Raw genomic sequence first — 141,938 nt, 5'->3', positions numbered from 1 at the left:
TGTTACTGTTGTTGACTGCTGATCATGCTGGGATTTAATGTGGCTTCTTATGGAGAACTCTGTGCTCTTCTTTGACTCTCCTCCATAGGAGAGGTGATGTAAGATGACAGTTGTGACTTCAGTGTTCTCTCTCCTCATGGTGTAATTTCTTCCATTTGCTTGGCTCACCAGAGTCATTGTGAAAGCAGAGAAGTTCCTAAACACTTTTCCTATGATCTTTCTCAAAGTATATTTTTATTCTAGTTACCAGTAGAAAGTGTGCAGGCAGAGAAGTGTGACCTAAAGTGTATGTTTTCTTTTGTTTGTCTTGCCTTTCTGAAGTGAATTGCAGCTGGATTGTCCTGTGAGGTGGCATGACCATACACTGTCCTGTTTCCATGTTATGTTAATATTTGCATCAACAGCCACACCCTTAAAAAATCCCTGGAAACTCCATTAAAAAAAAAGTCCCCACAACACCAAAAATTCAATTCACCCACCACCACATTTTCATGTGCAGTAGGTATCATTGTTGGCACTCACGTATTTTTCAGCATTTGGGGTGGTCTTTCAGAGCAGGCTGTCAATGGCCATTGCCTTCAGAGCTATCCTGACATCCCCTCCATAAACAGTACTCTCCAGAGTGGGTAATGTGTCCATCTGAGACTGGGGAAGCCACAGGAGCTGAGGTGAATGTGGCAGTGGCACTGAGTAGGCCCTGACCATGTCATACTATGAAGTGTGACCTCCCAGTCTGTGGGAACTGGAAATCCTTGGGAAGACCATGGGCCATGTCATAAGAAGACAAGAATGAGAGGTGATGTTCTTGTCTTGAGAACACGTCCCAGAAGAGGGAATGGAGGATGCCTGGAGAAAATGACGAGGCAGGATGGGCACAGGTTCCCTTCCCAAGATGCATTCTTGGGTTCCTAAGGGTATGGAGTTGAAGGCCTTCTGGGTATTGAGTTAATCCCATGGGATTTTACTGCCCATCGTGTCCTTTGAGGTTATGAATATTTCCCACCAGAGACAGTCCCTTGTGCTGCTGCCTGCCTGAGGCAGACAAGGCATTGGGAAAGAGGGTGTGCCATGCAGGCTGCTGGCTAATTCCCAGTGGACTTTTTGATTTTTGTTTTGGACCTATCTAGGAGGGTAGCAGCATTTCATCCTCCATTTCTTGTATATTGGTGGGCATCTATAGTGGCTTCCACAGCCACAGATCTTTCCATGATGGTTCCTTGGTCCTCTTCAGGCTAATTATTAAGGGCCCACGATAATGTGGATGTCATTTTTGTACATTCAACTTTCCATACTCATGGACTTGAAGATTTATCCTTGGTAGAAGTTACATGCCCTGTGGTCACAGGTGGCTCATTCTATGTATGACGTACACACAAAACTCTTCCCAGTAACCCAGCCTTGGTTCTCCATGGTACAAATTCTCCCATCCAGCTGATCGTATAAGGTACACTTTGGCATTTGCTCTCATTCTCTCAAAGTGCAAAATCCATGTGCACTGGGGTGAGAACTGACGTTCCTTTATGTTATCAAGTTCTTCAGAAGTCACTTCTTATGTTCTGTGGTGTTTCCCCAGAGATTGCTGAAAAGGCATAAACCATGAAGTATATGCAGATGAGAAGAATCTGCTGGACAGATCTGGGGGCTTCATATCCCTGCATGTGTTCTTTGTGCCAATTGTAAGGGATGGTGAGGATATGCAAAGGATGTTCTTATAGGGGGTTTTGTGGTATTGTGAAAGAGATTCTGCAAGTGACCCCAGGAATGGCCTGGGCATGTGTTGTGATGAGGGTGACCTTTAGCAGGGAAGGGTCTTGCCTGAGGGAGCTGATCTGTAGAACACAGTCTGTAACTTTGGTGCAGGACTGGAGAATGTGTGCTTAGGTGGAGTTGCCATTTCCCAGGGTGTGAGACAGAAGATTCTAGCAGAAAATATCAAGAAGAGGCTCCACAGACATTCCTAATACCTGGGATTTCTCCAGCTCCCCAAAAGTTCTGTATATCCTTGTGCTCTTTTGTTCCCTTCATATGTTTCAGTAGAGCGGAATTAGATTATTTGGCTTTCTTCTCCCTTCTTACCAAACCCTCACAGTCTTGTTTTTCTGTCTCTCATGTCAGCAATGTTTTGGTAATACCAGATAATATGAGATACTGAGCTTTGGCACCTGTCAGGTTACAAACATTCTGGTACTTTTCTCTCAGTATGTAGGATGACTTTTCCATACTCCTGAGCTGAGGCTGATTTTGGGACAATTTCCTGCCTGAGCTTTATGGTGCCTCTCCGCCATGATAGAAATGCACATGGGAGCACTGTGCTTTGCCCAATGATCTCAAGGCTTTTCTAGAGTGCACTTAATTTTTTTCTATCCATGGTTCCCAATAGTCTCTGTTAGTGTTAGAACCAGTTTCCTGCTCTGAAAATATTTCTTTTCTGATGAAGCAAGCAGTGATGCTAGATGTAATTCACTTAGTGCTGAAGAAGATGAGTCTGAGAGACAGCTGTACCTTTATGCCTATTTAGCTGTGGTATCTTCATCTTGGATTGACTGAATGTGCCTAGAGTGGGAGTTGGACTCAACACTCCTTGTGGCTTCCTTCCAACTTGAAATATTCTGTAATTCCTAGATTGGACCAACAAAGTCCTACTGTCTGGTCTCATTTCTTTTTTGCTTCTTCCATCATGGTTTGAGCAGCTGGCAGCAAGCAGAGATGGAGGGGGCCCTCTAATGAATTTCTCAAAAGAGATGTGTTGGGAGTGGAGAGCTTGTTCTCAGGGAAATGCTGTGGGTTTAGTTTCATAGGTATTTCTGGGTGGATCATGGTACTGAGTGAGAGGTATTCCTTGGGGGCTAATGCCACCGAGTTCTTGCTGTGTTTTTCTGGCAGAGCTTATCTGCCTGAGAGGAGAGGTGAGAGTCTGGCATTCATCAGCCAGGTGGAAAATGAGGAAGGAAGAGCAGCTCTTCATTGAAATACGTGAAGAATTTGTAGGAACTGTGGTTGCACTGTGTTCATGTCAGAATGGTGTGCTGGGCTGTGATACATTTGAGTTCTGAAGTGAGAGGATTTAATGGATTGTTTGTGCTTATTGGAGCCTATGTGCACTGATGTCAAAGTATCTGGGGATTGGTCTCCTGATTCCAAAGGGAGGGGGAGGTGCATGCTTTTTCTGGTGTAGTGCAGCTGTTCTTTGTCATGTCATTGCCTTGCTGTGTTATTTGCTGGTCCAGAAGGGGACAGGGGTCTGAGGAGTGTGGGTTTGTTCCTGATGGGGAGGGAAGGGGAGAGGAGGTGTAGTAGGGACAATCGATTTACTTGACTTTTTCTGGAGGAGAACAGGACAGTTGTTCCTCATGAGGAGGCATGCAAGGTTCCCATGAGCACTCTCATCAAAGGGCAGGTCTCTGATGCATTAAGAGGATGATGTAGACATTTAGAAATCATTTTGTTTAGAAAACAATTTGGTAAAGGAGGAAAAGTATGGGCACAGAAGAGAAGAGAAATCAAAGAGGAAAGTGTGAAGCATGGAAGGAAAAGGAAGAGAAAGAAAATAAAGGTAAGTAAAGGAATAAGGAAGGAAGAGGAAGGAAAAGGAACCTCTGCACGTAAAGAGTCAAGCAAGGAAGAAAGAGAGAAATAAGGCAAGAAGGGATGACAGAGGAGATGATAAGCATGCACCAACATTTTCTCTACATGCTCTCTGCAGTCGAGGACCTCTGTATCCTCGGTACTGAGGAACCCTGTGCACGCCTCGATGAGGAGTGATGAGGGAATAAGAGGTTTTGTGCAACTGTATATCTGCACTCCAAGTTGAGAATGATGTAGTCATGTAGAAAACACTGTATTAGAAGAGAAAGGGAATAGGCAAAGAAGAAAGAAGAGACAGTGAGAGAAGGACAAGGAAAAGAAGAAAAGAAAACAAAACAATGAAAGAATGAGAAAGCAATGGAGAGAAAAGCAAAAAGGAAAGGTGAAACATTAAATAAGTTTGCTAACATACAGCAATGTTATCTGTGTACACACAAAGGTGGGACTAGGTGGGAGAGGAAAATGAAAAGAAGAAAAGAAGATAATAAAGAGGAGAAATCAAGAGGGGGTTTGTCAAAGAGATTACAAGGCTACACCGACCGTTCTCTTCTAACGCTGAGGGGTCTCCTGTGCTCTCCCCATTGGCTTCAGTCCCGTGCGAAGGAGATGATGTCCTGTAATTAGAGCTCATGGCTCCTACAGTGATTGGCTCGATCACAGCATGCGAGGTCACCGGCAACTTGGCAGCAGAGTTTTAAAAGAGATGGCTAGAAATAAATGATAAAGGGAAGTATAAAATGGGCGGGCAGGGCAAGAAAAAGTAGAGAAAGAAGAGAAGAAAGAAGCGAAAAAGAAGGAAGAAAAAAAGATGGAGGGGCAAAAAAGAAAGAGGTAAAAAAGAAAAGAAAAATTTAAAAAACAGAAACTAAAAGAGAAGATTAAGAATACAGAACTGAAAGTAAAAAGGAGAGATGAAAAAAGTGGAATAAGGAAGAAAGGGAATATGATGAAGCACGTTGAAAAAAGAAAAAACAAGGGACAGAAAGACACAGAGAGAGGGAGAGAAAAAGGACCCGGAAGAGAGATTACCTTAACGGAGCGGAGGCACAGGCGCTGTCACGGAGCGTGCGAGGCGGCGGAGCAGCGCACGGTGTCGCTGCAGGCTCAGGAACGGCTCGGTGTGGGCGGTTCCGGCCCGGTGCGGCGGAGAGCCCGGCTGTGAGCGCGGGGGGGCGGCTTGGGCCGGGCAGCAGAGGCGGCGCGTCCGGGCGGCGGCGGGGAGCCGTGCGGGGCCCGGGCCGGGGCCGGCGGGCAGAGCGGCGTTGGCGGCGGGCAGAGCGGCAGGAAGGATGGGCGAGCGTTGTTGTGCGGCGCTGGTGCGGCTGCTGGTGCTGCAGGCGGCCTGGGCGCTGTCGGGCGGGCAGGTGCGCTACTCGGTGCCGGAGGAAGCCAAGGCCGGCACGGTGGTGGGCCGTCTGGCGCAGGACCTGGGCCTGGAGGCGGGCGAGGCGGAGGCGCGGCGGCTGCGGCTGGTGGCGCAGGGCCGGCGGGCGAGCGTGGAGGTGAGCGGGGCGAGCGGCGCGCTGCTGGTGAGCTCGCGGCTCGACCGGGAGGAGCTGTGCGGCAAGAGCGCGCCGTGCGCGCTGCGCCTGGAGGTGCTGCTGGAGCGGCCGCTGCGCGTCTTCCATGTGCAGCTGGAGGTCACCGACATCAACGACAATGCCCCCGTCTTCCCCGCCGCCCGGAAAAACCTCAGCATCGCGGAATCATCGGTACCGGGGTCTCGTTTCCCGCTGGAGGGCGCGTCGGATGCGGATATCGGAGCGAACGCGCAGCTCACATATACACTCAGCCCCAGTGAGCATTTCTCTCTGGATTTACAAAAACTGAGTGATGGAAATATTGAGACTGAACTCGTATTAACGAAATCTCTGGACCGCGAGACGATTCCCGTGCACCGGTTGGTGCTGACGGCGACAGACGGGGGCCGGCCGTCTCTGACGGGGACCATGGAGCTGGTGATCTCGGTGGAGGATGCAAACGACAACGCGCCCAAATTCAATCAGTCCGTGTATAAAGTGCAGCTACCGGAGAGCGCTGGGGTGGGGACGCTGGTGACGAGGGTGAATGCCACGGATGCGGACGAGGGAATTAACAGTGAAGTGACGTATGGGGTGACGAATTTCATTCCCCCGAGTGGAAAAGATGTGATTTCCATCAATCCGAATACCGGGGAAATTCACCTCACAGCACCCCTGGACTTCGAGGAAGTCAAGGTATTTAATTTTCGAATTGAAGCAAAAGATAAGGGGACACCCTCTCTGTCGGGTCACTGCAAGGTGGTGCTGGAGGTGCTGGACGTGAACGACAACGCTCCGGAGGTGTGGGTGACGTCGCTGTCGGTGCCGGTGGCGGAGGACGCGTCGGTGGGGACGGTGGTGGCCCTGCTGAGCGTGTCGGACCGGGACTCGGGGGAGAACGGTCGCGTGCGGTGCTGGGTGTGGCCGGCGTCGCCGTTCGGTCTGGAGGCGACGTTCTTGGGCTCGTACTCGCTGGTGCTGCGCGAGGCGCTGGACCGGGAGCGGGTGTCGGAGTACGAGGTGGAGGTGCGTGCGGAGGACGGCGGGGCGCCGGCGCTGCGCGCCAGGCGCGGGCTGCGGGTGCCGGTGTCGGACGTGAACGACAACGCGCCCTTGTTCGCGCAGGCCGTGTACACGGTGCTGGCGCGGGAGAACAACGCGGCGGGCGCGGAGCTGGCGCGGCTGTGGGCGCGGGACCCGGACGAGGCGGCCAACGGGCGCGTCAGCTACTCGGTGTGGGACGGCGGCCTGGGCGTGGGCGTGGGCGGGGCGGCGGGGTCGTCGTCGTCGTCGGGTGGCATGGGGTGGCGTCCGGCGTCGAGCTACGTGTCGGTGGACGCGGAGAGCGGGCGCCTGTGGGCGCTGCAGCCCTTGGACTACGAGGAGCTGCAGGTGCTGCAGTTCGAGGTGCGCGCGGTGGACGCGGGGGAGCCGGCGCTGAGCGGCAACGCCACGGTGCAGCTGTTCGTGCTGGACGAGAACGACAACGCGCCGGCGCTGCTGCCGGCCGCGGGCTCGGCAGCGGAGGCGGCGGCGGCGGCGCTGGCGGGGGCGGGCTCGGAGTCGGGCACGCTGTGGGCGTGGGCGGCGTGGGGGGCGCCGGCGGGGCAGGTGGTGGCCAAGATCCGCGCCGTGGACGCCGACTCGGGCTACAACGCGTGGCTGCGCTACGAGCTGTGCGAGCCGCAAGGGGGCAAGGGCCCGTTCCGCGTGGGGCTCTACAGCGGCGAGGTGAGCACGGCGCGGGCGCTGGACGAGGCGGACGGGCCTCGCCAGAGGCTGCTGATCGTCGTGCGCGACCACGGCGAGCCGGCGCGCTCGGCCACGGCCACGCTCAGCGTGTCGCTGCTCGAGGCCGCCGAGGCGGCGCTGGCCGCGGGATCCTCGGCGGCGTCGTCGTCGTCCGCGGTGTCGCGCTCGGCGGCGGGCGCGGAGCTGGGGCCCGGCGCGGCGAGCGCGGCCACCAACGTGTGGCTGGTGGTGGCCATCTGCGCCGTGTCCAGCCTCTTCCTGCTGGCCGTGGTGCTGTACGGGGCGTCGCGCTGGGCGCCGCGGGCGGCCGTGCTCTCGGGGCCCGGGCCCACGACGCTCGTGTGCGCCAGCGAAGTGGGCAGCTGGTCCTACTCGCAGCGCCACAGCCGCAGCCTGTGCGTGGCGGACGGCGCTGCCAAGAGCGACCTCATGGTTTTCAGCCCCAACTTCCCTCCGCCGCCGCCCGGCCCTGCAGCCAAGGACACGCAGCCGGAGCCCTCCGCTCTCCTCGACACGGTCAGTGGCAATACCTTGCTCAACCTTACTTCTTCTCTCCTTCTTCTGGCTCTTTTGTTCTGTGCCTTGAGTCGGTGCTGTGAGGGGGGTGGTTTCTGGACGGGAGCTTAAGAAATCAAAGGCACCTTTGCATCTGTTGCAGGGTCCTCCCGCAGTCCCCAGAACTCCTTCTGGTTGGAGGGGAAGGCTTGCTAGTTTAAAATGTTTAGCTGCAGCCCTGTGCTCTTGTGGTCCGCAGCTGAAGTTTCCAGGCGTGGATATGAATTGTTTTCCCCTAAAATGAAATCACTTTTCTAAGGAGTCAGCTTTGCAGATAGCGCTCTTGCTGTCTGGTTGTGTTTTCTGCCGCCTTAACTGTAGGAACGCCAAAGCAGTAGGCTGTGCTGGTGACAGCCCCCCAGGCACTGTGTACTGCCTTTTTGCCTTTGCAGAGTGCTGACTTTGATGGGATCACATGTGGTTTCTTCTCTGTTCTCATTCTCTGTCGTTTTCCTCTACAAGAGTTGTGGGGACAGTTGGACTTGTGGTCTAATGTATTTTCAATCGGCAGAGTGTTATTTCTCCATTTTGGTTGGTCCCACAGAGTCATTGTGAAAACTGGGATGGTGTTCTGGAGCAGTGGGAAGGCTGGTCTGAGGGAGCTGGAAATAATCTGTAAAATCATGGTCCATGTCAAAAGAAGAGAGGAATAGGAGATGTGAGATGATGCCTTTTTCTCCAGAATTAATGTTACCAAGTGAGGAACGGAGCATGCTCAGCAGGAGGCAGGATCAGCACAGAGGATCCTTTCCCACGTTCCAAGGCTCTGATGTTGGAGGCCTTTTGGACCTTGAGATAATATTTGGTATTGAAATTGCCACAGAATCCTTTGAGGTTATGAATATCTATATCTGAGACAGTTGCTTGTGCTGCCTGACAAATGGAAATGTGTTTGGGTGACAGTTGGGAACATGCAGACTGATGAACATTTTTGCTGCTGTTTTGGGGGTGTTCTTGTGGGAGGGTGGCACTACAAACTGCTTTCCATGTGTATTGTAGGGTGCTTACAGCAGCTTCCACAGCTCCAGCCATGGTGGATCTGTGCTTCTCTTGAGACATGATATTTAAGGGCAGTTGAGGGGCTGGGTGTAGTCTTGTTGTGTTTTTCTCCCCCTTCTTGTGCTCCTGGTATGGTCAGTCTGGATAGAGATGGTGATTCCTGTTATCACACATGGCTCATTCTGGTGTCTGGATGTACAAACCAATCCTCCACATCTACAGAGCAGCCCAGCCTTGGTTTTCTATTGTAGAAATTCTTCCACTCAGTTCATATTTTGACGGGACTTGGGGGTCAGATTTTGTGTCATTTTCTTGAATAATATTTGGGGGGACTGGAATCAGTGTTCTTCATTACTCTGATTGCAGAACCTTTTAGAACTCGTTTTGTATTTGAAATTGCTGAAAAGGCACAAAGCATCCTGGCATGAGGGAAAAGTCAAAGAATCGCAGAATGCATTTGCAGGACCCTGTATATTCTTTGTGGCAGGCGTGGGGAAAGGGGAGGATTTGCATACATATATGGGGAGGGAATGGAGAATGTCTGTTTTGCTGTGGAGGTCCCAGTTCCTAGGGTGCAATATACAGGATCACAGTAGAAAGCTTCAGGAATGGTTCCACCACACAGTGCTGCTTTCCTGGGATCCTCTCAGGACACCCAGAAGTTCTGCATAACTTAGGGCACTGTTGTTCTTCCAGGTATTGCTCTTAGTGAAGACATCTCCCCTTCGTGCCTTTAATCACTTGGGTTGGGTGTGGGATGTTGTTGGTCAAAGAGAACCTTTTGGAATTTGGATCATGCTGCAGAGCCTTCTCTGAATCTTTCCCTCATTGCCTCTCTGCTCTTTTCTTGCTAGATGGGTCATGGTATCCAAGATGTTGCCAAAAGTTGCATTTCAATACAGGAGAATGGGACTTTATTATTATTATTGTTATTCTCTTCCCTATCGAACTGCACATGCTTTAGTTTTGCTGGGTTTGTTTGTTGTTGTGTTTATTTCCTGTCTCTCATGGGCAACGTGGCAGATATTTGGTCCATTGCCCATCAGTGTGTGAGATGCCGATCCCTCTCTTCTAAGGTTTAGTTGGAGAGAATTTCTGTAGCTTACAGGTCTGCTTCCTTTTTCCCCTGGGAGAGAAGTGCATAATGGAGACAGCATGTTTGATGGTTTCTGTGGAACATAAGTGATAGATTTCTGTCCATCTTCCCAAGCACAGCAGCTGTTACCTGCTTTCATTCCTGTTTGATGCTTCCAGGCACAGCCTGAGTGGGTGCCAGCAAGCAGGAATGGAGGAGGGACCAAAATTCATTTCACCAAACAGATGTGTAGGAGGCCAAGGGAGTGTTGTTAGTGACACTGCTGTGGTGTTACCTTCATGGCTTTTGCTGGAGTGTGTGCCAAGTGGATCATTCCAAGGTGAGTGAGAGATTTTCCGTGGGGCCTCGTAGATCCCAAGGTTCTTGGTGTGCTGTCTAGGCAGTGAGTGCCTTCCAGAAAGGAAGAGAAGAACTTAGAACATGCAAGAGGAAAGTGATTCAGGAAGGACTGAGTTACATGATGAATCCTCAGGAGCTGTGGCTGCCCAGTGCTTTTTAAGGTCTTTCAGGAGGGTTGTCATGCTGGGCTGTGATAGGTTTGAGATCTGGAATGAGAAAATTCCCTGATTTGTTGGGACTCTTCCAGGCCTCTGTGTAGAGATATCCCAATAATTGTGCCTTCAGCTTCTGTGTGAGAGAGTGGTGGAACCTCTTTGATGTAGCAGAGCTGTTCTTTGCCATCTGCCTGCCTTGCTGTGCTATTGCTGAGTCCTTGGGAGCACTGGAGGCTGAAGAGTGTGTCCTGTTTCCTGGAGGGAGGGAAGGTGGAGGTGCATGGACAGCAAGCAGGTTGCTCCTTCTCCACACGAACAGGAGGTGTAGGGAAGAGAAATGAGACTCAGGCCCCAAGGGCATGGCCGTGGTCCGTGGAAGGGATGCTGTAGGTATTTTAAAAATATTTTGTTGAAGGAAAGAATGTCCAGCACTTATAATTATGGAACCACAAGAGCATAGGAAGCAAGGACCAGAAAGCAGGAGAGGAAGGGGAAACAGAAAGAAGAATGTAGAAAGGAGATTTTTTTAAAAAAAATCACCTACACAAGGAGGTACATGAAGGAGCCAGGTAAAAGAAGAAGAAAGAGGGATATTCCGAAAGTAAATTTTGAGGATTTGGAAAATATTTTAGTGAAGGAAAAGAAAAAGTTCAAAGAGACAAGATGATTACTAATGAAGAGAGGGGAAAAGACCTAGGACATGGATGAGCAGGAATAAAAAGACATAGAGAAAGAACAAGGAAAGAGAAGAGAAAGAGGGTAAAAGGATGGGGGAAAATACAAATAGCATAAGGAAAATAATACTACTATTACTAATAATAGGTGTAAAGAAAATAATGAAGCCATGCAAATAAAACTAAAGCCAGAATAAAAGTAATAAATTAAGGAAGAATGGAAATTTAAAACAGACCATAGACCTGACGAGCATACACCGAACTTATCAGTATATATAGAGCAGAGTCGGTTCCTAAAAGCCTCGGTTGGAGCAGCGCAGCTCCCCAGCAATGATGTCCTGTAGCGCTGATGGTCCCGCATTTGATGGCCCCTGCGGCGCCAGAGAAAACTGGCGAGCATGCAGTATGGCTAAAGAATACAGGATGGTGAAAGGAGATGGGAAAGGAGTGGAAAGAATGGAAAGTGGCATAACAAGGACGAAAAAGAAGAGAGACACTGAAGAAAGAGAAAAGGGTACAAAGAAAAAAAGGTAAGGAAAATGAAATATGACCGAAAAGAAGGATTTATAAGGGAGCAAGACAAATGAAAATGGCAGTGAAGAAACAAGAAGAAGAAATTGAAGGATGACGTGAAAAGAAAGCGGAAGACGTAAAGGAAAAAAAAGAGGAGCCCGACAGCAAAACACGGCAGAAAACATACCCACAGCGGGTCGGCAGCGCGGGCGAAGATGCGGAGCGTGCGAGGCGGCGGAGCAGCGCACGGTGTCGCTGCAGGCTCAGGAACGGCTCGGTGTGGGCGGCTCCGGCCCGGTGCGGCGGAGAGCCCGGCTGTGAGCGCGGGGGGGCGGCTTGGGCCGGGCAGCAGAGGCGGCGCGTCCGGGCGGCGGCGGGGAGCCGTGCGGGGCCCGGGCCGGGGCCGGCGGGCAGAGCGGCGTTGGCGGCGGGCAGAGCGGCAGGAAGGATGGGCGAGCGTTGTTGTGCGGCGCTGGTGCGGCTGCTGGTGCTGCAGGCGGCCTGGGCGCTGTCGGGCGGGCAGGTGCGCTACTCGGTGCCGGAGGAAGCCAAGGCCGGCACGGTGGTGGGCCGTCTGGCGCAGGACCTGGGCCTGGAGGCGGGCGAGGCGGAGGCGCGGCGGCTGCGGCTGGTGGCGCAGGGCCGGCGGGCGAGCGTGGAGGTGAGCGGGGCGAGCGGCGCGCTGCTGGTGAGCTCGCGGCTCGACCGGGAGGAGCTGTGCGGCAAGAGCGCGCCGTGCGCGCTGCGCCTGGAGGTGCTGCTGGAGCGGCCGCTGCGCGTCTTCCATGTGCAGCTGGAGGTCACCGACATCAACGACAATGCCCCCGTCTTCCCCGCCGCCCGGAAAAACCTCACTTTATCGGAGAACTCCCCTCCTGGGTTCCGTTTCCCACTGGAGGGCGCATCAGATGCGGATATCGGGGCGAACGCGCAGCTCTCCTACACACTCAGCCCCAGCGAGCATTTCTCTCTGGATTTACAAAAATCGAATGATGGAAATATTGAACCTGAACTCGTTTTAACGAAATCTCTGGACCGCGAGACGATTCCCGTGCACCGGTTGGTGCTGACGGCGAGTGACGGGGGCCGGCCGTCTCTGACGGGGACAATGGAGCTGGTGATCTCCGTGCTGGACACTAATGACAACGCGCCCCAGTTCAACCAATCTGTATATAACGTGCAGCTGCCGGAGAGCGCTGTAGTGGGGACGCTGGTAACGAGGGTGAATGCCACGGATGCGGACGAGGGAATTAACAGTGAGGTGAAATATACCGTAACTAACTTCATTCCCCCAACTGGAAAAGATGTGATTTCCATCAATCCGAATACCGGGGAAATTCACCTCACCAGCGCCCTAGACTTCGAGGAAGTCAAGGTATTTAATTTTCGTATTGAAGCGAGAGACATGGGAACTCCTCCGCTGTCGGGTCACTGCAAGTTGGTGCTGGAGGTGCTGGACGTGAACGACAACGCGCCGGAGGTGTGGGTGACGTCGCTGTCGGTGCCGGTGGCGGAGGACGCGTCGGTGGGGACGGTGGTGGCCCTGCTGAGCGTGTCGGACCGGGACTCGGGGGAGAACGGTCGCGTGCGGTGCTGGGTGTGGCCGGCGTCGCCGTTCGGTCTGGAGGCGACGTTCTTGGGCTCGTACTCGCTGGTGCTGCGCGAGGCGCTGGACCGGGAGCGGGTGTCGGAGTACGAGGTGGAGGTGCGTGCGGAGGACGGCGGGGCGCCGGCGCTGCGCGCCAGGCGCGGGCTGCGGGTGCCGGTGTCGGACGTGAACGACAACGCGCCCTTGTTCGCGCAGGCCGTGTACACGGTGCTGGCGCGGGAGAACAACGCGGCGGGCGCGGAGCTGGCGCGGCTGTGGGCGCGGGACCCGGACGAGGCGGCCAACGGGCGCGTCAGCTACTCGGTGTGGGACGGCGGCCTGGGCGTGGGCGGGGCGGCGGGGTCGTCGTCGTCGTCGGGTGGCGTGGGGTGGCGTCCGGCGTCGAGCTACGTGTCGGTGGACGCAGAGAGCGGGCGCCTGTGGGCGCTGCAGCCCTTGGACTACGAGGAGCTGCAGGTGCTGCAGTTCGAGGTGCGCGCGGTGGACGCGGGGGAGCCGGCGCTGAGCGGCAACGCCACGGTGCAGCTGTTCGTGCTGGACGAGAACGACAACGCGCCGGCGCTGCTGCCGGCCGCGGGCTCGGCAGCGGAGGCGGCGGCGGCGGCGCTGGCGGGGGCGGGCTCGGAGTCGGGCACGCTGTGGGCGTGGGCGGCGTGGGGGGCGCCGGCGGGGCAGGTGGTGGCCAAGATCCGCGCCGTGGACGCCGACTCGGGCTACAACGCGTGGCTGCGCTACGAGCTGTGCGAGCCGCAAGGGGGCAAGGGCCCGTTCCGCGTGGGGCTCTACAGCGGCGAGGTGAGCACGGCGCGGGCGCTGGACGAGGCGGACGGGCCTCGCCAGAGGCTGCTGATCGTCGTGCGCGACCACGGCGAGCCGGCGCGCTCGGCCACGGCCACGCTCAGCGTGTCGCTGCTCGAGGCCGCCGAGGCGGCGCTGGCCGCGGGATCCTCGGCGGCGTCGTCGTCGTCCGCGGTGTCGCGCTCGGCGGCGGGCGCGGAGCTGGGGCCCGGCGCGGCGAGCGCGGCCACCAACGTGTGGCTGGTGGTGGCCATCTGCGCCGTGTCCAGCCTCTTCCTGCTGGCCGTGGTGCTGTACGGGGCGTCGCGCTGGGCGCCGCGGGCGGCCGTGCTCTCGGGGCCCGGGCCCACGACGCTCGTGTGCGCCAGCGAAGTGGGCAGCTGGTCCTACTCGCAGCGCCACAGCCGCAGCCTGTGCGTGGCGGACGGCGCTGCCAAGAGCGACCTCATGGTTTTCAGCCCCAACTTCCCTCCGCCGCCGCCCGGCCCTGCAGCCAAGGACACGCAGCCGGAGCCCTCCGCTCTCCTCGACACGGTCAGTGGCAATACCTTGCTCAACCTTACTTCTTCTCTCCTTCTTCTGGCTCTTTTGTTCTGTGCCTTGAGTCGGTGCTGTGAGGGGGGTGGTTTCTGGACGGGAGCTTAAGAAATCAAAGGCACCTTTGCATCTGTTGCAGGGTCCTCCCGCAGTCCCCAGAACTCCTTCTGGTTGGAGGGGAAGGCTTGCTAGTTTAAAATGTTTAGCTGCAGCCCTGTGCTCTTGTGGTCCGCAGCTGAAGTTTCCAGGCGTGGATATGAATTGTTTTCCCCTAAAATGAAATCACTTTTCTAAGGAGTCAGCTTTGCAGATAGCGCTCTTGCTGTCTGGTTGTGTTTTCTGCCGCCTTAACTGTAGGAACGCCAAAGCAGTAGGCTGTGCTGGTGACAGCCCCCCAGGCACTGTGTACTGCCTTTTTGCCTTTGCAGAGTGCTGACTTTGATGGGATCACATGTGGTTTCTTCTCTGTTCTCATTCTCTGTCGTTTTCCTCTACAAGAGTTGTGGGGACAGTTGGACTTGTGGTCTAATGTATTTTCAATCGGCAGAGTGTTATTTCTCCATTTTGGTTGGTCCCACAGAGTCATTGTGAAAACTGGGATGGTGTTCTGGAGCAGTGGGAAGGCTGGTCTGAGGGAGCTGGAAATAATCTGTAAAATCATGGTCCATGTCAAAAGAAGAGAGGAATAGGAGATGTGAGATGATGCCTTTTTCTCCAGAATTAATGTTACCAAGTGAGGAACGGAGCATGCTCAGCAGGAGGCAGGATCAGCACAGAGGATCCTTTCCCACGTTCCAAGGCTCTGATGTTGGAGGCCTTTTGGACCTTGAGATAATATTTGGTATTGAAATTGCCACAGAATCCTTTGAGGTTATGAATATCTATATCTGAGACAGTTGCTTGTGCTGCCTGACAAATGGAAATGTGTTTGGGTGACAGTTGGGAACATGCAGACTGATGAACATTTTTGCTGCTGTTTTGGGGGTGTTCTTGTGGGAGGGTGGCACTACAAACTGCTTTCCATGTGTATTGTAGGGTGCTTACAGCAGCTTCCACAGCTCCAGCCATGGTGGATCTGTGCTTCTCTTGAGACATGATATTTAAGGGCAGTTGAGGGGCTGGGTGTAGTCTTGTTGTGTTTTTCTCCCCCTTCTTGTGCTCCTGGTATGGTCAGTCTGGATAGAGATGGTGATTCCTGTTATCACACATGGCTCATTCTGGTGTCTGGATGTACAAACCAATCCTCCACATCTACAGAGCAGCCCAGCCTTGGTTTTCTATTGTAGAAATTCTTCCACTCAGTTCATATTTTGACGGGACTTGGGGGTCAGATTTTGTGTCATTTTCTTGAATAATATTTGGGGGGACTGGAATCAGTGTTCTTCATTACTCTGATTGCAGAACCTTTTAGAACTCGTTTTGTATTTGAAATTGCTGAAAAGGCACAAAGCATCCTGGCATGAGGGAAAAGTCAAAGAATCGCAGAATGCATTTGCAGGACCCTGTATATTCTTTGTGGCAGGCGTGGGGAAAGGGGAGGATTTGCATACATATATGGGGAGGGAATGGAGAATGTCTGTTTTGCTGTGGAGGTCCCAGTTCCTAGGGTGCAATATACAGGATCACAGTAGAAAGCTTCAGGAATGGTTCCACCACACAGTGCTGCTTTCCTGGGATCCTCTCAGGACACCCAGAAGTTCTGCATAACTTAGGGCACTGTTGTTCTTCCAGGTATTGCTCTTAGTGAAGACATCTCCCCTTCGTGCCTTTAATCACTTGGGTTGGGTGTGGGATGTTGTTGGTCAAAGAGAACCTTTTGGAATTTGGATCATGCTGCAGAGCCTTCTCTGAATCTTTCCCTCATTGCCTCTCTGCTCTTTTCTTGCTAGATGGGTCATGGTATCCAAGATGTTGCCAAAAGTTGCATTTCAATACAGGAGAATGGGACTTTATTATTATTATTGTTATTCTCTTCCCTATCGAACTGCACATGCTTTAGTTTTGCTGGGTTTGTTTGTTGTTGTGTTTATTTCCTGTCTCTCATGGGCAACGTGGCAGATATTTGGTCCATTGCCCATCAGTGTGTGAGATGCCGATCCCTCTCTTCTAAGGTTTAGTTGGAGAGAATTTCTGTAGCTTACAGGTCTGCTTCCTTTTTCCCCTGGGAGAGAAGTGCATAATGGAGACAGCATGTTTGATGGTTTCTGTGGAACATAAGTGATAGATTTCTGTCCATCTTCCCAAGCACAGCAGCTGTTACCTGCTTTCATTCCTGTTTGATGCTTCCAGGCACAGCCTGAGTGGGTGCCAGCAAGCAGGAATGGAGGAGGGACCAAAATTCATTTCACCAAACAGATGTGTAGGAGGCCAAGGGAGTGTTGTTAGTGACACTGCTGTGGTGTTACCTTCATGGCTTTTGCTGGAGTGTGTGCCAAGTGGATCATTCCAAGGTGAGTGAGAGATTTTCCGTGGGGCCTCGTAGATCCCAAGGTTCTTGGTGTGCTGTCTAGGCAGTGAGTGCCTTCCAGAAAGGAAGAGAAGAACTTAGAACATGCAAGAGGAAAGTGATTCAGGAAGGACTGAGTTACATGATGAATCCTCAGGAGCTGTGGCTGCCCAGTGCTTTTTAAGGTCTTTCAGGAGGGTTGTCATGCTGGGCTGTGATAGGTTTGAGATCTGGAATGAGAAAATTCCCTGATTTGTTGGGACTCTTCCAGGCCTCTGTGTAGAGATATCCCAATAATTGTGCCTTCAGCTTCTGTGTGAGAGAGTGGTGGAACCTCTTTGATGTAGCAGAGCTGTTCTTTGCCATCTGCCTGCCTTGCTGTGCTATTGCTGAGTCCTTGGGAGCACTGGAGGCTGAAGAGTGTGTCCTGTTTCCTGGAGGGAGGGAAGGTGGAGGTGCATGGACAGCAAGCAGGTTGCTCCTTCTCCACACGAACAGGAGGTGTAGGGAAGAGAAATGAGACTCAGGCCCCAAGGGCATGGCCGTGGTCCGTGGAAGGGATGCTGTAGGTATTTTAAAAATATTTTGTTGAAGGAAAGAATGTCCAGCACTTATAATTATGGAACCACAAGAGCATAGGAAGCAAGGACCAGAAAGCAGGAGAGGAAGGGGAAACAGAAAGAAGAATGTAGAAAGGAGATTTTTTTAAAAAAAATCACCTACACAAGGAGGTACATGAAGGAGCCAGGTAAAAGAAGAAGAAAGAGGGATATTCCGAAAGTAAATTTTGAGGATTTGGAAAATATTTTAGTGAAGGAAAAGAAAAAGTTCAAAGAGACAAGATGATTACTAATGAAGAGAGGGGAAAAGACCTAGGACATGGATGAGCAGGAATAAAAAGACATAGAGAAAGAACAAGGAAAGAGAAGAGAAAGAGGGTAAAAGGATGGGGGAAAATACAAATAGCATAAGGAAAATAATACTACTATTACTAATAATAGGTGTAAAGAAAATAATGAAGCCATGCAAATAAAACTAAAGCCAGAATAAAAGTAATAAATTAAGGAAGAATGGAAATTTAAAACAGACCATAGACCTGACGAGCATACACCGAACTTATCAGTATATATAGAGCAGAGTCGGTTCCTAAAAGCCTCGGTTGGAGCAGCGCAGCTCCCCAGCAATGATGTCCTGTAGCGCTGATGGTCCCGCATTTGATGGCCCCTGCGGCGCCAGAGAAAACTGGCGAGCATGCAGTATGGCTAAAGAATACAGGATGGTGAAAGGAGATGGGAAAGGAGTGGAAAGAATGGAAAGTGGCATAACAAGGACGAAAAAGAAGAGAGACACTGAAGAAAGAGAAAAGGGTACAAAGAAAAAAAGGTAAGGAAAATGAAATATGACCGAAAAGAAGGATTTATAAGGGAGCAAGACAAATGAAAATGGCAGTGAAGAAACAAGAAGAAGAAATTGAAGGATGACGTGAAAAGAAAGCGGAAGACGTAAAGGAAAAAAAAGAGGAGCCCGACAGCAAAACACGGCAGAAAACATACCCACAGCGGGTCGGCAGCGCGGGCGAAGATGCGGAGCGTGCGAGGCGGCGGAGCAGCGCACGGTGTCGCTGCAGGCTCAGGAACGGCTCGGTGTGGGCGGCTCCGGCCCGGTGCGGCGGAGAGCCCGGCTGTGAGCGCGGGGGGGCGGCTTGGGCCGGGCAGCAGAGGCGGCGCGTCCGGGCGGCGGCGGGGAGCCGTGCGGGGCCCGGGCCGGGGCCGGCGGGCAGAGCGGCGTTGGCGGCGGGCAGAGCGGCAGGAAGGATGGGCGAGCGTTGTTGTGCGGCGCTGGTGCGGCTGCTGGTGCTGCAGGCGGCCTGGGCGCTGTCGGGCGGGCAGGTGCGCTACTCGGTGCCGGAGGAAGCCAAGGCCGGCACGGTGGTGGGCCGTCTGGCGCAGGACCTGGGCCTGGAGGCGGGCGAGGCGGAGGCGCGGCGGCTGCGGCTGGTGGCGCAGGGCCGGCGGGCGAGCGTGGAGGTGAGCGGGGCGAGCGGCGCGCTGCTGGTGAGCTCGCGGCTCGACCGGGAGGAGCTGTGCGGCAAGAGCGCGCCGTGCGCGCTGCGCCTGGAGGTGCTGCTGGAGCGGCCGCTGCGCGTCTTCCATGTGCAGCTGGAGGTCACCGACATCAACGACAATGCCCCCGTCTTCCCCGCCGCCCGGAAAAACCTCACTTTATCGGAGAACTCCCCTCCTGGGTTCCGTTTCCCACTGGAGGGCGCATCAGATGCGGATATCGGGGCGAACGCGCAGCTCTCCTACACACTCAGCCCCAGCGAGCATTTCTCTCTGGATTTACAAAAATCGAATGATGGAAATATTGAACCTGAACTCGTTTTAACGAAATCTCTGGACCGCGAGACGATTCCCGTGCACCGGTTGGTGCTGACGGCGAGTGACGGGGGCCGGCCGTCTCTGACGGGGACAATGGAGCTGGTGATCTCCGTGCTGGACACTAATGACAACGCGCCCCAGTTCAACCAATCTGTATATAACGTGCAGCTGCCGGAGAGCGCTGTAGTGGGGACGCTGGTAACGAGGGTGAATGCCACGGATGCGGACGAGGGAATTAACAGTGAGGTGAAATATACCGTAACTAACTTCATTCCCCCAACTGGAAAAGATGTGATTTCCATCAATCCGAATACCGGGGAAATTCACCTCACCAGCGCCCTAGACTTCGAGGAAGTCAAGGTATTTAATTTTCGTATTGAAGCGAGAGACATGGGAACTCCTCCGCTGTCGGGTCACTGCAAGTTGGTGCTGGAGGTGCTGGACGTGAACGACAACGCGCCGGAGGTGTGGGTGACGTCGCTGTCGGTGCCGGTGGCGGAGGACGCGTCGGTGGGGACGGTGGTGGCCCTGCTGAGCGTGTCGGACCGGGACTCGGGGGAGAACGGTCGCGTGCGGTGCTGGGTGTGGCCGGCGTCGCCGTTCGGTCTGGAGGCGACGTTCTTGGGCTCGTACTCGCTGGTGCTGCGCGAGGCGCTGGACCGGGAGCGGGTGTCGGAGTACGAGGTGGAGGTGCGTGCGGAGGACGGCGGGGCGCCGGCGCTGCGCGCCAGGCGCGGGCTGCGGGTGCCGGTGTCGGACGTGAACGACAACGCGCCCTTGTTCGCGCAGGCCGTGTACACGGTGCTGGCGCGGGAGAACAACGCGGCGGGCGCGGAGCTGGCGCGGCTGTGGGCGCGGGACCCGGACGAGGCGGCCAACGGGCGCGTCAGCTACTCGGTGTGGGACGGCGGCCTGGGCGTGGGCGGGGCGGCGGGGTCGTCGTCGTCGTCGGGTGGCGTGGGGTGGCGTCCGGCGTCGAGCTACGTGTCGGTGGACGCAGAGAGCGGGCGCCTGTGGGCGCTGCAGCCCTTGGACTACGAGGAGCTGCAGGTGCTGCAGTTCGAGGTGCGCGCGGTGGACGCGGGGGAGCCGGCGCTGAGCGGCAACGCCACGGTGCAGCTGTTCGTGCTGGACGAGAACGACAACGCGCCGGCGCTGCTGCCGGCCGCGGGCTCGGCAGCGGAGGCGGCGGCGGCGGCGCTGGCGGGGGCGGGCTCGGAGTCGGGCACGCTGTGGGCGTGGGCGGCGTGGGGGGCGCCGGCGGGGCAGGTGGTGGCCAAGATCCGCGCCGTGGACGCCGACTCGGGCTACAACGCGTGGCTGCGCTACGAGCTGTGCGAGCCGCAAGGGGGCAAGGGCCCGTTCCGCGTGGGGCTCTACAGCGGCGAGGTGAGCACGGCGCGGGCGCTGGACGAGGCGGACGGGCCTCGCCAGAGGCTGCTGATCGTCGTGCGCGACCACGGCGAGCCGGCGCGCTCGGCCACGGCCACGCTCAGCGTGTCGCTGCTCGAGGCCGCCGAGGCGGCGCTGGCCGCGGGATCCTCGGCGGCGGCGTCGTCGTCGTCGTCCGCGGTGTCGCGCTCGGCGGCGGGCGCGGAGCTGGGGCCCGGCGCGGCGAGCGCGGCCACCAACGTGTGGCTGGTGGTGGCCATCTGCGCCGTGTCCAGCCTCTTCCTGCTGGCCGTGGTGCTGTACGGGGCGTCGCGCTGGGCGCCGCGGGCGGCCGTGCTCTCGGGGCCCGGGCCCACGACGCTCGTGTGCGCCAGCGAAGTGGGCAGCTGGTCCTACTCGCAGCGCCACAGCCGCAGCCTGTGCGTGGCGGACGGCGCTGCCAAGAGCGACCTCATGGTTTTCAGCCCCAACTTCCCTCCGCCGCCGCCCGGCCCTGCAGCCAAGGACACGCAGCCGGAGCCCTCCGCTCTCCTCGGCACGGTCAGTGGCAATGCTTTTCTCGCCTCTATTCTCTCTCCCTTTGCCCCTTGTCTCTCGTTTGCCAAAGTGTTTCTGTTATTAACTGGGCTCTACCCCCGCCGCCTGAAGGGAATGGGTGCTTTGATGTGTTCATTGGCCCTTGGTATTTGCTGGCTCGTCCTTGAAGAGGGTGGGTATCTCTGTAACCCTTTAGGGTACGCACTTGAAATTTGTAGCTGTGGATATGAATTGTTCTGCCCTAGAATGAAATGCCTGCTGATTGTGATGAGAGTTGTCCTATGATGCCTCGAGGCTTCAGTTTTGGAGACAGCCTTCCTTCTTTCTGGTTATGTAGGTTTTCCACTCGAGCTTGCTGTGGTGTTGACCGTCTGCCAGGCGCTTTGTATCTCCTCATCGCCTTTGCTGACTGCTGACCGTGGTGGTGTCATGTGTGGTTTCTTCTCTGGTGTCATGTTCTGGCATTTCTTCTCTACAAGATATGCAAGGCTATGTGACCATTTGGACTTCTGTCCTGCTGTCATTATGGAAACTAGGAAGGCTTTGTGGCCTTTTCATAGTTTTTTTGCCTCCCAGTTTTTGTTAGGTGTAGTTGTTAATTTGCATTCCTGGATGAACAGGTGACTTGATGGACACTGACCTTTCTTTGGTGTGTATTTTCAGTATTTACATTTGGAATGCTTTTAAAAGTTCCTTGTAAATCCTCTTCTAAACAACAATGACAACAAAAAATTTCTTCTCCACAGTACATAGCCACTGTATTGGTGAGTTCATTACTGTGTTGTTTGGTCTCTCTCAGCATGACATCAGTGTCCATTGCCACAAGAGCTGTCCCAGCATGACTGCTCCAGTAAATATTGGTCTTAGGTCTCACAACCAGAGCTCAAGATGCACCTGCAGAGTCTGCTAGACCATGTATGTGATGCCATCTGTGTGGATTTCACAGTACTCTCATTGCTGGGAAGGGTGAGCTGAAGTCGAATTGTCCCCTGAGGTAGGAAAGGAAATTGTGCTTTGTCACAGAGGTGAATGCGGCAGTGACAGAGCAGGTCCTGGCCATGTCCTGGTTTGAAATGTGACCTTGAGCACTGGGAAGCCTCCTCTGATGGAACCTGAAATAATTTGTGAGACAATGGGTCATATAGGAGGACTGGAATGGGAATTATATCCTCGTCTGGAGAATAATTGCTCCAGAGTGGGGAATGGAATGGAGGATGCTTAGAGGAAAGCAGGAGTCAGGATGGGCCCAGAGTGTTTCTGCCCAGGATCGTTTCCATTGTTCCAAGCATCTGGTGTTGCAGACCTTTTGTATCTTGAGATAATACATGGTATTGAAATGGCCATGGAGTCCTTTGAGGTTATGAGTATCTCCATCAGAGACAGTTCTTTGTGCTGCTCTGGCCTGACACAGGGAACTGTTGGGTGACAGTTGGTAACATGCAGACTGATGAACATTTTTGCTGCTGTTTTGGTGGTGTTGTTGTGGGAGGGTGGCACTACAAACTGCTTCCCATGTGTGTTGTAGAGCATTTATAGCAGCTTCCACAGCTCTTGCCATGGTGGATCTTTGCTTCATCTCTTCAGAGCTGATTTTTAAGGGCAGTTGAAGAGATGGGGTTAATTTGGTGGTGTTCTTCCCTTTCTTGTGGTCTTGCACGGTCAGTCTGGCTAGAGATGGTGTGAGTCCTGTTATCACACATAGCTTATTCTGGTGTCTGGATGTACACACCAATCCTCCACATCTACAGAGCAGCCCAACTCAGGTTTTCTATTCTTGAAATTCTCTCATCCGGTTAACATTTTGAGTGTACTTGTGCTTTTGGTGTGATCTCTTGAAGAAGATGATCTGTGGGGATTTGGGTCAGTACTGTTCACTACTCCAATCACAGAACGTTTAAGAACGTGGTTTGTATGTGCTATTGCTGAAAAGGCACAAAGCATCCTGGCATGAGGGAAAAGTCAAAGAGGCACAGAATGCATTTGCAGCACGCTGTATATTTGTGCCAGGCATGAGGGAAAGGAGAGAATTTGAGTACGTCTTTGGGGTTTCGGGAGGGAATAGAGAATGTCTGCTTAACTGCAGAGATCCCAGTTCCCAGGGTGTAAGATACAGAATCACAGTAGAATATCATGAGGATGACCCATGACACAGTGCTGCTCTCCTGGAATCCTGTCAGGACCTCCAGAAGTTCTGCATCTCTTAGGGTACTGTTGTTCTTTCTGGTATTGCTGCTTGTGAAGACATCTGCCCTTCGTGCCTTTAATTACTTGGTTTTGATGTGGTACATGGTTAGTCAATGAGAAGCTTTTTGGAAGCAATTTGGAGCATGCTGCCATGCCTTGTCTGAACACTTCCTTGCAGTCAAAAGGGAAGAGGAATGACAGCTTTTTCCAAAGAATGTGTCACTACACCATGCCAAGAATGTTGAAGAGATGGTAAGGCAATTCCCTTCTTGGTAAGGGAAAAATGAACGGAAGATGGAAATGGAAGAAAATTGAAAGCAAGAAGAGTGTATTGAAGGAAGGAAAGATGGATATAGAGAAAAAGAAGGGAAGAAGAAAGTAGTAGAAGAAGAGAGAGAGAAAGGACAATCTATAAATGAGTTGACTGGCAAGTCACGGAGACTACCGCTATACAGGAAAAGGGAAGAAGCTGACAAAGGAGAGAAAAAAAGAAGGAAAGGAAGAAGGGAAAGAAAAATAGAAAGAACATGCTACAAAAGAATGGCACAAGGAGAGAATTAAGAAGGGAAGATGACAAAGAGAAGAAATTTAAAATAAGGATTACGCACTGACGTTGCCTCAAAGTGCTGTCCGGAGCTGGTTGTCAACAGGCTTTGCCTCGGTTACAGTTCTGCATTCCAGCTCTGATACCACGAAATGAGAGTTGGTGGATTCGAATACTTTTGTGTGCTGTGCGGCGCTGGAGGCGGCTGGCGAGATACCAGAAGGGGTAAAAAGAGAGCAGCGGGAAAAGTCCAAAGGATAAAATATAAAAGGAGCACGGTAAGAAGAAACAGCAGAGGAGGTGGCCATGACGGATCAGAAGCACAGGAGCAGTCGCGGAGCGTGTGAGGCGGCGGAGCAGCGCACGGTGTCGCTGCAGGCTCAGGAACGGCTCGGTGTGGGCGGCTCCGGCCCGGTGCGGCGGAGAGCCCGGCTGTGAGCGCGGGGGGGCGGCTTGGGCCGGGCAGCAGAGGCGGCGCGTCCGGGCGGCGGCGGGGAGCCGTGCGGGGCCCGGGCCGGGGCCGGCGGGCAGAGCGGCGTTGGCGGCGGGCAGAGCGGCAGGAAGGATGGGCGAGCGTTGTTGTGCGGCGCTGGTGCGGCTGCTGGTGCTGCAGGCGGCCTGGGCGCTGTCGGGCGGGCAGGTGCGCTACTCGGTGCCGGAGGAAGCCAAGGCCGGCACGGTGGTGGGCCGTCTGGCGCAGGACCTGGGCCTGGAGGCGGGCGAGGCGGAGGCGCGGCGGCTGCGGCTGGTGGCGCAGGGCCGGCGGGCGAGCGTGGAGGTGAGCGGGGCGAGCGGCGCGCTGCTGGTGAGCTCGCGGCTCGACCGGGAGGAGCTGTGCGGCAAGAGCGCGCCGTGCGCGCTGCGCCTGGAGGTGCTGCTGGAGCGGCCGCTGCGCGTCTTCCATGTGCAGCTGGAGGTCACCGACATCAACGACAATGCCCCCGTCTTCCCCGCCGCCCGGAAAAACCTCAGTTTATCGGAGAACTCCCCTACCGGGTTCCGTTTCCCGCTGGAGGGCGCGTCGGATGCGGATATCGGAGCGAACGCACAGCTCTCCTACACACTCAGCCCCAGCGAGCATTTCTCTCTGGATTTGCATCGGAGTGAGGAATACCGAGAATCCCTGTTTCTGGTACTAACGAAACCTCTGGACCGCGAGACGATTCCCGTGCACCGGTTGGTGCTGACGGCGAGTGACGGGGGCCGGCCGTCTCTGACGGGGACAATGGAGCTGGTGATCTCGGTGGAGGATGCCAACGACAACGCGCCCCAGTTCAACCAGTCTGTGTATAAAGTGCAGCTGCCAGAGAGCGCTGGGGTGGGGACACTGGTGGCAAGGGTGAATGCCACGGATCCAGATTTGGGAAGTAATGGAGAGGTGACATTTAGTGTGAGCAATACTTTTCCAGAAAAGGGGATGAATATTTTCCTTTTAAATGCCAGGACGGGTGAAATAAACCTGGGGGGCACCGTAGACTATGAAGAGGTTCCTGTATATGAGATACAAATCGAAGCAAGGGATAAGGGGACACCCTCTCTGTCGGGTCACTGCAAGGTGGTGCTGGAGGTGGTGGACGTGAACGACAACGCTCCGGAGGTGTGGGTGACGTCGCTGTCGGTGCCGGTGGCGGAGGACGCGTCGGTGGGGACGGTGGTGGCCCTGCTGAGCGTGTCGGACCGGGACTCGGGGGAGAACGGTCGCGTGCGGTGCTGGGTGTGGCCGGCGTCGCCGTTCGGTCTGGAGGCGACGTTCTTGGGCTCGTACTCGCTGGTGCTGCGCGAGGCGCTGGACCGGGAGCGGGTGTCGGAGTACGAGGTGGAGGTGCGTGCGGAGGACGGCGGGGCGCCGGCGCTGCGCGCCAGGCGCGGGCTGCGGGTGCCGGTGTCGGACGTGAACGACAACGCGCCCTTGTTCGCGCAGGCCGTGTACACGGTGCTGGCGCGGGAGAACAACGCGGCGGGCGCGGAGCTGGCGCGGTTGTGGGCGCGGGACCCGGACGAGGCGGCCAACGGGCGCGTCAGCTACTCGGTGTGGGACGGCGGCCTGGGCGTGGGCGTGGGCGGGGCGGCGGGGTCGTCGTCGTCGTCGGGTGGCATGGGGTGGCGTCCGGCGTCGAGCTACGTGTCGGTGGACGCGGAGAGCGGGCGCCTGTGGGCGCTGCAGCCCTTGGACTACGAGGAGCTGCAGGTGCTGCAGTTCGAGGTGCGCGCGGTGGACGCGGGGGAGCCGGCGCTGAGCGGCAACGCCACGGTGCAGCTGTTCGTGCTGGACGAGAACGACAACGCGCCGGCGCTGCTGCCGGCCGCGGGCTCGGCAGCGGAGGCGGCGGCGGCGGCGCTGGCGGGGGCGGGCTCGGAGTCGGGCACGCTGTGGGCGTGGGCGGCGTGGGGGGCGCCGGCGGGGCAGGTGGTGGCCAAGATCCGCGCCGTGGACGCCGACTCGGGCTACAACGCGTGGCTGCGCTACGAGCTGTGCGAGCCGCAAGGGGGCAAGGGCCCGTTCCGCGTGGGGCTCTACAGCGGCGAGGTGAGCACGGCGCGGGCGCTGGACGAGGCGGACGGGCCTCGCCAGAGGCTGCTGATCGTCGTGCGCGACCACGGCGAGCCGGCGCGCTCGGCCACGGCCACGCTCAGCGTGTCGCTGCTCGAGGCCGCCGAGGCGGCGCTGGCCGCGGGATCCTCGGCGGCGTCGTCGTCGTCGTCGTCCGCGGTGTCGCGCTCGGCGGCGGGCGCGGAGCTGGGGCCCGGTGCGGCGAGCGCGGCCACCAACGTGTGGCTGGTGGTGGCCATCTGCGCCGTGTCCAGCCTCTTCCTGCTGGCCGTGGTGCTGTACGGGGCGTCGCGCTGGGCGCCGCGGGCGGCCGTGCTCTCGGGGCCCGGGCCCACGACGCTCGTGTGCGCCAGCGAAGTGGGCAGCTGGTCCTACTCGCAGCGCCACAGCCGCAGCCTGTGCGTGGCGGACGGCGCTGCCAAGAGCGACCTCATGGTTTTCAGCCCCAACTTCCCTCCGCCGCCGCCCGGCCCTGCAGCCAAGGACACGCAGCCGGAGCCCTCCGCTCTCCTCGGCACGGTCAGTGGCAATACCTTGTTCGCATCTCTCTCTTATCTTCTCCGCCTCTTTCCCCCTCCAGCCATTCTCTCCCGCCCCCTTGGTAGTTCTTGCTTCTAGGGAGGTCCCGCCCCCGCAGCCTGAGGGCAGTGGGTTTTTAAGGAAGTTAAAGGGATATTTCCATCGTCGGCCTTTCCTTGCCTGGTTTTGCAAGTTCTTGGTGCGTGGAAGCAGGGTTAAGTTTTTATGGCACCTCAGAGCAATTACCATCCGCAGGTGAGTCTCGCTGTGCTGGGCAGGAGTTTTACTCAGGAATGAAATCACTGCCTGTTGCTGTGAGGGGTACCCCGAGTGCCAGCTTTGCAGGCAACTTTGTTACGTTTTTGCATGAAGGGTTTCAATGCCAGCTTGGTGCAGGAATTCAAGACGAGCCTTGGTGGTGACAGTCCCCCAGACACGGTGTTTTGACTTAATGCCTTTGCTGACTTCTGACTATGTTGGTATTAGGTCAGGATTGTTATTGAAAACTGTCCTCTTTTATTTTCCTTGCCTGAGATGTGACACAAAATTACGCTTGGGATTTCAACTATTTGACTCCCTGTGGAAACAACAATTCTGCATTTAGGTTCCACCATCAGGCTCATTAAGAAAGTAGGAAAGGCAGGAGGGACTTTACTATCCCCTTTTCCATTGTATTATTTTTTCCTTTCTGTAAGGGAAGCAAAGTGTAGCATGTTTACTAAAGTGAGTGTGGCCGTGGCAGGGTTAGGTCCAGGTTTGTTTTGATGTGACCTTGAGCAGAAGAGCTGCCTGAGGAAGGTGGAATTCATTGAGAAGGGCATGGGCCATGTGTTAGGACAAGAAAGAGTCATGATGTGGTTGTCTTGAGAACTCGTGTCCCAGAGTGATGAATGAAGGATACCCTGAGAAAACTGTGAGGCAGGATGGGCACAGAGTGCTCCTGCCTGGGATCCTTTGCAAGACTCTGTGGTTCTGGAGCTGGAGGCCTTGTGGACCCTGAGAGGCTGTGTGGTATTGAAATGGCCACCAAGTCCTTTGAGGTGATGAAGTTCTCCCAGAACTGAAAGAGGTTTGTGCGGATACATCATTACTGTATGGAATGTGTTGGTAAGAGGAAATGCAATGATGAAGATTGTTTAATGAGGCACTTCCCTCTTTGGAGGAAGGCATTGTGTGAGGGTAGGACTGGAGCTTGCTGGAGTCCTTGTGTAGGAGTCCACATCTAAAGAAGCTTCCTCAGCTGCTGATTTTGCCAGGATGGTTCCTTGCTGCTTGTCCAGTGGGATTTGCAAGAGGATTTGATGAGAAAGTGAGCATAAATCTGTGTGTGCCTCATATCTCCTACCTGAGCCCTTGCAGGGTCAGCCTCAGTAGAAATGGGTGTTCCTTGGTCATGCTTAACCCTGACACCTGCATGGCCACACCAAACCCTGCCGAGCAGCGCAGCCCTGATGTTACTGTAGAAATTCTCCCCCACAGTTTGACTGTGCTTGTGCTTCAGCATTTGTTGTGGTTCTCTCAAAATAAACATACATCGGGGCCAGGATCAGAGCTGTCACTCTGATCACAGAATTTTAAACATCTCTAGTGTGTGGCTTTGTGGTGTTTCCATCTAAGATTGCTGAAAAATGTCAGCACGTTTAGGTTAAATTGCATCTCTTAATAAGTTCTTTTTGCCAATTGTGAGGGAAGGTGGGGATGTACAAAGGCCTGGATCATGCTCAGAGTGGGTTTTATTGCTGGTTCAACGTTTTTGGGTGGGGCAGTTTGGCAGCTACAGCTGTAATTTGAGTGGCAGGGAGTACTGCTTGGGCCCTCTGTCATGACTTTGAGTGGAGAAGTTTATTACTGAGGAAATGGAGATGCTGTGGAGCATAAGCACTATCACTTGGGAAGAAAAGCTCCAGCTGCTTAGCTGGAGATTCATTTCCCAGAGCTTGGGCTAGAGGATTCCACTGGAAAACCTTGTGAAGACACCTGTCACCCAGGGTTGCTCTCCTGGGATCCTCTCAGGTGCTCCTGAAGTCCTGTGTATCCTTGGTATTCTCTGTGCTCTTCCTGGCAGATGTGAAGACATCTTCCATACACAACTTAGATCCCTTGCTTTTGAACATATGGTGTTGGTGAAACAGCAGCGTTTCCAGTTATCAGTCTTGCTTGGTCAGTCTTCTCTGAAGCTCTCCTGGTTTATATCTCTGCTCTTGTCTTGATAGGGAGTGGAAAAACTTCTGTGCATAACCAAGAAGTTTACAGACCTGGCATTTTGATATGGTGGAATGGGACATTTTAGTTTTCTTCTCTCCTTTTGCCAAAACATTCCATCTTTTAAAATTTTTTCTTCTTTTGCATTGGCCATGTGTTGTTAAGAGTGGATGAAATGCAGACTGCTGAATTTTGGCAGCTGTCAGGTAGCAGAGTTTGTAGTAGTTGACCATGGGTATGAGAGATGGATTTTCCAGTCTTCTAAGCTGAGGTTGAGGTTGGGAGAATGTCCTTAGATTTGCAGGATCATATATTTTAGCATGTGCTAAAAGTACATGAAGGAGGGTTGTGCTCTGTTCAGTGATTTAGAGGCTTTTGCAGAATGTGGGTCATTTCCCCTTATTCATCCTCTCCAGAAATCTCTGATAACATTAAAAGAAAATATGCTTCAGAATCAATTCCCTCTCTTGACAGTAAATATTTTCTGAAGAAAGAGCCAAGGATGCTTCAGGTAAGTTCATGCTGCCTAAAGAAGATGAGTCTGATTTCACTTGTACCTTGGATTGACCGAATGTGCCTGGATATGGAGTTGGATTTGATGATCCTTATGGGTGCCTTTAAGTTTGAAATATTCTTTGATTCCTTTCCTGGATCAGCAGAGCACCACTGCCTCCTCCCATTCCTAACTTCTTTCTCCAGACACAAATAACAGCAATCATGGATGAAGGAGGCGCCCTAACGCATTTCTCAGAGTGGATGCGTTGGGAGTCAGGAGTGTTTTCTCAGAGAAAATGACAGAGATAAAATGACTCTGCTGCCTCTACCCTTTGGATCTGGCTGCACAGTGGGATTTGATGGGGAATTTGCCCCTGGGGATGGACCTTCTTGCTGTGTGTTTCTGACTGTTCTGGCCTGCCTGAAATATGGAGCCAGAAATTTACATTCAGCATGCAGGAGGCAAATGAGGCCTGAAGAACAGCTCTTCATCAGAGTATATGAAAAGTGTCAGAAGCTGTGGTGTTCAGCATTCAGGATGGATTGGTGTGCTGGGCCTTGATGGCTTTGAGTTCCAGAAGAAGATTCACTGGGTTGTTTGTGCTTAGTCAAGTCTGTTTACAGCAATGTCAAAGTACCTAGGGATTTGGCCTTTGTTTGAGAGGGCTGTGAATTCTCTCCCTTGAGAGGATGGAGCCTGAAGAGTGTGGTTTCCTTCCAGAAGGTGAGATGAAAGAGCAAGCTGGCAGTCTGGCACAGACTTGAAGGGAGCAGGAAATTTGCTCCTTGAGTGGAAAGATGAAAGATGTCAGCAAGAGGAATGAGAACTGTCACCAATGGTGTGTTTGTGCTTCATGGGGAGAGTGAAGTAATGGAAAAATACATTGGTAAAAGAGATGAGGAAGAAGAGAGTATGTGTGTGCATAAGGAGAGTGAAGAGGAAGATGGGAAAATGGAAGAAAGGATGGATGGACGGAAAAATGTATTGCTGGTATGTCCCAGATGCTGTCACTGTAAACAGAAAGGGAGAAGAGCAAGTAAGGAAGACATGAAAGGAGTGAGAGAAGAGGAAGAGAGAAGATGCTATGAAGGTATTAGACAAGAAGGTAATTAAGAATGGAAGATGAGAAAGAGGAGAAAGAAATCAACAGCGAAGGAGATGAACAGTACGAAACGCCCTTACCTCTAATCGCTGGGTGGAGCTGGTTCTCAAGAGCCCCCGCCTCCATGCGAATATTCCGCGGTCCGACGCTAATGCCACGTAAGTCGAGTTGGTGGATCCAGCTTGCTTTTCCTGCAGTCAGGCTCCGGAGGCGACGGGCGAGATAGCAGAAGGGGTAAGAAGAGAGCAGCGGAAAAAGTCCAAAGAATGAAATATAAAAGGAGCACGGTAAGAAGAAACAGCAGAGGAGGTGGCCATGACGGATCAGAGGCACAGGCGCTGTCACGGAGCGTGTGAGGCGGCGGAGCAGCGCACGGTGTCGCTGCAGGCTCAGGAACGGCTCGGTGTGGGCGGCTCCGGCCCGGTGCGGCGGAGAGCCCGGCTGTGAGCGCGGGGGGGCGGCTTGGGCCGGGCAGCAGAGGCGGCGCGTCCGGGCGGCGGCGGGGAGCCGTGCGGGGCCCGGGCCGGGGCCGGCGGGCAGAGCGGCGTTGGCGGCGGGCAGAGCGGCAGGAAGGATGGGCGAGCGTTGTTGTGCGGCGCTGGTGCGGCTGCTGGTGCTGCAGGCGGCCTGGGCGCTGTCGGGCGGGCAGGTGCGCTACTCGGTGCCGGAGGAAGCCAAGGCCGGCACGGTGGTGGGCCGTCTGGCGCAGGACCTGGGCCTGGAGGCGGGCGAGGCGGAGGCGCGGCGGCTGCGGCTGGTGGCGCAGGGCCGGCGGGCGAGCGTGGAGGTGAGCGGGGCGAGCGGCGCGCTGCTGGTGAGCTCGCGGCTCGACCGGGAGGAGCTGTGCGGCAAGAGCGCGCCGTGCGCGCTGCGCCTGGAGGTGCTGCTGGAGCGGCCGCTGCGCGTCTTCCATGTGCAGCTGGAGGTCACCGACATCAACGACAATGCCCCCGTCTTCCCCGCCGCCCGCAGAAACCTCAGCATCGCGGAATCGTCTGTGCCGGGGTCTCGTTTCCCACTGGAGAGCGCGTCGGATGCGGATATTGGAGGGAACGCTCAGCTCACCTACACACTCAGCCCCAGCGATCACTTCAGAATAGAGGAAGAAAACAGTAACTCTCGTAGTAAGTCTCTTTTTCTTGTACTCATGAAATCTCTGGACCGCGAGACGATTCCCGTGCACCGGTTGGTGCTGACGGCGACTGACGGGGGCCGGCCGTCTCTGTCGGGGACCATGGAGCTGGTGATCTCCGTGCTGGACGCAAACGACAACGCGCCCCAGTTCAACCAATCTCTGTATAATATACATTTGTCTGAGGACGCCATACAAGGGACACTTGTGGCGCGGATGAATGCGACGGACCTGGACGAAGGAAGTAATAGAGATGTGAGATATGAAATCGATACTATTGTTCCTCCCTCTGCCTCAGATTTATTCAGCATTGATGCGAACACAGGGGAGATCAGACTGACGGGCGCCTTGGACTTTGAAGTAGTTAATTTATACGACCTAAATATAAGGGCGACAGATAAAGGGACGCCCCCGCTGTCGGGTCACTGCAAGGTGGTGCTGGAGGTGCTGGACGTGAACGACAACGCTCCGGAGGTGTGGGTGACGTCGCTGTCGGTGCCGGTGGCGGAGGACGCGTCGGTGGGGACGGTGGTGGCCCTGCTGAGCGTGTCGGACCGGGACTCGGGGGAGAACGGTCGCGTGCGGTGCTGGGTGTGGCCGGCGTCGCCGTTCGGTCTGGAGGCGACGTTCTTGGGCTCGTACTCGCTGGTGCTGCGCGAGGCGCTGGACCGGGAGCGGGTGTCGGAGTACGAGGTGGAGGTGCGTGCGGAGGACGGCGGGGCGCCGGCGCTGCGCGCCAGGCGCGGGCTGCGGGTGCCGGTGTCGGACGTGAACGACAACGCGCCCTTGTTCGCGCAGGCCGTGTACACGGTGCTGGCGCGGGAGAACAACGCGGCGGGCGCGGAGCTGGCGCGGCTGTGGGCGCGGGACCCGGACGAGGCGGCCAACGGGCGCGTCAGCTACTCGGTGTGGGACGGCGGCCTGGGCGTGGGCGTGGGCGGGGCGGCGGGGTCGTCGTCGTCGTCGGGTGGCATGGGGTGGCGTCAGGCGTCGAGCTACGTGTCGGTGGACGCGGAGAGCGGGCGCCTGTGGGCGCTGCAGCCCTTGGACTACGAGGAGCTGCAGGTGCTGCAGTTCGAGGTGCGCGCGGTGGACGCGGGGGAGCCGGCGCTGAGCGGCAACGCCACGGTGCAGCTGTTCGTGCTGGACGAGAACGACAACGCGCCGGCGCTGCTGCCGGCCGCGGGCTCGGCAGCGGAGGCGGCGCTGGCGGGGGCGGGCTCGGAGTCGGGCACGCTGTGGGCGTGGGCGGCGTGGGGGGCGCCGGCGGGGCAGGTGGTGGCCAAGATCCGCGCCGTGGACGCCGACTCGGGCTACAACGCGTGGCTGCGCTACGAGCTGTGCGAGCCGCAAGGGGGCAAGGGCCCGTTCCGCGTGGGGCTCTACAGCGGCGAGGTGAGCACGGCGCGGGCGCTGGACGAGGCGGACGGGCCTCGCCAGAGGCTGCTGATCGTCGTGCGCGACCACGGCGAGCCGGCGCGCTCGGCCACGGCCACGCTCAGCGTGTCGCTGCTCGAGGCCGCCGAGGCGGCGCTGGCCGCGGGATCCTCGGCGGCGTCCTCGTCGTCCGCGGTGTCGCGCTCGGCGGCGGGCGCGGAGCTGGGGCCCGGCGCGGCGAGCGCGGCCACCAACGTGTGGCTGGTGGTGGCCATCTGCGCCGTGTCCAGCCTCTTCCTGCTGGCCGTGGTGCTGTACGGGGCGTCGCGCTGGGCGCCGCGGGCGGCCGTGCTCTCGGGGCCCGGGCCCACGACGCTCGTGTGCGCCAGCGAAGTGGGCAGCTGGTCCTACTCGCAGCGCCACAGCCGCAGCCTGTGCGTGGCGGACGGCGCTGCCAAGAGCGACCTCATGGTTTTCAGCCCCAACTTCCCTCCGCCGCCGCCCGGCCCTGCAGCCAAGGACACGCAGCCGGAGCCCTCCGCTCTCCTCGACACGGTCAGTGGCACTGCCTTGTTCGCATCTCGCTCTTATCTTCTCCGCCTCTTTCCCCCTCCATCCATTCTCTCCCGCCCCCTCGGTAGTTCTTGTTTCTAGGGAGGTCGCGCCCCCGCAGCCTGAGGGCAGTGGGTTTTTAAGGATGTTAGAGGGACATTTCCATCGTCGGGCTTCCTTGCCTGGTTTTGCAAGTTCTTGGTTCGTGGAAGCAGAATTAAGTTTTTATGGCACCTTAGAGCAATTACCATCCGCAGGTGAGTCTCGCTGTGCTGGGCAGGAGTTTTACTCAGGAATGAAATCAGTGCCTGTTGCTGTGAGAGGTACCCCGGGTGCCATCTATGCCGGCAACTTTGTTACGTTTTTGCATGAAGGGTTTCAATGCCAGCTTGGTACAGGAATTCAAGACGAGCCTTGGTGGTGACAGTCCCCCAGACACGGTGTTTTGACTTAATGCCTTTGCTGACTTCTGACTATGTTGGTATTAGGTCAGGATTGTTATTGAAAACTGTCCTCTTTTATTTTCCTTCCCTGAGATGTGACACAAAATTGCACTTGGGATTTCAACTATTTGACTCCCTGTGGAAACAACAATTCTGCATTTAGGTTCCACCATCAGGCTCATTAAGAAAGTAGGAAAGGCAGGAGGGACTTTACTATCCCCTTTTCCATTGTATTATTTTTTCCTTTCTGTAAGGGAAGGAAAGTGTAGCATGTTTACTAAAGTGAGTGTGGCACTGGCAGGGTTAGGTCCAGGTTTGTTTTGATGTGACCTTGAGCAGAAGAGCTGCCTGAGGAAGGTGGAATTCATTGAGAAGGGCATGGGCCATGTGTTAGGACAAGAAAGAGTCATGATGTGGTTGTCTTGAGAACTCGTGTCCCAGAGTGATGAATGAAGGATACCCTGAGAAAACTGTGAGGCAGGATGGGCACAGAGTGCTCCTGCCTGGGATCCTTTGCAAGACTCTGTGGTTCTGGAGCTGGAGGCCTTGTGGACCCTGAGATGCTGTGTGGTATTGAAATGGCCACCAAGTCCTTTGAGGTGATGAAGTTCTCCCAGAACTGAAAGAGGTTTGTGCGGATACATCATTACTGTATGGAGTGTGTTGGTAAGAGGAAATGCAATGATGAAGATTGTTTAATGAGGCACTTCCCTCTTTGGAGGAAGGCATTGTGTGAGGGTAGGACTGGAGCTTGCTGGAGTCCTTGTGTAGGAGTCCACATCTAAAGAAGCTTCCTCAGCTGCTGATTTTGCCAGGATGGTTCCTTGCTGCTTGTCCAGTGGGATTTGCAAGAGGATTTGATGAGAAAGTGAGCATAAATCTGTGTGTGCCTCATATCTCCTACCTGAGCACTTGCAGGGTCAGCCTCAGTAGAAATGGGTGTTCCTTGGTCATGCTTAACCCTGACACCTGCATGGCCACACCAAACCCTGCCGAGCAGCGCAGCCCTGATGTTATTGTAGAAATTCTCCCCCACAGTTTGACTGTACTTGTGCTTCAGCATTTGGTGTAGTTCTCTCAAAATAAAATGAACCTGGATCAGGATCAGAGCTGTCACTCTGATCACAGAATTTTAAACATCTCTATTGTGTAGCTTTATGGTGTTTCCATCTAAGATTGCTGGAAATTCTCAGCACGTTTAGCTTAAATTGCATCTCTTCCTAAGGTCTTTTTGCCAATTGTGAGGGAAGGTGGGGTTGTACAAAGGCCTGGATCATGCTCAGAATGGGTTTTATTGCTGGTGCAACCTGTTTTGGTGGGGCAGTTTGGCTGCTACAGCTGTAATCCTCCGAGTGGCAGGGAGTACTGCTTGGGCCCTCTGTCATGACTTTGAGTGGAGAAGTTTATTACTGAGGAAATGGAGATGCTGTGGAGCATAAGCCCTATCACAGGGGAAGAAAAGCTCCAGCTGCTTAGCTGGAGATTCATTTCCCAGAGCTTGGGCTAGAGGATTCCACTGGAAAACCTTGTGAAGACACCTGTCACCCAGGGTTGCTCTCCTGGGATCCTCTCAGGTGCTCCTGAAGTCCTGTGTATCCTTGGTATTCTCTGTGCTCTTCCTGGCAGATGTGAAGACATCTTCCATACACAACTTAGATCCCTTGCTTTTGAACATATGGTGTTGGTGAAACAGCAGCGTTTCCAGTTATCAGTCTTGCTTGGTCAGTCTGCTCTGAAGCTCTCCTGGTTTATATCTCTGCTCTTGTCTTGATAGGGAGTGGAAAAACTTCTGTGCATAACCAAGAAGTTTACAGACCTGGCATTTTGATATGGTGGAATGGGACATTTTAGTTTTCTTCTCTCCTTTTGCCAAAACATTCCATCTTTTAGAATTTTTTCTTCTTTTGCATTGGCCATGTGTTGTTAAGAGTGGATGAAATGCAGACTGCTGAATTTTGGCAGCTGTCAGGTAGCAGAGTTTGTAGTAGTTGACCATGGGTATGAGAGATGGATTTTCCAGTCTTCTAAGCTGAGGTTGAGGTTGGGAGAATGTCCTTAGATTTGCAGGATCATATATTTTAGCATGTGCTAAAAGTACATGAAGGAGGGTTGTGCTCTGTTCAGTGATTTAGAGGCTTTTGCAGAATGTGGGTCATTTCCCCTTATTCATCCTCTCCAGAAATCTCTGATAACATTAAAAGAAAATATGCTTCAGAATCAATTCCCTCTCTTGACAGTAAATATTTTCTGAAGAAAGAGCCAAGGATGCTTCAGGTAAGTTCATGCTGCCTAAAGAAGATGAGTCTGATTTCACTTGTACCTTGGATTGACCGAATGTGCCTGGATATGGAGTTGGATTTGATGATCCTTATGGGTGCCTTTAAGTTTGAAATATTCTTTGATTCCTTTACTGGATCAGCAGAGCACCACTGCCTCCTCCCATTCCTAACTTCTTTCTCCAGACACAAATAACAGCAATCATGGATGAAGGAGGCGCCCTAACGCATTTCTCAGAGTGGATGCGTTGGGAGTCAGGAGTGTTTTCTCAGAGAAAATGACAGAGATAAAATGACTCTGTTGCCTCTACCCTTTGGATCTGGCTGCACAGTGGGATTTGATGGGGAATTTGCCCCTGGGGATGGACCTTCTTGCTGTGTGTTTCTGACTGTTCTGGCCTGCCTGAAATATGAAGCCAGAAATTTACATTCAGCATGCAGGAGGCAAATGAGGCCTGAAGAACAGCTCTTCATCAGAGTATATGAAAAGTGTCAGAAGCTGTGGTGTTCAGCATTCAGGATTGATTGGTGTGCTTGGCCTTGATGGCTTTGAGTTCCTGAAGAAGATTCACTGGGTTGTTTGTGCTTAGTCAAGTCTGTTTACAGCAATGTCAAAGTACCTAGGGATTGGGCCTTTGTTTGAGAGGGCTGTGAATTCTCTCCCTTGAGAGGATGGAGCCTGAAGAGTGTGGTTTCCTTCCAGAAGGTGAGATGAAAGAGCAAGCTGGCAGTCTGGCACAGACTTGAAGGGAGCAGGAAATTTGCTCCTTGAGTGGAAAGATGAAAGATGTCAGCAAGAGGAATGAGAACTGTCACCAATGGTGTGTTTGTGCTTCATGGGGAGAGTGAAGTAATGGAAAAATACATTGGTAAAAGAGATGAGGAAGAAGAGAGTATGTGTGTGCATAAGGAGAGTGAAGAGGAAGATGGGAAAATGGAAGAAAGGATGGATGGACGGAAAAATGTATTGCTGGTATGTCCCAGATGCTGTCACTGTAAACAGAAAGGGAGAAGAGCAAGTAAGGAAGACATGAAAGGAGTGAGAGAAGAGGAAGAGAGAAGATGCTATGAAGGTATTAGACAAGAAGGTAATTAAGAATGGAAGATGAGAAAGAGGAGAAAGAAATCAACAGCGAAGGAGATGAACAGTACGAAACGCCCTTACCTCTAATCGCTGGGTGGAGCTGGTTCTCAAGAGCCCCCGCCTCCATGCGAATATTCCGCGGTCCGACGCTAATGCCACGTAAGTCGAGTTGGTGGACCCAGCTTGCTTTTCCTGCAGTCAGGCTCCGGAGGCGACGGGCGAGATAGCAGAAGGGGTAAGAAGAGAGCAGCGGAAAAGGTCCGAAGAATGAAATATAAAAGGAGCACGGTAAGAAGAAACAGCAGAGGAGGTGGCCATGACGGAGCGGAGGCACAGGCGCTGTCACGGAGCGTGTGAGGCGGCGGAGCAGCGCACGGTGTCGCTGCAGGCTCAGGAACGGCTCGGTGTGGGCGGCTCCGGCCCGGTGCGGCGGAGAGCCCGGCTGTGAGCGCGGGGGGGCGGCTTGGGCCGGGCAGCAGAGGCGGCGCGTCCGGGCGGCGGCGGGGAGCCGTGCGGGGCCCGGGCCGGGGCCGGCGGGCAGAGCGGCGTTGGCGGCGGGCAGAGCGGCAGGAAGGATGGGCGAGCGTTGTTGTGCGGCGCTGGTGCGGCTGCTGGTGCTGCAGGCGGCCTGGGCGCTGTCGGGCGGGCAGGTGCGCTACTCGGTGCCGGAGGAAGCCAAGGCCGGCACGGTGGTGGGCCGTCTGGCGCAGGACCTGGGCCTGGAGGCGGGCGAGGCGGAGGCGCGGCGGCTGCGGCTGGTGGCGCAGGGCCGGCGGGCGAGCGTGGAGGTGAGCGGGGCGAGCGGCGCGCTGCTGGTGAGCTCGCGGCTCGACCGGGAGGAGCTGTGCGGCAAGAGCGCGCCGTGCGCGCTGCGCCTGGAGGTGCTGCTGGAGCGGCCGCTGCGCGTCTTCCATGTGCAGCTGGAGGTCACCGACATCAACGACAATGCCCCCGTCTTCCCCGCCGCCCGGAAAAACCTCAGCATCGCAGAGTTATCTACGATGCCTGGTTCTCGTTTCCCGCTGGAAGGTGCGTCGGATGCGGATATCGGAGCGAACGCGCAGCTCACGTACACACTCAGCCCCAACGAGCATTTTACACTCGATGTGAAATCGTCTGATGAAAACAGAAAGTCTCTGTTTCTGGTACTCGCAAAATCTTTAGACCGGGAGACAGTTCCCGTGCACCGGCTGGTGCTGACGGCGACTGACGGGGGCCGGCCGTCTCTGACCGGGACCATGGAGCTGGTGATCTCGGTGCTGGATGCAAACGACAACGCCCCCCAATTCAACCAGTCCGTGTATAAACTGCAAATACCAGAGAACGCTACAGAGGGGACGCTCGTAGTACGTGTGAATGCCACGGATCCGGACGAAGGAAGCAATAAGGAGTTTTCTTACAGCATCGTGAGTTCGATTCCTATAGGTAACAAAGAACTCTTTACCATTGACTCCAAGACGGGCGAGATTAGATTGACGGGTACCTTAGACTTCGAAGACGTTCGGTTACACGAATTGCAAATCGAAGCGACAGATAAAGGCTCGCCCCCGCTGTCGGGGCACTGCAGCGTGGAACTGAAGGTGGTGGACGTGAACGACAACGCTCCGGAGGTGTGGGTGACGTCGCTGTCGGTGCCGGTGGCGGAGGACGCGTCGGTGGGGACGGTGGTGGCCCTGCTGAGCGTGTCGGACCGGGACTCGGGGGAGAACGGTCGCGTGCGGTGCTGGGTGTGGCCGGCGTCGCCGTTCGGTCTGGAGGCGACGTTCTTGGGCTCGTACTCGCTGGTGCTGCGCGAGGCGCTGGACCGGGAGCGGGTGTCGGAGTACGAGGTGGAGGTGCGTGCGGAGGACGGCGGGGCGCCGGCGCTGCGCGCCAGGCGCGGGCTGCGGGTGCCGGTGTCGGACGTGAACGACAACGCGCCCTTGTTCGCGCAGGCCGTGTACACGGTGCTGGCGCGGGAGAACAACGCGGCGGGCGCGGAGCTGGCGCGGCTGTGGGCGCGGGACCCGGACGAGGCGGCCAACGGGCGCGTCAGCTACTCGGTGTGGGACGGCGGCCTGGGCGTGGGCGTGGGCGGGGCGGCGGGGTCGTCGCCGTCGTCGGGTGGCATGGGGTGGCGTCCGGCGTCGAGCTACGTGTCGGTGGACGCGGAGAGCGGGCGCCTGTGGGCGCTGCAGCCCTTGGACTACGAGGAGCTGCAGGTGCTGCAGTTCGAGGTGCGCGCGGTGGACGCGGGGGAGCCGGCGCTGAGCGGCAACGCCACGGTGCAGCTGTTCGTGCTGGACGAGAACGACAACGCGCCGGCGCTGCTGCCGGCCGCGGGCTCGGCAGCGGAGGCGGCGCTGGCGGGGGCGGGCTCGGAGTCGGGCACGCTGTGGGCGTGGGCGGCGTGGGGGGCGCCGGCGGGGCAGGTGGTGGCCAAGATCCGCGCCGTGGACGCCGACTCGGGCTACAACGCGTGGCTGCGCTACGAGCTGTGCGAGCCGCAAGGGGGCAAGGGCCCGTTCCGCGTGGGGCTCTACAGCGGCGAGGTGAGCACGGCGCGGGCGCTGGACGAGGCGGACGGGCCTCGCCAGAGGCTGCTGATCGTCGTGCGCGACCACGGCGAGCCGGCGCGCTCGGCCACGGCCACGCTCAGCGTGTCGCTGCTCGAGGCCGCCGAGGCGGCGCTGGCCGCGGGATCCTCGGCGGCGTCCTCGTCGTCCGCGGTGTCGCGCTCGGCGGCGGGCGCGGAGCTGGGGCCCGGCGCGGCGAGCGCGGCCACCAACGTGTGGCTGGTGGTGGCCATCTGCGCCGTGTCCAGCCTCTTCCTGCTGGCCGTGGTGCTGTACGGGGCGTCGCGCTGGGCGCCGCGGGCGGCCGTGCTCTCGGGGCCCGGGCCCACGACGCTCGTGTGCGCCAGCGAAGTGGGCAGCTGGTCCTACTCGCAGCGCCACAGCCGCAGCCTGTGCGTGGCGGACGGCGCTGCCAAGAGCGACCTCATGGTTTTCAGCCCCAACTTCCCTCCGCCGCCGCCCGGCCCTGCAGCCAAGGACACGCAGCCGGAGCCCTCCGCTCTCCTCGATACGGTCAGTGTTCCTCTCTTTCTCGCTCTGTCCCCTCTCACCCGCCCCCTGCGCAGTTCCTGCCTGGAGTCGGGCTCCTCACTCACGCCGTGGGGCGCTCCATGTTTCATGGTCATTTATCCTCTGGGTGCTGGTTGCTTTATCCCTCCTCTTCAGTGCCTGTATTGTGTTGTATCTTGGCAGGTTTTTTATGCCAGTGTGATCTTCTCTCTTCTTTTAACCTTGTTAAGGAGGGGAGCTTGGCAAAATACTGAAATCTTGCTTACCTCGGAGCCAAGTTGAATGAAATACTTTTTTTTCTTGCAGTGTCTTGTGAGTCTTGCATTTTTGATATAATTGAGAATAGAGTTCACCTGTATGTCACTTTCTTCTCTATTTTGTAGTTCTAGAACCTTCAGTAGCTGTTTCAGAAGCAGTCATAATCTCTCTTGAAGCCACATATTTTTCTTGTCTCCTCTGCTTTGTAGTCCCCTGCATCAAAAATATTTTGCCATTTTCTTACCAAGGTGTTCAGAGTCATCAACTTTTTCTGCAGTTATTTCTTGCAGACCTGTATTTGAACTCTGCTTCATAGGGTGATATCTCCTGTAATCTTTGATACATCACTGTTCATGACTTTCTGAGATCCCCTCGTGAGTTAGTAAATAGACTAATTCTTGATAAAGATTTCTGCCCGACTGGAGCGTTAACCTTATCTTGCTGGTCTTACCAGGTCTGATTTTCTTCCACCTGTGGAGTTAATCACAACTCTGAGCGCCTCTTTCAGTCTTTCATTTTGAGTGGAGTGTCTTCACTTGCCGACATTTCCCTGCCTTACAGGTGGGGTGTTCTAATGAATTTCTTGCTTTTAACTGCTGTGAATTGCTGGTTTCCAGTCTTTTCTTACTCAAATGTCTGTCCTCATCTGTTTCACCTTTGAAACAAAAATCTATATTTAAAGTTCTTGTCTCTTCACCGTGCATGGTATATATTAATTTGTGAAGTACTACAGAATTACTATGGACGTGAAAATGACAGATGCATTTCACACTTCCCCCTTCGAAGTTTGATTGAAATGAACTTTCTGATGTAAGGTACTTAAATGCAGAAGAACACAAAGCAAAGCAGATGTCAAAATGTGCAGCTGTAGTGCTAGACTGAGCAAGACATGCTGGTAGAGGACTTGTTTATGGTGAATTAATGTATTTGTAGAAGCACCTCAGTTTGGTTTCTGACTTGGGTAGTCTTATGTAGTCATCAGTCATAGGCATTGTATTTCTAGGATGTTGTGGGGTTTTGACATGATCTCATTTGTGTTTACTTAATTTAATTTTGTTTTTCCCTTCCCTGAGAATAGGTTTTTAAATAAACTGAATTTTTTTTGTCTCATTGTGTGCTTGCCTTATGATAATCATGTGAATATGAAGATGGATGATGCTTGAAACTCCCAATTTCCAGAGAGTGATTTAGCTTGACTTTATCAGGAGATGTGTTGGCAATTGTGAGTGAAAGCAATGCTGCCAAATAATGCTCTTTTATTTCAGAGCCTGTGTTCCTTAATATATACATTATAATATTAATTCAGCTTAATAGATACAGCTGAAAAGTAAAGGGTGGCTCCACAATGCTCCATAATCAGAAAGCAAACTACTGGAACAGAAGATTTCACTGGAAAAAATGTTAAGCCTAAGTGCTGGAGAATTCTGAGCTCCAGAGTTACTCCTCCTGCACTGATGCTGTAGTGTCATTGCCCAATAATATTTTCACTGAACTGTGCTTCATTGTCTTGTAGTCTCTTAAGGTCAATTTTACTTTGAGAGAAAGCTGTGAGGCTTCAGGTTTCATTTGTTTCTGCCTTCATAGAAACGGATAGAGAAATCTTGGCAATACAGCAGGGATTTGAGAGGATGGAAAAAACCTGTTTGCTTTTTCAGCCCTGCTTCCCTGAAATTTTGAACAGTGATCCTTGAACACAGGCCTAACAATGGAGACCTGGAAATAAATCAAGACAACAGTTAGAATAGCAGCAGGTGTCATTAAAAATATCTCTTGACAGACCTGCATGGACTTCTTTAGCGTTTTGTATGTTCCTTTTTTTGCTGTTGCTTTTTACCTTTGGGCGCATGCATCGTTGATTCTTCCTGTAGTATAACCAGCAACTCAGTAATCTGTGAAATTCCCTGGTTTCTGTTACTGCCTGGCCTAGAGGGCAGGGCAGCAGAAAGTGCTGTAGCTGTGTAGAGAAGAGACTCTGATGTCTTTATGTCAGTAGATGAGGTGGGAGCCTGGGAACCTGTTATGAGATGAACTGTGCCTTGCCAGAGCAGTGGTGCAACCCTTTTATCTCATCCCCAGTTGTGCCATGGTTGAATGGTTCTGCTGTGTCCTGCAGCAGCTCATCTCCATCAGTAACAGGCACACGGTTTTGCCGTACTGTGAGTTTCTACCTGCCTAAAAATGCTAACCAAGACCTTGACCTTCATTGTGCAACTACACTTGGGGGATAAAACTTAGAGAAAATACTGATACATAAAGATGAGAGAGTTCAGGTTCCCTGAGCTATTTCACCCTTCTGAGAGGATTTCTGCTGTGTTGGAATGTTGAGAGCATAGAGTTAGGGAGTCGCTGACGGAGTTGAAAGTCTCTGGAATTGGTATTTGCTGATGCTTTACTAGGTTGGAAATACACTTCAGAAGGCAAAACAATTCTGCTATGGACAGACACAGGTACTCTTTGTAATATGATGGGTTTACTGTATTATTTACTCTACGAAAAACCAAGGAGACAATGTGGAATTGCTCAGCTACATCCCTGTCACAAAGCCATGAAAAGGTAAGCAATTTCTGTTAGTTTCTAGCATTCCTGGACTAGACTAAGTACATTACATGTGAATCTATGTCTTCTGAAGACCTGAGTAATTTCTATAGATGGAAGATCAAGGATACAGTCTTCTTCTGCAGAGGAAACAGCTGAAGTATCTTTCGGAAGAAAACATAAATGAGAAAATTGAGTTATGCCTCCTCAGGCATGAGAGAAGATGAAGTCTGGAGATCAGAAGTAGCTTTATGCAGTGAAGATATTCCTCGGAATGATTCCTGGGTTAATATGGGCGTTCAATTGAATGTACATTTTGGCAAGTAAGTAAGTGCTTCTCAATTAAAGTGCCTTAAGGCAGGAGAACAGGAAGAAGAGAAGGAGAAGGGAAGGAGACAAAAGGACCAACTATTACGGCTGCGGAGGAAGGCAGTGTTCGGAAGGGAAATCTCGGAGCGCGTCGGCCGAGCGGGCGGAGCCACGGCAGGTCCGTCCCCGCGCGGAGCCGCAGCGGGAGGGGGGCAGCAGGCGGCTGCTCACGGGAGGAGCCGCGGTCGGACACCAGGTGCCGCTGTTGGCCGCGAAGGCGCCGTGAGCCACGGAAGGGCGGCAGCTCCTCCCCGAGCCTCAGTCACGGTACCGTCAGCCGGAGAAAGGATGCGCCGGACAGGCCCGGGCGGGGCGCCGGGAAAGCGGAGCGGCGTGCTGCTTCTCCCAGGGAGACCCTGAGCTGGACGGCGGGGGAGCGGCGGAGAGCCGGTCAGGACCAGGGAAGGCACTGGAGGCGACAGCGGCGGCGATGCAGTGGGGGCCCGTGCTGCGGCTGCTGGTGCTGCAGGCGGCCTGGGCGCTGTCGGGCGGGCAGGTGCGCTACTCGGTGCCGGAGGAAGCCAAGGCCGGCACGGTGGTGGGCCGTCTGGCGCAGGACCTGGGCCTGGAGGCGGGCGAGGCGGAGGCGCGGCGGCTGCGGCTGGTGGCGCAGGGCCGGCGGGCGAGCGTGGAGGTGAGCGGGGCGAGCGGCGCGCTGCTGGTGAGCTCGCGGCTCGACCGGGAGGAGCTGTGCGGCAAGAGCGCGCCGTGCGCGCTGCGCCTGGAGGTGCTGCTGGAGCGGCCGCTGCGCGTCTTCCATGTGCAGCTGGAGGTCACCGACATCAACGACAATGCCCCCGTCTTCCGTGTGGACGAAGAAACCCTTAACATCGCGGAATCGTCTCTGCCGGGGTCTCGTTTCCCGCTGGAGGGCGCGTCGGATGCGGATATCGGGGCGAACGCGCAGCTCACCTATACACTCAGCCCCAGTGAGCATTTCAGTCTTGATCATCAGGGGAATAATGACCAGACTGCATCTTTGGGTCTTATTTTAACGAAATCTCTGGACCGCGAGACGATTCCCGTGCACCGGTTGGTGCTGACGGCGACTGACGGGGGCCGGCCGTCTCTGACGGGCACCATGGAGCTGGTGATCTCGGTGCTGGACGCGAACGACAATCCGCCCCAATTCAACCAGTCTGTGTATAAAGTCCAAGCTCTAGAAGGTTCAGAGCTCGGGACTCTGTTAGTCACGCTTAGTGCCACGGATCCGGACGAAGGGATCAATAGCGATATTATATATTTATTTAGTAGACGTGTTAGTACAAAAGTTAAAGAAATGTTCACAATCGACGAAATCAAAGGAGAAATCAGACTGCAAGGCAAATTAGACTATGAAGAAATGAATAGTTACGAGATTCCTGTAGAAGCAAGGGACAAAGGCTCCCCCCCGCTGTCGGGACACTGCAAGGTGGTGCTGGAGGTTCTGGACGTGAACGACAACGCTCCGGAGGTGTGGGTGACGTCGCTGTCGGTGCCGGTGGCGGAGGACGCGTCGGTGGGGACGGTGGTGGCCCTGCTGAGCGTGTCGGACCGGGACTCGGGGGAGAACGGTCGCGTGCGGTGCTGGGTGTGGCCGGCGTCGCCGTTCGGTCTGGAGGCGACGTTCTTGGGCTCGTACTCGCTGGTGCTGCGCGAGGCGCTGGACCGGGAGCGGGTGTCGGAGTACGAGGTGGAGGTGCGTGCGGAGGACGGCGGGGCGCCGGCGCTGCGCGCCAGGCGCGGGCTGCGGGTGCCGGTGTCGGACGTGAACGACAACGCGCCCTTGTTCGCGCAGGCCGTGTACACGGTGCTGGCGCGGGAGAACAACGCGGCGGGCGCGGAGCTGGCGCGGCTGTGGGCGCGGGACCCGGACGAGGCGGCCAACGGGCGCGTCAGCTACTCGGTGTGGGACGGCGGCCTGGGCGTGGGCGTGGGCGGGGCGGCGGGGTCGTCGTCGTCGTCGGGTGGCATGGGGTGGCGTCCGGCGTCGAGCTACGTGTCGGTGGACGCGGAGAGCGGGCGCCTGTGGGCGCTGCAGCCCTTGGACTACGAGGAGCTGCAGGTGCTGCAGTTCGAGGTGCGCGCGGTGGACGCGGGGGAGCCGGCGCTGAGCGGCAACGCCACGGTGCAGCTGTTCGTGCTGGACGAGAACGACAACGCGCCGGCGCTGCTGCCGGCCGCGGGCTCGGCAGCGGAGGCGGCGGCGGCGGCGCTGGCGGGGGCGGGCTCGGAGTCGGGCACGCTGTGGGCGTGGGCGGCGTGGGGGGCGCCGGCGGGGCAGGTGGTGGCCAAGATCCGCGCCGTGGACGCCGACTCGGGCTACAACGCGTGGCTGCGCTACGAGCTGTGCGAGCCGCAAGGGGGCAAGGGCCCGTTCCGCGTGGGGCTCTACAGCGGCGAGGTGAGCACGGCGCGGGCGCTGGACGAGGCGGACGGGCCTCGCCAGAGGCTGCTGATCGTCGTGCGCGACCACGGCGAGCCGGCGCGCTCGGCCACGGCCACGCTCAGCGTGTCGCTGCTCGAGGCCGCCGAGGCGGCGCTGGCCGCGGGATCCTCGGCGGCGTCGTCGTCGTCGTCCGCGGTGTCGCGCTCGGCGGCGGGCGCGGAGCTCGGGCCCGGCGCGGCGAGCGCGGCCACCAACGTGTGGCTGGTGGTGGCCATCTGCGCCGTGTCCAGCCTCTTCCTGCTGGCCGTGGTGCTGTACGGGGCGTCGCGCTGGGCGCCGCGGGCGGCCGTGCTCTCGGGGCCCGGGCCCACGACGCTCGTGTGCGCCAGCGAAGTGGGCAGCTGGTCCTACTCGCAGCGCCACAGCCGCAGCCTGTGCGTGGCGGACGGCGCTGCCAAGAGCGACCTCATGGTTTTCAGCCCCAACTTCCCTCCGCCGCCGCCTGATCCTGCTGCAGAAAATGGTTCTGCTGGGAAGGGGCCGTCTGTTTCCCCTCTTGCTTCAAGCGTGGTAAGAGTCTTCGACATTTTTGTTTCTCTGTTTGGTAGTACGATTTCCTTAATACATGAATCTTTGATGTATTAAAGCACTTTTTCTGTGATAAGAGTTTTAGAACGACGTCCTAGCTTTGCAGTGCATTGCATTTAAACGTGATGATCTTCCTTCTATGTGCGTGTTCACATTTTGAAATTTCATTTTCTCTATACCTGACCGCCCCTCAAAATTTTCGTGTTTTCTTCTTTCACTTTCAACAAAATGTCTTGCATCGGACGTTATTTTTTTAATGGTGTTTGTAATTTTTGTTTTTACTGTGTCTTTAGCGTCAAATTGCGTTGCTAGGTGTTAGGGGATATTTTATTTTCCTGTTTAAAGCGCCTTTCAAATTGATTGTGAGTTGTTCAGTAGTTTGATAACTCCCTCAAGGTGAATGTAATTGCGTCTTGGAACGCCTTATTTGATGATGTATCAGTGAAGCGCCAAGGTGCCCTCGTGAGTTTTTCGATTTAGAAGCTTTCTAATTGTCGCGATTCGCCAGTCTTGAGAAACTGAAATACACGATGTGATAATTTTGGGGCGAAAAGAGCTGATGAATGTTGATGGAAGTTGTGAGCGTTGTTCTGCTTCTGGAAGTCCATCGAAAATATGTGCGTGTGTGAGCGCGGCGTGCAGGAAAATCCAGGATGCTTTGTGGAGAGATGCAGAACTGTTTGAGGAACGGGGTGGTGATTTACCATTCCCCAAGACCTGATCTCACTTTTCGTAGTGATGGGGCGTCTCTTTTATTCCATCCGTACAGAAATACGCTATAGAAAAAAGAGTCCAAACTTGGTGAGAGAGGAGAAAGGCGGGAAATTGGTGAAGGGAAAATTATGACGGAAAACTTTTGTGTGTGGCGTTCAGTGGTTCAGTGATGGTAGCTTGAAAGCTTTTGGCTCTCGGCAGCAGAGCAGAAAATACCAAGAGAACAGTTTCGACACTATTTTCCTCAGTGATTTCCCGACGTAGAGAGCGATTGTTTAATTACCGGGTTGTTTTCAACACCATGATTTATCAGCTGATCTTTTCCTTGCTCTGATGGCACTGAGTTGACTCGGTTCTCATCTCGGCCAGCTTCAAAGTACTCTTTGAGATAAGACTTCAGGCTCATGTTTAGTGCTTCTTGTTCAGTGTCAGAAAATTAAAACAATTTTTAAGGGGACAAGTGAAGATCTCTTCTATCTCATTTAATTTTCTCTATAGCTTAAAAGCGAAATGTGTAAAGCTGCCGGGGTAATACAAACAAGCAGTACATATATATTTCGTGTTATGCATTCAATTCGTTTGGTTAACCCCCATGTTTTTAAGACACAGTGATATCTGTAAACACGGTATTTTTATTTTGACTAAGTACAATTGGTTGTGTTATGAGCTAATAGAGCTCTTTAGAGGAAGGACACGGACTGTAGAATTTAAAGGACGGATCATTGTTTCCAAAATTACTAGAATGGCGTTTATAGGTGCACAGACAACAGCAATGAATTTTTAAAACTCCATATCCTTTTTGAAAAGTATTGCAGAAATGGCTTATCGCTCGTCGATCCGTAGAAAAGCATTTCAATGTGTCCCACGATTTTCTCTTTTCTTCTCTTAGATCACTTAGTACCGGCTTTAACTTTGAGTTCTTTGTGTATTTGCTGGGGATTGTTTATTTGGTCTCCTTTGATCGTGAACGGGAGTCGCGTGCTGTAGGGGAGTGGGTGATCATCACTTAACTATGCGTGAACTCCTTCAATTGTGAGGAGCAAGGTCTGCCCCAGCTCTGTAGACCTGTCACTTCTTTCCTTTATTCACATGGGTGTGACGGAACCGCAATTTTCTAAAGGAAAAACGTGCATTTTAAGCTTATAAATAGATTTAACTGCCTCTACAAAAGATGGAGAAGCAGCATTTGTGCACAGATGTGGGAAGCAACTGGTTTCTTTGGGTTATGATTAAGGGCTCTGTGGGGGTCTCAGTGCCGTTTGGGGCAGGGCAGGATTTGGCTTCTGTTCGGTTCCCCTTGGTTTTTTCTGACTGTAATAATGAGTGAGAAGAGTTTTTCGGGGTTTGTTGTAGACGTGCACTGTCAAGAAAATATTTTAATATTTCTGTTAGAAACATAAAGCAATCTTAACTTTAGAAACAGCTCGTGGATGCTTTTACTTCACGGAATAGTCCGGGCAGGAGTGGTTAACAGAAGGCTCTAGAATATCCGTCAGTGCCTTGAATAAACGCTGCCAGTTTCGCGCAGAGCCGTCAGTCGCTGCAAGCCCAGGCTGTTCTTGCCGCCGCCCGTTTTTCTGGAGAGTGGCGCTGATTCAGGCGGTGTTATCAGACCCAGAGCAATCCTGGCAGCCGGGATCGCTGCCGAGCGCTGCTGCGGGCGGCTCCGGGGGCGGGAGAAGCGGGGGGGAAGCGGCAGCAGCGCCTGCTCCGCCGTGGCAGCCGGAGGATGTTTTGCAGCTTCCAAACGAGATTTTAAAGGCAAGGAAATGCTCGGCACTGCTGCCTCGGAGTTGGCTGAGACTCCGAGTGCTCGGCTCGGAGGCGCTCCTGCCGCCCGAGCGGGACTGAGCCCCCGTAGCCGCTGTCGCTGGTGTCATCCCCGGCAGCTTCCGTCAAGTCCGGTGGTCTCTGACTGGGGGTCAACAGACCGAACTGTGTCCTCGTGTTAAAGAGACGAGACCTTGCCCGCGATGTACTGAATAGCATGCAGTGGGTCCCTGTTTCTGTGCCTCCATGCGGGTAATGAGGATTTTCGTGGGAATATAGAAATCCTCTGCATTATGGGTTCGTTACTCCGGGCTGCTGATAGCTGAAAGTCATCTCTGCTCCCGCGTCCCCAAGGAGCAGCTGCGAGCTTTTTGAAGGGTATCCTGACACCACTGCTCTCTCTGCCAGCAGGCACAGCCCGCCTTGGCAAAGAAGAGGAGCTCAGAGCAGATCAACCCGGCGATGCTGCCCAAGTTGTTTCCGTCCCATCCACCGGGAGACGCACGGGGCTGAGAGCGAGCCTGGGCTGGGGGCTCCCGCAGGACTCAGGGCGGGCTGCCTGCCACACCTCCCGAGAGGGAGGAGCCCGGTGTTTGGGGTCTCCAGGGCACCCCCGTCCTTCTTCTCGTGTGAAAGGGAATAGCGGGGTCCTTGCATCTCCGTCGGCGGCTCTGTGGGGGCGATCTGGGCTCAATCCGAGGTCCGGTCGTCCTCGGTTCGCAGGCAGACCCTGTGCACTGCCGGGTTCCCATTGTTGTGGGAGCTTTTCATGCGCTCCTTTGGGCGGCGGAGGGGGCTGGAGCTGCCCCCCGGGGACACCTGCGTCGCACAGAGCTCATCGGTTTCCTTGGGAGGAGAAACAGCGGAGCTGTTGTTCCGTCCGTTCTCCTTCACAGATTCCCCTGCTGTCTCCCGCTGGAGTTCAGTGCGCTAATTTAGCACCAATGGGCGCCCCTCGGTTCTGGTGAGCATCCCTGGGATTGTCCCAAGCCCCAGCACCGAGCAGGACGTGTCCTGCAAACCTCCATTGAAGGCACCACCTCTGATGCATTGCCCGCGGAAACGGCGCTTTTAAATCATCGCTGACATCATGATGATGTTCAAGCACGAGTGTCCCTTCGTGTGGTGCTCCACAGCCACCACACAAACCAGTTTGGGTCTTCACCTTTCGTTTTTGCCTTTGCTGGTGTAACAGTTTCTTCTGGCAGCCACCAGAAGCACAATGTGGCTGGACTAGCGACGTCTAACCGCAGGAAAAGGGGAGGATTGGCTGGAAATGTAAGGCAGGGAGGGAGAATGAGTGCGCCCCGAGGCGGTGCAAGGGCAAGCACCAGGCAGGCAGAGGAACACGGAGGAAGAGCTCTCTGAACATGTCAGGGAGTGAGACATGGTGAGGGGTCGTGTGGAAGTGAATGGTACTTCAGAAGGATCACAAGGATGAATTCCTCTGTCAGTTGGGTCAAACGGACTCTAAGATTGGGTCCAGCAGAGAGGAGGGAATAGGGAATTGTTTGGATATGGCAAACTGAAGGCAAATGTAGGATGAGGAGGTTTAAACAGCAGTTAAATTATCTGCTGTGATACCAAGGAAAGTGTCTGTGTTAAAGGTGTTTAATAAAACTTAATTCTTTAATACAGCATAGTAATGTAATTGGGGTCAGTGAATTGAAATGGAGAGGAGACCTTTGAGATTGGAGAGCCTGAAAAGAAGGATTAGGCAGAAGGGTGGCCCAAAAAGTGAGTAGGGACCCTGTGTATAAAGGCACACTTGGGGCTGCCTTGAGCTGGATGTGGAAGGGAAAGCACAAACAGGCAGGGAGGAACATGCCTGAGACTCAGCCAAGCAGAGCAGTGGCTCCACACAACAGGCAAGGCTGGATTCTGCCCCCGTGGCACAATTGTGTTATTCCCTTCATGGCAGCAGTGTCTGTGTTGTGACTGACCCTCAATATTTAATATTAATGAGCACTGGATCTTGGCTGTGACCCAGAGCTGCTTACCTGAGTGGTGTGGGGATCAGAAACTCGTGTGCTGGGTTGGGCAGGCAGCGTGGCAGGATCTGGGTGCCGAGGTGGTGCTGGCTACGTGCACATTCTGGTGAGCAAAGCTGCCTGACACATCCCTGTGCCCAGTGGAAAATGACAGGAGGACAAGCTATGCCAAAACACAAAAGCAGGGTGGTGAAGTTTAAAAACTGTTAAAAACAAGTGAAGACAAATTCACTTAGAGTCCTGTAGATAAGCACCAGGCAATGCTGCAAAATTAGAGATATAGCAGAAAGATGAAGAACTTAGTTAATGGTAAATGAGTAGTAAATGAATGGAATAAAGACTAATATCATTGTAGGCTGCTGATACTTCTCAAAAGGTGAGTACATCTGAGAGGCAAATGTGCAATTACTTTCATTTTGGCCATTCACTAATCAGTTTCTGCTAGCACTGCTAGTATTTCAGACACCACAATGAATAACTACAGCTTGTCATTCCAATATTATATTTGAGGAAAATCTGCCTTTGAGGGGGTTTATCTGCTCAACAGGAGGATGTTGAGCCCAAAATTCTTGGTTTTCTTCATTGTAAGCTGAGTCACAAATGGGCAGGTAGAGGCTGTGTGTTTTACCTGTGTGCACCTGAGGGATCAACATGTGGCTTTTCAGCTCTTCCCAGACAGATGGATTTATCCTTGCTGCAGGTTAATGTTAGGGACATGCATCAATCTTTCCTGTGACTTTAATAGATGTTATTGCATTGGTGCAGGGTGTTTAGAACGACTGGGCATCATTACAGAGCAGAAAACCCAGCAGCTTCTCGGGTATTGTAGATGACACCGTTGCAGAAGAGGAATCTAGGGCAGATTGGGAGTGGGGGGAGGCTGGATGATAATTCTGTAGTGATTGGATAGGAATTGGGCATTTCTGCCCTTAACAACCAAAAAAGAAAAAGGGATAAGCAGCAAACGGTGAGTATTTGCACTGTATGCAGTGTGCAATGGGTTATTGACAAGTTTATGTCCTCTGTGGATTGAGGTGCACAGCAGCAGCTCTGTAGCTTTCTCTCAGCTTTCTGCTGCCACCTCTGCTACCCCTGAGCTGTAAGGGATTCTGTAGCATCAATGAACAGAAGTAAAATGCAACATTCAGGTACTGCCAGGACCTCCTGGGGTTAAAAAAATCACATCTGCGGACAGTTGTGCTGGAGCAGACCAAGATCTGTTCCAGTGTGCCAGGATGAGAACCTCACCTGGGGCTCTGCTGAGTTGTGAAGATGCAAAGAGATGTATTGATTTTTTTTTAATTTAATGTACAACTTTTGGCTGTGCTCCAGATTTTCTCCCTTTTTGAAAGGCCCTATGTATACTATATATAATTGAAATGTTCTGTTTCACTTGCCTGGAAAATCTCAGCTGCAGAAAGAAGCACAAGGAATATGAGAAGGGTTAAGATCTGTCCTTGTTACACATTTATAGCCTCTTGCTTTTGATCGATCAGGATCTCATCACAACAAGCTCTCACAGAAGGGAGGTGGAAACAGAGGAGATGGAGCTGCTGCCAGGGCCCATCAGTATAAACTGCTGCTGAAGATCGTTCCAGGGAAGGTTTTCCAGGAGGATATTTTGAAATGCTTTTCTGCCCTCTTGTACTTGCTTTGGGGTGTATTTGGTAACTGTTCCCTTTGTGTGGAAAGGTGGGGGAGCAGAGAGCTTTGATGTTATTTTTTTCCCACTCATGATCTGCAGTCTCTGTGTGGTATCAGCTCATCTCTCCCCACAATCTCTGGGGGTGTCCTAAATGCAAAACCTCTTTGGTGCTGATATTTATTTCTATACCAGTAATTGAACTGTTGCAGCCTCCCATTTCCCCCTGCCAGCCGAGCCACCCCCATCCTGCTTTGGGAGGCTGGATGGGAGCTCATCTGTGGCTGGGGCTGACCTGACTGTCAGAGCAGAGACCCTTCTCTCCAATAATTCGTGTTAATTTCCCTTGTTTAGAAGGTGAAGCAGGGAAGCAAGAAAGAGCCTTTTTCTTTTTCCTTTTTTCATATTCTCTTTTTTCTCCCCGCTTTCCCCCCCCTCCTTTTTTTTTTTTTTTTTTCCGTAAAGTTTAACAGGGGTAGTAGAGTCGACTGCCTCCTCTAATTGTGCTCTTAAACCCCCTCTGGGAAATGTTGTGCTCAGCCGGAGCGTGTCTGGGCTGTGCTGACCCATGTTTAGCCGATGCCTGTCACTTCTCATCCACCTTTCCCTTCCACCGCCGTTCTCTGACAGCGCATCCTCTCGCTGCCTCTCCCGCAAGGAGCGGAGGGAGGAGGGGGCTCTGCTCTGCCTCTCTTTTTCACGGGAGCACATCCATGACGCGCACTCGGCTGCGCGCAGCCCCCCGCTCCATCTCCGTCGGGGCGTTAAAAAAAGAGACGAAGAAGAGGAGGGGAGGAGAAGCCGCCGCCGGCCGGCGGGACAGCGGCGGCGGGGGGAGCGCAGCCCCCTCCCCCGGTGCCGCCGGTGTCTCCGCGGCCTCTGGGTGGCGCCGCCGCCGCCGCTGCCCGTCTAAGAACGGCGCGGGGCCGGCGCTCCGGTCACAGCGAGCGGCGGCGGCGGGCGCAGCGCTGCGGAGCTGCCGCCCAGCCCCGCACGGCAGCCGGCGGCACGGCCCGGGGGGAGCGGAGCCGCCGCGGAGCCTCCCGCGCCTGCACCGAACTCGCCGCCGGTGCGCCCCGGTGCCCGATCGCTCCCTCGCGCCGGGAACTTGGGGTGTTCGCTGAAATTCTGGATTATGTTCCTGCTGAGCCGGTCTGCGGGGAGCTGAGCCAGGGGAGGAAGCATGCGGGGCTATTTAATGGTTTTCTGCCTTATTTGCTGCACCGCGGACGGGCAAATAGTGTATTCCATCGCCGAGGAGACAGAGCGTGGAGCGTCTGTTGGGAACATAGCAAAGGATTTAGGAATAGATGCAGCTACACTTTCAGCTCGGAAATTTCGCATGATCACCGGTTCAAGTAAGCAATATTTTAATATAAATGCCAGCACAGGGGCTTTGTCTGTTAACGAGCCCATAGACAGAGAGCAGCTTTGTGAGTTAAAGTCTGTCTGTCTTCTGAATTACGAGCTTGTGTTAGAAAACCCTCTAGAGCTTTACAGGATGGAATTCAAAGTCTTGGACATAAATGACAACTCCCCCAGCTTCCCCTTAAGTGAATATCATATAAACATCCCGGAGTTCCTGTCACCTGGGGCACGGTTTACACTCCCCACCGCCCAAGATCTGGATGAAGGTGCTAACAGTGTCCAGAATTATACTCTGAGCCCTGATGAACATTTCTATCTGGAAATGCAGATACGCGGGGATGGGAGTAAATATCCTGAATTGGTGCTGAAGAAAGCCTTAGACAGGGAGCAGCAAGCCACTCACAGACTTGTGCTTACAGCCAAAGATGGTGGGAACCCTCCAAAGTCTGGTGATGTCCCAGTCATTGTGACTGTGCTGGATACCAATGACAATGCACCAGAATTTGAGCACTCGGTCTACAGGGCGAGCATCTTGGAGAACTCCCCCAGTGGCACTTTGGTAGTCCAAGTGCATGCCACGGACTTGGATGAAGGTCCAAATGGAGAGGTCAGGTATTCCTTTAGCAATACAACTTCTGCTGACTTACAGCGAATGTTCTCAATTCACCCGCACACTGGGGAGGTGACAGTCAATGGCGTTTTAGCTGTTCAGAGACCCCTTCTCGAGATGCTGATTGAGGCAAGGGATAATGGGGCATTTGGCATGTCCAGCACAGCTAAGCTGCTGGTGGAAATCACAGATGTGAACAATCATGGCCCAGAGATTACAATTACATCCCTTTCCAGTCCCATTCCTGAAGATGCTGTTCCTGGCACAGTGATAGCTCTGCTGAGTATTTTGGATAAGGACCCTGGGGAGAATGGGAAAGTAACCTGCCAGATCTCTGAAAACCTTCCCTTCCAGTTAAAGCCTTCCCTTCAAAACTACTACAGCCTTGTCACCAGTGAGCTTCTGGACCGAGAGCTGATCAGTGAGTACAACATCACCATTACTGCCACGGACTTGGGTTCTCCTCCTCTCACCACCCAGAAGACTGTTTGGGTGCAGATTTCTGATGTGAATGATAACCCTCCTGTCTTTGGTGCTGACGCATTCGATGTGTTTGTGGAGGAGAACAATCCACTTGGTGCTTTTCTCTACCAGGTCTCGGCATCTGACCCTGATATAGGGGAGAATGGACGGGTCTCTTACACGCTCAGGAATTCCACAGTTGCAGGCAGTGCCCTGACCAGCTTTTTGTCTATGAACTTGGCCAATGGGAGCATCTATGCAAAACGTGCCTTTGATTTTGAGCAGCTTAGGAGCTTCCATTTTCAAGTGGAAGCCAAGGACAATGGGTCACCAGCCTTGAGTGCTGCCATAAGAGTGAATGTTTACATCTCAGACCAGAATGACAATGCCCCGGCCATCCTGTACCCCACCAGCCAGAACGGCTCAGTAGCTGTGGAAGTTGTGCCCCGCCTGGCTGATGAGGACTACCTGGTGACCAAAGTGGTGGCAGATGACGAGGACAATGCACAGAACGCCTGGCTTTCCTATCACCTGGCCCATTCCTCCGACTCCACCCTGTTCCAGCTGTCGCCGCACACCGGCGAGCTGCGCACCACGCGCTCCATGCGCTCCACCGACTTCCTCAAGCACAAGGTGGTGGTGGTGGTGCGGGACCACGGGGATCCACCGCTCTCCTCCACGGTGACAGTGGGCATCCTGCTGGCTGACACCCTGCCCCAGGCACTGCCCGACTTCGATGACAGCGGGGAGCCGCCGCCACTGCTCAATGCCACCAACATCTACTTGATCGTTTCCCTTGCCTGTGTCTCGTTCATCTTCGCGGCGTTCATCTTCTTCCTCGCCGTCGTCCGGCTCTGCCGGTGCCGGACTTGCTGCTGCAGTGGCTGCTGCTGCCCAGCTGAGGACTATAAAAAGTATTGCTACAGTGTGCACATGCTGCCCAGCTCCCACTTCCCACCGGACATGCTGGAGGTCACTGGTGTGGGTAAACTCACTCACACCTACCTGTACAGGGCATCTGTAGGTCTTGGGCCTGGTAACAGCAGCATCCCCAATGGAGATGCTGGGAATGTTCCCAGTGGCTCGAGGTTACAAGTGCCAGGACCCTGCATCCAAGTGCAGCAGGTCCAAAGTGACCGGTTGAGCGCTGTCCTCGTGGTAAGTGCTTCTTCCTTTCACCTGTTTTCTCCCAGGCACGTGGTCTCGTGCCTGCACTAGGCTGCTCAGTACATACTGAGGGCATTTGCAGGAAAACAGCCATCAATTCATGGCACCTGAAGGAAATTTCAGTTTCTTTTATGTATTTCCTAAAGCAAAGAATCTCTTTGGCTGAAATATTGTCATGGGATGACGAAAGAGATTTTTTTTTTTCCACTGTAAACATTAAGGACCTTCAGACACAAGTGAAGGTAAAGGTGTAAGTAAAAACAAAATACCTTGCAAGCCAAGCCATTGTCTTCAGCAAGCTAAGTAGGGGCATGATACAAGTCCATGCAAGTTTCTAATCAATGGGTGGTTCTAAGATACACTGTGTAGAGTCTGTGATTTTATTTATTAATTTTTTTTTTTACCCCTGCCCTGACATTCCTGAGATTTTTTTTTATTGAAGGGAAGTAGTTTGTTGAGCCAAGATGCTGCTTTTCAATGCCTGAGGTAACTCTGTGGTGGAATAGCTGTAATCCCATAGCTAACACCTCTTTAGGAAGTGTGACTTGGAGTGATCATCTCACTTTCCAAGCAATCCATAGGTTTTGTGAATCTAAAACAATTCTCTTCTGGGCCTCTGACCAAGCTGGTTTCTTCTCAGTAGTGTGATGAGTGATTTCACAGGAGAAAATATCTTCCAGTGATCACAGTGTAGGGCCACATGGTGGGCTGTGTCTGCAGGCCTAATCTGCTAGGCGTTGCTGCAATACTTGTCCAAGATTCTCTTGTCTTATATCTAGTTTTAATAGGCCCTGTGAGTTGTCTTTATATTTTTATGAAGTTTTGAGATGTTTTGCCTACAGACTGTCAAATTCCTTGGTGTGCATAACAGTAACCAACCTCTGTTAAGTCTGTGCAGGCCAGTGCTCTGTGTCCGGTAGGAGCTGTAGGAGGGAAATGTGAGAACTCAGGTTAGACAGACATGGTGCACTCTGCTTTCTGCTGTTGTTTTTTTATTCTAGTTTACACCTATTAGAGGCTGTCCTAAATCCGTAGCCATAATATTTATTTTCACCTTTGAAATCTTTATTGTATCTTTAAATACATGTAGATGCCCAGCTCCTTTTTGAACCTTGATGTAAGGGTAGCTTCAATAACTGCTTTGGACAATCAAATATACATTCAACTACATAACATTTTGGTTTATTACTCTTAAATTTCCAGGTAGTGAATTTTGGTAAGCTTTCCCTCCTAGATAAATTCCAAATTTGCTCTTCACTATGCAATAAGTTCATCATGCCTTCCCTTATTTATGTGCTGACCAAATTTGATTTACAGATGATGGTTTTCCTAGTATTTAATCAGTCATAATTAGTTTTAAATTTTGTTCTCTGTAGTAGCAGGGGGTTGCAGGTGTTGTGGGTTTCTCACTGTTCAAAGAGGGGTGTGTGGAATACCTAAGTCTTGCAAAAGAAGAAGAGTTGATGTCATTCCTGAAGAAACTGTAGAGCCTAGGAAAATAGCAGTTGGCAGTATGTAGAGAATCTGTACCTAATGCATTGGATACTTTGGGAACATCATTGATTATTTGAGGATCTGAAAACCAAAGAAGGTTGGGTTAGAACCTTTGTAATGGGGAAAGGAAAGTGTTCTGGCAATATCTTGACTCAGAAGGCGTCTGCGAGAGCCCTGACAGTAACTTTGGCTGGAGAGTAGTTCATAATTGCAAAACTAAAAATAGTGATGACATATATATAACAACAAAGAAAACCAAACAAAAACCCTCAAAAAAATCACAACTCATTTCTTTGTTCCAGTTGAGCATGATCTGGAAACTCAGGCTACCAACACATTAAAGAACCGAATGATAATAAAAATACCCAAGTATCCCTAATCTCCATAATCAGAACAACTGTGATGTGGCTCATTGCATCTTGCTGTATTTCAGTCATTCAGGTGAATTTTTAAACTTGTAACATGAGACACCTTTTTGCAGCTTTTGATAGTGGGCAAAATAAATCCCAAATGTCATCTTTGGCAATTTTATTTCCTTGGCTTCTAATACTCAGAGATGGGCAACCATGGATATGGCTTATGTGGAAAGTCCAAAGGCTTTACATTAATTGAGCTGAGTAGGGGAGAAGAGGCAGAGACTGTAAAAACCCATCTAACCTTGAAACCAAAATCATGTTTATTAATATGGTTATTTGGTGCTGATCATTCCAGTGGCATTTGAGCTGTAGAATTAACTTTATATATATATATATATATATATAATATATATATATATAATATATAAAAATATATATCATATACATATAATATATAGAATATGTATAAAGTTTATATATATATATATAATATATATAATATAATATATAAAGTTTATACACACATATATATATATGTGTGTGTGTATGTATGTACCATTAGAAATTTCAGTTAAAAAAATTAAAATTTAATTTTGGATGTTGACTAAATTCAATCTGTAAGTGCTTTCAGACTGACCCATTTGGAATTAAAAACATAAACCTATATGACCCTTTGAGCTTTTGAGGAGGGGTGATTTTATTGGTCCATAAGAATAGAAATGTAACAAAAAGAAAGCAACAAATATTTAAAAGGCACTAGGAGCAACTTCATAGTTATCATTCAAAGCACTGAAAATTTCTAAATTACAATTTCAGCAGAATTGTAAAATGTCTTTTAAAATACCTGATTTTTATTTTGTTGGGTTTTTTAATTGAGAAGGTGATTACAATTTTCAGTTCATGTAGGGTAGAAAAAGGGCTGCATATATGAAAATTCAATTGAATTTCCAGAAATTAATTGTATTTCCAGAATTCAGGTTGATTTCTTTACTCTTATTCTGTTTTTACTCCTGAATTAAACAATAGGCTTGAATGTTTTTACACATGCAGACACATGAGACCCATTTGTGCTTTTATGCTTTCTATTTGGGTTAGAGCTATGAATAGCTCTGTGTATGGCCATAAGAGCAGTAGAGTAAACTGTAATTGTATCTTTTCCAGTATTTTGTTGTGTCTTTCTGCAGCATGGCATAAATGGCAGCTAAGTGAAGAGCTGGGCACGCTGCTGTGCTGTGTGAGATACAAAGGCAGGAGTGATTACTAAAGTAAGCAGTGCTTCCCTGACTGATTTCTTAGATTGTCATGTAGCCATGGATTGCTCCAGTTCTTTTGTTTGCTTGTGTTGGCCATTGTGCTGCACAAAAGGCCTGTGAGATATTTCTCCATTCAGAGCATAGTGACCTCTCTGTGACTTGGCATTCGATATTTAGGTTGCACCCAAAAATAGATGCAAACCTTGCAATGGAGAATTTTTCTCACTCAACTGTAATGGGAGTCGAATAATTTTGCACAACATGGCATGCATTTCCTGTGACAAAAATGGATCCACTTCCATTGAGACAGGCTGGCAATTGAGGCTGAACTGCTGCAGGCTAAGCATCAGTGGCTTCCTCACACAAGTGAAGAGCAGATGTGTGTCAAGCCCTCCCTGTGGCTCATTCTGATGGGAACAACACAGCAAGTGTAAGAGTGAAGCACTTTCCCAATTTCTCCTGTCAGTGCTAATAAAAACCTGTCCAGAACCAGCAGTCTCATGTCCATGTTACAGGAAATCAGTTTTTAGGAAGAGTTCTTGGCTATGAAAGTTACTCTTGGGGTCAGGCCCAGAAAATCCTAGAAGCAGCAGTGATCAGAGAAAATTCACCAAGGGAAAGTGCCTCCTTCTGACCCTGACTTCTGACTTTTCTTGTCTGATGCCTGCCTTGGAGTGTTATTTTAGAGGTAGGGGAAGGGAGAGTGTCAAGAGGAGTTGATTGAGACAAAGGGCTTGAGGGGATGTGGAGAGTAATATGATTGTATTTGGAGATGGATAAGGGGAAGGGAAGGATGGGGCTGAATGGTGATGAGGGCCAAGGAAGGGTAATCCCTGTATGAAAGAATAACACAAGAAAACATCATTTAGATCAAGCCCAGTCCTTTCCTGTATCAGTCACAATTTAATCTTAAATATTTGAATTCAAATATTTACATTTTAATTGTAAAAATAATAATTTTAATTACAAAATTCACTAGACTGTGCCCATTATTCCTATTGGAAAGTTATTCCTCTAAGGCTTTGAAATGCTCTTCTGACATCCTGCCAACTGTTCTTTGCTATGAGTTTGTAGACTTTTGATTTTGTGCCAGCAATTCCCTTTTAGTATGAGCAGTTCTTTCCCTCTTTGCATCTTGTTTTATCCATGGCTTAGAAAGCAATCAGATCCTTTCTTAGCCTTTGTTTTACCAAGCTGAACAAGTTGATCTCTCTCAGTCTTTTTTCCTATGGCCACCTCTGCACTTATCTGGTTATGCTGATATCCCCTCTCAGCATCAGTTTTTAATTTTTGGATATGTATTTCTTGCTTTTCTTGCAAATATGTGACCAGACTTACATATGTTTCAGGGAAAGGACTTCTTATGTACACAGGAATATTTCCTTGCCCAGGTCATAGGGAATACGTCACCTGATTCCTCTTGGGAGGCCAATTACCTCCTCCATAGTTTTAATAAGTTGATTAATCAGTCACATAGGTATTATTGCACAACTTCTTTGGGGGTAGAGATGCATGGGTAAAGGTTAATTCCCAAGATAGTTCTTCTGCCTAAATTCATCCATCTAAATGCTGGATGTTTGAGCCTTAGATGTTAAAAAGTCTTAAAGTCTTAGTCACCTGCTCAGAACAAATCATCCAGTTCATCTGGACAAAGCCTACAGACAGCACTGAGAGTAAATGAATGACCTTTACTTTAAAGTGAATGATTCCATATGATTGTCCCCTGGAACTGCTGTTAGAATAGCCCAACTCTTAAACTTTTAATGCAGCACTGTATTCAATGTTTTACTAAAATCAGAATAGATGAGATGAATTTCAGTTAGTTTCTATTGAGGAGAATTGAAAACCAGTCTAGCAAATTGTTGTCTTTGATAATCTATGACTATTTTCCTTCCTTTTCAGTGTACCTTCACTTCTCTTTTAGTTCTTCCTCCAAATTTGTATCCAAACAGGTAATGGGTTTGTGGTCACACAGGCTGGATTTCACCAATTGAAATTAATATCTACAGCTGGTTTTCTCCAATGAGATTATGCTTCTTCAGACTTGACAGGTTTATATTAAACCCTCCCCAAAAAACTAAGCCAAAACAAATTGTCTTCACCCCTATGCTTTTATTTATCAGTTCTTTCAGAAACCTATGATGGAAATCAGGTAGTGGGGAATTGAGGATTTTAAACTCTCACTGTTTTGGTTCTTCCTTGGTGACAGCAATTTCCATTCCCTTGAGTAATTTGTCACATATTCAATCACACTCAAGATACTGAAAACAGAGGAAAAAAATATTAATATTAAAAAAATACTAATAAAATAGGATTATGTTTATTATTATGTATATTATTATTAGTATTTATAAAAAAATACTAATAAAATGGTGGCTCTAGGGGATCATTGGTCCATGTGTGCCATGTTTTTGTGCCAATGCCTTGTGCATCCTCTGCTTCCCATTGGAGACAAGCTGCTGGATTTTAGTGTGGATTAACTGTGTTAATTTCTGGGGTTACAGCTTGCTTGTTTCAAAACAACAAAAGGAGTTGTGACTTGCTAAAGATTATTTAAAATTGCAATTAATCAAAAGAATGGTGACAAAATCCAGCACCCAAACTAAAAAGGGGACAAGCAGGCACATGGGAAATAAGGTATTTAATTGAGAATTTGTCAGGCAAAGAACAGGCAGGGCAATAGCTCAAAGATTTGGTGCTATCAGAGGCATTTGGAGAATGAAAGCAAATTTTGCTAATAAGGCAACTGGAAGTTAAATATCATAGAAAGAAGGTATATTTAAAAAAAAAGAGAGAAAAAAGAAGAAAAAGGAGGTTTGAAGCCTCTAGTCTTTGACCAGTCTCTCTAAGGAAAACGAACATATTTTTGTTCTTTGGATTCTTTCTTCTCCAAAGGAATGATTTTAATATTTTGATCTGTTAGTTCCTCCATCTCCCTCATGACTGGTCCCAGTCTGATGGGTCTTGACACTGTTTTTAGTGGCTTTTTATTTCTTTCTTACTCTGCAAGAGTCAAACCTCTTTGCCCCACCAGCCTACAAAATCAAAGTTTATGATGTTCCCTCACAAAACCCGAAGGAACTGATTCCAAAAGGTTCAGTGGTGTTACTTCTCAACCTTTTCCAATTCCTTTGTTGGGGTCAGAAGCAAGGAGCAGGGAAGCCTTACAGCTGAGTGGGCTTTTCATCTTTCGAACTACACAGCTGTTTGCGCTGTGTCCTGGGAATGTGTTTCAGACAGCTTTTAGGTTCTGCTTTGTAGCCAAAAGTTATGTGGAGATTGGTGCAATATCCTCCTGGTTAAAGCAGTTTTCATTAGATGATAATAATTTGCAGGATTGTGATCATACCTGTAGTATGAAGGCATTTAAATAAAAGCTTGAATTCAGTCTTTCAGCTTTGTGATTTCAAGAAAAGACAGATGTGGAGCCACTGGAACAGGCCAGTGGTGGCCCTCTACGATAGCAAAGGGACTGAAGCATTTCTCATGTGTGGAAGGACAGGGAGCTGGGACATTTTAGCCAAGAGAAGAGAAGAGAAGAGAAGGCTGTGGGGCTGGGGGGATCTCATTACTCTGTGAAAATAGAGCCAGGCTCTTTTCAAGGGTGCCCAGTGAGAAGAAAAGAGAAGGATGGTCTGTCTAAGCTGAAGTGATTTCTTTTGTTGGTTGTTTTTTTCCCACTCTGAGGATGCTGAGCACTGGCACAGGTTGCCCAGGGAGATTGTGAAGTCTTCACCCTTGCAGATATTCAAAAGCCATCTGGATGTGGTCCCAGACAACCTGCTTGGCTGATCCTGCTTAGGAAGTGGGGCTGGACCAGCCAATCTCCAGAGATCCCTTCCAGCCTCAGCCAGTCTGTGATTCTGTGTTGTTCTGAATGGAGAAGTTGACTCAGTTTTCTTCTTTGTAGAATACTGATCTTGTGGAATATGCCCTGTGTCGATTCTATTATTTATATCTATTCCTCCAAGTGAATCCTTCACTTGTTTGGATTTGTTTTATTGCTGTGTGCATGCTTTGTTTTGGTTTTTTTTAATTGAACACTCATAAATATCCTGAAGATAATCAATCTCTAAAGCTATTTATTTTCAATGTCATATTGGTCGGAAGGAGATCTGCTGGAAAAAGGAAGTGATTTTTCCCTGCAGCCAGAGGGAAAGAGCTGCTACCCTATCTCACCTTTTTGGGGCTGGTGAAGTAAAATCACCCCAGCAAATGACTTGTGCAGTCAAAGTTGCCAGCTGGAATAGCTTCAAAGGATCTGGGGTTGTTGGTTTAGGACTGCAATTTGCACTTTCATCTTTGTTTTAATCTTATTATATATTTGTCTAGGGATTAGAATTAGCAAATTCCCGTCTTCTCCTTTACAGCACTGTGCTTCTCTACAAGGCATTTCACCTCTTTAATGCCTTTCACCTTATTTAAAATAACTAGAGGAAAAATTAACCTGAGCTAATACAGACCATGGAAAGATGCCAGCTTGATCATGGTCAGAATAGAGCTGCAGAATGCAAATGTGCACTGAAAAATATGATCACTTTGAGATCTTAGTTTGGTGGGGCCCTGTACCATTGCCATGTCATGTTTTATGGAAAAAGGTTTTCTTCACTCAACCTGCTCAAAGAGGATCCAGATGCTTTTGAATGAAATCCAAACCCATCAAGCTGTCACCATTCTATGAATTAATAGCTCATCACCAAGTGTTTATCTTCTTTTTTGTTTGTATTCTCGTTTAGGGTAGGAGGGAAATGTGGGTAATGGAGGTAATTGAGGTTCCTGGAAAACTTGTAAAACTGACAGTATTGGATTAAACTTGATTGAGTGGGGGAAAAAAATGAAACATAGTGGCTGGCCAGGTAATTTAAAAAGCCAAAGATGAGTTGAAATGTCCCTACTCCCTCCTAACAGTTTCTGTAGAACAGAGATTGTGTTAGAACAGAAGTAGAACAAGGATGGAGTTACAAGAGCTACAATTTTGTTGTAGGTTTTTTCCCCTCTGAAAATGCTGACACGTTTTTTCTCCTTTGTAAAAAAATATATTTGCTCTAAATTCATCAGAGTCTTAGAGTAAGTGTTTTATGTGTGCAGTCTGGAAAATCTCCATAATTTGTGGCCATTCCAAACACATTAACAATCTCAACCAGATGTATATTGCATTATCTCATAACTTATTGCATCTCTGTACCCAGGGTTTCCAGTCACCTCAAAGGTAGCAGAATTATTCTATTTATCAACCTTAATGCTGTATATTTAGACTGTTCCAAGTTTATATTTGGCTACTGCTAATGCTCAGGCCAGGTTTGCTTCCAATAAAGGTGGCGAAATTTTATACATAAAACTGTTCTGCCTGAAAACCACTTTTTAGTTACTATTATAAATAGTGATGAGTCACTTAATATCATGCATTTTTAATGTAGTAATAATTCTTCCAAAAGGATTGTTTTTCTAAATACTTTAACAGAGGAAAAATGGACCAGCAGCAATTACTATCAACAGTAGCATCTTGTATCCAAAGATCCAATCTAAGTTTGCTTCCAGGACAAAATCTATATTGTTTATAGGGGGATATTTTGCTTAAACCAAAGGATAGGTTAATGTGCCATCTCCCACCTCAGTAACAGGTGAAAGGAAGTTCAACAGTATGAGCAGCTTTAAAATAGTTCTATTTTATTTAACAAAAGCAATTGCAGTTGGTGGTCATGGAGCCATAGACTTGTGTATTTTCAGCTTTGTCCACTGATGAATGAAGAAAACCTTTTCAGCATTTTAGGCTGTGTTCATACCATTACTCCCTACAAAAAAGGTCTGAGAAGCCCTACCATCACAGGAACCCTCAGGTGTCTCAGGGTGGTGATGGGTGGGACCTGGGCATTACCTGTTAGACAGGTCTGACTGCACAGTTTGGTCATTTCTTAGGCTGGTTGCTCCAAGCCCCAATGTCCAACCTGGCCTTGGACACTTCCAGGGATCCAGGGCAGCCACAGCTTCTCTGCCAGGGCCTCCCCACCCTCCCAGGGAACAATTCCTGATTCCCAATATCCCATCCATCCCTGCCCCCTGGCAGTGGGAGCCATTCCCGTTGTTCTGTAACTCCATTCTCTTGCACAGTCTCTCTCCATTTTCATTTTAGACTCCCTCAGGTGCTGGAAGGTCACAGTGAGGTCACCCTGAAGCTTTTCTTCTCCAGGCTGAGCAATCCCAATTCTCTCAGCCTTTCCTCACGGGAGTGGTGCTCCATCCAGGGGCAGGGAGGGCATCCTTCCCCTGTGCCCTGGCACCTGTGAGGGCACACCCTGAGTGCTGTGCCCAGCTCTGGCCCCTCAGCTTGGGAAGGACCTTGGGATGCTCAAGGGACAACGAGGCTGGAGAGGGGCTGGGAACACAAACCCTGAGAGGAACCCCTGAGGGAGCTGGGGGTGCTCAGCCTGGAGAAAAGGAGACTCAGGGCTGCCCCCATCACTCTCACAGCTCCTGAAAGGTGCCTGTGCTCAGCTGGGCCTGGGCTCTTTCTCCAGCAGCACTGACACAACCAGAGCACACAGCCTCAAGCTGCACCAAGGGAAATTCAGGTTGGATATCAGGAAAAAGTTTTTCACAGAGAGGTGATAAAGTTCTGGAATGGCTGCCCAGGGAGGTGGTGGAGTCCCCATCCCTGGGTGTGTTTAACAAAGCCTGGATGTGGCACTGGGTGCCAGTGTTGAGTTGAGGGGTTGAGGCTGGGTTGGACTCAATGATCTTTAAGCTCTCTTCCAACCTGGGGATTCTGTGAATTCTGTGAATCCCTCTGATCAGTTTGGTGGCCTCCTTTGGACTCACTCCAACAGGTCCTTGACCTTCCTGTGCTGGGCACCTGAGGGCTGGAGGCAGCTCTGCAGCTGGGGTCTCACCAGAACCAAGAAGAGAGAGAGGCACAGTCCTTCCTTTGACCTGCTGCCCACACTGCTTTTGATGTGTGATGTGTCTGATCTTTCCTTTCAATGTCTTGCTGAAGTATCTTCTGGAAAAAGCACTTGGTATTTGTGAAGTGGTCTTTGTGTCATGTTTGATAGCCATTAAAAGCTGCTAAGGTTGGCTGAGTTACAAACTTTTGAGAAATTATTGTTCAATCTCCTTGGTAGAGCTGGAAAGCTCAGCTGCCTCTGAGTCCTGCCAGCAGAGAGCCCTGATCCAGCCAAGAGCTGGCAGGACCTTTTGATAATTGCAGTTGTATGATTGTGGCCCAGACCAAAACTGAGCCTGGGACTGGAACTGAGGACAGAGGACTGGGAGGAAAAAAAAAACCAAAAAGAAACACAGTGCCCAGCCAGGACCAGGGTGCAGGGAAAAGGAGGGTCCCTAATTTCAGCACAAAGGTTTAGAAATGTGAGTCCTGTACATGGGTGCTGTTGAAGGCAGCACCTTGTCTGTAGCAGCCTGTTTCACAGTGTCCCTAAAAAAATATTCAAGAAGTGTAAGAAACTAAGAGAAGTAAACAAATAAGTATCAAAGATGACCACAAATAGACAGCTTAACTAATTGCACGATGCACCAGCATAGTAATTAAACAGTTGTATCACAATGGAAGATAATAGATAAAATATTTTATACCTAAGAAATCTAACAGCTATTTTCTTCTAATACTTCTACCTGGAGTGAAGATGATGTGTTTCTAATTTCTAAGAGAGATTCTAGCAAGGCTGAAGATTGTACAGGCTTTTGTATTTCAGCACAATAAAAAGACCAGAAAATAACTCATCAATGTTAAAATTTGGCAGAGTTCCCATTGTGGGTGAATTTAAGTGCCAGAATTCTTGAATGAAGGATTAAAGGAGAACTGAAAGTCTTTGTGGGAATACAATGTCAAGACTGTTTCCAGTATGTGTACAGCAGAAAGACACCTATGGTGTTCATGGTTAAAAGATCAAGTACCCAGATGATAGCAATATGGTTTGTACCTCCCTGTCCTTCAAACCCTCTTTTTTCTCTGTTTTTATTTTGTCCTCCCCTATGCTTGTCCCTTTTTCTTTACCTTCTCCTGAGGTCTAGTTCCTACTGTCAGAAATGTTTTCACCTTTCACTCTGATTTAAAATCCATAAACCCCTGAGAGAGGCACCAGACCCAGTCTCCTGTTCTGACTGAAGCAGCAGACAGAACCACACTGCTTTTTGTGTTCCTATAAACCCTGACTTTGACAGCCTCTGTTTCCACAGAAATGCTCCCCTGACCACCATGGTAATGGCTTGGGGAAGGGATATGTCCTTCTCAGTGAAGTGGATTTGAAGGCCTCTAAACTCTGACTTTAACCACTATTCAGAGTGATAAAGAAACCCAGGAGGTACACTGGTGTAGCTGAACATTATTTTAGTCTTTTCCTAACCACGTGTCTAGTGGTAGTTGGTATTCCAAATGCACAATCCTAAAATCCGTCTCCAAAGAGCACAGTTTGCAAGGAATATCAAATGCAAGGAGTCATGCTGAGACACTGCAGCTTTATCTGCTTGTGGAGGACAATGTTTTGATTAGTACAAGGAGAGGGGATTGATTTCAGAGGGTACATTTGATATCATCATCCCTGCTTATCACTCAGAGTCTCACATGTCCTGCTGTGGTTTCTCTCTTCAACGATGGGAGGAATATGCTGAGCTCAGCTGAGCTGTTAAAAGCTGGAAGCCTGGTGTCATTTGAGGTGTCCCAGGGCTAGCAGATGTATTCTGTAAGGTTGGGAGATCTGTGCCCTTGTGGGAGGAGCAGCTGAGGACCAGGCAGGATACCCTGGTTTTGGGGAAGATGAAACAGGAAAGTCTTATAAATGTGATTTTCTGGGAAAAGATTTTGAGAATATAGAAACTATAAGTGAGATTGAAATGAAAGCAAGCTTTAAGATACCTTAATTACTGGAAAACAATGGTGTGGCCAGCTGAAGGTGATCCCCTTTTGATGGAACAACACCCTCTGCTTGCAGACAGGCCCAAGGGGCAGAGCAGACCCTGCCAGCTTGGCAGAGGGGCCCAAAGAGGAGTTTTTAGGGATTAAAATGTAACACAGTGTGGTAATGTAGTGATTCTTATAGGCTGTATGTAAATGTTATAGGATTTGTATCTTGGACCAGATTGGTTGGTGAGAATGAGAATATTCAACATAGAAGAAGATTTATTGTATTGTAACGGGAACCTCGCTCTCTTACCTTTTTTACTCTCTCATCCTCTCATCCTCTCTGCCCCTCTCTTCTCTCAGTCCTGCTCTGAGCTGTGGCTGGCAGCTCCCAGCAGGGTCCTGCCCCCAGGCCCTTTGCAATAAACCCCAAGTTCCACACCTGGCTACAGAGATCTCTCATCTCCATCTATCCTGACTGTCCTACCCCCTGATGCTCCTACACCCTGTCCTCTGCATCCCACAGCCTCTGCCCCTGCACCAGGAACTGCTACAAACAATGTGGGTTTCCCTCAGTACATAAAAATGTTTGGCTTTGCCACGTGTACGATCCATGCAAAATGCAAAGGTAATTCAGGTAATTCTGCATGAATACTGCAGCACTAACTCCTGCTAAACACCAGATGTAGTCCAGCTTTTAAAGGAATATTTCATTAGGCCAATCACTCTGATCTATTCAGTAAGGACTCTCGTGCTCAAGGAAACAAATATTGAAGTCTTACTAAATTCATACCATAAATATTTTGTGGCAACGAGGTTTTAAGAATTCCAAAGGGAAGTTTGAGAACAGATTTACTTAATGTTTACTTAAAAATCCCCAAACACTTATCTCCCTTCAGCACCTAGTGCAAACAATAAATTATACATGTGCATATGTACCTTATTCCTTGAGAATACCCAAGTATCCTTTGCAGCAGTGCTTTAAACCTTGCTGCTGTGGCCATTTGAGCCCAGATATTGCTGACATCTTAGGAAGCAATTAAGAGACTTGCCAAAAGTCATGAAGTCCCTGATGTAACAGTGAGCAGAACCCAGCTCTCCTGACTTCCTGCTTTTATGATGTGTGATAAATTTCCTCTGCCTCCACCTTGCTTTTGTCTTCTCTTGATTTCTAAAGCCCCAGTTTAGCTCCAGGGTAGTTTTTTTTCCTTGTTACTGCATGAGTGCCACTGCTTCTCAAGCCTTCCTCTGAGCTTCTGATCATCATCTGCCCCACCTCATATGTTTCATCTCCCTTTTTCTTTGTTCCCCTTTCCAAGAGCTCTCAGATGCCATCAATCAGGGGTGGATTTGTTGCACTGGTGAGTCTGACAGAGCTGTCACAGCAGTGTTGAGGCTGGGCATACAGGTCCTGAACTGGACAGCTGTGATCAGTGGCTTTCCACCATCATCTGAATCCTTTGGCCACTGTTTCACCCTGGGGTGTGCCTGTCAGCCTGCACAACACAGGATATTTTTCATGCCATGCAGCCAAATCCTTTTTTAATACAGTGTTATATTTCCCAAAATCTGTTCACTGCTGCCTCGTTCCCTGTCTCTGTGCCCATCCAGGGGATGAGTGCAAAGGTGTTGCTGACTGCTCCCATCTCATCTCCCCCCTGCTCTGCTCCTTGCAGCCCCTCCAGCTGCCTGGAGCTGGTCCTGCTCTCCAGCAGCAATACCAGCAGTGGTGCTGGAGACTGGGGGATGCTGAGGAAGGATGCAGGAGCTGGTGTCTGTGTGTAGTTAGGGAGGTGGACTTGCAGCAGAGACCTCATTCAGCTGTGCCTCACCCCTTTCCTAAAGTCTCTCTGGGTTGTAAAAACCATTCTTGCTTTTCCTTCTCTGAGCCGCTCCACACAGTGTTGTCTGTGGTTCTGTTTAACTTGGTTGCTCACAGCATCTTCTGGCATCAGCCTCATCCTTTCAGACTGAACTCTTACCCCTCTCAGGGTCTCTGCAAATTGAGTCTTGCACAGAAGGATCTGGAATTATTATGCAGAACATCAGGATTACAGAAGTGAGTGTAACACCTTGTGGCAGGGAAAAGTGATTTTGTTCTGCAAATGCCTGAGGTTTCCCACTCTCACTCATTTTCTTGCTAGATTTTGCACACTCACACCCACACAGTCCCAAGGATCAGTGCCTGGTGGTCACTGGTGACCAGGATCACTTGTGTGCAGTGCTTTGGGACGAGGGACATTGGCTGCCATGGCTCACAGCCTCATTCAGTTGTGACAAGAGACTGATCTGGGACTTGGCATTGATGCCCATTAGCAATGGGTGCTCTCTGGGACCTTTTCCATCATTGTTTCCTTTCCCCTTTTATAGTCTTAAGTAAAATTCTTTACTTTTACAGTTCTCTTGTTTCCCCCACTGTGCAACTTAAAGCTTCACTTCTCTTCTCCATTTCTTTACACCTTATTTTAGGTAATTTTCCTCCTTTTCATTCATTTGGATTAAAACATCATATAGGGTCCTCCGTAGCAATTAATGCATTGTTTTCCTGTTATTCCTTGTTTTGTATTTTCTTTGTATGCTTGAACATTTGCACACACTTAGAGTCATACTGCCTTTATACTAATCCTAAATAAATAGTTTTTTAAATCTTTGCATGCAAAAGGAAAGAAATGGGTGCAAGTCATGGATTAAAGACAGGAAAAATTCAGCTTAATTACACATTATGAACTCAAACTACTGATAGAGTGTTCACAAGAAACGAGGAAGCTAAATTGTTGCTGGGCCTTTTTTTTGCATAGAATCATTATCAGATTATTTTGGTTCATTATCAGGTACTACTTGGAAGTGCACAGCTGGAACCCAATCCTCTTTGCCATTCTGATATCCTTATTAAATGTGATGAGATTGAAAAGTGCAGTAAAGGGCATAAAATGGCTGGAATATAGATTCCAAGTCAATAGGAAAAAAAAAAAGAAAGAAAAAAAAGAAAAAAACCCAAGCTTTGGTGTGTCTATTTAAGAGAGAGCTGGGAGCAATGAGGGTGTGGAATCTCACTGTGTGCCAGCACCCTGCAGAGAAACACAAATATAAACCAAAATCATTTAGCAGAGAGTGTAAGTCAGGGTCAAATGCTGCTCCTGGTTCTGCTGAGTAAGGAAATCAATGAGATGTGTCCTGAGGTCAGATAATATCAGCAGAATCTGCAGTATTAACATTTTGTCCATCATATACGTGGCTATAGGTTATAAATAGTCCGAGAACAGCACAGTTTAGGCAGAAGGATTTTTTGTAATAGGATTTGAAGTAAAAATCTTCTAAGCTCAGAAATGCTTGCTGAGAATTAGCAAACAAAATGAAATATTTTCCTGCCCTACTTTCCTTGCTTAGCCATTCCCATGCAGACGCTTGAAATACAGAAAGCTGTGGAGCAGAGTACTGGTCATATTAAAAAATCCTCACATATTCAGTGTGTTTTATGGAGTCTGTACTCCAATCCCCTCCTGCCTCCTTTATGGCTCTCAGCTGCTCTTTAAAATAGTTGAAGGGGTTTAGTTTTCTATCTGTTGCATGAGATGTGGCACGTGTATCAGAGCTGCAGCTGAAAGTGCAGCTGCAAGGGGGGTGAGAGTAGAGGGTTCCTGGGTGTTTGCCCCTGGTGCTCAGCAAAGCCTTTCCTATTTGTGCTAAAAGCTGGCTGGATTCTGTGATGGAGATTTTCCCCAAGAGGAGAAAAGAGGAGAAGGGGAGACTGAGGGCAGATCTCATAGCAGTTCACAATTTCCTTATGGGGAGCAGGCAGTGATCTCTGCTCTCTGGTGAGTAGGGACAGGAGATTTAGGAACATTTTCTTCACCCAGGGGGTGGTTGGGCACTGGAATAGGCTCTCAGGGCAGTGCTTGAGGCACCAAACCTGCCAGAATTCAAGGAGTGTTCGGACAACACTCTCAGGCACAGGGTGGGATTGTTGGGGTGTCCTGTGCAGGGCCAGGAGTTGAACTTCAAAGATCCTTCTGGGTCAGCTCAGCATAGTCTGTGATTCTCTCTGTCCTTGGGGTCAAGTTTCTTCCTTTCCACCACAAATCTAAACCATGACCAATCATAAGCCCGTGAAAGGCTGGAAGAAGTGCAGAGGTTCACTCCACACCGTATCTGGCTGGTCTGTTGTGGCAGGTGTGGTGAAAACACCCTGTACCCAACCTGTGTCTGTGCTGGTGAACTCTGGAAGCCCAGAGCACACCTTCATTGCTCCTTTGGCTGCTCATCCATTCTACAGCAAGGAATGTCCATGATATATCAGCAGCTCTGCCTTGGTGATGGCTGAGCCTCTGGCTGCAGAAAGATTGGGACTTCTGTCTGACTGCACCAGCCACGGGTAGAGGTCATGAGTTGCTTCACTTCTAAGTTTCAAAAAGCATAGCTGTAATGATTGAATTTCCTAGCAAAGTTGACATTGACTTTATCCAACATCAAGAAAAGAGCAATCAAGCAGTTAATTCTAAAATATAACCTTGAAAGGGAAAGTCATCGTTAGACTTTTAAGTCTGATTAAGTAGAACTTGTTCTATTATTTTGAGAAATTTAGGGCAGCTCTGTACAACTCAGTCTAAGAGCATTTTAGGTCTGATTTTAGATTGAGGAAATCTGCCCATCACTTCTGTGCTGCTTTACATATTAACTTCAGGAGCAAGTTGTAGCTTGATGCTGTGTGAGAATATCCTGGTGGTTTGAAACAAACCCTTGTAGTTCAGAGCTAACCTCCTATTCAGCTTTGGAATAGAGATGTGGATAGAGCAGGAAGAAATTCTTCCCTGTGAGCGTGGTGAGGCCCTGGCACAGGGTGCCCAGAGAAGCTGTGGCTGCCCCTGGATCCCTGGAAATATCCAAGGTCAGGTTGAACAGGGCTTGGAGCAGCCTGGGATAGGAGAAGGTGTCCCTGCCCATGGCAGGGGCTGGAATTAGAGGAGCTTTAAAGCCCCTTCTAACTCAAACCACTGTAAGTGTCACAGAGAAAGAAAGGACTAGAAAAGATTTTTGAGCAACATGAACACAGCTTAGATTCATCCATTGCATGATCCAACCATCTTGCAGTCGTGCACCTCAGCTTTCTACTTGTGAATTGGACTGCCTGGGGTGGCTGCAGTGAATATGTATTGGAAGGAATTCCTGTGTAGGGAATAAGCACAAAGCACTTAAGTCACATTTAAATTGTCACAGGGGACTGAAGTTGCATGTGGGTGTGCTTTGGAGAGAGAATGCACCTGATATTCCAGCCCAGGTAGAGGTTAATAGGTTACTGCCTGCTTCAGCTGGTGCTTTGAAAATATCAGGAGGCAGAGTGGCAGCAGGTGTGAGTCTGGGCTGGGCTCTCTCTCCCTCTCCCAGTGAAAGGTCTGCAACGTTTTAGAGGTGTTAAGGATCGATTAGGCAGGCTTGTAAAAGGAAGTTGCAGTGGAAGCATCTCTGAATAACAAAAGCATGAGTTAACTGTTCAGTACAAGGGGTAATCCTGTTAGTACCTTAGCAGGGCAGCTGCTGAGGAAAGGAGATTTTCACATTGTTGTTTTGTGGCTCTAAACTGAATATGATTGCCCAACTACAGGTCTCAATAAATTAGGCATTGAAATCAAAATTTAAGATATGCTTTTATGACTTAAATTTATCATTCTCTTGCTTGATGTACTTTCATGAAGAGAATTCATGGAGATGTTATTAGGAAATGGAATAAACCTGGAAAAGTCATTAGTCATTAGTGAGCAGGAGAGCAAGAAAGAAAAGTGCAAATGAAGGTGGAGAAAACTCCAACCTCCCAAAAAGCAAAATCTGATCCAGCACAAGGTGTGCAGGTTACAGTTAGGGCATTGACAGTCAATACTTCCAACAGACTCAAAGGCAAACTCAGGACATTATTAAAACAGTGTGGTTTCAAACCTTCCAAACTGCCAATTCCTTGGTAGATCCAAACCAGGCAGATTGAGGTTTAGGTTGTTAACTTCTAAGAGACACTTTAGGAGTGAGCAGGGAGTACAAACAAAGCTAATAGATGTAACTCAGCATGTGTATTCAAGAGAGGGAATCCACAGTACTTGGGTACTTGTACAGCCTTTAATAATACAAACCTGATCTCTTTTCCATATTAAAGACAGGCACTGCCAGGCTCTAAAGAAAATGCCTTTGGTCTTTCTCAGCAGTGAAGAAGGTGACTGTTCCTCATATTACTCCTTGCCTGTACTTTTGATTCTTGCCCTCTATTTTTATACCCAGGTCTCCATTTCCATTGGTTCTGTGCCACTGTTTGGTGCTTAGCTTCCTACTTTATCTGAATTGTGTAGACAAAAACGAAGGGAAAGGAGACCTCAGCATACCTTATCAGCATCATTTTGGAACAGAGTGTATTTCTTGTATAGCCACAAGGACTACTGCAAAGCTCCTAGGACACTGAGGGGAGAGACATATGGAAAATTAACACAAAGGGAGAAAGTGAGTGGACATCCTGTGGCTTATGATGAAGGCACTTCTTAGGGAATTGAGCCCAGGAGTGGTCTTTAAAACAGAAAACTAAACTGAGTCTTCAATTTCTAGGCTAGTGCTTACTCATTTATGAATTCATATGTACATATTCAATTAAACATTCAGAGAAGTTTCAGGAGGGTCAGAGCTGCCTCATAACCTCATCCCAGAACTCAAACTCTAAAGAGGGACATGCAACAGATGTGAATATAAGTATGGAGCAAAGCAGTAGCCAGAGCTGAGAAATAAATTAAATTATAATCACCTGGAAGAAACTTGTTTGGCTTCAGTGCCCCTCACAAGTTTACTGAGGTGAAATTTAGTGGTGGCTGATTGAGCTGGAGAATCTCAGCCTGCATGGACAAGTGATAAAGGCTCTGTCTCCAAAGAGAGATAATGGTGATAAAGGAAAAAAACAACTAAAACTTTCAAGAAAATATTTGGCAGTAGAAGGAACACTTCCAGGCTTGGTGGTGACTTTAGAAAGGTGAAAGTTGTTTTGTTGGTGTCCACATTGTTAATGTCCTTCCATTTAGAATGGCACAGCGTGTGACATTATGTGCAATAAATTACAAAAGCATTTTAAAGTCATCAGAAAAGTATAGCAGAAGACAAACAGAATGAGTCAGACACTTCCATCCTTAAAATTTAGACTAGAAGTGAGAAACGATTGAATGTACTCTGGTAAGCAGGAGAAGAAAAGGAATTTTTTTTCTATGTATCTTTGTGGTGTATCTCAATTGAAATTTGTAACACCAACCCCCTCCATACCCCAACCCCAATTTCTCTACATGACATTTTCTAGAACAAGCAAGTAACATTATTGCAAAGAAATTGTGACCTAAATACAAACAGGATTTTTCTGGCTGTTTAGCAGCATTGGTTCCCATAACAGCAATGTTTTAAATAGCCTGGCTTCAGATGCCTGTGATACAAAAAGAAATTCTCACCAGTTAGATTCCTACCAATGGGAAAGTGGATTTAAGGAAAGCCATGAAAGAACAGAGCCAATCCAGCTGAGCAATTTGGCACAGGATCTGTCTGTTTCAAATATGGGAGAGGCAAGTTCCAAATGAAAAGATGACTTGTCAACAAGTAATTCAAGTGTGGAAGATGACTGGTGCATAGGAGTGAAGAAATTGAGTGTAGAAAGAAGTAGTTCACATTCCCTCAGGGAGGCATTTTGCAGCATTTTTAGGAGAAGTGGGAATCCCACATCCCCAAGAAATTCAACACAGAATGCAGAACCTTTATGGTGCCATATCTCCAGGCAGTATCTTCCTGCTCAGACAGCCCTTGAGGCATGGGAAGGCACCAGAAAAAACCCTGTACAATCCCTTTCAGAGCTGAGGGGGCCCTCACTGAAGCGAGTAGGGTTGCAAAAAATTCCAGGAATCCTAAAAACATGAAGTGAAAGATGGGGCTGAACTGAAGAAGTAGCATGAGTCCCCCTTAAATTACCAAAATTGTTTTTTCCATAGACTTCATAAGTACCCATGGACTAGAAGATGGTGCTCACAGGAAAAAACTGTGTATAAGAAACTGCACAAACTCATCATTCCCTTACAATTTATTGGTAATGTTTTCCACTTTGGTTGATGTAATCTGGCCTATGACTGATGGATGTTCCTTTCTCTGGACTTGATTTAATTCTAAGTAAGGCAGACAAATTGCAGGCACCAAATAGAAGCAGGCATACAGAGGAAATTGAGTTTTTTTTCTGGAGAATGACACAAATTACCTGTTTGTTAATGGCTAAACTATGGATTTTGTGGACTTGTCTCCACATTTTTTGCACACAGCTGTATCAGTAGGCTGAAACCATGTCTGTTTCTATACAGTGCTCAAGCAATCTCATTGCTACTAAAAATCTGTGTGCTGTGAGGTACATGCAGAAATCTGGAGCCCAGTGCTTGGAGCTGGTGTCTTCCCACCAGTTTAGAAAGGACACTGAGTCACTGAATCAAATGTTTAAGGGATAGGAGTTACTGAAAGTGAAATTATTTACAAAGAAGTGAAATGTCTCTTCAGATGTCAAAACACCTTGGAGTTCTTCAGTTCACATGTTGTAGATCCACATTTTCCTGGTCTCTAGTATGGGTTTCTCTCTCTTTTTGCTGTATGAGACTCAGAAACAGCCAGAGGAGGGACTTTGCCTGGTGTTCTGCAGTGAAGCAAATTGAACACACATTTATTGCTGCCCAAGCAAGTTTGTAAGATCCTTGTTAAAACTTTATAGAAAAAAAAATTACTTGTATAAGTGTGATTTGAAATGGATGAACTTGTCAAGGGCCTAAATACCTACAGAGGTGTATCTCTATATAATTGTGTCATTACCAGGAGAAAAATCTGCACAGACATGTTTCTGTGGCACTGCATCAGGCTGCTACTAATTCAGGAATATCTATATGTAGAACAGTTTCAAGGAAGACTTGCAGAGAAATGTGAGGATTTTCCATACTGAAATAGTTCTATTACAGTGCCTGCTGGGCTATATACGTATCAATGTATCACTGTCTTGAGATATACTTGATTTTCTTGTGCAGGGCTTGATAAAATCAGTATTCTTTGCTCCACCTGTATGTTTGTATTTGTGCTATTTAATTTAGCCAAGCTAATTAAAGCAGTGCAGTTTTTGAATGTCAGCAAATAGCAGAGGCCTGTGTATATAGATACTGCAGACAGGCAGTGCCCAACCACTCCAGGGGTTATCAGCTTTATCAGCTGGCTTTGCTGCAGGGATGAATTCTGATTCTCTTGCTCATGTGCATTGTTCTGAAAACAATTCTGAAAAGTGCATACATTTTTCTTTAGTGAGATTTGAAGGTGTTTCAAAATTTTAATGCTTAAATGAAATTTCAAGAAATTTCTGAAAAGGAAAACTCTGGAAAAAAAAAAAACTAAGACCCTAAACCTTGATTCAATTGAAACTGAAATTACATTTTTTGTGTCTCAATTTTTGTCTATTACTAGAAAAATCAATATTACTACAGACCAGATCCTGAAGTGTTTTCTCAATTGAAGTTTTTCCTGAATTAAAATCACAACCTGCAGGACTGACTCAGCATTAACACAAGCTGAGCAAAATAACTAAAATTATTATGAACATTGATGAATTCTATATAGATTTAAAAGGACCTGGGGGACATTTAATCAGAACAGAACACATTTTGGTATATCGCTTATCCACTCTGTAGTCAGCATTAACTTTTAAAGCAAGGTTTTTGAGAAAGACTCTGACATTTGTGCAGTGCTACTGTAAATAAGCCAAGCTATAGTATCAATTTATACAATGATTATCAGAGTGATATTTTATTTGTGCTATAAAACTTACAAAAAAGGCAAGAGGTCAGGCAATCCTATATTTTACAATTCTAAAAGTTGGAGAAAAATTTTCTAAGAGCTTGAGGTTGAGAAATAAGTTTGATGGGAATGAAAATATTATGGAATACGTGTATTATGTCTGTTTGGTTTTATGTTCTGGCTGTGCACAGTCTCAGCTGCCCACTGAGACACAGGGTGAGAGAAAAGATGAACCAAGGCAATGTGTAAAGAGTGAGGTGGGCCAGGATTTGGGGTTCATCAGCCCCTCCTTGTTAAATACACTAGAGCAGAGCCTGAATGTCAATCACAGGTAACTCACTGAGGGCAGACACAGTGTGGAAGGTTCCTTGCTGGTATTAAACCCCCCTGGGTGTGTGATTGATGTGTTTCATTCACACTGAGTAAAATCAGCTTGTGCTAGAAAGCTGTGGCCTGCAGAGATGAGATTGATCTTCCATCACCTCCCAGCCACGGGCATTGCCCATTTCCTGGAGAGTTTTCATTAACAATTCTTTAAGGCAGGGCCTTAGATGTTGCCATTTTTGCTGGGGCTTTTGGCCTTTTATTGCTATTCTGTATGTTTGTCAGAGGACTCTGGGGGTGAACACCTGGAGGGGTGGGGCAGAGATGATCTCTGGATTGTCTGGTGAAATCGCTGTGTGATTTTTGAAAAACTGAGGGTGTCTCTCTCCAGGCTTCTGTCTTACGTGATGGCTGCAAGTTGGTTTGACACATGGCTGTACAGTCCATGTATGTTAGTGCTGCTATAACTTTCATTTTTACTGCATTCAGCAGGGTACTGGGTTCTTTGATGGGTGGGGGTTTCTTCTATTTTGCTTGGTGGGGCTTTTGTTGTTTGGCACTTTTTTTTTTTATGTGAGACTGTCAAGATATTTTGTTCTGAATCTGTGAATATTGTGATCTTGAAGGTGGGTACCTAGCCAAAAAATTGAAGTTAATTTTTTTCTAAGTGTTTGGCTCCTGGCAACTGGTTGAAATGGGCGATTTTCCAGTTGTTCTAGGCATTTGGCATCTCTAGCTGCTCTTGTTGGTCTGTACAGACCTACATTTATCCTATTTAAAAAATAAAAACAGGGTTGGGTGGTGTCCTGAGGTGACAGGACACCTCCTTCAGAGGTTCTCTCCCAAATTTGCCCTAAGCCAGGACAGGTGGTTTGACAGCAGTAATTGCAGATACTGGGATACTGGGCACATCAGAATAAATATGAGGGCAAATATTTGAGCCACAAAGATGGGCTGAGAATAAAGGAACCATCAGTCAAAATGGAGTAATGTTGTCTCTTCTGGTAGAGGTGGCCACAGATAAAAGCTGATATATTGGTAGCAGTCCTTGGTGGTGCTGAGTCACAGTGAGGGCAGTTGTGCTCTGAGGTTTGTGCATCAGATGTGTTGGAGTAAAAACATTAGAGACATTTGTAGTGTTCTCATGGTGAGGGGTGCCCAGGCCAACAGAGGGCAATGAAAGAGGTTTTAGCTGAATGTTGGGGCCACCCCTCCCCTTGACAGACCAGCCCAATCCAGAGGGGATTTTTGGGATGTTCCAAAAGTCTTTATGGGGAAAAAAACAACAAGGAAATAAACACTTGTAGGGAAGGAGCTCCTGAATTGGGTAGTAGGTGCAACATAGCTGGACCTACCTGGAGGACTACAGCCTATGGTTTGTCTCATTAAATCTCTCACCTTAGTGACTTAGGTGGTTTAAGTTTATTGTCTTTGCTGGGACTTTTGACATTGGGGTAAAACTCATTGCAGGTGCAGCATCTCCACCCCCACTGCTGAGTTTGTTCGATTTCATGACTTTTTTTTGTCAGTCCTCTGTCACAAGGGGAGAGGAGGAAAAAACACGAACTGGAAAAGAGATCATGTTCCACCTTCTCTGCAGCTGCACCTGATCACCTTGAGCCTGTGTATTGCATTGGATGAGAAACTGAGGCTCCCCTTAAATGCTCGTAACTCATGGGTGTGACTTGCAGAATTCTCTCAGCCGAGCGGAGCTGGCAAGCGGCTCAGGGGTGCCCATAGAGGTTGGGCAGGGGGATGGTGCTGCAGCAAGGATGAATCGCCGATAGAGCAGAGGGGCAGGTCTCCAAGAAAGAGGTCGTCAAACCCACTGCAGCAGCACACTAAACGGCACCAGACCTGGCTGGAAGCCCATTTTTTTTCGGAGCTCTGCGCTGATTTAACCCTCTCAAGCGGACCTATTTCAGCGCCGCAGCAGCAGCAGCAGGTCCACAAGCGAACGCCGTTGTCAGCTCCCCCAGCCGCCTCCCCGCGCCCCCAGAGCTTCAGCAGCGAAGCCGGGGCGGAGACGAGGAGCGGCGGGGACGGCACCGGAGCCGCGCCCCTCCAGGCTCGGCGGCCACCGGCGCCGGGGGTCCCCGAGCTCCGGGGGCCGCAACACGTGGGCGCGGGCGGCGGGGCCGGGCGGGGCGCGGGGCGGCGCCGGCCGTGCCGCTGTTCCCGGCCCAGGTGCTGAACCGGCGCCAGCCGCGGCTTAGCGTCCACCCCCGCCTCCTCCCGCGCAGCAGCTGGAGCACGAGAAAGCGGATCCGGCAAGTCCCAGTCCCTCCTCCTTCCTCCTCCTCCTCCTCATCCTCCTGAGAGCCGCCGGAGGGAGAGAGGTCGGAGCCGCCGCTTCGCGCAGCCGGCGAGCATGGAGCGGGCGGCGGCGGGGCCGGGGCCGGCGGGCGGCTGCTGCTCGCCGCTTGCATGAGGCGGCCGGGCGGCGGCGGGGAGTGAGGCCGGGCCGGGGCCGGGCTCGGCGGCTCCGGGCTCCGGCTGCTCCCGCAGGCACCCCCCGCCCCGGCCATGGCGGCGGTGCTGGGCCCGCTGCTGCTGCTGGGGCTGTGCGCCGGGCGGGCGGCGGGCGGGCCGCTCCGCTACTCGGTGCGGGAGGAGCTGCCGCACGGCGCCTTCGTGGGCAGCGTGGCGAGCGACCTGGGCGTGGATCCGCGGCGGCTGGCGGCCAGGGGAGCGCGGATCACCTCGGGCAGCGGCCGGCAGTACCTGGAGTTGGAGCTGGGCCGCGGGGCGCTGCTGGTGCGGGAGCGCATGGACCGAGAGGCGCTCTGCGAGCTGAGCCTCTCCTGCTTCCTCAGCCTGGAGCTCGTCATCGAGCAGCCCATCGAGGTGCACAACGTGGAGGTGGAGGTGCTGGACATCAATGACAACGCGCCGCGGTTCCCCCGCCAGGATTACCGGCTGGAGATCAGTGAGTCTGCCGTGCCCGGGGCCCGTTTCCACATTGAGAGTGCCCAGGACCCTGATGTGGGCACCAACTCCGTGCAGAACTACCTGCTCAGCCCCAATCGCCACTTTGCTCTGGACCTCAAAGGCTTCCAGAGTGGCAGCAAACTCCTGGAACTGGTGCTGCAGCAGCCACTGGACCGGGAGCAGAGTGCCCTGCAGCAGCTGGTGCTGACTGCTGTGGATGGTGGGGATCCCCCCAAATCCGGCACGGCCCAGATCTCTGTGCGAGTTGTGGATACCAATGACAACCCACCTGCCTTTGACCGCTCCACCTACACCGTGAGCCTTCTGGAGAACTCCCTGCCTGGCACGCTGGTGGTCAAACTCAATGCCTCAGACCCAGATGAGGGCTCTAACGGGGATGTGATCTACTCCTTCGGCAGCTACACCCCCCAGAAGGTGAGACAGCTCTTTAGCGTGGACCCACATTCAGGGGAGGTGCGGGTTAATGGCACTTTGGACTATGAGGAGGCATCCTCCTATGAGATCTATGTGCAAGCCACTGATCAGGGCCCTGTCTCCATGGCTGGGCACTGCAAGGTGCTGGTCAACATTGTGGATGCCAATGATAATGCTCCCGAAGTGCAGCTGACCTCCCTGTACAGCCCAGTGCCAGAGGATGCAAGGTCAGGAACTGTGGTGGCCCTGATGAGTGTCACTGACCAGGACTCAGGGCTGAACAAGCAGGTGAGCCTGCGCATTCCCCCCGGCCTCCCCTTCACTCTCAACTCCTTCAAGAACTCCTACACCCTGGTCACCCAGGGCAAGCTGGACCACGAGAAAGCAGCAGCCTACAACATCACAGTTACTGCTACTGATTCTGGGAGCCCCCCTCTGTCCTCCCAGAAGGTGATCCATGTGGAGATCTCCGACATCAATGACAATCCTCCACGCTTCGAGGAGCCTGTGTACTCAGTTTACATCCCTGAGAACAACCCCCTCGGAGCCTTCCTGTGCACTATTAAAGCCACTGACCCAGATGTCGCCAAAAATGCCTACGTGTCCTATTCTCTGCTCGATGGAGAGATTGAAGGGCTACCAGTTGCTTCCTATGTCTCCATTAAATCTGACAGCGGCAACATGTATGCTGTCAGGTCCTTTGACTATGAGACACTGAGGGAGTTCCAGGTGATTGTTCAGGCTCAGGATGCTGGGGTCCCACCACTGAGCAGCACTGTCACTGTCTACATCTATGTGGTGGATGAGAATGACCATGCTCCACAGATTCTGTATCCTACCTCAACCAACAGTTCCGCGGCCCTGGAGATGATCCCACGCTCGGCATATGCTGGATATTTGGTAACCAAAATTATAGCCATTGATGGAGACTCAGGACAAAATGCCTGGTTGTTCTTCTACCTGGTGCAAACCTCAGATCCGGGTTTGTTCAGGATAGAGCTCCATACTGGGGAGATTAGGACTACTCGCAAACTGGGCGAGGACACCACACCCACTTTCAACCTGACGGTGGAGGTGAGAGACAATGGAGAGCCATCGATGTCCTCATCAGTATCCATCACTATTGCTGTGGTGGACAGAGTCTCCAAAATCATCCCTGATAGAAGAAGACACTTTAAAAGCCCAAGCAATTACTCAGAGGTCACTCTTTATCTCATTATCGCTTTGAGCGCCATCTCCTTCGTTTTCCTTTTCACACTCATTGGGCTTTCTATCATCAAGTGCTACAGATACAGTCTGTATGGGAGCTCCTGCTGTGCAGGGTGCTGTACTGTGAGAGAACGGAGCCCTGCTGAATTGTACAAGCAGGCCAACAACAACATTGATGGTAGATTGCCCCAAGGTTTAAAAGTGCAGCCCCATTTCATTGAAGTGAGGGGCAATGGGTCTCTCACAAAGACCTACTGCTATAAGGCCTGCCTGACTGCAGGATCAGGAAGTGACACTTTCATGTTTTACAATACCTGTGGCCCAACAGGAACTACTGGTCCCTCTGCAGTGGTGACTGAGAGGCATCTGACAGGACAAAGTGGGCAGAGTGCACAAAACCTGATCATACTTAGAAATGACTCCATTACTCCTAATGAGGTGAGGCTACCTTGGTAAATGGTCTGCACAGTGCTCTGAGCAAATCTGTACCCAGGCAGAGGTTCCAACTGGAAAACTCAGATGAAGCATATTCCCTTAGGGGCTTGCTGACACTCAGCTCTGACACTTGGTTATAATGGATCTAATCTATGCCATGCATTTTGTTTCTAGGTAAATACTGAGACTTTCAGGGTGCAGTTGGTAAGTTCAGTATATGCGTCTGATGCTCGAGATTCACCTCATTTTTGCAGCAAATGCTGTACTGAGTGTTGCATCCTTCCCTGTCTAAAATTGCCTGCTGCTACAGAGTGCTAAGGAATGACATATCTAATCTTACAGTTTTAATGGGAGAACTCATATTGCAGGAGAAAAAAATAATCAGTGATTAGCTTTGAAATCAAAAGGGTACTTTATGGCAGTTATGGATGTTTGCTGCTCTGCTGTCTTCCTACCTAAGTAAATCTGTTGAATTTAGAAAAGCATATTATTGCAAGGATCTTGCTAATGTGAGTGTGTTTTAGTTGTCTAAAAACTACAATCCCTCCTCTGATAATGTTTGTTCTACCCAGTGCTGCATTTTATGCTTTCTAACCTGTGACAACCCAGCGACATTTTTGCAGAGAATTACAGCAAGTCACCATCATTAAGTTACAGAGTGACAACTTTGAGCCTGCTGGGTTCCTATTGAAAATTGTTTAATACCTATGGTTTGACCAGCCATGTATTAACCTTTGCAATGTTTTCCCACAGTGAAGAATTAATGGTTGCTTTATTCTGTTGTGCAGGAAGCCTGCAGTTGGTGTGTGGTTTGCATGATCTGTGCAGTTTCCTTTTTACATGTGTTGGGACTGAACTCAGCAGCACTCACAGGAGAGACTAATTCTGGTGCACAAAAGGAAAATCCTGCCATTGCTGTGTGTTGTTTGTATCCCATAATTGGGATATGGGATTGTGTGAGATCAGTTTGTGCATTAATGTGTGCTATGCCCCAGACAGGGGAAAGTCAGGGAAATAACTGAGGGGAAAGAAAGGAGCCTGTCTTGTGTATTCTTGCTACAGAAATAGTACTCATTTGTTTATTTATTTCTACTTTTTCACATATGAAGATGTTAGCATTTTTAGCAACTGGTTTTTGTTGAGCAAAGATGCCCATATCTTAAGGGCCAGCAAGTCTTCCATAAAAATGCTTTTAAGTGAGTAATGATCATCCATTCAGCATTAATCCATTTAAAATTAATGCACTGTTTTTCTGTAAATCACAGTGGCAGGGTACAGGGGAAGTACATTTTCTCTTTCTCTGCATTTTTTGTATCTTAACATTTTTCTGAGTGTAATAAAATTCCTGGAATGTGTTTGATATAGGAGGGAACATGGGACATGCACTATAAGCATGTATGCTGAGGAATCAAAGAGTGAAATGCACACTTCATAGCTGATTTTTGGGGTGGGAGGTGTGCAAGAAGAAAAGCACTAACTGAAAATGACTTCACTTTGGATGCAAGTAGGAAATCAGTTTAGCAAAGAGATTCCTATCACATTTTGAGACTCACTCCATTGAATGCAAGGAATTAGCAAGTTTTGATTACCAGCAGAGATAAGGAAGTGGCAGAAAAGCCAGCCCAGTACTTGGAGTACAAAAGCAGAGAAATGTACAGAACAAACTAATGTATAGAACAAACTAATGAGTGCTGCCTGTGTGGAGTTGTCATCCAAAAGGGGAATCAATTATTGAACTTGTTCTGTACGATTTAAACAGAGGTGAAGTTCTGACAAGTTTTACTCATCACAAATTCTTTGCTTTCTGCTTCTTAACCTGTCCCGTGGTAGGACATTCTATAAAGATGTATCAAGGCCATGTGCATATGAGGAAATGGCTGAAAGTAATGGCACTCACTAATTACTAGTTCCTAGCTAATTACCCAGTGGAAGTCACATCTTTCCCCTGTTTCAAGCTCAGTGTTTGCACTGAAGATGCCATCAATTGCTTAGCAACACTGAATTCTGCATTTTAAGGATAATGATCTTTGCATTATTAGATTTTCAGAGAACTGTGTTTCTCTTTTTAGTTAAAGTGAACTCTGAATCAGCCTTTAAGAGCCTGTGCCTTCCCTTGTGAGGCATAGCAAGGCAGTATTGTCCTTGCACCAATTTACAAAGTCAGTCTCTGATCTGTTTGTTACTTTTGGATGCTGTGAACAGGTCTTTTCTTTTTTTATTTCCACATGGTTTTTGGAACTGGATTTTCTACTGCATTGAGGAGGATGGGACCAGGTGAATGGGTTTGCTATGCACAGAAAATCATGCCTAAGGTTTTACAGTGGCTAATATTTTTGAAATATTGTTTATACAGTGAGAGGAAAAATATTTCCAAATCATTTGGGATTAATCTCAGTAACATTTGGGGCAATAAGTCTTAGTTCCTTTCATATTTGCTAGTAAGGTCAAAGATGCTAACAATTACACTAAGTTGTGGCTGACTTTATTGGGCCATTAGAAGGATACAGTAGAAGTGCAAACAAGTGCAATAAGGTTTAGGGGGCTTATTTGTACCTGGTGAAGCTCTGACTCCTGTGTGGCTGTTCCTTTTGTACTGCCAGTGTTGTGATGGTGGAATGGAAACTTGGTTCTGCAAAATAGCTGCTGCTTCTGTGCTCAGCCTGCTTACCTGCACAGTCCTTTATGGATTGATAAGTATGACTCAGACCAAGGGTGTTTTGTAAAAGAGGAACTGTACTAATGCAGCTGCACAGAAAATCCTGGACATGGTTATTGCTGCCAGGAGGCTGGTGATAAGGGTAGCAGTGCAGGGTTAATGGATATTGCTCTCTCATCAGATAACTACTGCAGAGGGACCAGGCAGGCAGGGAAGGCAAAATCAAGGGATAAAAAACACACTGTGGCTTCATTTCTGGTGCTGTGAGTGTTATGGGCAGCCTGGACTCCTGGCTTTTGAAAGAGGAATGCACACTCTATGAAGAGGTTGTGTGAGAAGTTGTGATTTTGCTACTGGGCACTGCTGCAGTGATGATCTGTCATTTTCAGGAAGGGTTTCAGTGCTTTAATCTGGAGTCTGTTTCCTCACATTCCTGTGAAGATGCTGAATGATGTCTGGGTAGTGTCTGGTCCTTGGTTTTTCTTTTCATCATTCCTGTTTTGTTCTTACATGCTGTGCAGTTAAGCTCATTTCTTGTGCCTTGCATCTCATGACAGCCTTTTCCTTTCAATGAAGGAAATAACAATCAAACCAAAATGTTTTAACAGGAGTTTTCTGTCCCAGAAGGCAGCCTGGCACATTCTTAATTATCAAGTTGGGATACTGGATAGAACTAAACTCTTTTATATTATACATTTCCTTGCACCCTTTTGTGTGGTGACACATGTGGATGAAAAAATATGGTGTTTTATGTGTTGGTCAGAAATAAAGCTTGTTGCCCTATGGGCACTTTTAAAGAAAGTGGAAAAACCTGCACACTGTTGGTGGTAAGAGCAGGAGATCCATTGGAGTTTTCCAGCAGAGCTGTTTGCTCTGCTTCTGTCTCTTGCTCTGTATTTTTCACTTCAAAACCAGCTTGCTAAACACATGGAAAAAAGAAAGAAACACTGGAGTTGACCACATTTTGATACTGCTTTAAATGGAGGCATGTTTTGAAGTGTCTAAACCCAGTAACCCCAGAGCATTGTTTGTGGCAGTCTGTCCAGGAGATTTCTCTCAGAGGATTTAGAGGTATTAATGGTGGAATGTCTTACAATCTCAGTTCGAGAACTTAAGCCTTTAAGAAATTCTCCAGCCCTGCTGACATTGAAAAGGTTAACTATAAATGTTCTTTTGTTTGATGGCAGTGTCTGAGCTGAGCAGGGACAGTGCTCTGTGCTTCAGGGCACTCAGGCACTGGGTTTGAGGCTTCTGCTGTGCCAGCAGAAATCTGCATCCAAGATGAAGCAGAGGTGTTTTCCTCCTCTTGGAACTCATTAAATGTACTTTACAGAAGCGCCTGTCTGCTCCCTTTACCTCAGTTTTCTCAGAGTTAGGAATGCAAATGAACATTCCCAGGCTTTGGGCTTTTGAACTACACCCTTTTCCAGTTTCCTTTTTGATTTCTTGAATGATAAACACATATTTAATAGTTTGTTCTCCACATCAGGTTAATTCTAAACATTTACAGAAGGAAAGCAGGAATAGAAGCCTCTGTTTCCTCATACCTGTCAGCATTGTCTGATTGGAAAATAAGCAGCCCCTTATGTGGTTAGTGGTTCTAAAAGGCTTTTATTAATGCTTCAAAGCAGATCCATTTGATAAGTATACCTTATGTAATTCTGTTGTGCATTTGTGTGGAAATCAGAATGAAGCAGGATGTTTTTAGGAGTCTCAGCATCTGGTAACTGTTTGTAAATATTTGATTCATGCTTCTCTACCTCAAGCAGGTTTTGTTCTAGCTGAAGTGAAAGGTAGTGTTTGCATTGATCCATTGAATATGGGATCAGGGCAATATTTTAAAAAATCAGAAATTTCTTCTACCCCAGGGAGAAATTCTTACTGTATTAGATAAAAAAGAGAGCTGAAGAAAATGTTTTTAACAATACATTTTCAACTAAATTTATTCTCCACAAACCAATGAAACAATTTTTCAGTTAACCCACTTGAAAACAACTGTGACATTTTGCATGAGCTCTCTTGCTCCTAAGATGGTTCTGGTTTACATTATACATTCACATTATCAGACTTCCCAATGGGGTTGGTTGTTTATGACCAGAACCATTAATGTGTGTGGTTATGTGGTTGGCAAAATGTGAGCCTGGTGCCTGGAAGAAGCAGCAGGAGCAAACTGGTGGCATGAGGTGCAGAGAAAACCCCTTCTCTAGGCACCTGGGTAGATTCTGCCTCCTCTCACACTATGATGATGATGATGATGATGATGATGTGCTGGAACTGAATCAGGAAAAGCAACTGATGGGGGAAAAGGGAATGGTTTATTACTGCTGTGCTGGGTCATGGGATTTCTTTTACCTACTGACAGGACTGCTGGACTTGCTTATGTGACTTCCAAAAATCTCTGAGGGAATGGCAAGCTAAAATTACCTTCAACCCAGTAGAATGTGCTGGATTGTGATAAAGAGAGTTTTGTAATGAGCTGGGGAGGTAAAAGGATCAATATTGTCTTCATCAGCATTGTGTGACATAGTGAGAACGTGGGGATTTACAGCTGGGAAGCACCTGGACCCCTTCAGAGCCCGTGTTCCTCTTTGTGCTCCCTCTGTGCACTCACACAGCTGTGCCTTGTCCTGGTGGGCTTGGTTTAGGACACACTGCACTGCTCACAGCCAGATCTGTGACAGGCTTTGCAGAGGAGCCCACTGAGAGCTGCTGTGCAGCCCCTGGGACTGCCTGAGGACCCAGCTGCACTCTGAGGTGCTAGCCAGGTCCAGGGAGGGCTCTGGTGAAGATGGACTGTTCTTAACCAGAGATATAAACCAACCCAGCCTTGCAGACTGTGAGTTCCTCATGGATTTCTAAGAAGCAGCACTGCTGCAGCTGAGCTGGGGAGAGATATGGCTGAGTAGGTTTGCTGCTTCTGCTGTGCTCAACCTCTGTTCCTGGTCATACTTTATTGCTTTTCTAGTCCAGTCTCATTTAGAGATGTATTGAAACAACTTTTCACTTGGGGAACTGAAAGGGGAACTGAAAGAATTACAGTCTGTAGCAGAACAAAAGGAGAAGCCAGTTATGCTGACAAAATAGAAATTTCACTGATTTTGTCGGTTGCAGGACACTGACCTGTGGTAACACAAGTGTGGGACAAATGTGCCTCTTGCTGAGCTCTGAAAATACCCAGTCAAGCAGCAAGCACATGGTAAAAGTGGGTGAAAATAGGTCTGCACAAAGGCAGGCTGCTGCCCAACTGCCTTGTGCTCTGGTTCTTCCTCTAATGACTTCAAAAAGAAGTCACAGTTATTGATTTTTTTTTCATAGTTAAAAATACCCCAGCCCCTGACAATCAATTGTGCCAATAGTTCCACCTCCAGAGTGCATTTTTCTCATCCTGTTCCCTCCTTCCTTCTTCTGCTCATCTGGGAACAGCCCTGCAGCCCTACCTGAGGAGTCATAGCAGGGAGAGAACTGTTTGGGAATAGCCACAAGATGCCAGAGTTTCTGGACAGAAACCCTTGGAAATTCCAGTGTCCTAATTTCTCTTATATTGACATGAGGAGTCTTGGTCCATCCATGTGAAGTGAAAAAATGTTTAATTTCTAACTAATGAGTTTCTCCTGCCACCATCATCCATCTAAGATCTGATGTCCCATTGCAAACAGAGCAGAGATTTTTGTTTTCTAGCCAAGATTTGGAAAGTTCTCATCCAAAACCCAAAAATCTGTGTACTGTGAGTGAGTGGTCGTTTTCCTCTTTTCTCACTCCCACCCAACTCGTGTCAGACCTTTTCAGTGCTTTCATGTAATCCCACTTTATCTGTGTTTTGCCTGGGACTGGGGTAAGATTCCTCCTCCTCCTCCTCACATTGCCTACAAGCCTGTACAAGTTAATAACCTGCACCTCTCAAATTGCAAAATAGAACAAGAAGTCCAGCAGTTCCCCTGCTATTAAAAAACCCCCAGCAGAAGAAAAGACAAATCCTCTGGTGTCAGCACCCTTCATACTCAAGAAAGGCAAACTCAGGAGAGGCTCTGATCAGTGTGTGTTGTTCTCTATCCTCTTTCATTGACTGTTACTACGTGGTTGACTTTAGAGTTGCTTTGACATCCCTGGGACTGGGGCCAAAATGGAATTAATCAGAAAAGACTAGAACCATGCATAATGGGCTTCTTGTCAAACCACTTTCTGCTAAACTCAGCAGAACCTGAGCATGACAGAGAACAGGGAGGGCTAAATGGGAAGGAAATTGCTAGCACAGATGTTTAATGTGTGGCTGCAAAGAGCAGCCTCCTCCTCCCTTTTGTGTAGCTCAGACCATAAAGAATACTCATGTGTGCATCATCCAGGAGCATCTCAGCCTTGAGTGATGCTGGACCTGGGAAGTGTGGTGATAGAGCAATACTGTAAGTTGTAATTGCTCCATTTTTGTTTGAATAAAACCTATTGATCCAGGGAAAAGCATATGCCAAACCTCAAGAGAAAAGATAGAGTTGGCTTTAAATAATTTAGAACATTCAACACTTTCTTTTTCTCTTTCAAGTAATGGGGTCAAATTCATTCCTGATCTGCCTCCAATAATTTGAAGAGAATTAAACCATTACTGTCATTTATTATTTGTGTGATTGGCACCGTGCAAGACACATCAGGAATGAATGTAGTCCTTTATGTTTTTGGATATAAGATCTGTCTTTGGATTCCAGTGCCTCAACTTAAGCACTCACTACAATATCACCTACAGAATAATGGTTTTAGTATCCTGAGAAATAACCTTGGTATGTCCTCAGGGCTTAATTTTAAGGGACCTGAGCTTGCACTCATAGGCTGTAGTTGAAAATTACAGTGACAGTCCCCTGACAATGTGAAAACTATTTTCTGGAGCAATTTTTGATCAACAGAGGATTTCTTAATTAACTCCTTATTTAGCAAGTCATGCTGCAGCACATCAGCATATGCTGAGGTTTGTTGGTCAGAGGGCATTGCTGGCTATTTTCCCCTTCTACCTTTTATGCCCTCTCATGAATATGGAGAATCGAATAGGTTTTGGTATTATGGACATGTCTGTCCTTAATAAAAGACTTGCTGCAGTCTGCAAATCTGATACCATCCATTGCAGTCCTCTGCAGTCCTCTGAATTCTGGCAGAAGCCTCACTGCTCCACATCCCCTCACATTTATACACCCTCAGGTAGGTAACATTGAGTGCAGGAGTCTGAGTTTCCTCACCTTACCAGGTAAACAAACAATGTATTGTCTGGATTTCTGATGTTGGTTTTTTTTATCCTATGCCCAAAATGTCGATGAATGTGTAAAATAACTTTCCACCAGTTTGCAGCATTAAATGTTGTTCCACAGAGATCATCTCTAGCCACAGGCCTTGGTGTGCAGACAACTTTATTGCACAGACACTCCCTGCGTGCCCATTTGAAAGTTTCTTTAAATTTATAGGATGATTTGGCAAGTCACAAAAATTGACTATATCCATATAGGCTTTTCTGACAAAATTAGCCAGATGCAGATGTTTTCTAGCATGTTTTACTGCCACTAACAGCATTGTCCTGGGCTTTTGTTTCTACAGCCAAAACACCCCAACCCGGACTGGCGCTACTCTGCATCCCTGAGGGCAGGAATGCAAAGGTATGTGTGCTGTTTCTCCAGAGAAGGGGAATTGTGTCCTTTTCCTCTGTGAAAAGGACAAATTTTCTTCTGATGCCCTAGACTGATGATAACTGTGCTGAGATGGAAAGCACCTGAGTTCTGCTGCTGTCACTTCCAATCTCTACGTGCTACAAATTCAGTCTGACTTGCATCTTATGCTGTAGAGCTGTGCTGTTCTTTCTTTTTACCTTCTGCTTTTGTATCCATTGACTGTCAAGGTATAATTGTTCCAATTATTGAATCATTTAATTGTCATTATATACTTTTTGTTTTATTTTAAAGCTCCCTGTAATCATCAGTGCTGATGTTTCAATAGTCAGTCTGCATTTCCATCTTCTTGTTTCTCATTACCATAAAAGTAGCTGTTCCTGCAGCAGGTTTATTAACCACATGCTGCAATCAAGAAGATTAATGCTGTTGAAAGGACTTTTTGAAGATATGAGATGGATTTTCAAAGAAGGAAAAGTGAAGCTTTTGTCCAAATCTCTTTAGACATCTTTGAAAATCCACTGCCTAATACCACAAGTAGTCTCTGCTATAATTTTCTGCTCAGTACACTTCGATAAAGAGAATTATACTAAAATTGCATCTGTAGAGCCTAAATCAAACAGTATTTTTGCTCTCCCTGAGCAGATTAGAAAACTGGTTCTATGTTCAGGTGTAAGCTGATGTGATTAATAAGATTCCTGCACAGGTGTAGCTGCAGTTCTGAGGCTGCAGCCATTCCCAGTGGCATCACAAAGTGCAGCATTGCATGGGTTTCTCAGAATTGTTGGTGCAATGGTGCTGTGCCTTTAGCCAAGAGTTTTTATGAGACTGAAGTCCTAAATTCAGAGCCACACTGTGCTTCGTGTGGGTGAGGACACAGAGTGACTCCTCTGAGATGCTGTGTAAAAAGGAATCTCAAGGGCCAAAACCAAAGGAAGACAGAGCAAGCTTGACTTTGTGGCCTCCAGGGCAAGCTCTTTTCTTTCTTTTATAGTCCTGCTGTGACTTTCATTTTTTTGTAATCCATAAGTGCAAAATCAATGAACAGTCTGGGGAGCAGGATCCTGAAGATGGAATTCTGCCTACCTGAGCACTTTATCTGCTGGTCCTGAGTCAGGCATGCTCTTGTTGATCCACATTCCTTTCTGTACAAAGTACAAGATCTTATCTGAAGCTACTTGAACAATTAATGAAAAGTAAGAACTTATTTTAATCCCACAAGACTAATGGGGCCCTTCTGGGAAATTGTACATGTTCCTCTGCTCTCTCACATCAGCAGCCCCTGTCCTTACCTGAAATTTCAGGTTCTGAGCCTGTGTGCCCTGCCCAGTTGATGGTTTTCATAAAATGCTGATTTTTTCATAAAACTTGTAGAAATTTGGTGCCCTTGATGTCTGCCACATTTGGATGAAGCTGTCCCTTAAATTCAGCTGGAAGTGTGAAAGGGAGTGTGAAGTCCATGAGCAGAGACAGGGACGCAGTCACAGAATCCTGTTTCTCTTAAGGAACAGCATATAAACATCATGCTTGGTTTTGTATTAAAAATAGCAGATTTTTTCTTTTCCTTCCATGTAAGGTGTAAATTGGTGCTTTTGATGCCCAGTGCTCATGATGTGACACTGCAAAATTTGCTGTATTAGTTTTTGCATTTGAGAAAATGCATTTCTCTTCCTGAATTGCTCACAAGAAATGTGCAGTAACCTAGGAAGGTGGGATTTGTTAAAATGGCATAATTACAGAAGCTCAGAACTAACTCCACCAACTTTTTAATCATTTGCCTAATGTTGCTACATCCTAATAGCAAAGATGTGTCACTTCCTTATTAGGGCCTCCCAGTCAATGAGAGCAAAGTGTCCTGCAGGTGTGTTTGTTTTATAAGTTATTTTCCACAACTGGGTTTTAGTAAATAATCAAAAGTATTTTTGCAAGTCAAAGCAGATGCTTCTCATGCTGCTAGCATCATGCAGTAGTGTAGGAGTAGCTGCACAGTGGTAAATAGTTATGAACTTTAAAGAGTAGCAGGAAAGGGAAGTGCTGTGAAGTCCAGGGCAGAAAGGAACTGTATAACCCAGGTGTGATATCTGCTTCCAGTGCTGTGCATATGGAGGAGGCAGGAGTCCTGCGTGGAGGAGCAGCAGGGCCTGACCAGCAGTGGCCAACAGTCTCCAGTGCTACTGCAGGTAAGGATGTGAAATCCAGAATATTTGTCAAGAACTGATGTTAACTGCAGTAGACCTCCTAATGCTGCTGGTTACTTTTTCCTCTGTTTTATATCTCTGAGTGAAGATCCTCAGATGAGCTCAGCTGGTCAGAGCATGGTGCTAATAACCCCAAAGCTGTGGGTTCAGCCCCTGTATGAATTCCCATTCCCTGAGGAGCTGGACTCAATATCCTTGTGGGTACCTTCCAACTCAGAATATTCTGTGATCTGGATAGAAAGTTCTTGTAAATTATTATGTGGAATTGAAATAGAGTGGAACAATAAAGCAGAAAATACATCTTTTTCTTTACTCAGTCTCAAATGAGCCCTGGAGATAAGAGTACCTGATCCCAGCTCTCACCCTGCTTTTGGAGGTTACTGGTTTGTGTAATGGAATAATGGAATAATGGTTCAGTTCTGATGTGTGTATTCAGGTGTGTGTATTCCAGAGCTGGTTTGCCCTCCATTTCAAAAGAACAGTAAAACTGGGGTAGGAGCTTATCAGTTTTCCCTTTGTTATTTTTACAAAGCCAGTAAGTCTCTTTGAATATCTGTTCTCATTTTACTTTTCTGTGGTGAAATCAGACCTAAATTTTTGCTAGCTGTTTTCATTCACTCATACATGATGATGGAAACTAAAATATTATTTATTTGTCAAAATAAATGGCAAAAAGCATGGTTTAGAATGGAGCTTCATTTACTCTGTCACTGACTGATGACTTCACAGCAAGTCAATAAGAATTGGCAGAAGGGTCTCATGGAGTTTAGAAAAAAAAATCACCTGGATGTTTTGTAGTGCAGACAAAAAAAATATTCTCACTTTTGATTTTGGAGTAGGAATAATATAAAGATATAGAGGAGCAGTCAGTCCCTGTTTTCAGCCATTTTCAGCCAAACTAAACTGTAAACTCAGTGGATACCCTGTGTAGGGTGGTGAGCCCTGTATGGCAGCTCTGTGAGCACTGTCAGTCAGGAACTGACATGAGGAGTGATGCCCATGTCACAGAGGCAGCTCAAATGCTGGGCAGTGGGGTCTCCAGCAGGAAAAATTATAATTACTTCATTTAACCTTTTTGGTGCAAAAGTTTCTTTCTATTTAAATGAGAATTTCACCTGGATAAAGAGCTGAGGAACAACCTGAGGGTTTGCAATCACAATTACAACATCCACAAATTAATGGTGCCCAGCAAAACCTGCAAAGGTCTTGCAGAAGGGCTGTTTGCAGAAACAGATTTGGGAATTAATTTAATATCTCATGGAGCTCGAGGCTATGATCAGCTGGGGTTTGTGTGCCTTCCTTCTGCTGCAGGCTTTGCAGGAACACACAGCCTTTGCACAATATGAAGGGTGTGTGACTGTTGAGCTTGCATTTGAAAATGTCACCACAAGAACACTCCAACCTTTGCAAAGGCTTCCCTCAGGCTTTGGCTGCACTGATCATCCTTGACTGAGCACTCAGAGCTTTGCCTCATACCCAGTTCAGCATGGATACAAACATTCTGAATGTTTGTATCACCAGATGTTTGTATCACCAGATGTTTCCATGCTGGGGCTGCCAATTCCCAAAAGCACCAGAATCTAAGTGCATAGGTAGGATGGTTCTGTCATCTGAGGAGGTCCAGTGGCACTTGGGTCCCAGAGCCCTGTTCCCCTGTCTGGAGTCCTGCTTGCTATTCTGTTTTGGGTCTTACCATTTTGGACTTGCTTTGGGAACCTGCACATCTCTTTGTTTGAGCAGCAGTAACCCTTGGCTCTTATTGCTGCTTCCTCCCCTGACTTGTGAGGCACTGGTGCAATGAATGCATCCCAGCACAAAGAAGGTTATTTTGGTTTGTCTGTCCTCTCCCAAGGGATTAGTGACCCTGATATTACATTAATTAGACTTTTCTCTTTTTTTGCTGTGGGTTTCAGATAATATTCTTCTCCTGTCTTTGTAACCAAAAGCTTTAGATGTCCCTGATCCTTAACAGCAAACAGGTGTTTCATGGAGAAATCTCAGGATTAAAGGTTGTGTTAGCTTTTGTAGCCTCAGTACATCACATATTTAGCAAATTATTACCACTGCTTTAGGATCCTGCCTGCAGTTTCCCACACATATCTCTTTCAGTGCTTCTTTCCTTTTGTGGTTTAGGTTCAAGACCTGTAATAACAAGTCAAGTGTTAAATCAGTAAATCCTTACTTCCTAATATATGGCTGAACTCCAACATCATCACACATTTTCCAGCAAATATGTGTTGCCCAAGCAAAACCTGGTCCTTATTTGACTGACAGCATTCCTGTTGACTTTACTGAATATTTCATCCATGCAAAGAACAGTGAATCTGTCATTTTTAAAATTGTGTTTGCATCTTCTCAGGCACCAGTCCAACCCACTGTGTGTTTGCAGTTGGGAGACTTCTGGGTGAGGTGGGACAAGAAGGTTCAAACTCCTTCTGGCTTTGAGTTTAGCTCTCTGGGGCATCTTGTTAGTCCCTCACATGCTATAGAGTGAGATCAGGGAATGAAGACACATTTCTGGTTTCTGCTCCATGTCCTTTGGCAGTTTTGGCAATTCTATCAGACTTTAGATGACCACTAATGTGAATGAACTCTGGTTTTTTTGATAACTAACTCAGAATAAATGGAGCTTGATTGGCAAAAGTGGTGAGAGCTCATAACAGAAACTGATGAACAAAAATTTTGCTCTAGATATAAAACGCTGAAGATTTCTGAATAAACCAGACTTATGAATAATTCAGAGCCTAGAGTTAGCAGGCATTAGACAAATCTATATATATTTCCCTGTGCTGCTGGTTCCAATCTACAAAACAGAGCTGGTGTAATGCAAATGCTTCAAAATGCATTTTTGCTAGACAAAACCAGTCTAAAGATGCTATCATAGCACATGTAAGACTCAGGAGAACAATAAGGATTTGTGATGAAAAACAATCATGAGAAATTTCAACTCCTGTATTCAATGTAGACTTGATATGTGTGCAGTAAATCAGGCACTGGGCCACACACTATATGTAGAGAGGGGAAATAAAAGATTCCATTCAGACAGCTCTGTAAAAGAGGAAAGGATTTAATGATAAAATCTGCATCTGAAATCTGTGTGTGTGTAGGTGAAGCTGTGGGTGAATTACTGGCATCTCTGAAGTCCATGTCAATAGCCCACAGACTTTCAGGAAATTAGGATTTCAGTGTCTGCCCTCATAAATATGCACAAGAGACATAATTAAGATTGCCTAGGCAAATGCCATCCTAAAATACACTAATTTTGTACTTCTGATTTTGCTGTGGTAACATTCTCCTAAATATATCTACTATTTCTTTTCCTTTTCTCAGGGAATTGCTGGGGAGGAGAGGTGGTAACACTGTTTTACAAAGCTCCAACAGGTCAATGTCCTTCCTGTGCTGGGGCCCCAGAGCTGGATGCAGTGCAATTATTTCAACCTGTCTGCACTGCCTGGGCTCTCCCAAGGACAGGAGGACATCAGACAGACCATCATGGACTGGTTGGGAACACTGCAGGAAGAAATTGTTCCCTGTGAGGTTGGGCAGGCCCTGGCACAGGGTGCCCAGAGCAGCTGTGGCTGCCCTTGGATCCCTGGAAGTGTCTGAGGCCAGGTTGGACAGGGCTTGGAGCAGCCTGGGATGGTGGAAGGTGTCCCATGGCAGGGGGGTGGAAGAAAATGATAAATAAGATCCCTTTTTACAGAGCTCTTTGCGTCTCATGACCCTAAATCTGAATCTTTCAGCATTTGTCCTCTCAAATTTATGTGTCTCACAGCTGTCTCTTGACTTTCCTGGTTTCATTCCATTTTTCTGCTGTTCCTTACTTCCTGCCTGTGACCTTCTCACACATGCCATGCTAGCTGGGGATATTCCTTGTCCATATAGTCCTAGGCTGCCCTGGGTTTACACTGGGAGCTAGAGTTTCTCTGGAATAAATTTGTATTGCTCTCAGAGGAGGGTTCCTGCTGCAATCACCTGGAATGCAGACAAGGTGCATTGATGGGGCATGATATGCAGAATAAGTTAGGAATTCAGAAAACTAAATGTGAACCAACTGTGAATATGTCAAATAAGCAAAATTTCCTGAAAAGTAAAGTCAGTCTTCCTAGTGAGTTTTGTGCTGCTGGTTTGGGGCAGGGTGTTGTGAACAGAACAACTGTGGGAAAAATGTGAAGAAAGGACAGGGGATCTTGTGTGGATTTTAAGAAAAAATGTCCAAAAATGCCTTGATAGGGAAAGAAATCATTATAATTACCCACGGTTAGTTGTGGTATTCCCAATTCTCTGTTTCACAGACTAATTTGGGTGCCAAGCAAGTAAATCCAACCTGAACAAGAATATTATATCTGAAAGAGATGCTTCATTCCAATGAAACTGTGAGAAGGGCCAGGATGAGATACAGGATGATAGTGCAAGGAGAAGAGATCTGAACAGAGAAACCTAAGGGCATGAGAGGGGACACTATTATTTAATGAAGAGATGGGACCACAGTTGGGCTAAAAATTATTTGTTGCTCAGACAAACATCAGTCTCAGAGGCTTTGAGATTTAAGAGAGCAAGCAGTTGGGCATAGCTCAAAATGGTCACAATAAAGACAATATAGAACTTTCTAATCCAATGGACAGTTGCCACAAACTTTATTTTGCTTTTCTAACCTATCCCCTTTGCTTAATTTTGCTGCATTGTGGATACTTTTATCCATTGCCTTCTGTCTCACACGCACACAAATGCTTCAATTATAACCTCTAAACTCTTACCTTACTCCATAGAACCATACCCCTACATTATAAACCCTTCACCATCTTATTAATACAGTTTTTTACTTACTTAAGGCATATTCTTACTTACAACTATAGAAACATAAGTTTATAATTTTTCTGCAGAATGTCTGTATATTGTATTTTTACATCAATCCAAGCTTCTTCCAAGGATCAAATCCTTCAGTGTTTGTGGAAGTTTCTATCTTTCCATTTCTCAGATCACACCAGTAAAAATCTTGCACAGAAAGGTGAGCACAGAGGATCTGGTAGAGAGAAACAATTGGAAGAGATGCTAGAAGGCCTGCAGGAGGCTGATTCCAAGGGAACAGCAGTGTTGATTTTTAAGTGACTACTGAGCACAGGTCACTGGAAAGAAGATTGGCACCCTGGGCTTGGGTAATAGGTCGTGATGGGTGGGGCAGAGAGCTGCACTGCAGTTGTTCTTTTCATGGAATAACCATTTGACATTGCCTGCATCTGTAACAGCAGCACAGAAGGAATGGAAAGTGTTTTTGAGGGGATTGAATCTCACTGTTAGAACAGACACTGGTCTTGAAATCAGGCAGGCATTACAGGAAAAGCTGTTAAGGGCCCCACAGGAGAATCACAAAGCTCTTGGCCACTGAATTAATCTTCTAAAAATCCAGTTTAAAGAGAAAGAGCCTAAGAAAATAACTCAGAGAGTGATGAGACCTAAGTTGTAACATATTTTATATGATACAGCTTTACACTGTGCCTGTAAGTAGAGGACAATTTCTTCCTGAAATGTCAGTGAATTTCTGATCTCCTTCTTCAAATGTCTTTCCTCATCTAGAGAAAAAGGGTGTGATCAAGACTCATCAAGCAGTCACTGCAAAGAATTTGCAGGGGCTGAAAGTGCTGTTTCTTTGAGACTGTTAAAGGTTAATTTACAAATAACAGCACTGCTCTGGCTTAGCTTTAGCAGTTCATTGATTAAAGCTATAAAAGATAATAACTAATTAGCAACCATAATACAGAACCAGGTTCTTGGTTTGTTGCAGAATACTGCAGCTGTTTAAAATGGAAGGAACTAGAAAATGCAGCTGTGCTAGAGCCTCTCTCTGTTTTTTAAATTAATAACCAGTTTTCTATGGAATTTCATAATTTCAACCTTCAAAACCAGGAATACATAGAAAGCCAAATATCAGCCCTAAAATTAATATCTTTAGTGGTCTAAGAAACACTGTGATACTATATGGAATATTTTAAAGAATGGAAGAGAGGGAATACATAACAGCCTAGTTATTTATGTCTCTCATGAAAATTAGTCTTCAAATCAGTGAATTAATAAATTCCCAAAATGTAGGTCCTAAGTAGTTCCTAAGAATTTGTAGGAAAGTATCACAGAGATTTGGTTCACAGCCTCTTGAATCATGGAAAAAATCATGCCCTTAAAGCACACTCAAGTAATTCTTTGAAGCTGCAGTATCTATCAGCTCAGTGGTCTGGGGAAGGAAATCATGCCAGCTTACTTGTGTGGATGCAGTGCCTGCCTAAACTGAAATAGAAATAATCTGCAAGGGCCATATAAGGCTAAATCCCTTTCTTTTATTTTACTTTTAGATTTTGCTCATTGAATTCTCGAGTCAATTCCAGCCACTTGCTGAGACCCTCAACATGATGTACAGTCCTCAGTTTTGCCCCTGCTCCCAGAACACTTTATTTCCAGGACATTCCCTGCATGCTTCCTGCTTTTTGGCTTTGCACTTCTGTTTATTCCATTTTCCTTTCTTGTTACCTCTCTGGTTTGCCATGTACCTCCCTCTTTCTAATTTTTCTTGTTTTTTCCTTCCATCTAATGACTTTGGTCTCTTCCTGCTCATCTGTCCACTGTCTCCCCTCTGTATTGTTATTTCAGGAATGTTGAAATGTAGGTCACCAGCTTGGCCCCACATCACCTTTTCAATATTTCATACAGAACTAAGAATTTTCAGGGATAAATGCTTCTCATTTTGACAACCTGAGGAAAGCTGGAGAGGACTGAGAATTTCAAATGCTTCTTGGACTGAAGAAAAGCATTTTGAAATCAAAAGGACTTTTTCAAAAGAACATGTCCAAAATACATATTTTTATGACAGATGCAGCTTGACATACTGATCATTATTTTTTAAAAGCTGATGACTGTTATGACCAGGAACTCATCTGCCTCACCCCATCCAAACTGTGGCTGAACCAGCACTTTGGGCTTTCAATATTTGGAGCCAGGACTGAGTAAATTAATAGGTTAGTTTAGATTTCTGTTCAGCTGAGTGAGCAAAGAGAGGAGGGGATGATAGATGATATACAGAAACTGCAGTCATGACTTGGCTAAAGTTAAATTTACTTTCTGTTAATTTATTTTCCTCTTAGCTGCAAAACCCTCATGACTGACCTGAAATAGTGTTTGTGATCTTTATCAGGGGCTCCATTATTTTTCAGCAGGGTGTACCAAGTAAATGAGATGACATGGATGAGAGATTTAATACCTTAGTCCTTGAAGGCTCAGTGTAAGGAAAAAAGGATAGGACTCATCAGAATTTGGAAAAGGCTAATGCTGGAAACTTCTAAATTGTGTGATCTCTTTGACTTCATATATGTGAATAAGACTTTGTGTTAATTTTGGCTGTCAAAGAGAATGGTCTTGGAAAAGTTTATGTCTTCAGCTACTGTGGCAAATTCTTGATTTCACCTGCTGCAAATATTTGTGAGAAGAATTTCCCTTTCTCATTAGGCCCAGCATGCATTTGTGCATCTCATCATTTAGTCCAGCCCCTGTGTCTGTGCATCCTTCCTTTGGGATTAGGACCACATTTGTACATTTGTCCCTGACTGGAGCCAGTTGTTGCATTTTCCCAAGTGGAGATCAAGTCCAATTTCTGACCCCATATGAGGTGATTGTTTCAATGCAGGTTTCCTAAAGGCAGGACTGATAGCTCCAGCTGAGATGTAAATAACCCAGGGGACCTGGAAGATTTCTGAAACCAGGAATTAAATAAGAGCAAAGGAGGAAAAGGCTAGAGGTTTTCTGTGACTGAACAATATGAAGAAAATCTTCTGAAACTGTGGGCAAAAGCTGCTGCAGCTCCAGACTCCATCATTTTAAGAAGTGATAAAGAGATTTTACGTAAGCAGTTTATCTGGCTATAATTTCTATATTTAGGCACTGGGAGAAAGTTTAATAGCAATAACTCCTTGTCTATTTAATTCATTCTTTTCTGTAATAATCTTTTTGCTTCCTCAAAATGGAAGTTAAATTTGCACTTAAAAAAAAATATTTCTCATAACTGAGCCAAAAAATAAAAGGGGGGAGGCAAATATAACATTTTCCAGATGATGTGATTAGTTCTTAAATATCTGGTAGGAAATTATTTTATAAATATAATAAAGTCAGATTTTCAAATCTAAGCAACTTTTTCACTCTCTGTTGCTTTAGGCATGTTGGTCTTTGTGATCTTCATAAAAATACCAGTGAGTTTGCCTTGTCTGCCTACTGGAAATATTTTGTAGCTACACAGAAGACATGGATTTTGATTCCTGTCTTTATTATTTTCTCAGCAGTTTCAATAAATAAATAGAAAAATCACTCCCTTGCCGCTGTACTACCTTGGGTTGTGATCTTGTCAGAACTTATAAACTAAACAAGTGTTTATCTGGTCAGTACTTCAGGGAATTGATGGTAATCAAATTGTTTCCACTTGAGCTTACAGCTGCTTTATTTTTTCCCTGTTGTGCCTCGCTTTTGTGTGCATGGTTTGGGGGTTGTTTTTTATTTCTTTCTCTACTGCTGTGGGCTTAATTTTATTCTGTTTAGATTTTTTTGAAAGAAAATATACTCAAGTAAATGTTAAAACAACCCGTGATATTTATGATCCCAGATGAAGTTTAACCCTGTTATCTCTTACAATATACAATTCACTATCTGATAGAAAATAGATGGATAAAAGAAGGGTGTGTCTAAGTAATCCTAAGAATTTCTGGTCTGGAATTTATTTATATTGTGAGTGGTGGAAGAAGAAATGAGGTTGAGGGAGGCCAGACCACTCTGTGATATTGAATCTTCTCTTAATGGATGTCTGCCTGTGTGCAGCACTTTGCTGTACACAAGGGTCATAAATGTATTTTTCATGTGTTTATTTTTGTAACCAGGCATTGCTTCAGCGTCTGTTGTTCGTGCTGTAGTGTGGCAGTGCCTCTCAGGTCAGATGGTGCTGCACAAAGCCCACACAAACAGCACAAGACAAGCCTTGCCTTAAGGAACTTGCCACTGACATGAGCAGGGCAGACAAAGTCTGGGAACACAAGGCAAAGGACATGTTCATTATCCTGCTTTAAAAAGAGGAAAAACAGGAAAATCAAAATGATTCTTATCACAGAGTGCTCTGTGGGGATGGTGGTCAGCATCCACCTGGCCCAAAACGCTCTCAGTGCAGCAGGAGGGAATGAGGAGCTTTGTGAGGCTGTTTTGGGGCTCCCCTTCCCTGCTCCTTCCCAGCTGCTGAGCCATGCAGAGCCCATGAGGTCAGGGCTTCCTGAACACTGCAGTTATTCCTGTTTCCCTGCAGTGCTCACGGGCCCTTTGCCTGTGAAGTCTGACCTTTAGCAGCTCCCAAGCCCTGCTGCTAAAGGGGCAGGCAGAGGCTGCTGCCTGCTCCTCTGGGCCATTGGAGAGGGACTTTCCACAAGAGTGACAGGATGGAGGGAATGGCTTCACAATGACAGAGCAGGTTTAGATTAAATTTTAGGAAGAAATTCCTTCCTTTCAGGGTGGTAAGGCCCTGGCACAAGTTGCCCAGGGAAATTGTGGATCCCCATCCTTGGAAGTGTCCAAGGCCAGGTTGGATGGAGCTTGGAGCAGCCTGGGATAGTGGAAGGTGTCCCTGCCATGGCAGGATGTTGGAATGAGATGGTCTTTAAGGCCCCTTCCAATCCAAGCCATTCCATGATTCCATAATGATGTTTTTCTCTTGTGAACCTCTCTGATCTCTTGGCTGTACCCTGGTTTTGCTGAGACTCCAGAACAGGGCTGCCCAAGGCAGAGAAAGCAATATGTGCATGTTTTACCAGCACACATTCTGCCTATTTATGTAACATTGACCTGGAGATGCTGATTTTACTCCAAGAGCTAAACCCTGAAATCATTCAGTCATTACTTGTGTGCACTCAGAGGGTGCAATGAGAGATGTAAAACAGCAATAGCAGCACACAAAGGCTTCCCCTTCATTATGGGGATTTAATTCTCAGAAAATCAAGGTTCTGGCTGTGGAGGAAATGAATCTGAATGCAGCTTCTCTGCTTTTGTCTTATATAATTACAATCAGCCATCCCTAAAAGCATCCCCTCTTAGCATGCACGCAACTAGCAAAATAAATGGGTTGATTAGGAAGGAAAAAAACCACACCCGAAACCCTTTGTGGTCTTGTGGAAATTGTTTTACCAGCACACATTCTGGTATTTTACCAGCACACATTTCTCAGCATAAACACATTCACGTGTTTATGCTGAGAAAAAGAGTGTGCTGCTTCTGTTGGCACAGGTGGGTGAAATAGGTTCAGAGAGCACAAAGGAGATGTGGTACAGCCTGGGTGTCCCCACTCAGCATCAGGGCTGGGGTCAGATACCAAGAGGTGACCAGAGCAGACCAGTGAACAGCAGCAGGTCATCCCACCACAAAGCTCTGGAGGCTGGAGCTAGAACAGAACTGACTGAGAGTGGTTTGAATATGATGAAATTAAATTTTTAATCTTTTTCTTGACTTGGTTAATAGGAACAGGACAACTGCTTCAGAAGAATGAGGGCATGGAGTGACAGGGCAAGGGGGGATTGGCTTCAAACTTAGAGAGTAGGTTTAGGCTGGATGTTAAGAAGAAATTCTCCCCTGAGAGGGTGGGGAGGCACTGACACAGATTGCCCAGAGCAGCTGTGGCTGCCCCAGGATCCCTGGCAGTGCCCAAGGCCGGGCTGGATGGGGCTTGGAGCAGCCTGGGACAGTGGGAGTGTCCCTGCCCATGGCAGGGGGGTGGAACTAAGTGAGCTTTAAGGTCCCTTCCAGCCCAAGCCCTTCTACAATTTGCTGTTTGGATCCCAGTTCTGTTCCATGCCTGCCCTCCATAACTTCTTTTTGGGCTGTTCTGAAAAGGAGTTTTTGAAACAGCAAATTTGTTTCCTGACAAGCAAATCCTGTGCCCGTGGGTTCCCGGATTCTCTGGAGGTTTGGGCGCCAGGTGGGATTTGAGGGGCTGCACAGGGAGCTCAAGCTCCATTTGTAGGTCAGACCTCAGGTGTATAACACTGAAGCACATGGAAAACAGGCTGCTGTCCTGGCTGGGAGTGGCACTAATTAGATCCCTAATTGTGCAGCTAATCTCCTTAGGCTCACTTAGACAATTAAGGGCAAGAGAGGTCCTCAGCCCTTCCCTCTCTGCGTTTGTCCCTGTGGTTACTTGAGCTGGCCAAGGGATTTTGCCTGAAGTTATGCCTTCTTATCCTGTAACCACACCTCCCTGGCCTGGTGCCTGAGCCTTTGGATAGCTTGTTCTAGTTAAATTATTCAAACTTTGAAAAAAGAAACAGTTACTTCCAAGATGCAAGCTCTGATCTTCAAGTCATTTCAGCAGTTTTTTCATATGCAGATTTTTAATGCATGGGGAGGCACTTGAAAATCCAGAACACACACTATGCTTATAAACAATCAGGAAAGCCATGAGCCTTCTTTAGTCCCTTTGATTAAATTTTCTGATATTTTTGTTCCACATAATCACTTGAATGTGGTAGCTGAGTTTAAAGGAAGAATGTTGTAAGACAGAATAAAATGAAAGATGTTTTGACCAAAGGCAGTGAGTGAAAAATGGCAAAATAAATAATAAACATATTATCATAATACTGAAAAATGCAGAGCGAATGATTCTTCCCCCAGTTTTCCTTCAAACCCTGCCTGTAGACCTTACAACTTTGATTTTAAGAACCAAAATCCAAACTGGAATTTTCTTTACCAAGGAACACTGCATTAAACACATCTCAGGATTTGCAAAGTACATTCTCCTCCCTCCTGCTCTCTGCTTTTCACTACCTTGTGCTGCATCTGTGATCCACAATGCTCCCAGGAGCAGGAGATGTCATTTTAGTGATAAATAAACTTGCACAGCCATAGTGGGGGTAAAGAGGTCCTAATTAATAACTACAGCAGCTGAATTGTCTTCTCTGCACCATTTCAGACCACTCCTGATGTCATCTCTGACAGTATAACAGACAGACTCTCATGGTAACAGTGTCCTTTCCAAATGCCTGGAGTCAAATATCTTCAGTCACATGTGGAGGATAAATTCCCTCAAACCCCTGTGACTGCAGCAGGCACAGACCATCAGCAGGAGGAGTGGGCCAGCAGCACCCTGCTGATTCCGTTTCCAGGTGATTTGTTCTTTCAGTTACCATGAGTAATGTCATCTCTTCACAGGGAAAATTACCTGTTTTCAGTAGATTATTGTCTTGCTGCAAATTTATGCTAAGTAGGTAGCAGAGTCTCCCACATGTGTAGCTGCAAACCAAAGAATTAAAATAAATTAATTACATTAGTGTCAGATTATCTGCTTCATTTATTCCCAGACTTCAGTTAGAAGAATAAAGCACTGTGAGGAGCATCACCTCTTGCTTTTCATTGAACTGATTTTCTGTGGGGCAAGAAAGGTGACAGAGTTTCTCAAGGCCCACACATGCTGCTGACTGCTCTGGGTCCCTGCCTTTTCCCCTCTGAAGAGTGCAGGTGCAGTTAGACAGCAAAACTATTCTCAGCAGTGAATTCTGGAGGCAGAACAAAGCACATTTCTGCTGGTCCACACTGTAAATCTGTGCACCCATCCTGGCTTTCAAACTGCAGCTGAACCTATCCAGAAGTAAATGGAAAAGAGAACTGCTTTACTTCTGGGCTGGCAGGCAAAGTAATTTGGTGATCTTAATCCAGTGCCCCACTGGCAACTTGCCACATTGCAGAAAACACTCTCACAACTGAAACTAATTGGCAGCCCCAGCAGGGAGGCCAGTGGCTGTGCAGACTAAATCCATGCAGGTCAACTTCTGATCTTCTCTGAGGCATCTTGGCCAGACAGTGTGATGGAAAGCTTGGAGCATTTCTGCCAGCTTTGGAGCTGTTCTCAGTGGAAAAAATATTCCCAGCCATAAATACTGATGCTCCCAGTGCTTATTTCTTGATGCATTGTTATGAATTTTGAAATTATATGCCAGATATCATTTTAAAAGCTTAGTGCTCATCAAGGTCTAGAATTAACCTCATTACTCTTGCCTGGTTTTTCTCCTTTTACCATTCACAGATGGCAAATATTTGTTACAGATATTGCAGAAACTACATCTGGGTCCTTCATAGCTATGATGTGAGGTCAGCTCTGGCTTTGATCTTCTTTGATGATAGCTTCATTTTAATCTGCAGATTCTCCTTTCCATTTGTTCATTTCCCCTGACCAATTTGATTAAACACTAGCTTAAGAGCTCTTCATCATTTTTTCATGTGGAATAAAAAAATCATCAGAGGATGGAATGTAGATAAAAGTAAAATGTAGGTGTTACTAATCTAGCAGTCAGCCTAGGATTGCACTTTACCTGTGCATTAAAGGAGAGAAGGAGGCAGTTACAGATTCAGAAATCTCTCTGTGAGAAGAGCTGAAGCAACCCTGGAACTGGTGCTCAGTATAAAATCACTGCTGAATTGGCCTTCAGAGTTGCTAGGAAACCAAAATACAAATCCCTAGTATGTATTGCACAGATATCATGAGCATGACAGATTTTTCCTGCTCTTCCTCTTTTTTTTCCTTCCTTGGTGGAGGATGGAGAGAAGCTGCACAAACCAGTTTGAAGAAACCATTAGGAAGCTGATTTCTGTCCTGATAGATACAGCAGCCATCCAGTCTTAAACAAACCAGGTACAAGAACCCACCTGGTAATGTGGAAATGTAGGATGAGGATGACACCCATGGCATGATTTTGCAGACCCAGAGAGCCTCAGCAGATCCTCAGCACAAAGAGCTGCCAGGCATCCAGCTGCCAGCTGGGCAGCCTGATCAATGCCCAGTTCCACTGCAGACGGGTTGTGCTGCCAGCTGCAATATCATCAGCAATGCTGATGTGCAGCAATACTACATTGGAGAACCAGTGTTGGATTAATGTTGAATGGCTGCTGGGCAATTGCAGAATGAGGGGAAGAAACCCAGCACACACAGGAGACTCCATTTTCTGGAATTTATCCCAGCAGGCAGAGTCACTCTTGCATGGGGCTGCAGTGTTGCCTGAGCATACTCAGAGGAGAGAAGGGAGAACTCATTTGTGCTCTTCTCCCCTTCCCACGCCCTCTCAGGATGTTTCTAAGAGCAAGCTGAAGTCAAAACAGAGCCATGAAAAACATTTTAAGGGAACTGCTGAAATGCAATGGCCATCAGATGCAGTAATGGCACTGCAGAAATAACAGAGTGTGAAGAAAGGGTTATATTCATTACAATTAGAAAGCAAATCCACAACTAAATAACTATTTTAAAATGTGTGGGTAAGCTGAGAATCATCATTGGCAGCCCTTTGATAATAATGTCAGCTGTTTCCACCATCTGAGGACAAAGTGACCTGCCCAAGGCAGGATTTCCTGACTGTGGTGCCAGGACTCTGTTCTGTCAGACAGAACTGTCTGTCTGTCTTTGCCTCAGCTTTTAGGAGGCATTTCTGGGAGTAAGTGCTTAAGGGCTTGAAAAAAGTGTTGCTATATGCAGACAATAAAGGAACTAGACATCTGAATATCACCCAATGTCACTGAATTACCTTTTATTTGGAAAGATAGCCAGCCCAGAGAAGAATCCTCATCTCACACCCTAGAAGTGGCTGTAGGGGCTCTGTAGCCAACTGGAGTCCTGGAAATGAGGGAAAATCTTCCAAGAATGTTTATCCAGTGCTTTGCATGGAAAGTCAGGCTGCTCAAGTTAAGTGATTGTTCTCTCCTGACCAGTCATCCTCTGACCTGCACCTGCTCCTGTTAAAAAACGAAAATGCTGAGGTTGTGCTGAGGAGACTCTTAATTGGAAACCCCAATTATCTGTATCTTTTAAAATTTTTTTCTAGCTCAGTCATCCAGCTTAGTTGATGTCTTTCTGAAATGATATGCAGTGCCGAGAAAGCCAAAGAATTTTTTATTTCCAAACAATTCATCAGTCTTTGATACTACTGCTTGGGATTTAGGTGATATGCTGATGGATTCTGGCTAAAGTGGGCAGGATTGCATTGGGCTCTGCTGAGGAACAGCCTGGGTGTTGGAGTAAACAGTAATTAAATATTTGCTCTGCCATTTTGATTTCATGGCAATAATCTTTCCTTTGAGCTGTGCAGAGCATTATATTCGAGAAGGTCCTTGAAAAGTAATTATTGCCAACCCCATGTACAGAGCTCAGTAGTTAAAGATCATCTAATTTTTTTAAAAAATAAACTTATTTGTTTTTCTACATAATTAGAGTTGTGATTTTTTTCTACCTCCCCCCCCGCCCCGCCTTGCCCAGCTTTTTCTAAAGCCATAGAGATTATAGATTTGATTTTGTTTTATTCTGTGATTATGTAATGCTGGAGCAGCTTTTGAGCCTTCAAGAACTCTAGCAGCCGTCATGTAGCATGCATAAAATGAGAGAACTGGGCATTTTGCACTTCAGAGTAATTACTGGTAAAAAGTGGAGCTGTGTTAACTCTGTAGTATTTATTTTTGTGAACATTTTGTGACTTTTGGAAGCACAACTACTCCCATCCTGAGTTAGATTGATAGTTAAGGTCAGTGTATTACTCTTGAACTGGCAAATAATTGTTCTTGTGGAGCAGAGCTTGCTTTCTGCCCTGCCATGTACTGAGTTTTTGGCTTTCTGCTCTGTATACAAAGTCCCACTTTCCCAGGGGGACTGAGGAGATAGGAGATGATTTTGGTTTGAATTGCCTTTATTTGATCTGCTAAGTGGCAGCTGTTGCAGGGATTTTTTTTCCATACAGAAGATTTGATCTGAGACTGTGCAATTCTCCTGGCAAATATGACAAATATACAGCATGAATTAAGGTAAGTGGGATATTTGGGTGTTGAGGTCAGTTTAGTATTTGTGAAAGGGAGCAAATTGTTGCACCTGGCAGTGAAGTTTCCTGTTTGCTGCACAGAAGAGGTGCTGGGCAGAAATTCTACCTCCTTTGCAGTCCTGCTACATCTGGAAGAATCCAGGCTAGCAGCCACTGGCTAATTCTTATTTAGGTGTTAATAAATCTTTTTTTCTCTGCTGAGGTTGGCACCACCACTTGACAGAGACTCAGCACCTCCCAACACATGTGCTGGGAGAAATCAGAGGCAGCAGATCCTGCAATCTGGGAGTGAAAGCTTCCAAATCATGCTAATAACTAAAGCTGAAACACAGACAGTGTCACACAGCTGGGTTTTCAGAATAACTCCAGCACACCTTTATGCTGAGACAACAATTTGAATGTACAAACAGAGTTTCCAGATGAGAATGTCACTGCCTAATCGGGAGAAACATATTCAGGTCAAGTGCCAGATAGAGTTATGCAGGATAGCAGTGCTGGTCCACACAGCCTTTAGGGAAGCTGCATAATCCTGAAATACTGAAAAAGAATCCAGAATCTGGTGCACAGCTTTGGAGGAAGCCATCAGAAGATATTTTTCTGTCTTGCAGACCATGATTATTGATTATGCAGTTCTGTGATTCTCAGCCACGAGCTCTTCATTGACTGGAATTAGATTTATGAGGGCAGTTGCTTTCTCTGCAGCATGTTCTGTTTGTCACAGATGCCTGGCTAAGGGAAAGCACCTGTTATAAAATTCATGATGGTCTAGAGAGCAGGATGGATAAACAGACCATGAAATTGAGTTGGGTCAGTTGTATGCTGCCAATCCCAAACATTCAAAACTTAAGCCTCAAGTGACTTCCTTTTGTTTGCTTTCTGGTGTGTTAACAGCCAAAATTCTCTTTTTTTATGGTTTGGGGTTTCTTTATTCTCATGTGAAACCCGAGATTCTCACAAAACTACTGATATTTAAATAAAGTGACCTGTCAAGGTTGAATGGGTATGACACAATTCCACATGGCAAAGACTGGAGACACTAAAACCTCGCATGGAATTCCCTAGCCCACATGGGGAGAAAAAGCTATGTGAGAAAATCCAGGCTGTAATTTATGCTCTTTCATTATTTAATTGTGTTTAAAATACAACAGCCACGAGGGAACAAGCTTGATTCCTTTCTCTGTGTGTTAGACTTTTGTAGTGCCACCTGCTCAGCATTTTTCTATCCTAATGTAGCTTTTCTTACTGAGCCCAAAGCAGAAATACCTGGAGGAGCAGCAGAAAACCTGCAGAGCTTTGTGATAGAGTGAGGATTAGGAGGCAGGAAATGGGTGATTCACTCTGGCTGCTGAAGACAAGCATGAAATCAAAGCTGCAGGCAGGAGTGGGAAGGATATTTGGGAGGAGTATGAACTGATTCCTGAGTTATTTATGGGGGGGAAGAGTGGGCTTTGCCTTAAGAAAGCTCTGCAGGTTTGGGTGCAGTTGCAGATATATTTGTACAAAGAGGAGACCTTGGGTGGAAGGAGAAACAGAAGATTCCTGCCATGCCCATGGATTAATGAGTTTATCTGGGCTTCCTCAGCGAGGGTGAAGCCACCCCACTTTCACCACTTGGTAAATTTTGGTGGAAGTCTGAGGCCCTGAAGAGAGCAGCTGAGCAATTAACACAATATTTTCAGTAGCTGCAAACAGTTTAGTTGTCATATTGTTGGCTTTCCCTCTCACTTCTTTTTTTTAAGTTGTGTTTTTATCTCTAAAAAACATGGCAAAGCTCTGGCCCCTGCAAAAAAAAAAAAAAAAAAAGAGAGAGTAAAGCCATCATAATTAATTTTTGTTAATTGATTCTCTCAGATACTAAAGACTGTATGGCTCATATCAGTAGAAGCATAGAATTACAAAATGGTTTTGATTGGAAGGGACCTTAAAAATCATCTTGTTTCACCCCCCTGCCACGGGCAGGGACAGCTCCCACTGTCCCAGGATACTCTAAGCCCCATTTGACCTGGCCTTGGGCACTGCCAGGGATCCAGGGGCAGCCACAGCTGCTCTGGGCACCTGTGCCAGGGTCTCCCCCCCAACAATGAAAAATTTCTCCTCTAACCTAAGTTTCCTCTATTCCAGTTTGAATCCATTCCCCCTTGTCCTATCACTACAGTTCCTGATGAAGAGGCTCTCTCTAGTATTTGTTCTTGAGCCTAAATATTTGTCCCCTCTCCAGGTATTGTCCCTGCCTGAAGACTGACACTTTAAGCAATTGGCAGATCTGCTCAAGCACAGAGATAAAAATCTGTTTGCCTGTTCACTGAGTTGTGTCACTAGAGATGCAAATTGAATGATTGCTGAGGCAAAAATGCTCCAGAGCTGCTTGTGGAAGATCTGCAGGCATGATTATCTTGTTTTTGCAAGAGGAGGTATTAAATATTCGTGCTAGTTTCAGGAAATATGCACGCATGTTTTTGAATATGGAATTGTGTGCCTCCCTGGTGAGTAGAATGAACTAGATCAAGCAGAGCATTTCAAAGCATCCTTGTGCTGTCTCTCCTCCTCAGAACAGAGAATATCTGCTTTGACTGCACTTCCTCGAGCCTCAGAGCTGCTGCAGAAATCCCAGCCTCTGAGCAGCTGTGTGTATGCTTGAATGAAGTGTGTGTTGCTCCATGTGTCAGCAGGAAGAGATAAAAATAGAGCTTTTTCCTCCTTGTTGTCATGGTCTGTGTTTCTGCTGGCTACCCCAAGCTATTTCTTCTTCAAGTCTGGTGTCAAGGGAATACATTTAAGTGATGTTTGGTGCAGCAGTTGTGGATCATGGAGAGCATATGAAGCAATTTAAGGGTTGCAGTCATTTACACCTGGTGCTTATGGGGCAAGGCACATCAGGATTAATGAATGGCAGTGGTGGTGTTCAGGAACACATAATCATGGAATGGTTACATGCAGGTGCTTTTATTGAAGAGCTCTGGGTGTCAGGGGACAGACCCAGATCTGACTCTGACATAGGTTTGGGATGAACATGTTTTTATACCTTTATCGTTATATAACTACACATTAATTATTAAACTTATATTGTTCTATTGTATTACATTGATTTCATCCAAGCATGGATTTTGTAATTTCCATCAAACCCCCCAAACGCTATTTGTCATGATTCTTTTACAATGAAATGAATTCTTTTACTTGATTCTGTTACAATTAAACAATAATTATATCCAATTACCAAACAATCATCACATCTAACAATCATATCATTTATCATAGTCATTAAATGATTATACAGGTGCAGTTTTGCATGAGCCTAACATTTTCACAGGGCCTACCAGGCCTGACCTTTCTTTCCAGCCCCCCCCTGAATATCCTATGATTTTAGAAACATTTTATCCCTGTGCCATCAGCAGCTCTTGCTGCTGTCCACACAGCTGGCATTTGGCTGCAGAAGTTGCCTGGTTTGTTGGGTTTTTTTCCCTTTCCAGTAAGGGAGTATATTGAAATTACTGAAAAAAGTCCCCTTCCATGGAACTGTCAGGTTGCACACTCTGAGGATGAAGCATTTTTGACTTTGTGCTCCCCTTCTGACACATGCTGGTCTCTCACCTTTGCAGTGAGGAGTTCCCAACTCAAACAGCAAAGCTGAGACCTGGCCCCACAGTCCAGGAAAGACAAGGAGCCACTGGAGAGGGTCCAGTGGAGGCTGCAAAGATGATGAGGGGTCTGGAGCATCACTTTTATAAGGGGAGATCACAAAAGCTGAGCCTGTTTAATCAAGAGAAGAGAAGACTGAGGGGATCTCATTCATGCACATAAATATCTCCAAGGGGGTCAGAGGATGGTGCCAGGCTCTTTTCAGCGGTGCCCAGTGACGGGACAAGGAGCAATGGCCATAAACTAAAACACAAGAAGTTCCAGCTGAGCATGAGGAAGAGCTTCATCACATTGAGGTGGCAGAACAGTGGAACATGGCAGAACAGTGGAACATGGCAGAACAGCTGCTCGTGGAGGTCGGGGAGTCTCCCTCTCTGGAGACGTTCCAACCCCACCTGGACAACGTTCCTGTGTCACCTGCTCCAGGTGACCCTGCCTTAGCAGGGGGTTGGACTGGGTGGTCTTCAGAGCTCCCTTTCACTCCTAAAAATTCTGTGACAGCACCCACTTAGCTACTTCCAGATACAGAATTGATAAATTAGGAAGCCCTTTCTTCCATTATTTGACCTGGTGGTTGTGGGACTGAAAAAGAAACTGGGAAAGTAGACTCTGATGTGTAAAATTTAGAAGTCAGTCACCACCTCAAGAATTGCAGAAACTCAAAACAAATGACCCAGTTTTATATTACCATGGACATGTGTAATACACATAATTACAGCAGGAAAATGAAAGTGTAAGCTTTAATTTTGTCTTAAAATAGTTTTATAATATTCTACATGTAGATTCCAGCAGATGGCAAATTAAAATTCCTTTTGAAGTGAAGGATTCAAGAAGCAATAACATCACCTTTTAGCCTTTATGAACATGAAGATCTTTTAAATGTTTCTATTCTTTGACAGCTTGTCCTAGTTACCTGAGCATATGACACATTTCCTGGAAGGAAAATAACTATGCTATCAATCCACATACAGTCTGTCCTTGATTTTTTTCCCTGCCTATTCATTTAAAGGCATCACAAGTAAAAGAAATTTTCTCCAATTTAACCAGGATAGGATTTTTTCGAGTCAGCCTCCATTAAGCAATAATGTGAAAACAAAGTTAATTTCCCCTTCTTTGCTCTCAGATACCCACTTTACCTCCATTACAATCTGTGTGCAATAATTAATTTCCCAGATTTGGCTGTTTGTTTCAAGCCAATTCTTCCATTTTTAATATTTCCTTCAGAAAAGTGAAATGGCAGGAATATTAAATAAATAAGTTTTGGATGTTTTACTACAACTATTTGAGCCTTTCTTGAAAGAGAGCTCATTAACAAATGAGCAGTTCCTGAGTATAATGTAAAGCATCATTTCATGTGGAAGGACAAGTCTGAGCCATTTCTCCAATTGTTCCATTGAGGGAACAGTTCTTGGCTTAAAGCATGACTGGGGCTGTAAAACTAAAATCAAAATATTGAAATAGGAAGCATATAATTTACTAACTCATACACTGGGATTATGAGTGGCCTGTTCTGAAATGGTTATAGTGATCAAGTGAGATAGCTCTACCCACTTTTTGTGTGTTAGACTTCCAAGAGCCTCCCAGAATTAATATCCACCATCTGATGAATATTTAAGGCAGTGTGGTCTGAGACAAGTCACAAAGGCAGCTGCAGCTGCTAAAGTTCCTTTTGCAATGTGCTGCCATCCATTTCCAGCAGCTGCCAAATTTGATCTTAGCTTTACTGAGGTAAATATACCTTAATATTCCCCAGCTGTGTATTATCCCCCCCTCCAAGTTATCTTTTTGTAGAGTTTATTTTAGTATTATTCAGTATTATGTGGCGTTTACAGCACATCACCTGGCAGTTTGTGATTTCAGTTTGTGTGGCCAAGTAGAATAAGGCACTGACCAAGTTAGGAAGTTCATAAACACATTTAAATGGGTTTTTAACAACCATCCAGAGCTGGGGTTTGATATGTGATAGATCTGCATGCAGAATTACACCTATAATTATCCTTTGAAAGCCTAATTCATCATTTAGCTGTTTTGAGAGGACACCTTTAGCTGCAGCAGAAGACAAACAGAAGTTTTGGCTCCATGATCCAGGAGGTCCAGACTTCCAGAGCTGTCAGGCAGGTTCATCTCATCAGCACCAAAAAATCTGCTTTAAAGAGTTAAAGGCCCCGATGACTCTCAGTGATCATAACAGCTGGATTTACCTACAACCTGAGAAAAGAATCCTCCAAATGTGGGCCTTGCAAACACTTGAAAGAGCAAAACTATTTCCGCAGAAGGAGAAGGGATGTGGGGAGGCTTTGCAAGGTCACCTCCCTTTTCTTCTCAAGGAATGTTTCAAGGATTCTGGAAAAGAGAGAAATTATGTAGTGTGCTTGTCCAGGGGGCTTATCACATTGTATTAGCACTTCCCCATCACATTTAATTAAGATTCCTTTTTAACTGATGTGGAATATTATTAGCTCCATTCATCCCATATCAGTAAAAAGGAATAATAATGGGATGTGATGCTAACAGGAGATGATAGGGAGCTGCTAATGTGACATATATATTATGGAAGGGAAAGAGAAAGAGTGCTGTGACTGCCAGAGTCTGTTTTGAGGCTTTTGATATCTTCACTTTTACAGCCCCATTTTGTGGAAGGTATTACAGTGACAGATGTCTTTTAGGGCAGGTTGCTGGCTAACAGAGAATCAAAATAGACATTGGTTAGTATTTGGTTAATTGGCTTTCAGAGGAGGAGAACTTTGCAGAGGTTTAGTGATAAACTAGTCAAAGTAGGTCAGCTAAAGGATTTATAGGTCTAAATGTCTTTTATGTACCTGTATGGTATAGTTTACTTTTAAAATTATGAAATCAGTTGGGGATAACAAAATCAAACTAAATTAAACATTAATAGTACCCTTTCTTCCCCTTCATAGGTAGAGAAAAGGCCAGTTTCAGGTTTCATCTATAAAATACTGGTAAAATTATCCCTTTATTTGAGATCAGAGCCAGAGGGAGCCAGGGAACAGGTGGCAGCTCTGAGGTTCAGTGCCATCTCCAGCCTCTGAGAGACAAGGAACTGCATTTCCCACTGTCTGAAGCTTTGTGTGTTTGGGGTTTTTTAAAGAATATCCAAACAGAAAGCTTTACCCTGTAATCCTCTGGCCTGGAGATTGCAATGGTTTGGGCTACTGGGCTGAGAGCCCAAAAGGAATGGTTGAAGTCTGTAAGCTAAACATAGATGATGAAGAAAGTAAGAAAAAATTATCTCTAAGACCATTTTTCATGTGTCCCTGCTCCATTACTATTCTGTCCTCTCTAAGTGGTGAATCTCACACATTCATTCATGTTTAAAATAGATGCCTCCAAGAGCACTGACAAAAATGTGTCTCTTTTCTTTCACTACCACTTCAAGCACCCAATTAGTTGGTTAAAATTAGATTCTGCCTTGAAAGGCTAAAATTGATGCTTCAAGTTTCCATAGTTACTGTCTTTCTATTAATTGTGCTCAGTTAAATGGAGGGGATTCTCTCTTGCCCACCCCAGTGAGTTTTGGGAGCTCTGCTGGACTCTTTGTGCACCTTGCTCAGGTAAGGTACCTGTGGAAGGTGTAAGAGCTGTAAAGAGCTGGTGATTTATTTCAGAGCTGTTCAGAGATGTAAAGGTTGGTAATTGTTAAAGTTTTGTTGAGGGGAAGCAGGAGGGAGGGACAGAATTGAAGTCAATTCTCTTAGCAGTGTTCACTCCCCAAGATGGACACAAACAAAACCAATCTAAGCCTGTCTAGGAAAACATAGAATCACAAAATCATGGAATAGCATGGGTTGGAAAGGACCTTAAAGATCTTGTTCCAGCCCCCTGCCATGGGCAGGGACACTTTCCACTGCTCCAGGCTGCTCCAAGCCCCATCCAGCCTGGGCTTGGACACTCCAGGGATCCAGGGGCAGCCACAGCTTCTCAGCCTGGGCCTCACCACCTTCACAGGAAAGGATTTTTATCTAATATCTGATCTAAACCTATTCTCTGTCAGTTTGAAGCCATTCCCCTTGTCCTGCCACTCGATGCCAGAAATCCAATACTCAAACATTTAATCCTGCCTTCCCTTTAGGAAAATTTTCCTTCTTTGGGGATCAATCACAGCCAGGCTTTGAGACAGGCACTGGGGCTGGGGACAGGAGCCCAGGTGGATCCTGTATCGCCCCATAGAGGCACAGTGGCCTCCAGTGGCAGGAGATGCCTGCCGAGGATGCACGTCTGTGCTTTGGCTTCAGCTCAGCAGCTCAGGGAGCCAGGGCAGGAGGGGGCTGGCTGCCTGCAGGGCACTGTTACAGCTCCAGCAGCAGCCAGGAAATGCTTCCTCCTTTTCACCTTCACAGCAGGATTTATGATGCTCGGTGAGCCTGTTGTCTCTCACATAAAAGGGCTTGTATGTTAAAATTATTTTTTTATTTAAATTTGACAGAAGGCAGTAACGAGAATTGGCTTTCCATAATGTAGATTAAGCAGTGCACAGACATGTTCTGTCCTGCTGACATTCAGGGCTTTGTCTTCTGCAGTGACTTTTGTTCTCTTTACAATATTTCATGTCCTTATATAACAGAGGCAAACCCCACCCACAGCAGCAGCCTCCTGAAAATGGTTGGAGTGCCATCCCCACTCCTGGTAAAAACAGAAGATGGGAACCACAAAGCTCAAAAATCTTTCAAGATCTGACTCCAAGTCCACCTTTTTGGGATGTGCTGCCAACACTCCTAAAATCAGCCTTCAGCAGGGGTCCGGGGAGCTGCTTGCTGCTCTAGTCTTTCAGTTTAGGGCATTTGAGGACATTTAATTGGGACATTTAGGCTGCACAGCACCTGGTTTGCCATGAAAGCAAAGAAAAGCATTTCCTTCGTGGTATTGAGACCAACCCACCACAGATCTTCACGGGCACATTGTCCTCAGCCACTGCCCACACCCTGCCCAGGTGCTGAAGGGCAGAGCAGTCCCCCCAGCTCCAATTTCAGTTTTCCTGCACTATTCACTGCTCTTTTCCTTACTGTGTGCATTAAAACAAGGGCAGAATGGCTGGTGCTGTAACTGCCCACACTGTGTTAAAAACACATTTATAAGGTGAAAATAATTTGGGGTCTTTTTTTGTTTGGTTGGTTTGGGTTTGGATTTTTTTTGGGTGGGGGGAAGGGGTCTGTTTTCAGCTATGAACTCTTAAAAATAGACACTGTGAGCCTGCAGACACAGGGAAATACCCCCCCAAAATATTTTTTCTTATATTGCAGGAGTAATATCTCTCTAATCCCCTCTTCATGCTACACAAACATTCAGTGCTGCATCCCCCAGGTCCAACATTTGATTAGAGCCCAAAAGATGATAAGGAGCATCCTGGATGTGAGCACATGCAGTCTCAGGGATGCAGCAGATTAACCCTCAGTTTGGGGAGGAAAGGGGTAAAATTCTACCTGTGGGAGCAGGACTGGGCACAAGTACAGCAGCAGAAGGATATTACCTAAAAAAGTCAATATTTTTATGGGAAGAAAAGTGGTTTTTAGCCAAAGAAGAGTGAGAGGAGCTGCAGACCCCGTGCTCTGTTTGCTCCTTCAGCAGCTGCAGGAAGCCATTTACCCTGGGCTGTGCTCTGGCCACAGCAGGCTGTGGTACCAGCAAATCAAATTATGCTTTCACATATCTCAGAGTATGCTGGCAGAGCTATTTGATGGCTGAGACAATTCCTTTAATACACAGCCATATAAGATTGGTTTTTATAATGAGGTAAATAATCTCAATTTAAATTAATTGTCAGTGTCAGCGTGGACAGAAACCTGAGAGAGCTGGAAGTGACCTCCATGCCTGGATGTTGGAGCAGTGGGGGGGTTACAAATCTCCCACAACATTTGTGCTATAATTACCCTGATTAATGATACTGACTTTAAACTCAAGCACTGGATTAAAGCTGCAGGCTCCTGGTGGGGGGAAGTTTCCATTTTGTTCATTCCTCCAGATTCATTAATGCAGAACAGGTCAAAGAGATGGGAGGGCAGACAGTGAGAATTATTTGGGTTTTTGTTTAATACTCCAGTTTGAGGAAGTCATTAGTGATGTTTGGGATTATTTGACAAAGTGTTAGTTAAACTGGTTCAGTTTTGTTCTGATTAAATAGTGTTTCTGTCTTTTAGTTCTATTTCTGTCATTTTATCATGCTGATGATGGATTTTTATTCTCTTTCCTTTTTTTGTGTGCTTGAGTTTTTGGTTTGTTTTGTTTTTCAGAAAAAAAAAAAAGGAGAAAGATTAAATGGGCTTTTTAATCCCAAAAAGGCTTAGGGATGATCAGTGAAGCCAGAATGTCCACAGAGATCCTCCAAATGACACAGAGAGGGTTTTTCAGTGCACGCTGTTTGCATTGGATGTGCTGTTTCAGACTCTTTATCATGGTGAATATTCATTAAGCCTGCCAGAGGCAGAAGCTGCAGCCAGTACAGCATCAGCAGAGGAGGCAGGGAAGAGAGAAATCAGGTTAATGACTAGCTTTCCCTGAAATTTGCTTCCTGCTTATTGCCTGATCTCAGTTTTAAGCAAATTCATTTAATTAATGTGTTTTGCTACTTTGACCTGTGGACAGAAGGGGCTGTGATTAATGGTGGGGTGTTCTGAGTCTTACAGTGGCTTCAGCCCTCATGTTCTGCTGTCTAGAAAAGAACATTGAAAAATATTTCCTTTAAATTTAATTTCGATCGAAAGCTTTTATATTTTCTGATTCCATGAGCTACCAAATTTTTAAAGACAGGGACAAAGTGGGGAAGGGTGGAACAGAGTGAAAACAAGCTGCTGTCTTGGCTGAGCATGTCACACAGTCAAAGATGTCTCTGCAGGAAGACAGAGCTGCACAGAAATGCTTTCCTCTTCTCCCCTTGAGCAGGGGCACATCTGTTCTAACATGAGTTAGCCCTCTTCTGACAAAGGATCCTTAAGAAAGCAGCAGAGGCATAGGAGGTGGAGAGGATGTTAATGGCACTCAGGATGTATGGGCAGCTCACATTATGGGAAGTGAGCACCACCTGTTCTCAGTAAACAGCAGATTGGAGCTCTGGGGCTGTGCATGGTCAGGGGAAAACCATGTGGCCTCCCCAAAAGCAAGAAAAATGTCAGTGAGATAGAAACTGCAGGCCTGATGGGATAGCCCAGGCCTGATGGGATATTGATTCCTGGGCTGAGTGATGATATGTTCTGTGAGCAGACATTTTGCCCCAAATGTATGAGACATCTCAATTTCAGGCTGTTTGTACCCATCGCTCAGCATTACCTCTCAGCTTGGATGGTTTTACAGGCTGGTGAAAGCCAGCCCTGCCATTGAATGAATTTGCAAATTCCACATCTGAAAGACAGCACCTTAGATCTCAGTGACAGACCTGTACTTCAGAGCTCTGCACCAGAGCTTCTGAGCTGTACTGGGGCATTGCTGTCATAACTAAAATGTGGCCTTTGAAGGGGTGGAAATGGAGTTACCTTAAGAACATGGCTGTGCTCTCTCAGGCATTTTTGGACATGAAGATGCCAATGCCTACCTCAGTGAAAATCTGTGAAAGGATTAGGACTGGGAAGTTGCAAACAGTTGCACAGGATTTTTTGTGGCTGCCACTGTTAAAAAGATTAGTTTCAAACTTCTTCTTTTTTCCAAAATGCTCTGGCATGGTCATTAGTACGACACCTCTGAGCCATGGTGCTGCTTACCTGGCTCCTGAGGGTAGAATTCAGCTCCTTTTTCACTAGATACAGAAGTTAGCTGTCTCCAGCAGAGAGGGGAGAGGAACAAAGAAAATTAGGATTTTTTTCAACAGAATCATTGAGGTTGGAAAACACCTCCAAGATCATTGCGTCCAACTGATCACCACCCTGTCTGCATCCACCAGACTGGACACTGAGTGCCATGTCCAGTCATTTCTTGAACACCACCAGGAATGGTGACTCCACCACCCCTCTGAGCAGCTCCTCCCAATGCTTGACAACCCTTTCTGTGAAGAAATTCTTCCTAATGTCCAACCTGAATTTCTCCTGGTGCAGCTTGAGGCCATCCTCTTGTCCTGCCAGTGGTTGCCAGAGAGAAGAGGCTGATCCCCACCTGGCTACAGCCTCCTGTCAGGGAGTTGTAGAAAGCAAGAAAGGCTCCAAAGAAAGTAATAAAGATTCAATATCTCAATACCAATTCAATACCTCTTAAACCAAGCATTTAAACCAGGTGGTTTGTTTATAGACTGTAGTATGAATTAAATTAGACATGGTAGATTGAATTCCTACATTTCTGGTATCTGGATTTAAGAAAGGGGTGTTTAACTCTCTAAGAAAAAGAAACATAGGTACCTACAGTTACTATAGGTTGAATTCTAGGGACTTGGTTCCTTGTTGGTGTCCAGGCTTCCTGCACAGAGCAGGGGTACCTCTGAAAAACCTGTGCTGAGAGCAGGACTGCCTGGAGCATGCAGGTGAGGATCAGCGAGGGGGCACAGCTCACCTGCAGCCTGCTCCCTTCTGGAATCTGTGACATATACATAGAATCCTGAAATGGTTTGGGTTGGAAGGGACCTTAAAGCTCATCCAGTGCCACCACCTCCCACTCTCCCAGGGTGCTCCAAGCCTTGTCCAGCCTGACCTTGGATGCTTCCAGGGATCCAGGGCCAGCCACACCTTCTCCAGGCAGACATGACCCTCTATATCTGACACTGTGTAGGAAACCAGGTATTTCAGAGCAATTAGAGCTTGTTGAAGCAGTGCCTGTTGACTGAGGTTTTTATGTTTTTCCAGTCCTGTGAGAGGCAGAGGGCTACAATACATGACCGTTAAATGCCTCTGGAAGAGAAAAAGCATTAGCTCTGCACCAGACCCAATTCCCTCCAGCTTTCACATAGGTGATTTGAGGATATGGAGGGTTTTTTTCTGTGTAAGTTTGCCTGTGCACTTCAGACAGCAGTCACGGGATGGAAAAAGAAGTATTTTGAAAGACAGCCTAGAAGTCCTTTCATGCCAGCTAAATATGTGACCTACTCAACTGCAGAGTCTCTGCTGTTATGGCTTCCATTTAAAGTCTACTGAGACATTTGTATTTCGGTGAGAGTAGGAAAGGGAAGGGGTGAAAAGTTCATCTCCCATTTTAGCTTGCAGACACACAGGCAAAGAAGCATCAGGACCTGCAGGTGCGGCCTAGATTTTGGGTTCTGCTGCATGCAAGCATTTAAAAATTTAATTATTTGGTCATTGAACATGAAGTCTAAAGTATTCCTTGAGAATAAAAGAAAAGGTTCAAAGTAATCCCCAAAAGTACCCCAGGAAATGACCAAACTCTGGGCTTTTATGTATGAACTCTGGGAACCCCCCTCTCTAGCTGTAGGAAGAAAAGAAGTGTAATGTTTTAAATTAAGTGTTATAAATATAACCAGGGCGTTTGTTTTATTTAGATTTTCATCTAAGTTTAATTAACAAATTTGAATCACTCAATTAAAGATGCAGAAAATATGCAAGAGAAGTACAACTAATCCCATTAAATGTAAAATGACACATAAGGAGAAAGCTTTTGTGTTGAATCCCTGCTGATAAGAAACAGAAGAGATGTTTAAGGAAGCCTTGGAAACTAGGTAGTAAATGACATTTATCCTTGATCTGAAATGCCTAAACATACAACTTTGTCAGTGCAGCTGAACTGTGACCTTCCAGCCTGCCAATACAGATAAACACACATGTCCTCAGGTAAATCATGCAGAAGAGACATTTCCTGAGGACTGGCGAAGCCCCACTTGTAGGAAATTATGGTTATTAACTCATTCGATTCTCTGTGTCTCTGTCTCTTTGTATGCAAGCTCTCCACACAGCTGTAAGGATAATTAGTTTCCTTTGGCTTAGTGAGTATTAAGGAGTATTAAAATGCTTAGTTGATATGGACAACAAACATATTCAGGGGCTGGGACAAAACCAGGCATAGGTGCAGGCAAACCCCACAGTCTGAGAGAATCCTGATTCCAGGGTAGGTGGGATGGGTTTGTTGTGTTTGGATGCATGAAGATGTTTTTGTGGCAAATGTTACTGACTTCATCTGGTGAGTTGATTTGCCAAATCAGAACCAGATTAAAGGGTTGTTTTCCTGCTCTGAATTAGATTTTAGTAGTGCAGATGTGGATGGGCACCCCATTAGTCTGGCAAGAGGTTTGATACAGGAGATTTTTTGCCTCGGGGATACCCTGGATTCTTGCACGTTACTGAATTTGTGTGGTCAAATGGATAACATCAAGTCACTGTCATTATCCCATGGCCTCTGTTCAGCCTCATAAGTTGATCAGAGGACTGGAGCACCTGTCCAGGAAAGGCTGAGAGAATTGGGATTGCTCAGCCTGGAGAAAAGAAGCTTCAGTGATGGGTTTGCTCTTTGAGCTAGATCTTATGAGCTCTTAGAGGATCTATCATACCTGAGATAGCCCAGCCACTTCAAATGGTATAAAATTAGTAGGATGACTTCTGAGGTAGTGTTGGAAACAGAAAAGTTTTAATAAAAGGCAAAATAACAAAATTCTTGTCAAGAAAACTTGAGCTTGGGGCAAGAGGTTCTTGCTCTTGCTAAAACACTTCACAAAAGTGATTATTTCCTTTGTTCTCTTCTTTTTCTAGTGAATTATTTAGGTGGGACTTTTTGGCTTCTGTCTAATTGGGTAGCCTTAGGTTTGAGGTGAAGTCTTAAAGGTCTTATGAGGTGTCTTTTTACCAAATTGAGGAGAGAAACTTCTGGGCTTTTTTCCTTTTTAAGGAGACAAAGGATAATTTGGTCCCTCCATCAACAGAGGGCACATTCCTACACTTCAGGGTGACCTTACTGCCTCTCCCAGTCCCTGAGGGGAGTGCACAAGATGGAGAGAGGCTATTTGGAAGGGTCTGGAGCGACAGGACAAGGGAATGGTTTCAAACCCACAGAGAGAAGGTATAGATCAGTTATTAGGAAGAGTACAAGGTAAGTGTGTGAGGCCCTGGCTCAGGCTGCCCAGAGAAGCTGGGGCTGCCCCATCCCTGGAAGTATTTAAAGCCAGGTTGGATGGGGCTTGGAGCCACCTGGCCTAGAGGAAGGAGTCCCTGCCCATGGCAGGGGGTTGAAACTGGGTGAAATTTGGGGTCCCTTCCATCACCTTTCTATCATTTTATGTTTCTATGCTCACCCCAAAGTGGCCCAGCCATGCACTGCAGCTCCAGCTGTGCTCTGGTGGCTCTGCAGCCCACAGAGTTCTCACCCTCTACTCTTCAAAGGAATTTTTCTACTATTCTTTGCTAGAGGGTTCTCCCCAGCCAGGGCTAGGGTAGGTCAAACATGATTTGAGGTCACCTTCAGCTGTCTTTTTCCTGCCAGGAACAATAAAAGAGCATTGGGTCTGGGCCAGTGTTTGGAATGCATATTATGTGGGTTTGTTGGGAGAAAGAGAGGATTTATTTGTCAAATAGGGCTTAATTTATTATGTGCAATAGGAAAGCTCTCATTTTTGTATTGCAGCAGAAAGACAATTGATTAATAATTTGGAAAAAGGCCAAGGCACACATTTTCCACCTTTGTAATTTGTCATCTCAGAGAAACAAAAGTGATATAAAAGGTACCTGAACAAAACAATTTATTAAGCAGAAATGAAAGCTGGTTCATATTAATGCATTTATTATGAAAGGGCTTTCTAGGACATTGTTGTTACTTACAGGAAATGTAAAAAATCTGAAGCTGATGCTTAGGACTATAGGAAATGTACAGAAAAGCTACAACTGATAAAATGGAGGAGCTCTTACATTAATAATAGCTTCAGAAAATCTATATGAGACTTGAGATGTTAAGGTCACTGAAACAATGTCAGCAGCTCCTGGAAAGAACATAAAGTCAAAGTTTCTTCATCATTAAATACAATCTTAAGGGGAAAAGAAGCCTACAGTGTCTTCTAGTTCTTGATTAAATATCACATTTTAAAAGCAGTCATGTCATGTCCATGTGCCATGGAGCTTCAGAGATGCCAAAGATTTCATGTGCCAAAACCTCTTACACTGATGTGTTCCGAGATGGCTCTGATGTGTTTTGTACACACATTTCTTGGGCTTTGTAACATGGACCTGCTGCATCACTACAGAAAAGCTTAAAAAAGGAATCCTGCTTCCCAGCCTTGTTTTGCTGCCAGGCAGGAGAAAGGTTGTCAGGCAGCAAAATATGTCTTTTCAGCTTTTGAACCTAAAAGCAGAGCCTTATGTCTGCATGCACCACACATCATTTATTTCATAAAATAGAAAATTGTACAAACAACATAACAGAAGATGAATTGTTAAAGACTAAGAAATACAGGAGCTGCTGAAGTTAATACAGCATTCTTCATTGTGGCTGCAGGGGTACAGAGCAGCCAGTACCAGGTGTTTGCTGGCAGAACATTGGGGATGTCCCTCTAGAATGTCTGCTTTGTTTCCTCTTCCTGCCCTCTTTAACCAGCAGGAGACCTTGGACTTCTCTGTTTCTTCTCCCCCATCCAGTGTCCTCATCTCCTCTTCCAAGGGACATGGAATCCTCTGAAATGATTTCCCAGCACAGTTCCCCTTCCTTCTTTACCCCAAACATCTTTGCCTGTTCAGCTGGACAGCTCTGATGCATGATGCTGAGATTTAATCAGATCAGTGGTGTTGGAATTGTTTGTGTGCTGTTGTGGGTTTGTGTGTGCCTAGGAGTGTTACAAGTGAGAGTCCCATGTTTTGTTACTGCACTTTTAGGGTCTAGGTAAGAAAGTTTTCATCTGATTTGAGGGCTTTAGCATCAGAGCATAAACACTGAGTTTTCCCCTGATCACAGTTGTTAAAACACTTACCATGATACATTAAAATAGATACGCTGTTCTTATTCAAAATTGGCAGTTATGTAAATTACAACAAATGTTCAAAGTATAAAAGGAAAGAAAACAACCAAGTCTTAAGGTTTTCTCTCACAGGAAAACCTAATTCTGTAGCATTTTATTTTGCTAGAAATTTGTCCTTGTCAGAGCAACGTACGCAAACATTTCAATCTGATTAACTCAATCTAATCAAAATAATGGAAACAAAATTAAAACTGACTTCATCCTGCAAGCCTAAAACTGGGGATAGGACTTCACTTTATATTTGCCTGTATAAAATACTGTGAACTAGAGAGAATATCAGGCTATTCTATGATTCTGTGAAGACCATCAATGTTTCTGAGACCAGACTGTGCACCCTGATGGAAGCAATTCTGCAGTGTCTCTGCCCAGGCAGTTCAGTTTATTCTGCTTTTGCTCTGTGTTTGCTGCTCAGCCACATTGCATCCATACCTACACACAAACACACATGCTGGCTGGCCTCAGGTTCCTCTCTGGGATGCACCAGCTCAGAGTCACACAGTGGGTCAGCTTGGAAGGGACCACAGCAGCTCATCTGGTCCAACCTCACTATTCAAGCAGATCACATGGCACAGGATTGCATCCAGATGGTTCTGGAATATCTCCAGTGAGGGCAACCCCACAACCTCTCTGGGCAGTCTGTTCAGAGCATGGTCACTGCACAGGAAAGAAGTTCTTCCTTATGTTCAGGTGGAACTTCCTGGGCATCCATTCCTGTCCCCTCTTGTCCTAATCCATTCCTGTCCCTTCTTGTCCTGATCCATTCCTGTCCCCTCTTGTCCTGATCCTTTCCTGTCCCCTCTTGTCCTAATCCATTCCTGTCCCCTCTTGTCCTGATCCATTCCTGTCCCCTCTTGTCCTAATCCATTCCTGTCCCCTCTTGTCCTGATCCTTTCCTGTCCCCTCTTGTCCTGATCCATTCCTGTCCCCTCTTGTCCTGCTGCTCAGCACCACTGAGCAGAGCCTGGCTCCATTCCACCCTCTTGACACTCTCCCTTCTTTCCCTGCATGAGGGTTTTTGGGCACATCCATCACAGGATGGTTTGCTAAATACCCACCTGGATGTGCATAATGCCAAGGCTGTCACCTCCTGCCCTGGCCACTCTTCTAACCCTGTCCCAAAAGGCTCAACACCCTCAAACACACCCTTCTGCCATGCCATGCACGTGCCTGTGTTTCCTGCTGTAAAACACTTCAATGGGCTGCATCACAGTGATCTCTTACTCCAAACACTTCAAATCCAAAAGAACAAAATGGGATCCAGAGCCTGTTGCACCCAAGAGCACGAGGAGGGGGTCAGTGCATGCAAACACTGAGCAGACTGGACAAGAACCAGTGGATAACCCCCAGATGAGCAGCCAGGCAAAAGAGAGTGACTGTAGGCTGAAGCCTTTCAGACAGAAAGCTGCTGCTCGCTGAGTGCCTGTGTTTAAAGATGCTTTAAGCTTTTCTTGCTGTTTTGACTTTTTCAGAACCTGAGGCGGGAGAGGTGTCCCCCCCAGTGGGAGCTGGTGTGAACAGCAACAGCTGGACCTTTAAATTCGGACCGGGCAATTCCAAACAAGGTGGTCCTGGTGAGTTGCCAGACAAATTCATTATCCCAGGATCTCCTGCAATCATCTCCATCCGGCAGGAGCCACCAAACAACCAAATTGACAAAAGTGACTTCATAACCTTTGGCAAGAAAGAAGAGACCAAGAAAAAGAAGAAAAAGAAGAAGGGGAACAAGACTCAGGAGAAAAAAGAAAAGGGCAACAGCACCACTGAGAACAGTGACCAGTGAGGGAGTTATACTGAAAAAACCCTCTTAGCCAGTTTTTGTAATAATGGCAGATTTCTCCTATGTAGCAAATCCCAACTTCTTCCTATTGTTAACAAATTTCCTGTATATACAGACTTGAGAAAATCAGCAGGAAATTCAGTGTCTGTCTAAATTGCTTAACAGGTTTTGTCTTAAAAGCTTTATTAAGTCTGGTGTTAACTCTTTTTCTCCACTCTGGCTTGTTTTCAGAATCTAAAAAGCAGACACAAGTTTCCTTTCTCCTACGCCGAAAAGGAGAATCTTCACAGTACAGCCAGTGAGAGGTTGGACTCTGCACTGTGGTTCCTGTGCTCCTGTCTTGATGACACTTACAGGACAGGTTTAAAAGTTTTAATGTTGTGCACCCTCTATCTGATTGGAAATATTTGTGTGCAGATGTCAGCTAGGTGATACGAGATCAGATTATAAAATGCAAGAAGAGCTGGTAAATATGCAACAGAGGAAACACCTAATGAACACAAATGTTCAAAGATGTTCAGGCTGGGGAGAAAATGTCTGAAAGGAGATGAGCAGACTTATCAAATCCTGAGAAGTCACTGTGTGGAAATACTGACTCCTATACATGACGTATTGTACACACTGCTTCAAATGAAACCTCACATTTACAGCTCTTTAAGACACCATAAATTCTATCTCTTTACCAAGCAAGCCATTGGAAAAATTGTCCCTTAAAGCCCTGCATTGCCCTGGTAAGGCTAGCCCTCAGAGAGTAACAAGGGCTGGGCTGACATCCCAGGAATGTAACTGTGATGCTGTGTCCCTATTTCCACATAATTTTGCACATTATGTCTCTGAAAAGGTCAGAGTTTTTCCACGACACTTATGCAAAAGAGAGAAAAAAAGTAACATTAACTATGCTATTTGTTATTTGAGATATTTATTTATAAAGAAATATAGCTGTAAATGTTAAAGAAATATGATGCCCTTTAACCCAAACAGAAGTCAATCTAGAGCCATTATAAATTACAATTGCTGCTATTAAAGTGCTTTAGAAAAATTGCCTGAAACATCTGTATTATATCGGCCACTTGCCAATCACAGCTTTATTCTGTCGGGTGACTTGGGGGCTGCCTCTTGCATGTAATAATAAATACAAGAATATCTTTTCTTTTTTTTTTTTTTGCATTATTCTGCACTTTGAATACACCTTTGCAAACAAACTGTCCTAATATGAAGAAGCAGAAGCAAACTCCTCACACAGATGGATTTACTAACCTGCTAGCTCTGTGCAGTACCTTGGTGTTACCTCCCACACGACCTTTTCTGATTTTAGTTTTACTTTTCTATGAGATTATGAATTTCTGACCCTACTAACACTCCTTATGTAAAATTCAAGTACTGTATGTATGCTGTATGCTCTTATAAGAATCCTGAAATATTTATTCTGTGCTTGTGTATGTGAATGTCAATGCAACTATTATTAGAGTGGACTTTAAGCTTTACCGTTGAATGTAAATTCATTATTTCTTTTTTGTACACTTGTGGAAAAGTGGAGTAGTGTTAATTTTTTAAGCCACTGTTGATTATCAGTTTCTTTTGTGTATGAAACACAAGTAAAATATCTTTCTTAAACCAAGCCATGCATGCATTTTGGGATTTATTGGTGAGAATCTGTGAAGCTGAAGTTCTGTGAATTACTAAACCTAAGGGTATAAATGGAGTATTGAATGTGGTTGAGGATGTTGATTTAAAACCAATACATGTATTTTTAAATAGAATATGGCTGATGAGGGAATTCCAAGGAGTTTTCTACATTATTGTACATTCACAGAATAAAGCTCAAGTGTCGTGTTAATTGGAACTGTGTAAGAAACTACATAGCTCTGAAATTTCCAAAGGCCCTTTAATCTAGGATCAAAGAGAACAACTGGATTTCTTGAGACATGTCCTGGATGTTTTAAGTTTCCAAACTGCTGACAGTTCAGAATAGAACAATTCCTATTCATTTTTAAGAACCTGCAGCAAATCTTAAAACATCACAGCAAAGCTCTAATAAAAGAATTCATATCTCAAAGCATGAACCACCAATGGCCTCATGTGGTCTATTTAGAGTCTTCTTTTGTTACCAGTCTTGTTTTACTGGCAATAAAAAGGTGCTACTTAAGAAAGATAATCCTTGATTCACTTTTAAAGGCTAGACGAGAGGAAAAAAAAAACCTTAAGTTTTGGGGAGGGAACTGTTCTTTTATGCAAATGTGCTATGCAAGTACATTTAGGTGTTTATTTTTATTTGGTGACTAATCCAACAGCTCCCAAAACGTTCATCAACTGTAGTTACAGTGGTAGCTTAAACACACAGAAGAATACTGTTGTTATGTAGTCATCATAAAATAGCTCTCTCAATGCCTCTGGCAAAAATTCAGTACAAAGATTGAATTCTTACAGGAATCTTCTACACTTGATTATTTTTAGATTTTAATTGAATATTGGTTTTTCTTTTGAGTGCTTGCATTTTCCCCTATGCAAGCCAGTCTGACTCATTCATTTTTCATCAGTGGCCATACACAGCTGGTTTTCCAAGGCTTGCATCTATTAAAATGAACCAAGAGCTGCAGCATGTCTCAAATTTGCTGGTTTTAACACAATATTACATTTACCAATGCTGCCTTTATTACAGGTGCTTACTGCAGGGGGACTGTATGCTTGAGTGCCTGGAGAGACAAAACATAATCTGAAGATAATCATTCCAGCATGATTATCAATGATGATAATCATTCCAGTCTGGAGAGCTGATAGGACAGAGAAAAAACTCTCAGAGGAGAGGAGAAGCTCTTGCTGGAATTGTTTCAAAAGAGGCTGGGATGCACTGGGAGAATATACATCCCACACACTCACTGTGTTGTCTGAATACTGAATCAGGCACCTCACCAGATTTTATAAAGATTTTTCCATATTTGGACCCTCTGGGACAACTGGAATGCTGAGATGTCTACAGTGAAATTTGGCTATTTCATAACTAACATACAAATGATACCATTGACACCCTTATTTTGGGTGTCCAGGAGGAGAAACCCTGGCAAGAAATATGTTTGGAGGACCAGGGGTAGGTGGGGGCAGGATCTGCACATTCTACCACAGTTTAGGGGTTACTGTTTTAACACCACACAACAATGCAAATTGAGAACCAGAGGTGGCCAATAACGGCACAAATGAAGAAAAAAAAATTCTTTAATCCTCCTGCTGACAATGAAATGAGCACGACAAAATACACTGCAGAGTTTGCTAACAAGGAAATTACAGTTTTGGGGCTTTTTGCCACTTGAGCAATTTATGTCTTTCAGAATCCATATATACCCTCTGTGAGCATATTGTCTTTGGAAGTCTGGTTTCTATGCATACAAGATCAGTGATGAAAACTATTGGGCTTTTATAACAATAAACCTGAGCTATGTTGTATATTAATTACATCCTGTCATTAAAAAAAATCTCATTTTACATTAGGCTTCTAAGACTTGGTCTTGTGCAGTTTCTTTCTGCTCAGTCCATGGGTCATTGCACATCATATGAGGGGATCTGATTAAAAATTTTCCAATCATCTCACATCAGGGGAAGAACACAGAATCCAAAATGCCATTCCCAAACTTCATATATGAAGATCAGTCAAAATTAATTGCAAGTAGTTTTGATACCTTGTAGAATCGTCTTTCATTTCTGCTTCTACTTCACTCATTCAAGACCTGCTTGTGTCAACAACTGGGTAAAATAAACCAGGTGCAATTTTCCTTCCAAATCCAATTCTCCCCTCCCAGCAGTTTTGTGGATCTGGTGTAAGACAAATATTAAGGAAGGAGCTGAGCCATTTTTATAATTTGAGTCCTAAAAAAATGAGCAGGGTCCTCAGTTTTGCTGTTATTTGATTGCTTAGAAACTATTGACTGTTCCTTGACAAAAATGCCTTTTTGAGACAGTGCCTGGAGCCCTGTGTTCTGCTAAGGCTCCTGTAAATATGCAGAAACTTTAAATATGCAAACTTTAATCAAAAGTTTGGCTTTGGTAAGTGAGTGTACCCTGAAGTCCTTTGGTTTCTTCCTCTACAAGTGTCTGAAGGAGAAAGGAGTGAACAGCTGACAATGTTTTGGTATCACACACAGCTGAACCTGCATGAAGCAAACAGCTGCTCTGGAAAGCAGAGCTGAGGACTCCAAGCACAGCAATAATAAATCCTGGATGGGAAGGGCTTCCTGTGGTGGCTGGAATCAGAATTAGGCTCACACACGCCTGGGTGGCTTGGCTGTACCAAAACTGAGCAGACAGAGAGTGCAGAGCACAGCTCTGACAGAATAAATGCTTTATCAGGTTGGGCTGACCTTGTGGAGCTTTCACCAGCATGCTATAGAATCAATATTGATGGCATATACATTAATTTTCCATTAGCTCTGGATGGGGGATGCTGTGCTCTCTGCTCTCCTGGGTTCATTCTGCTCTCTCTGGATGCCCAGAGGGATCCCTGCAGGATCCAGTGTCGCTGCTCTGCCTTTGCAGGGAGGTGTGGGCATCCAAGAATTTACAGAGACAAACCTGTCCTGGGCTCATCCCAGAGTGTGGCCACCAAGGGAGGGGATTGTGCCCCTGTGCCCCTGTGCTCAGGTGATTTCCCACCTGCAGAGCTGCCCCAGCCCTGGCCCAGCACAGGCAGGAGCTGGAGCTGCTGGAGCCAGGCCAGAGGAGGCTCCAGGATGAGCAGAGGGATGGAGCAGCTCTGCTGGGAGGAAAGGCTGGCACAGCTGCCATTGTTCACCTGCACAGGAGAAGCTTTGGGGGCACCTCAGGGTGGCCTTGCAGGGCCCGAAGGGAGCTGGCAAGAAAGATGGAGAGAGACAATTGACAAGGGCCTGGAGTGACAGGACAAGGGAAATGGCTTCAAACTAAGAGATTGTCAGTTTAGATTATATATTAGAGAAAAATCTTTCCCTGTGAGGGTGGGGAGGCCCTGGCACAGGCTGGATGGGATCTGGAGCAATCTGGTCTGGTTGAATGTGTCCCTGCCCATAACAGAGGGGTGGAAGTAGTTCATATTTAAGGTCCTTTCCAACCCAAACCATTCTATGATTGTATAAATAAAAATCTGGGACATGGTTATGTTGTTGTACAGAACACTTCAATACCCACTGTCAGTGATAATGCTGCTTAGGTATCATGAAAATCTGATTTTTCAGAGTGATTCTAATATGGTGACATTAGGCACCTACTTCTAGAGTATTTGTAGTCCAGGTGCCTTAGGCTGCCTTAGAGAACTAATGAATGAAATCCTCCAGCATGAAGTATCACAGATTTATCTCTGCCACATGAAAAGAGCATATCTTACACTGCACCATGGATTGCCTTTCATATCCCAGGACAGCCTCCATGAAATCACTCTGACACAGGTATTAACATCAAAAGATGACAGAGATGTGGTAAAGTAAACATCTCTCAGAACGCCACACACCTTGAAAATACTAAAAATGTTAAAAATGTTTGCCTGGCAGTGGTGCCCAGAGCTGTGTCACTCTTGTCTGCAAAGAGACAGCAAGTGACTCATCCACATTCAGGAACTGATGTCTGAAGCATATTACAAAACAGACATGCTAGGCTTGAAAACCAGATTTTAAAACCTTGACAGAGGGTCAGAAATACCAAGCTGGCCTTCACACCCAATGGAGCAGCCCTAAGTCTGTGTCACTGCCACTCCTCAGCTCCCTTGTTCCTTCTCTGTGGTGGAGCAGGAATCCTGGAGAGAAAATCCCATTTATGCTGCCAGGTGGGAAATATTCCCCTCCAGGCACAGCATGGCAGCAGGCACAGAAATGATGGGGTGTGGGCACACCTGGGGGGCACAGTGAAGGTGAAGGGTGACCATGTCACCAAGGTGCCATCCCAGCAGGAGTCATGCCTGAACCTGAACCAAGTGTGAGACCCTGAAGGGCTCCCTGGGAGCTCAGCAGTGGCTGGTGCGTCACTGCTGGGGCATCAGATGTGGTCTCAGGCTTCAGCACTGAGCTGGGGGAGCAGAGCTGGCCCTGGCAGCCCCATTCCAGCTCCTTTGGCAATATTTTATGAACACCTCGAGTGTCTTGGCACCACTTGAGCAGCACTGAGGAGAATTGGAAAGTCCTTGCCCATTAATTACAGGAATGGTGCTGCACAGCAAGGCTGACAAGATGTATAATTGTTGAAACACATCAATCACAGCCAGCCTAGACTTTTAATCCTGTAATAGTTTTCCTGTTAAATAAATCCTTCAGCTGTTCAGTGGCTAAAATTCCATTTAGTGCAGACTCAGTGGGAGCAATGTGTGTGGTTTGGGGGAAGCTAGACTGAAAATATCCTAAGCAAGCCCCCGGTGTGTCTTAGCCCCCATGAAGGGAGGCATGACTCACTCCCTACCTTGAAGAACTTCCTTCTGTGGGTGTTTAAAGAGTCCTGCCTGAAGTCTCTCAGTGGAGTGATGTGCTGAGCAATTACAAACCAAATCAACTCTGTAAGTTGGCACTTAAGGCCTTCCATACATTGCCACTCCTACCCCCAAATTATCCACTCTGTTCAAGCCTTTACTGGCTGATGTCCAACTTCCTCATCAACACCCGTGGTGCAAACAGCCTTAGGCTCAGTGAGGACCCAGGATCTTGTTCCATGGGCTGCCACAAGAGGCTCAGGACCTGTCCAGAGCAGCTTTTTCAACCTGGCTCTCCCCAGATGCTCTGAACCCCAGCTGTGAGCAGTTTCATCCAGCACCACATGGTCACAGGATAAGGGGCTTAACTTTACTGAACTTGCTCTCACCTTTCACCTTCAGGATAGAAGTTTCCTGAGGTGTGTGCTAGATAAAAGACAAGCCTAAAATAATGAAAAATCTGGACTAAAATCTGCTTGTCTTCTAAGATGCTTAAAAGGGGATTATGAACACTTAGATGCTGACATTGGAGGAAATGATCCACAAAGCTCCTGATGGGTGTTTACACAATAAAGAGGATCTGCCAAACCCCAAGGGTGTGTAAATTGTGTTAGTCCAGCTACTTGTAGACTTGGGAAGTTCTTTGTACAAACATAAGCAGCCACCAAGCATCACAAAAGCTACCTTAATCTTTCCAAAGCCACATGTAACAATCTCATGTTAATCTACTTTAGTGCAGCCACAATATAAATACAATCCTGAAGATGAGCTGCATCTTACCCTGAAGGGTGACTGCACTGAAAATGGCAGGCACAAATACCTCCTTCTGTTCTCAAGGAACAAATGACACAAAAAGGTGAAACCAGCTTTATTTTATCCTCAGGCTCCCTTCATATGCACAAGAGTAGGTCTCATCTGGCCACATTGAGTCAGATTCTGAGCAGCAGCACCAGCAAAGAGATATTTATTAGCTAGAAAGTGATAAAAGGGTTGTGTGACTGAATTCTTTCACAACATTAGAAAGTACCAGAGATTGGAAGTGTGACAGGTCAGTCCAGGTCACTAAATGCACTTACTTTCAGTCACAGGGAGTGGCTGGTCTGCTTACAGAGCTTGTTAATGGCCCCCTGGGTCAAGCAGGCTTTCACAAATGCACAGCCCATAGCATCTTTAAAGCTGTCAAATATGCTGTTGGGCTCGTGGCAGGAACTGCTGACCTGTGAGTTGTATTGCTCCATTTTTTTAGTATCTAAGAAAAACATTAAAATTCCTATGAAGCATTTTAGCCTAGGCCCTTACTGTGCCCTGCTGAGCTCCTCTGTGAACCTGCCAGGCCATGTGGGTTCAGTCATTAATATGCACAGAGGCTCCTGCAAAGCAGCCTGGAAGGAGCAGGATATTGCAGAGCTGTAATGCCAAAGCCTCCACAGCCTGATCAATATGGATGGTGCAGTTAGTTCTGCATTGATTAACTTCCAGAGCAAAACCCCTCTGGTAGATGAGCTCTGTGGTGGAGCACTGCTGCCAGACCTGTGCAGCTGTGGGGGATGAGAAATAGGCCAGACTGCAGGTGTGTGTGCAGCCCAGATGTTCCACCATGCAGCGAGCACTCACAGGAGGGCTGCACACCCCACAGGGTCATTTATTTAGTGCCAGGTCTTGTCCTTCCCCTGCACAGAGGTTTGCACTAAAATCTCTTAAACCCCAGGGGCATTTGGCCATGCTGCCTGACCTCAGTGAGGAAGGACATGTGTACACTGCACCAGGAGTGTTTATACTGTTTATGTTGTTGGCTGTAGGTGCCACTGGGCTTTGGGCTGCTGGTACCAGCTCTGTGTAAAGGCACAAGGCTGGCCCCAAAATCCATAGATGCAGCTAATCAATGATGGCATTATGGTGGCAAATGGGATAGATGATCTGATGCTTACCCACCCACAGGGCAAATAATGATTTGGTTCATCCCATCCTGAAAGATCCCAAGTTTCTTCCTGCCTGTGCAGCTGGATGAGGCCATTTCCTCTGCTCTGGTAAATTAGCTCAACCATGAGTCCTTTGGCTTCCTTTAAATGCAGGGAGGAAACCACATCTTCCTGTATTTTCTATGTGCTTCCTTCTCCTCCCCTGCTCCAGCACTCCTGAAGGGCAGAACTGGGCTTATTCAGCAAGACTGGATTTCTGCCCATGTCTAGACACACATTTAAAATGAAAAAACTGTCCAAACACTTCCTGTCTAAGCCCACCATGTTGGGTTCTCTTCTGCTGTCCTACTCTCCCACCTACCCCAAGTTCTGCTCCAGAAAACTCATAAAAATGCTTTGAAATGCCATGTCCCTCCTTCATGGCTACAGATGGCTCAGGGATTTTTAGCCATTTGTAAATTTGAATGGCCAATTGTCGCTATAGGACATGAAAGAACACACACTCACACCATTCTCAAGGTGAAAGAGAAAAAAAGGGCCGTTTATTTTCTGACTCCAACATTTATAGTTTTCTAAAAGTGACAGTGGATTGGAAGGTGACAGTGGCACCTCTCCAAGGCCACTGGTTAAACCAACAGTCTATCAACTCTCTCCTCCTCCATAAAGGAATGAAAACAATGAGTTATTTACAGAAAGTGTGTGAGAAAATTCACTACAAGAATGTCAACATCAGAAGGCTTAAAAAATCTTAAAAAACCAGGGTGACAGCCAATGGCTGATACAAAGTCAAACATCCCCAAACTCCACTAGGCAGTGTCCCAATCCTTCCCTAGCAACCCCTACACAGCCAGGACAGTCCCTGACATGCTCAGCATCAGCTCCCCTGGATTCATTCAGTGGCTGCTCCCAAGCCCTTTTCAGGCCTGGCTGTTATGGATGTGATTCCTCCAGTCAGACACATGACCTACATTCTTGATCTTGTAAGATAATGCCTTTAGATGTCATAAAGGAGATGTGTCTCTGTTGCCCTCCACCTTCCAAACCAGTTGAGCTCAGTCTGACCTAAGTGTCTCATTTTGATACTATGTGCCATCTGCATGCTTTTCCTTAAATAATTTTGTATCTTCTCATATATTATTCATTTAGAAGGCTTTGGTGAAGAAGAAATCCCCTGAGGATGTACAGAAGATCCCAAAAATTCACACTGGTCATGTTCTAGCTGTTGTAAGATATTTTGTAGCCAGAATCTTTCAATGGCCATTGTGGGTACCATCCAACTCAGGATACTCAATTACAGCTTTATTATATATCATCACTGTTGTGGAAAACTAAAGCACAGAAATTGATTGGGTTTTTTGTTAACACACTTTTCTATATAAGTCAGGCCAACGAGTGATTAAAAATTGTATTGCACTTATTTGACGAGACTCATTTTTCATAAAACCATGGTTTTGCTTTTTACTGTTTACTTACCATTCCAGACTTTTCTTTTTTTTTTTTTTTTCCTGACACAAATTTCAGGCTCTTTGCCCACTAATTTAGCAAAGTGGCTCAGTCTCTTTCACAGGTCTCTCTCCAGAGTTCCAAGAGGTGTTAAAAACACTCAGTCACTGAAGGTGCCTGAGCCAATTCTTGTATTGCACTTGAATGAAGATAAAGAATCATAGAACAAAATCACTGAATGGTTTGGGTTGGAAGGTGTGGGAACCCAGGAAATTCCTCTGGCTGCCCTGGAGGACTCGAGCCCCTGTCCAGGGGGCTCAGAGACCCTGGCACAGAGCCCAAGACCCCTGTGCCCTTGATTTAGCCCTTGGAAAAAACAATTACCCACCTTGTATGAAGAATTACAATCCACAACAGTTTAAGTAGAATGATAGTGAATTTATCACAGCATGAAAAATCGATTTTTTGGGGTTTTTAGAATGGGGGTTCAGGGGACAAGATGGAGGAATCTGGGCATGTCCAGCCTTTCTCATTTTTCTTCTTGGCCTCCATCTTCTGCTGTGATGTTGGCACTTTTGGCTTGGTTTAGAGTAGAAGTTCACTATCTAACATAGGTGATAGGTATTGGAAAGGAATTGTAAATATTGTACAGGTAGTTTTTAGTATAAAAAGATAACACAGCCCTGGGGCAGGCAGAGTGCCTGGACTGTCTTGCTGAGTGGACCTCAGCTGGACAGGAGAAAGAATTTTACAGATAAGATACAATAAACAACCTTGAGACCGAGAACTGAAGAGCTCTGACTCCTTCTTCGAGCACTGGGCTGGGAAAAGAGACTTTCTAATGTATCTTGGGGTCACTCTGAGGAGCAGAGATTCCAAGAGGAAGGGACCTTAAAGCCCATCCAGTTCCAAATCCCTGCCATGGACATGACACTCTCCACCATCCCAGGCTGCTCCCAGCCCTGTCCAGCCTGGCCTTGGGCACTGCCAGGGATCCAGGGGCAGCCACAGCTGCTCTGGGCACCTGTGCCAGGGCCTGACACCCTCACAGGGGGGAATTTCTCCCTTATGTATGACCTAAATTTCCCCACTTTCACTTTGAACTCACTGGATCTTGTCAGGTCCTGATGAAAAGTCCCTCTCCGGATTCTTTGTAGGCCCCTTCTGACACTGGAGAGCTGCTCTAAGGTTTCCATGCATCCTTCTCTTCTCCAGGCTGAACAACCCCCCAGTTTCCTCAGCCTGTCATCACACCAAAGGTCTATTTTATATTTAACAAAGAAGAACAGCCATTTTAGATAAAGCCCATGGGCCAATGCTGTGATAAAATAACAATCACTAAAGAAAATCCATGCACAGCACGTAAGAAACCTGTCCAGAAATGTTCTCATTTCTTGCAGTCATTTTTGACAGATACTTATCTAGCAATTTCTCATTCCCTTCAATGTTCTCACAGCTTCTCAGGGCCTGATTCTTATCTCATGAAAGTCACCCTTTTATTAACAGTGGGGTGTACTGAAGCTTGGACTCTGATGAAATCTTTTACTTGGGCCACAGTGATGTGTAATAATCAAAGTAATGCTACTGCCAGCTGCAGTTTAGTGTAGGATTGGGAAATGTCACAAATCTAATTGTCAAGGCCATGTACATGCTGCAGCAGACAGAGTCCTAAATCCTACTTTCAATCAGCTCATTCCACAGTTCCCTGGTGCAAAAGACAAGAAATTTTGCAGTGGTTTCTTTTTCAATTGCTCACATAATCAGTACAGTTCTTCTGAACTGTTTCCTTTAATATGAAATTGCATACATGACACACTTTCTCTTTTTTTTCTCCAGAGCCCTGATTGTCCTATTCTCAGAAAACAGTCTCAGAGAAAGTGTCAAAAATTATTAGAAAAGAATTGGAGCTTTTAGCACATGAAAAAATGTGGAAGAGAGTTGTAGATAAAGGAGCTTTTCTGTAAAAATGAAAGAGTTAAAGGCATTGATTTTTGAACTATGAATGTTTCATTTCACCATTTTCAGCTCTTTGAGATGTGGCAGTTCACATTTCTCTGGCTGACTGGCAACTTAGGACAACCTCTCAAAATGGAGACACCCTGTCAGGTTCATCTTCTGTGTGACAAGGACAAGCAGGAAATAACAAATAAAACAGGAATTTGATCATGCAGTGGGCAAATGGCACAAGGTCTTTCATCAACCTCTAGTTTTTAACAGTAATGAAATGTAGCATTCCACAATAAAATCTGGGGGCAAGTTTGACTTTGCTGGCATGTTTTGGAAAAAGTGGATTATTGCATACACTTCTTTTTTCTGTCAGTACAAGACATTTTCTGCTGCAGCCTCATAGCCTCATCATCCAACAAGGCTACTGTGACCACTCCTTTCCCTTGTTAATAAAAGATTATCTGTGAATATGGGTAAGAAAAGGCTCGTGCAGACTCCAGGCATTTACAGGCACTATTCCTTTTCCACCTGAGTAATGTTAATAAAAGTGTCTGTTCTTTGGGGGTGCCTGCCTGGGCAGTGACCACACCAGATCCTACAAGAAGTGGTGTTACTGCTGTTAGAGAAATTGTCCAGAACTGCCAAATTTTGGTAGTTGTCTGCTTAAGAAGTCCAGAAGACTGAGTGGAGCCTGATGAAACCATATCCTTACAGCTGGAAAAGTATTTAGAGTTTCCTTGTTGCATTGGAGGAGATGCTCTCTCACTTGTTACGAGACCTGGCCTTTTCTCTTCTTTATGCCTTTTTATTCTAATTTATTTTTCCCCAGTAATGACTCAGAAACTTGTTACCAATAAATCACCAGCTCTCTGACGGAGAAAAAAATCAAGTAGTATTTGGTGTTAGTTATGATCCTTATTACGCAAAATTTATTTCCTTCAAGAAATCTGTTGTTTTCTTTCTCTGTGAAATTTTTTAGGAAGGCATTTCTAAGATGAGACCTCACATAGCTGGCTGTTGGTCTAAATGCTGCCTTTTAAGCTCTTTTTTTCCTGAACAGTACCAGGTAAGAAAATCTTAGCTGTTTTTGAAAACTCAGTCTAAAAGAAAATCCCCTGTTTTCAAATATGTGAAATGTTATCCATGCTTTCTTAGTCCCCAGTGTTGCAAACTGTCATAAATAGTTTTACTCTAAATCACAAGTTTGAAATTATGCTGTTGAAGACTTAGCAGACTTTCCAGATGAGGCTCTTTATTCTTTTCTGTAACAGTCTTGTTTAATCTCCACTGAACTTTTTATGCTTCTTTTTAAAGCAAGCATAGAAATCTCACTGAAAAATAAATGGAGGAAGAGCCACTAATTCAAACAGAGCAGCTTGAAGAATGAAGTTTTTTAAATTGTAAATAAGGCTACAGTTTCTTCATTAGTATGATGAGTACTTGTCTTTTGGACAAGGCACTTGAGACTGATAGCTCTCTCTAGAGAAGATGAAGCTTTCAAAACATTCTGTAGCCAAATTGGAAACCTTTTGCAGCCCTGGAAGTAGGAAGTCCATAGGCAGGATATTATTAATACCACTTTGTTTTGAATTCAAACACAAAGACATTCCTATTGCAGTGGATAAAACTCCATAGTCAAACATTGATGTCAAACAGTGGATAAGCATTTATGTGCCTGGTGTCCCAGTAAAAGTAATAATGGCATTTCCAGCAAGAGCTCACAGGCTTTATATTAATTGTGCCAGGTTGCAATCCTCCTACAAGAACCTTGTGTGAACTTCAGCTAAATACACAATTTAAACACAGGCTGGCAGTGAAGGCCTTGAAAATACAGGCACATTTTGAAGCAGAGCCCCCAGCAATGAACTGATCATTGCTGACCAGCCACTGGTGATTAAAGAACCCTGAAAAGCTGGGAAAGGACTGCTGTGGCTGTGAGGTGGTGGTCAGGGCAGCAAGTCCAGCAGCTTAGCAAGAGATTAAAAAAGAAAAAAACACATAAATGCTAGCACCAAGCAAGAAACACATCACAGGCCAAGACACATTTAGTAGCCTGGGGAAGTCCCACCCCCAGCACCCTGCAGTGAACAAGTGAACGGCTTAGAACTGTCCAGAAAATGAAACACTTATAAAAGGAGAAAACGTTGAATTTGTGGGTTGTAAAGAAAGGGGGAATTATTTCTCAGAACTGATCACCTTCACCTCATGGAATGAGAGATTATCAAGAACTG

The 141,938-nt window shown here is 47.4% G+C and overlaps 4 protein-coding genes across 10 annotated transcripts; all 4 read left to right on the top strand.

Annotated features, from left to right (window-relative positions):
* Window positions 1-3,281: 3,281 nt before the first annotated feature.
* On the top strand, window positions 3,282-7,484 carry LOC118692233 (protocadherin alpha-13-like). Its single transcript, XM_036391908.2, has one exon. The coding sequence runs from the start codon at window positions 4,875-4,877 to the stop codon at window positions 7,482-7,484; it is 2,610 nt and encodes an 869-aa protein (XP_036247801.1). The 5' UTR covers window positions 3,282-4,874.
* Window positions 7,485-11,408: 3,924 nt separating this feature from the next.
* Window positions 11,409-14,240, top strand: LOC118692232 (protocadherin alpha-13-like). The gene has a single exon (XM_036391907.2). It carries the CDS (start codon window positions 11,637-11,639, stop codon window positions 14,238-14,240), a length of 2,604 nt encoding a protein of 867 aa, XP_036247800.1. The 5' UTR covers window positions 11,409-11,636.
* A 3,924-nt stretch (window positions 14,241-18,164) lies between these two features.
* On the top strand, window positions 18,165-21,055 carry LOC129046850 (protocadherin alpha-13-like). The gene is given in 2 exon segments (XM_054516477.1): window positions 18,165-20,916; window positions 20,919-21,055. Coding segments are annotated over 2 exon segments (2,661 nt in total). The 5' UTR covers window positions 18,165-18,392.
* A 2,925-nt stretch (window positions 21,056-23,980) lies between these two features.
* Window positions 23,981-129,601, top strand: LOC118692261 (protocadherin alpha-C2-like). Of its 7 annotated transcripts, XM_036391963.2 has the most exons (5): window positions 43,818-46,515; window positions 91,580-91,638; window positions 93,739-93,827; window positions 127,676-127,777; window positions 128,215-129,601. In XM_036391963.2, exons 1-5 carry the CDS (start codon window positions 44,008-44,010, stop codon window positions 128,283-128,285), a joined length of 2,829 nt encoding a protein of 942 aa, XP_036247856.2. In that variant the 5' UTR covers window positions 43,818-44,007; the 3' UTR covers window positions 128,286-129,601. The 7 variants fall into 7 exon arrangements, with proteins under 7 accessions (XP_036247852.1, XP_036247853.1, XP_054372409.1 ...); XM_036391959.2 differs by lacking the exon at window positions 43,818-46,515 and adding an exon at window positions 23,981-26,686 and having other exon boundaries at window positions 127,676-129,601; XM_036391960.2 differs by lacking the exon at window positions 43,818-46,515 and adding an exon at window positions 30,173-33,550 and having other exon boundaries at window positions 127,676-129,601.
* Window positions 129,602-141,938: the final 12,337 nt, after the last annotated feature.

Source organism: Molothrus ater, chromosome 15, assembly GCF_012460135.2.
Source record: "Molothrus ater isolate BHLD 08-10-18 breed brown headed cowbird chromosome 15, BPBGC_Mater_1.1, whole genome shotgun sequence".
NCBI lineage: Eukaryota > Metazoa > Chordata > Aves > Passeriformes > Icteridae > Molothrus > Molothrus ater.
Note: the sequence above shows the minus strand (reverse complement) of the source record. Positions and strands in the feature narration are given on the sequence as shown.

What these genes read in the sequence shown, in the direction of transcription:
- LOC118692233 (XM_036391908.2), top strand. Translation starts at nt 4,875, where the DNA reads ATGGGCGAGCGTTGTTGTGCGGCGCTGGTGCGGCTGCTGGTGCTGCAG.
- LOC118692232 (XM_036391907.2), top strand. Translation starts at nt 11,637, where the DNA reads ATGGGCGAGCGTTGTTGTGCGGCGCTGGTGCGGCTGCTGGTGCTGCAG.
- LOC118692261 (XM_036391965.2), top strand. Translation starts at nt 44,008, where the DNA reads ATGCAGTGGGGGCCCGTGCTGCGGCTGCTGGTGCTGCAGGCGGCCTGG. An exon ending in CTGAGGGCAGGAATGCAAAG is followed by an intron (nt 91,639 to 93,738) that starts GTATGTGTGCTG and finishes ATCTGCTTCCAG; the next exon opens with TGCTGTGCATATGGAGGAGG. An exon ending in AGTCTCCAGTGCTACTGCAG is followed by an intron (nt 93,828 to 127,675) that starts GTAAGGATGTGA and finishes TGACTTTTTCAG; the next exon opens with AACCTGAGGCGGGAGAGGTG.